Raw genomic sequence first — 144,179 nt, 5'->3', positions numbered from 1 at the left:
CATTTGCTTGCGCGCTACACTCGATGGCAAGCCCTTGCCCCCCACCCCCCCCAATCACTTCAATGGAAGAGCTGCTCTTGCTCCTCCTCCCCCACATGTTGACTCAACAGCAGGGCTGCCCTCGCCACCCGCCCCCTACAAGTCACCTCAACGACAGAGCTGCTCTTGCTCCCCCCCATAATTCACTTCAACGGCAGGGCTGCCGTTAACCCCGACAACTCCCCCCCCCCCACCCCGCCCCACCCTCCAGCGCCCCGAAGCTTGAAGTCCAACAGGCGACCCTCATGAGTGCTGCACAACATTACTGTGCACTCGCCTCCGAGTTTCCCTCCAAATGCAGCCCACCAAGTGCACATCGCTTATGTGCTGTTGTGAAACACGTCGACATGTTTTCCCGCCGACATGGACAGACGATTCAGGGTGCGATTATGGCAGGCAAGCGTAATAATGATATGGTGATGTATTACAATGAGGTAAGGCTGAATGGACGATCGTGAACTGGTTTCACGCCACCGTAAAACCGATCGCACCATATTGTCCGCTCACGCTACCGAACACGCCCGAGGCTGGCGGGCACGGAAAATTCCACCCAAGGTGTTCCAGTGCATGAATCACAAAAAATTAGTATGCAGGTACAGCAAATAATTAAGAAGGCTAATGGAATGCTATCCTTTATTGGAATTCCTTTATAGGAATTGAACATAAAAGCAAGGATGTTATGCTTCAGTTATATAGGACATTGGTGAGACTGCATCTCAAATACTGTGTGCAGTTTTGGTCTCCTTATTTAGGGAAGGATGTAAATGCGTTGGAGACGGTTCAGAGGAGGTTTACTAGATTGATACCTGGATTGAGTGGGTTGTCTTCTGAGGAAAGGTTGGACAGGCTGGGTTTGTTTCCACTTGAGTTTGGAAGAGTGGGGGGTGATTTGATTGAAGCATATGAGATCCTGAAGGGTATTGACAAGGTGGACATGGAAAGGATGTTTCCTCTTGTGGGTGAGTCCAGAACCAGAGGGCATTGTTTTAAGATTACAGTGTCACCCTTTTAGGACAGAGATGAGGAGAAATGTTTTCTCTCAGAGGGTTATGCGACTTTGGAACTCTCTCCCTCAGAAAGCGGTGGAGGCGGGGTCATTGAATATTTTTAAGGTGGAGGTAGATAGATTCTTGTTAGGCAATGGAATCAAAGGTTAACGGAGGTAGATGGGAACGTGGAACTCTAAAATTCAAACAGTTCAGCCACAATCCTAATGAATGGCGGAGCAGGCTCGAGGGGCCGAATGGATTACTTCTGCCCCTATTTTGTATGTTTGTATTAATCTGACCTTTGTGTGATCTCTTAGCATAGTTAACACCGAAGGGTGAGAATAAGAATAATATAGGATCGAGGAAAGAAATTTTCTTCGTATGTGCCATCTGTTTACTGAGGATTCATGGAGAATCTCCTAGCAGCTGAGAATAATTTACAGCTCTCAATTCTATAGATTCACAATATTGTGGATCAGGTAGAGACCCTGATTATTGCTCAACTGATATCAGAGACTAGCTGGTCTAAAAGAATGAAGCTGAACGTCACGTTCCCTGAACAAGAATGGACATGCATTTGCTCTGAGTTAATGTCAACTAAAAAGCAACATGAGCTTGTGAGTGCACCCATCATTGATGTCAAATGAGCCAGAACTGAACTGCCTTCATGACCTGAATGTGTCAGCTATCCTCTCTTGGAGTGCACATCTGTTATGCCATAATTTTATTACAGTCTCCTACATAATATATTTAAACAACGCATCTATGCATTGTTTTGAATGAACTATCCCACACATTACTATCCTGTTTCAACAATACCCGAGATGCAAAAATATTATGGCATATTTAGGAAGGAAATAAAAAGGAAGAGAGGTGGCAATATTAATTTGATTCTGTACAGCAAGAAAGAAAAGAGAGACTAGAATTTGTATAGTGTTTTTTGAAGCCCCAAACTGCTTTACAACCAAGTACTTATGAGGTAGAGTCCATGTTGTAATTTTCAATACACAGAAGCCAATTTGCCCACAGCAAATTCCCACAAACAGCAATGTGATAATATAATTTGTTTGTGTGATATTGATTGAGTGATGAATATTGGCCAAAACACTACAATGTAAAGATGTTACAGCTTTGCTGAAAAAGCTGAATCTATTTGGTAATAATTAGAAAATAAGAAAGGAACTCTTATTCCATAAGACGTTTGTTATAGACCACCAAACAGTGGAAAGGAGTTGGAAGAGGGGAAATGAGGGTCAATTTGTTTGAGTATTCATATATAATGAGAAATCTTGCCACATGCTCAGACTCAGTATATCTATTCTGCGTAACCAAACAGAGAGAAATGCAGAAGCATTGGGATCGTAATAGTGGATGACATTAATTATCACCTTTCCCAATCAGTATGTTTTTAGTCTAAAATGGAATGGGATTGTTTTGGATCAAATTCTAGGAAAATATCTGGAGCAAGTAGGTAGTGCAATGGTAGGAAAACATCTAGGAAATAGTGACCATAACATAAGAAATGAAAGGGAAGACCAGATGAAGATAAAGATATTTGGCTGGAAAAGACATAAATGTAGATGACACAGAGAAAGGTGCTAACAAAGATAGATTGGAAAGAATAAAACAGTGTACAAACAGTGACAAATGTTAAAATAGGAGAGGATTAGAGTACGGATTAGATATATTCCCTTAAAAGTAAATGAGTTCAACAAATTCTGGAGTTCTTCAGATGAGTAGAGAAATTAAAATTTAAAAAATAAACCTAGAGTGATTAATACAAAAGGAAACATCAGGAGAAGCTAAAAGGACGGTTAGAAATATTATCGCTTTGCACTATTTGAGGCAGCACTGTAGAGACCTACAGCCATTTCCAGGGGTTTCAGTGTGCTGTTGGCCAATTTTTGTGTGGTCCATGCAGCATTTCAACAGAAGAAGGATGCAGACAGCTATGTGCCTTCCATGGGTTAGGAAGCTATGGATCTGAATAAGCCTGACTTCTTACAGCCAACCTTGCTGGTGTGATTGCAGAATTCCAATTTTGGACCATACTTGTCCTGTGTGCATAAACCATTCATCACTCTTCAAAGATCCAGTGTGAGGTTGCACAATGTGCCCTGACCTAGCGTTCCAGGCACACAAGCTGCAGGTAAGGTCATTTTTGATAGTTTTTTTCTTTTGCAAAGTAGCTGACAGTATTCTGGAGTGTCTCTGGAGGTCTGTTATATTGTGCTCCTGGATTTGGGGGAGAGAGTTGCTACTTCCGACTGGATTATCAGTATATGACCTGTTGGTATATAACCAGTTGTCAACTGAGAATTGAGACAACCGATCAACAGGTCTCCCTCTGACCCCCTGCCAACGCCAGCTGAGACCAGCTCACCTCGTTCCAGTTAATAATTATATCAGTTCCAGTTTAAATTTATTGAATCAACTGTTTCCAGTTAACACCAGTTGGAATTTCCAGCTAGTTCCAGCTGATTTTTCCTTCTAATGAAGATGAATTTTCCCAAAAGCACAATTTTAAAAAATTTTTGATATCAGTGATTGGAATTCAAAAATGTTCATAATAGCAGTTTAAATAATTTACAAGACAACCATTGCATTTATTCCCAACTGAACACCGCCAAGTATAGGAGTGAAAGATGAAAAGGAATGTTGCTACTGTTGTTATAATCTTATTCATTTCTTCATTAATTCAAAATGCAGATATAACACAAAGCCATTCTGTGCAGAGTTAGCATGTTCCAGGTAGAATGGCATTTGGAGTACTACAGTACTGGAAACAGCACTGAGAACAGTTCAGCTCCCTAAGGTAATCCTTTGTTTCAATTTTAGTGCTGATAACCACTAAGTATGCTGTGCTTAAGACCAGAAAACATTACCAATCTTTATTATTAAAACTCTACCAATCATAATGATCCACAATAAGCCTGATTCATTTCTCCATTTAGCCATTTGCAATGTTCCCAAGAAACAAAGTTGCTTCATATTCTGATTGGCCAGTGATAACTATGTGACTTATTCTCATTTTTATTGGTCAATGGCAATCAAGTGACATGTGGGTGAAGGGGATTTGCTGAGTGATTGTTTTAATGGTATTGATAGTTTCAGTTGCTTATCTACCTTGCATATTCTGAATCTCTTTCATATATTTGCATACAGTATCAGGAGTTTCTCTTGAGTCAGCAGTCTAACTCTTCCCAACCAATTTCCAATTTGTTTCAGTCCTGTCAAACTCTGCTTTTCTTCTGACTTGGTTCTCCACTTTCCCAAACTGAAAATATTTGGCTATGCAAAGGGCTGTACAAAGGAATGGAAACCTATCTTGCTTACGCTTCCCATTCCACTCATGACCACTTGGTCATTTCCCTTCCAGTCTGAGCTCTTATTCAATCTCTCTCTTTGAAGCAAGCTATCAGCTCCCAAACACTCACTCTTTCAGCCTTTGCGATAAGCAGCCACAATTGTTCAGGCACTACCATCAGCTGAACAGTACCTCAACATGTGGCTTTGCTGGCCTTAGCTTTGAATCTCCTGCTTGTATTTGTCTTAGTCACACACACCTCTCTGCACTTACTGGCAGTGCACCCTTGCTCCATACTTGGTCAGTCTTACTAAGATATCTTCTTCCAATGCACTGCAGACCATTTCCATTTGGTCCTAGATAGAAAATTTTGGTTTATTCAAATCCTTAGTATTGCTCCAGTGAATTAGTTACTGCTGTACATGTTTTCCATCTGAAAAATGGATGCAATAATGAGGATTTAGACGCCTTGGTATGTCGTGCGGAATTTTTAAAAATAGCCTAACCCAGAGAGCTTAGAATTCCTTGGAGCTATTTATAGTCTAAAGGTTCATGATATTCATATTATTTTGCAAAGGAAGATATGACAAAAATGCCCATTAAATGTATGCAAGCGAAGGGAAGAATATTAACATTTTGATGAAAATTTTCAGCTATAGAGTCTGCCATTTGATTTGCTCTTTGCTGCCAAATTCTACATTTGTACAGATAAACAACTCTATGATTTGCATAGTGTAATCATGAAGTGTACAATGGTTGATTTTTCAGTGTATACAGCCTCTCTGGAATTCATTTTGTCATTTTGCTTAATGTCTTCCAGAAAGCAGAGATGATTGCTTGGCATGCCTGCACATATTAAACACATTTCCTTGTTGCATGCTTAGCAGTCATCTGGTCAGAGTAAAGATACATTGACAAAAATAGTGCGATACCTTTACTTCTCTATTTTCTTTTTGTAGATAGGAGTAGCTTTGCTTTTATTCTGTTCTAAGCTAATTTGGATGCTAAGGTAACAGAAAATAAAATCTGTCTATACAACTCTGTTCATATTTGATAGCATAAGTGTTGTAGCATTATTCATTCTTGTCATATTAAAGTAACACAGTAATACTGTTTCATTTTTTTCATTGGGACAATTTTATTATTTCACGAAAACATTGGGACCTGCTGCTGGTCTTTTTGTGTCCCACTCGCAAAAATGCTTTCTCTCCACTTTTAATCCTGATCTCTGACTTGACTCCTCAAAGGAGCCACCAGATTTCCCAAGTTCTCCACCACCCCCCAGTGAGTTCCTTGTGACATCTGGTTCAGCATGTGCAGCTTGCCAATCAGATGCAAATGTGGTCTGACTATCATCTGGCTCAGATGTTTGCTAAAGACATCGGCCAGATTACACAATTGGTCTATCCTGTGCCTGCTTCTTTTTTTCATTCATTCACGGGATGTGGGCTTCGCTGGCTAGGCCAGCATTTATTACCCATCCCTAATTGCCCTTGAGAAGGTGGTGGTGAGCTGCCTTCTTGAACTGCTGCAGTCCATATGGTGCAGATACACCCAGAGTGCATTTAGGGAGGGAGTTCCAGGATTTTGACCCAACAGCAGTAAAAGGAATGATAATTTATTTCCGAATCAGAATGGTGAGTGACTTGGAGGGAAACTTGCAGGTGGTGGTGCTCCCATGTGTCTGCTGCCCTTATCCTTGCTGGTAGCAGTCGCTGGTTTGGAAGGTGCGCTCTAAGGAGTCTTGGTGAGGTCCTGCTGTGCATCTTGTAGATGCTGCACACTGCTGTTACTGTGCATCAGTGGTGGAGGGAATGATTGTTTGTGGATGGGATGCCAATCAAGTGGTCTGCTTTGTCTTGGATAGTGTCAAGGTTCTTGAGTGCCGTTGGAGCTGCACTCATCCAAGCAAGTGCAGAGTATTCCATCACACTCCTGACTTGTGCCTTGTAGATGGTGGACAGGCTTTTGAGGAGTCAGCAGGTGAGTTACTTGCTGCAGAATTCCTAGCCTCTGACCTGCTCTTGTAGCCATAGTATTTAAATGGCTGGCCTTGTTCAGTTTCAGATCAATGGTAACCAGCAGGATGTTGATAGTGGGGTTTTGGTGATGGTAATGCAATTGAATGTCAAGGGGTGATGATTAGATTCTCTCTTGTTTAAGATGATCATTGCCTGGCACTTGTGTAGTAGGAATGCTACTTGCCACTTGTTAGTCCAAGCCTGGATATTGTCCAGGTTTTGCTGCATTTGGACATGGACTGCTTCAGTATCTGAGGAGTCATGAATGGTGCTGAATATTGTGCAATTATCCCCGAACATCCCCACTTCATACCTTATATTGGAGGAAGGTAATTGATGAAGCAGCTGAAGTTAGATGGGCCGGAGACTGCTGGAATGCCAATATTTTTCCCTAATGTTTCCAAGCTTTCCAGACATTGGGTGTGTCCCTGCTGGTTTAGCATCCAGGTTCCTTCTATTAAAAGTTGGAGACTGATCTGAATTGTCTTTCCTACTCTCCTTTGCGCTTGAGCCTATTTCTGCTTCATTTACATCTACCATATGTCTCCCTAGCTTGTAAGAGTTACCAGATCCAATTTTATTTTGAGTTAGAGGTTTGTGTGTTAATTCATAGTCGATGGCAGCTTCTCTGACTTTTTAAAATCTTTGCTCCTCCACATAGGATGATCTCTTTTAATCCCTCATATGTGTGGTCAATTTTGAGTGCTCGCACTCAATTCAAGAAAGGTCTGAGTGGGCTTTTTGTTGGAGTTCCTTATTCCCTGGCAGCACATTTCCAATATTAACTAATAAGCACCAGGATAGCATTTTTCATTTGCAGAGCTCTTTGCAGATAATGAGGAATAAACCTTATGGGCTTTTCCAGTTAACTGGCCCTACATCAGGAGAATCCAAATTTCTTCAGGCCACTTTAACCTATCTGCAAACCTTTCAAAAGATATGAAGAATGCTTGAATGTCATTTTCATCAAATTTTGATACTAACTTGGGGTACTTTAGGAAAGCAGAGCGTGTCTCTGAACTAGGGTCACTTGAATTACCAGCAGCTTATCCATTGCCTTAGGACAATTTTCCCAAGCGAATTCAATCTGTCTCATTTCACTGCCCTTTGTCCTTTTGTGCTTGCAATTCCTTCTCAAACTTTTCCATCTGGAAGGTTCTCTCCCTCTCTCTCTCTCTCTCTCTCTCTGTCTTTCACTCTCTCACTTTCTCGCTCTCCTGGAATTCTCTTTCTTGTTCCTCTTCACTTGCCTAAATTTCTACCACTAGCTTCTGCTCTTCCAGGTGATTTTTTGCTAAGACTACCTGGTCTGTCTCAGGTTCTATATCTTCTGCCTGTTCCATTCTGGGGTGAGGAAAAAATTCTCAAGCGCCTCAGGCTTACTCACTCTTTTCCTCACACTAAGGTCCATCTGGTCAGCTACTGCTCTAAGCTGCTCAATTGTTAGAGTTGTTAACGTATGTCAAGTTATATCCTCTTGTTCCAAGAATGATTCATGTTAAATTCAAACATTCTACTTTCTAGTGTTCATATATGTGAAACCTGCTGATGCAGTCCATTTTTTAAAGAATTGATTTTAGCTATTGAACTTTTCCCTTTAGCTTCCAATTTATTCTTTTATTGTCAGATTGGCTCATTTACTCCAACTGATTCAGAATCCAGATGCAGCTCCTAATTCTGTTACGGACAGGGATGAGAGAGAACTGAAACCCTGGTACCCTTCCCTTACTGTCCGTTATCAGTGTGTCTTTGAAAAGGAAGATGTGTGTGTTTCTTAACCCCTAAGTATGTGATCAGTTTGAATAACCAGCAGCAAGCTTTTTGTCAGTTTAAATAAAGAGGATTATTTATTCACACATTCACCCTAATAATCTAACACTCCATCACTCACTCAGCCACTCACTCACTCAGACACACCCACAAATACACACACTCAAGGAAAATACAGTTAAAGAGAATAGTGCACTTTTACAAGTTATAAACAAAATAATAGTCCATAATTCACTTGATTGGCTCATTTTGGAGAACACATGATGCAGGCCTGGTGAAAAAAAGATTTTTCACTCCTGATGTGTAGTTAAGTGAATTTAATTGCCAAAGTTGTATATAAAAGTTCTTGCAGGATTCTCTCAAAGAAATGGGCTTTCGGCAGGTCACGAAGTTAATTGCTTGTAGTCTTATTATGAGGAGGTTAATTTGCTGCATTGGTCAACTTGAAAAGGTATAGGCATGGAGACCTTATTATGTTGCAGTCTCCAGGTCTTAAGGCATAGATCTTGCTGCCCTTTCTGCTGCTGTTTCAGACAACACCTGAAGATTAAAAAGAGAGACCTACTATTTGGTTTTTCTGTTCCATTTTCCAGGTATGCTGTTGGGCTTAGCTAATTAGCCACAGCCTGCATTAATGTTTTCAGCCATTCACTTTGGTGGTTTGAGACAATTACCATCTTTGTTTCTGAAAGGACACATTCAGGTTAGGGAATTTCTTCTGGACGGTCTCAGGAGACGGGTAATAACATCTCTTTTGCTTGGAATGTGTCCTTTCAAGAAAGTTGAAAGGCAGCTTGAGTCCACAGATCAGGTCAGGTGACTCTCGGCAACCATCTATTGCAGCATTTGAATGTGTATTTCTTAAAAGAAAAGTCAGTTCCAGAAGATTCCAAACTGATTACAGTTCATGTTTTTAAAATTATGAACATGACATGCCTTTACTGGGCATGACAGCTATTCAAATTACAACACCCAAACTCCTGTCCAATTATTCTCAACCTTCGAAAATTTCCATTTAAGGTTATTGGGACTAATTTGGGCTTTAAGTGATCGTATGGGGCCCTAAAACATGTGATGGCAAATCAGGAGCCTGTTTTTTTTAACCTCTCACAATCCTTATTTCAACTTACTTCAACAGGAATAACTATTGAAATATAGAAACTCTACTTCACAAAGCCATAATTATCCCCAATAAGTCTATGTTTTTCTTCAGCATAACTAATCTTCCATTGTCAATTACTGTGGTTTACGCAAAACAGGCCACAATTCTCAGGGACCTAAGTATTATTAGTTAAAGATCAATGGTTGGCTGCACAAATCTCCTTCCCCTTAATTGTTGCAAAGCTTTTCATCCATCTGGATAGTTTGTTTAATGGACACTGATGCAATCAATCATTTGTTACTGTTATTTTATAGGCTATTGGGTCATATTGAAGGATTTTTCAAAAACATACATAAATATAAACACAATCTAACTAAGTTTCCTGCAGCTGCGTTCTCACAAATGTGGAATGTAGGTTTTTAAATCTTTTACTGAAATTGAGTCCTGCAAAATGAAATATGCAGGCAAGTAATTGGAGGTGACAAGACACTTAGCCCTCATACTGTGGGAAAATTACAAGGGGCCCATAATATTTCAATCATTATCTATTAAAAGATCAGCTGTTTTATTATTTAACTTATTTCAACACTGTTATTCTAAAGCTCTTACTGTTTCTAATGCATAACGCAATCAGAAAAAAATCTTCAACACTTGCCAAAATATCCACTGAGGCCCACAGTGGATTACATTTCTCAGCTGAAAGGAAGGGTCAATATAACAGCTGGGCAAATTTTATGTTAATATAATAAAATTGACATTACTTATTCCCTAACAATTATTCCAGTCCATTCTTCTTATCCGGTTTGTTTCAATGAATCATACCATAATGTTTAAAATCTAATCTTTGCTCTATGCTCGCTTATGCACAGGTCATAAGATCATTTCTGTTGACAATTGAAACAAATAAAGCAAATCAGCTGTTTGGTTCTTGTGGGTATAACTAGGAAAAGTAAATAAAAGCATTGAAGCACCAGAAAAAGCAACATTGAATAAATAATTTGTGATATAACCAGTAAAACCGACCATTCTCTAATGGACAGACTAAAGAAAGAAAGACTTGCATTTATAAAGTATGTCCACTTTACAGTCAGTGAATACTTTTGAGTGCAATCATTGTTGTGTTTAAGCACATTCATAATCATGAGTTACCCACTCAAACTTATTGAGTGCAGAACTCAGCTCCGTGGTTCTTGGTACAGCAGATGCCCGGAGTTGATAAAAAGTGCAGGGTGTCCACTTCTGGCAAGTTGTGGCACGACCCATGCTGATTGCCACGTTAGAACATGTGAAAGCCTGGCATGCCGTGCATGCATCAGTAGCATGCAGTGTGTGGGCAGACTGCAACATCAGTCAGCATCAGACACTGATGTGGTGCTCAACTAGCCATTTTGGACCTCACAGGCACTGTTAACATGCCTCAGCAATCCTAGTGATCTGTTGGAGTACAGATTGCTAGACTGCTGTGCAAGCCTGCATGCCTCTTTGGACGCTGATATCGACAGCCATGATGACAGCACTCTGAGCTTTCCTGGCAGCAAACATGGATCTCAGGGCTTCAGTTTGAGCTTCCACTGCAGCACTCAGGTGCCAGGTGGCTTCTGCCTGTGCTGTAATGGAAGTTGAAATATCAGCTATCACGTCATCAGATGCTGCATTGTGGCTTTGGCTACGAGTTCTGTCATGAGGTTTACCATCACTTCCACACTGGAAAGGATGGGCTCCAGGTTCTGCCTGTGTCAAGTTGGAGCTGGGCTGCACCACGCTTCTTGGCAGTGACAACAGGTTCTGTGGCAGGTCTGCCAATGCATCTCTGTGTGCATGTCCTTCAGAGTTTTCCACACACCCTCCCATCAAAGTCCTCAGAAATCACCTACAACCTTGTCCTCTGGGGAGCTGGCAGCTGTGCTGTCCCTTCCTTCTGGCCTTGCTGCAGCTCACCTGTGCCCATGCAGTTCCCACCTCAATACTACCCTATAAGGTACAGGCAGTGCCACTTTCTGAGCCGGTGGCTGTGAGTGTCAAATCAAGTGATGGGGCTTCTTCATCAGATATCCGGTCCAGCATCTCACCCTTCATGGTGAGGCTGCACTGGCTGGCCTAGCTTGGGTTCTAAAAGCACAAATGCAAAAGCAGAGAGTTGGGGTGGAGGAAGAGGAAGTACATATTTCACATCAGATTGCAGGATGAGGGTGAAGTGGGATTTGTGAAGGTGCATAAGGCAGAAACAAACCATTACCCTGGATGGTTTCAACAATGCTGGTTGCAATGCCCTCAGTGACAGTGCTGCCAATAATTTGGATTCCTGTTTCCTGCAAGGCACTCAGGAGGTGCCAGTCCCTGCCGTCTCTTGATGTTCCTTCCTATTACATGCCATCCTCTCCTGCAAGAGAGAGGGAAAATTGTCAGTGAGTGTACTGCAATGTGTTTGGGCAATGTGTCTGTTATAGCTGAATAGCTGGAAATATGCGAAGGCTGAGAAATGTAGGTGTGAGGCTTGTAGAAATATTAAGTGTATGAAGGTCAGGTGGAGGATAGAAATGTTAGTCATGAGTCCTGATTGCTGGGTTGCTGGTGGGTGAGTAATGGGTCTGTAATGTATTGAACAGTGTGCGAGGTTAGTGGTGTAGTGGGTAACTTATGGCATTTAAAGATGCATTCACTGACCATGACCATTTATATATGTCATTGAATTTTTCCAGCCCTTCAGTCAGATTCTCAGGATCAGATCCATTGAATTAATCTCCATGGCTTTCTGCTCCCATTCCCTTCTCAGTCTGTGTCCGGACAACCTCCTAGTATCCTGCAGCAACATGACATCTCTCCTCCTTTCTACCGCCTGAGATAAGGCCTCCAGTGCTATATCGGCTCTCTCTGGCCCGTTGCTCCTTTGGTCCCTCTTTGTTCCATGTGAGAAACACTTCCAGAAACATTTCCACCAGCTGTTGCAGCCAGAATGCACCTTCCCTATAAGAGGTGCAGTTGAATTTTAACTGATGCTAGACTCACGTGAACCTGGGTGCCCTGCTGAACGTGGGGTCAGTCAGCTACATCTTTGGTATTGGACTGCACATCACAATCATGCATTTGAGCAGGTAGTATGAAGTTTGTGTGCCGCCTGTACCACCTTGAACGGCTGAGCGGTAATCATGCAATGGGATCCCCACACTCATAAATGGGCCATATCCAATTTTCAACCCTTTGTAACAGTGTCAAGTACGAAGCGATTAATCTCGTCAAGGTAATTTTTGTATTAACTTTGTCAATGGAAAACCTTGTATTAGGTAGGCCACATTTAATTTAACATGTCTACTGTAACAAAGCTCACTAAAGGATTTTTTTTTTTTTGCAAAAGCTGTTGTTAACTACTTAATGGCAAGCAAAAATTGTGTATTAAGTATATGAAATCCAAGTGTTCAAGCTGCTGGTCAATCTTTAAATCTTTAATAATAGTACAAATAAGAATTTGAAAAATGCAGCAGAAAAAAAACCCATCAGTGTTATAAAAAAAAGTACCAACAGTGACGGATGAAATTCACAATATTGCATAAAAACAATAAGATCTTGGACGTGCAGAACAGTTGGTCAGCATATGAAAGAGAAAAAGAAAAATAAGTTACCTTATTTGGATTGGATCTTTCAGATTACTATTTCTTTTAGAGGGTCACCTGAAATTGTTAGCTGCCTTTCCCTTTAAGTTACTGACTGCTCTGTTCTGTAGTTCTAGGATTTCTACGTTGAATTCATAATTTTTCTTTTTGGCTCCACAATATTGCTTATGTCAAATTCTACGTATCAAACTGCTTTTCTCAACACGGGGGCTTTCACTGTGCTACAGTTTTACATAGATATTTGCAAATATTTTTGTGAATACTGTGGAAATTAGTGAGCATTCCTACTTCTCCAGGCTTAACATGAATGATTTATGAATTTAAAAAAATAGAGAAAAATAATTGAAGTTTTCGTTCTCATTTTCCTTTTCCATAGGAACTTTTTCCTCTGCACTTTATGAACAAATGTATTTTGAGTGTTTTCTGGCACTAATATTTTAGGAATGATATATCACTCTCGAAATTAATGTTGTCATGGAGCAAATGAGCAATAACAGTCAGCAATGTCAGAGATATATTGAACCGTATGATTCCCTCCAATTTTCCATTAGCTTGAAATTCCTGAGTTGACAGAATTCTGTCACATTGTTCTGAAGCTGTTTTTGCTCACATCCAACTGAACTCCGACCCTGTCGCACTTTCTAATACAAAAACTAATGAGGCTATAATGGTGACACTGGATTCCCACAACGCTCCACTCCACTGAAACAGCTCTGTTGAGCAACCTGGGCACATTGTACTCTGGGCAGACTGTGAGACTAGCCCTATCAGGTCAGGAAAGAGCCAGGAAAAAAACAACCTGTTCCATTTCAAATACAGCAGCAGTGGTCACCAGGTGAGCTTGCAAATCTTTTTCCTGGCTTGCTCACAGCAGTTTCCAGGTTATCAATCCTCAATTCCGGGAGACTTCCAGACAATCTGGGAACATTGACAACCCTATGTCAGCAGCATGTCAGTGCCATCTTCTAGTCCTGTACAAGTGACAATAGGTATTTTTTCTGATAGCACTAAAGTTACATAACTATCAGAATGGTAACATCAAAACTAATCTAAACATGATCAGCTTTAGACAGATTTAAAATTAAGCTTCTGACTTTTGAATGTATAGCATTGTATAACATTGCAATGGATATGTCTTTGATGTGAGTAGAAACGTTTCCATTTTGGAATTTCTCTGAGAAATGTTGTCACGTTCCATCATCATCTTCCTGTGTTCCGTTGCTGAGCGGGACTTCAGATGGTGTGCTTATCTTAGGAGCCACTATAAGGAGAAAGTGTGAAAAAAGGAAAATTATCAAAGTGAATTTGAGTATTTTAAATGACTAACACATGCATGCAACACATCATATTCTTTCAAAGATGCTTAAAGAATCATATAACTCAGGAGGAGGCCATTAGGCCCATCATGGCTATGCTGGCTCTTTGAAAGGCCATTCCCCTATTCTTTCGATCTAGCTCTTTTATACTTTGCATTTTCAGGTCGTGCATCCCAGATCACAACAATTCTCCATGTAAAAATAAATTCTCCTCAGTCTCCATTGGCTCTTTTGCTAATTAGCTTAAATTGATGCCCTCTGGTTATTGACTCTACTGTGGGTGAAAACCATTTCTCCTTTTTTTACTCTATAAAAACCCTTCATAATTTTAAACACCTCTATTAAATACCTGTTTATTCAGGAAGGTAAATAAAAACCTGTGGTTCAATCCAGGATATAAACAAGTCGAATGAGGAAGCAGGAAGATGGCATAAATATAATATGGGAAAGTGTGAAGTTTTCCACTCTGGAAAGACAAATAGAAAAGTAGCGTATGTTTTTAAATGTGAAAGACTGGGAAATGTTGGCATTCAGGGAGGCCTGGGTGTCCTTGTACATGAATCACAGAAAGTTAACATGCAGGTGAGTGAAGATGGTCGTTTGCACCATGTTGGTCAACTCTGTGTTAAATCATCCCCTGGTGTGTCTCAGCATCTCCACTCTGGCATGGCAGTCTCTGCCACATTTGCTGCAAAGGAAGACAGTGGGACTGAGAAGTTGCATGATTTGCTGGCTTCTGTTTTCTCTGAGCCCTCTTCTCAAGCAGTTGAGCTTTTCCTTTCTGCTTGCCTCTTCCAATACAATTTATTTTAAATTTTGAATTTATTCAAGTGAGAGTTAGACTGATTTTTGATAGAAAAGGGAGTCAAGGGTTATGGGGAGGGGGTGCAGATGGCAAAGTGGAGTTGAGATTACGACCACAACCAGATCAGCCATGGTTTTATTGAATGGCAGAAGAGGTTTGAAGGGCTGAATGGCCTACTCTTGCTCCTAAGTCCTATGTTCTTAATACCTTTCCAAACAGTCAGCCTCCAGAGGTCACAGCCATCAGTCTTCCAGTTGTCAGTGTCAATGTCAACCATCTTCATGTCTTGCTTGCAGGTGTCCTTGTAGTGGAGGCATAGATGCCCAGGAGGTTGGGACCCAGTGACCAGTCTACTGTACAGAAGGTCTTTGGGTATATGGCCGTCATCCATCTGATGACTGTGGTTGAGCCCTCACACATGGCGTTAGCTTAGCAATGAGTGTGTGCTGATGGAATCGACATGCTCCAGGACCACTGCATTGGTGACCTTGTCCTGTCAGAAATGCCAAGGGTATATCTGAGAGTGAAGGTGGACATTATTCAGCCTTTTCTCCTGTTTAATATATGCTGATGGAGTCTCACCACACTGTAGAGGAGTGCATTGAGGACACAGGCTTGGTAGAATCACAGTTTGGTGTTCTCAGTAAGGTTGCAGTTGATCCACACTCTCTTACTCAGCTTGGACATAACAGGTGCATATTTTGCAATGCATATATTGATTTCAGCATCAAATGACAGATTGCTGGTGATTGTGGAGCCTGGATACATGAAACTATCAACAACCTCTAGTGTCACATTGTCAATGCTTATTGATGGCAATATGGCAACATCCTGGACCATGACATTTGTCTTCCTGATGCTAATGGTCAAACCAAACTCATTACATGTGTGAGAGTTTGCCACTGAAAGTGTTCCTCAATATGGAATGCTAGTGTGGAATTGTAAGCATAGGGCAACTCTTTGATAAGGAGTTGGCACACCTTTGCCTTTGATCAGCTGAACTGCTTTCTATCAGTTCTGGTATATGGGTAGACACCATCTATATATGACCGGAAGGCATATGACTGCAGCAAACAGAAGAATATGCCAATGAGTATCGGTACCAGGACATAGCCCTGTTTGACCCTGCTGCGGATCTCAAAATGTTCTACTGTTGCCCCATAATAGCTGACCATACCCATCAAGTTGTGATAGAAAGAGGAAACCACACTAACCAAATTCATTGGGCAGCCAATTTTTTCAAGCAGCTTAAATAGTTTGTCTCTGCTCACACAGTTGAATGACTTAGTGAGATCGATGAAGGAAATATATAGTGGGCCATAACTTCCAACTATCGTTGGAAGGTGCTGGCGTGCAGGAATTAGAAGAAATTAATACCTACTTACCTGGTCTCAAAAATTACATTGCCACTTCCGTTCACCGGACCTGCTTGGGGTCTGCATCGAATGAATTCTCACAGGCCCCAGTGAAGTCTAGATCCAATGTATTCAAGGAGGCCACACCCCTTCTTTACAGCACTTGCTGCCGTAAAGCAGGAAAGTTTAAAGGGCCAAGGAAATTGACAGGCCAGGGGGAGATAAGTGTCTAAGGTAAGTGGATAGGATTTTGGGGGTTGGGTGTGCCCAGGGTCAGTCTGGGAGGGGTCGGTCGGAGGCCCACTGGGGTGGGAGGGATTGATTGGAAGTCCGTGGGGGTGGGGGGGTTGTTGGGGGTCGGAGGGGGGTGTCGGAAGTCGGGGAGGAGGGAATGGTTGGGGGGGTGTGGTGGGAGGTCTGGGGGGGTGCAGTTGGTCCAGGGGAATGAGAGATGATTGGAAGTCTGTGGGGGTGGAGGGAGTTGGGGGGTGGGACAGTCGGGAGTCAAGGAGGTGGGGGGATCAGGAGACTGGGGGGTGGGGCGTCGGAATTCGGAGGGGTGGGGGGAGTTAGGAGTTGGGGGTGGGGGAAGCTGGGAGTCGGGGGGCAGGGGGTTCGGAAATCGGGGTAGGTGGGTCAGGAGTCGGGGGGTGGGGAAAGTTGGGTCTGGGGGGGTTGGGTGTCAGGGGATGGGGGTTGGAAATCAGGGGGGTCAGGAGTCGGGAGGTGGGGAAAGTTGGGTCTGGGGGGGGTTGGGTGTCAGGGGATGGGGGTTGGAAATCAGGGGGGTCAGGAGTCGGGCGGATGTTGGGGGTCAGGGGGTGGTGGGTGTTGGGGATTGGTGGGGTTTCGGGATCAGGGTTCTGGGGGTGGGGTGTCAGAAGTCAGGGAGTTGGGGGTGGTCTGAGGTGCGAGGGAGTTCTGAAGTCGGGGGAGGCTCGAGGGGTTAAGTATCTGAGGTCAGGGGCGGAGGCCCAGGGGGGGTTCATGGGAGGTATTCCGAGATCTGGAGTGGTCGGGTGGGAGTCAGTGTTCTGGGGGTGTCGAAGGTCGTGGAGGTGCTAGGGGGAGTCAGAGGTTGTGGGGTATGGGTGGTGTTGGAGGTCGAGGGGGGTGTCGGAGGTCAAGGGGGATGGGGGTTGTCAGAGGTCGGAGGGTGGGGAGTCTGAGGTCCGGGGGATGGGGCGGGGACTTAGCTCCAGGGGGTGGTGGCGAGGTGTTCCAAGGTTGGGGGGGTCCACTGTCAGGGGCGGAGGTCAGTCGGAAGTCCGGGGGGAGTCATAAGGGGGTGCGTTCCGAGGTCTGGGGAGGTCGTGGGGGGTGTGGGGCCGAGGTCTGGAGGGGGTGGATGGGAATCGAATGTCTGGGGGTGTCGGAGCTCAGGGGGTTGTGAGGGTTCGGGGGAATGGGGGAATACTGTGGGGTCTGTCTGAGTCTTTACAATAGTTACTCAGAAGTTTGAAGGGGTTTTAATTCTTCTAACATTTTCTGGGTAACTATTAGTATAAACCCGGCGAAACCATCCGAAGTTTGCGATTTAAATCACATTTTCGGATGGTTCCCAGCGCAGTGCAATGGTCCAGAGGAAGTGTGCACTGCTGGGCAATTGCCATGCAAACCCTTACCTGGGAACCTGGGATTCCCCAGAGCATCTTTGGTGTACCCCCCAAATCCGACGCTGGGGAGTTCTGAAGTTACAGGCCAGTGTGTCCAGCAGGTCAATGCAATGTGTCTAGTGTGTGGATGGAGAGAGTTAGCATGCTTTCTGCTTTTGTGTGCTAGTTGACTTCTCATTTTCAGCCTACACTGCTGGAAAGCAGCAATGCAAAAAAGCCAGCCAAATTTGTAAGCCCCTCCCTGTCAGTACATATGCTCTCCATTGGCATACCCTCAGCTGTGCTTCCTCATTGGGAGCAACGGGAACTGGACACCTTGCAGCCCAGGCTGCAGCTTCAGAGGAACTTGAAGGAGATTTGGCCACAAGACCTGCAATCTGCATGCCCACTAGCATGTGGACACACCCTGGCACTCACAAACCAAACTCCCAGCCACGGGCGAATAGCCCCACTGCCATGTGGATACCTCGAGAGAGCTGAAAGCTGAGGGGGTAAACCGACAAAAACCTGGCATGGAGCCCAAAGGTGGTCTAAATATATCATCTCTCTGGCAACTTCTGCAACATGCAGGTCAGCAAAAAATTAGGAAAGCAAATGTGTTAGCTTTTGATACAAAGGGATTCGAGTATAAGAGCAAAGGAACCTTATTACAATTGTATAGGGTCTTGATGAGACCACAGCTGGGGTACTGTTTTAGTCACCTTACCAAAGGAAAGATATGCTAGCCTTGGTTCACTAGGCTAATTCCTGGGATGACGGGATTGTCTTATGAGGAGAGGTGGAGTTGATTGGGAGTATATTCCAGGAATTACGAAGAATAAGAGGTGATCACATTGAAATATAAAATTCTCAAAGGGCTTGATGGGATAGATGCTAGAATAAGTTTCCCTTGACTGGCTAGAACTAGGGTCACAGTTTCAGAATAAGGGGTCACCACTTAGGGCTGAGATGATAAAACTCATTACTCAAGGGGCTGCTGATCTTTGTGAATTCTCCACCCCAGATGGCTGTGGATGCACAGTCTTTGAATATATTCAAGTCAGAGATTGAGAGATTTTTGGGAACTAAGGAAATTAAGGGATCTGGGGACAATGTGGGAAGATGGAATTGAGGTAGAAGATCAACCACGATCATATTGAAAGACAGGCTCTAAAGGCCAACTGGCCTGTAACACTTGAACTGTTACAAGTGTTCAGACTTGAATATAATACATAACGATGCTGGCAAAGGTATATAATTATAAAATTCTCAAACTAATTTTATTGAAACTGATATCTGACGAACAGGTAAATAACATCATGTGGGACCTATGAAAGAGAAACCAAACCTACAAGTTGATTTCTTTCAATTCAATTGTGTCCTCATTTTATAAATGCCCATAGAAACTGAATCCTCCCAACCCAGTTTGTGTTTTACCTTTTAAACCAAAAGATAAACTGGTCTCTTTCATCCTGTTTCCTGTCATACTTTAAACTATGAGATCAAGGGCTTACACATCCAGCTGCCTGGGTGACACCCACAAAGCTGAATCTCCCACACAGTCTCCAGACTTACTCCTTAATCTCTTTACTTTAACCCACAGAAGCACTGGCACTTCTCCCCCAGCTCTCTGCTTTATCTCAACCAGGAAACTAATAGATTACATGTTGCCTGAACAAAACTCACAATACCCCAATCCCTGTTCACACCTGGAGCACTGATCAGACCCCCAGGGAAAAAGATGTAACTTCTGCCATGTTGGCCTATGTCCAGCTATAGCAAGGAACTAAGGAAAGGTATACCTTTCTTAAATGTCTCTGTACATATGCTTAAAACCCGTGGCGATGAGGGATTGGTCACTCCCTGTGTGGTCAGCTCCATGAGTGGTCAAAGGCGATGTCACCCCTCATGGACAGAGTCCCTATGAACTGTTTCAAAATGTTCTTTTTGACTGTTACAAGACCTCCTCAAACATTCCACATGGTTGATAAGCGTCACACAGGTGCATCTTCACACTGTTTCAAGGCTTCTCATTCTTGACCATGGACCAGAAGGAGCCACATTCGACTGGTTGATGTTCAACTGAACACTGCAATGAGACGCAATACCAGAACCCTCAAGTCAACCCCAACACCCTGGCCACCCATGCTGGCACACATAATCCGCACCCCACCCTCCCCACCCACACCCCGCCCCCCACTATTCCGCCATGATGCTCCATGGAGTTGAGCAAATTAAGGAAAACAAACGCCTGCCCATCCATCAGGACCTCAGCAAAGTCCCTTACCTCTGCTCAAAGTCACCTAAGCTCTTTTGGACCCATGCACACAACCTCATGCAATGCAACTTCAAAACATGGAAGAAGCTTCGAAAATGAGTGGTCCTCACAAGAAGTCACGAACAAACACCTCATGAAAGATCCAACACAGAAGGTCCCTGGTTTCGACCTCTCATGAAGCTCATGGGCATCCCTAAACCACATCCACACAAACCACGGTAGATGCAGATGCCTGATGCACAAATGGAAAATTAAAGACTTTCCTGTGTATGACTGTGGTCACCCAGAACAGACCATGGAACACATAACAGCTCAATGCCTGACTCACAGGCCAGGATTTTACAGCCCTGCCGCAGCATGTCTCCCCACCGGCGGATGCGGTGAGCCACTTAAATCTCCAGTAATTTTGGAGGGGCTGCAATATCCTGCCGGGCTGGAGGGGCTGAAAAATCCTGGCCACAAATACGAAGGAGATTTTACACCACCACTGCTGATGTAATCTCCTGACTGAACCACCTTGATGTAAAATTATAGTTGTTGCTCTATACCCAGGCATATGAAAGAAGATGATGACTCCCCTAACCATAACGTTAACCCAATGAAATCAGAAGCTTCAAGATTTTCTTAATGAGGTCCATCATGTTTGTGTCTTGAAAATTATAGGTAGTGGTACCATTGGAATGTTTTCTGACCCCTTATAATTACAGCTTCTTAGTCATTGTTATTGTCTACATCCTGCCAATAGGAATGCAGCACACAAAACACGTATTTCTGCTTTACAGTTAACTGCTTACTTTATAGGTAAATTGACCTTTATTATTTTTTCACTCCCTTAATCCTTGTGTTCCCAAAGAGATCAAACCAGCAGATTCAATAGTAGGCAATCCGGCTTAATATATATCATCCCTTATGTACAATCCTCATAGCATAACAGGCATTGCTGTAGTCATAATATGTGGCTGAAAATTGAACAGTTACATTTTACAGGCCTATTCTTGCTCCTATTTCTTATGTTCTTGTAGTCAAAATCCGAAAGTATTCGCTTTTATATAGGGCTCCCTTTATTCTGCAACATCTTGCTTTGCTTTCACTTGGCTTGCCACAGACCCTGGTAAAAATTATTCAAACAACTTGGTTCTGAAGTTAACTAATTTGCAATCAGCTATAGTTCACACTGTTTTGTATTAAAGCAAGGAGCAGCAGTGGGATGATGCATATATGTTGAATTGATATTCATGTTGTTTTGAAGGTTATTGGCTGTAATGGCCACTGTACCTCTATAGAAGGTAAACTGAACATTTATGTTGGCCTAGATTTCACAGACAATGGTGAACAAACCGTGCCAGCCATTCATTACACTTATATTTTCCCACGTATTAACTGTGAGCTTTCTGCAACTTACAGTGACCAGAAATCCATGCCGATGCAGCACCATTTACAAAGGATGTGTGTGAACAGAGCAAGCAACATTGGCAAGAATTTTGCCTTTGACGGGCGGGCGGGCGGGCAGCTGATTGCTGCCGCCGAAACGAGCCGCGCCGCTATTTTCCGCAGGCGAGCCAGCGACTCCCATGGAGAATGGGAAAATAGTCGCAGAGGTGGGCGGCCTCAGACTGCCGGTTCCGATGGGGAGCCGGCAGTCTGTATAAAGAGTGGCCAGGCAGCCTGTTTAAGGCAGTGCACCATGGTCACTCGGGGAGCGAGGGAGGGAGCTGTGGTTCCACAGCAGCATGAGCAGGAGGAGTGGGGGCAGGCTGCAGGAGAAGCCAGCTGTGCCCCTCGGTTCTCCGATGCCTGCCTTGCTGTCCTCCTCCAAGAGGTTTCCAGCCGTCGGGATATATTGTATCTGGCTGATGGGAGGAGGAGGGCCCCCCATGTCACCAGGCAGGCTTGGGAGGAGGTTGCTGATGCTGTCAGTGCCCATGATGATGTGCGGCGCACAGACACCCAGTGCCACAAGAGATTCAATGATTTGCTGCACTCTGGAAGGGTGAGTACCATGTCGGCTTTGGCCATTTTACCCAGAAGGTAGCCTTAGCCTTTGAGCCCCCCCACCCCCCCACGTCTTGCTGTCGTTACTACATTGGGCATTTGGCGCACGCTGGGTGGGCAAACAGATAGTGACCATGCTTACATCAGCCTTAGTGGTTGATGAGAAGATGGGTTCTCCCTGCAGAATATGTTGGTGTTTGTCGCATTTGAGTAGTCTGGGGGCAACCTGCAGGGGAGGCAGCTAAACACATACTCAGAACTCCAAAACATGTCTTATTGATGGTGATGAGATGGTACAAGGTGTGCCTCAAGGTGTTGTGACCAAGTACCATCTGCTGGCCTCGGCGCTGCATCTAGTTGCACCTCCTTGCCATGGGCGCTAAGACCCGTGTGTTATTCAAAGTGATGGACGCCAAATGTGTCCAAGGTGTCCGTTAAGGGAGGGGGTTGGGACCAGCCATACTATCTTCTGGGGACTGATCATCAGTAGTGTGGACAGGAGCCGCTGGAGGCCTCAGATGGGCCACTGTGGTTGGGGTGCGGCGTGTGCGTGCAGAGTACATGAGCGATCAGCCCCAATAAATCCTCTTCTCTGTTCTGCAGGCAAAAAGTCAACACAATCTGCCGGAGCACCAGAGGACTGGAGGTGGGCACGCCGTGCTCCAGCGCCTCACAACATTTGAGGAGCAGGCCATGGAGCTGGGGAGGAGGCAGGCGGCCAGGGCAGCAGGTGTCGGCGAGGCTGGGGTGCAGCGGCCAGGTATTTGAGGGCCACAGTCCCATCCACTCTGTCTGCCCACCATCCAAACCACTGATGGTTGCTGCAATCGTTAATGCTGCAACACTGCTCATTCACAGACTGGGACACTCTGACGTGTTGGTCATACACAAATGTGCCTCGTCCTCTTAAGGATTCGCGTCTCTAGCACCTTCCAAAGTCGCCTTATCCCATTTGTGACCACTATCCCCATGGCCTAACGTTCCCTGGCATCGCTGCTGCACAGCCAAAGACTTATTGCATCTTAGGAGGGTTTGTACCTCCACCACCCTTTCAGCCAGTGCATCCCACATTACTCTGTCCAAAAGGTACTCAGCACCTCAGCTGTCAACCTCATGGCACTCAACTTAAATAAATGCCACCATGTTAGTCATCCCTGCGCCAAGGGGAAATGTTGCCTTCTGCCCACCCGGTGTATGCCGCTCCTAACGGTATGAAGGTCAATAATGTGACCTGTCAATCTCCTGTGATCCACGGCAAATGTCGCAAGTGTTTGCGATGTTTCCTCAGCCCCGCAACTATCCAGGCCAGCATGCATCCAGGTCAGGTACCTCTGCACTCTCCCCACTACAATGGTACATAACATGCCATGTGGCATTCCGGAGGCCATCTGACCAGCCTGTCTGCATGCGCGTCTAATGGTTGGGCCTCCTCTTGACTCTTTCCCAACCCACCAATGTTCGTCTCCTTAAGCTCTTGAAGGGTGAGCGACTTATGAGGCTGGGGGGAAAGGGATGAAAGGTGTTACTGACTGAACACTAACTGATGCACTGTCCTTGTTGTTAGTTTCAGCATCACCACCACATGGTTGCGCCCAATGACACCGCAGCACCCCCTTCACACCTGAGGCCCAACACGTGCAACTTGCAGCACATCATTTCAGCCAGCCAGGCACCAGCGCAGACACAGACACCTCGGTGGGGAATTTACCGTCGGCTACTGTCCCGGGTCACAGTGGAGAGGGCACTCCACAATCGCTGGAGGGGATGGTAGGGACAGAGAGTGCCGAGGGCGCCAGCAGCCGGAGGGCTGCAGGGGACGAGGCACATGCTGAGTCCAGCACTGATGACGTGCCTCTTGTCACCAATGCATCAGCTGCAGGACAAGCGTCAGGAAGCGCATTTGCATCTGGCAGGGTTGCATGAGGGTGTGCTTCAGTTGGTCTCTGTGGTGGAGGAATCCAGGCAGAGTGCAAGTGAAGGCATGAACCTCAGGGCAGAGCTTCAGGCTTCCTCCACTGAGAGATTGGCGACTCTCATAGAGAGGGGGATTGATCAGATGGAAAATCTCCTGATCGGGTTACGCTCTGACCTGCAAGTCCTCACAGCGGTACTGGCCACAGGTGGTCATTCCCAATGTGGGAGATGTTGTGGGCACCAAGCATCAGCGCTCGGTGCCCCTGCATCTGAGGTGAGCAGGGAGATCGAAAGGGACATCACGTCGGTGCAGCAGCTACCTGTCGTCGCTGCGAGCTCCTCTCAGGGCGCTCCGGATGAGGGCAGCAGCTCCTCCGCCCCTCTGCCAGTCAGCGCTGCTTCCGTTGAGGCTGCAACAACTGGGGTGCTGCCTGTTCTGGAACTGGCCACTCCTTCCCAGGCGGGGCCCTCACAGACTCCACAGGCCAGAGGACGCCCGCCAAGGTCATCGAGCCCAATAGGACAGCAGAGTCAGCGTGCTGTCTCACAAGCCACTCCGACCGATGGGGCGGCACCTAGACGTAGCACCCGGAAATGAATGTAAGGCACGTTAGGCACTCAATGGGTATGTCACTGGTGACTTTGTGTTGGCCTTAGAATAGGGAAAGAAATTCTTATGTTTGCAATGGAGAAGTCTCTGTTATATTTCGGACATAATAAAGTCCACTTTTCTGACCATGGCTGAGGGTGTTTCCTTTATGCTGTATTTTTCTTTTTCACAGACATATCATGAATGTTTGAGTGGACATTGATGTTTCTGTACTTATTTGCAGCTGATAAGGTGGAAGATGTGGCACCAAAGTGCCACGCGTGGAAATGCCAGGCAATGCTGTTCCTGCTGATCCATGTGTGTGGAGCTAGCTGAAGGTTCATTGGATTAAATTGTCCCGGATGTCCCTGCCTCCTTGGTGTAGTAACGGGTCGGTGTGTTGCCCCTCATCATTGTCCTGTGCTTCCTCATCCTCTGAGCCACTGCTGGATTCATCATGTGCAGCCTCATCCACTGCGTCAAGGTCTTCATCGTCAACTGCATCCCCCCTTTCCAGCGCAAGATTGTGCAGAGTGCAGCATGCTACCACAATCAGAGAGACACGATCTGGGGGGTACTGGAGTGCCCCCCCCGAGCGGTCCAGACAACGGAAGCGCATCTTGAGAAGACTGATGGCTCTCTCCACCACGGCCCTTGTGGTGCCGTGGCTCCTATTGTACCGCTGCTCAGCTTCTGTTCTTCGATGGCAGAGAGGCGCCATGAGCCACCTTCGCAGGGGATAGCCCTTATCACCCACCAGCCAACCATCCAGCTGAGCCAGAGCACTGAAGAGCCCCGGCACCTGGGAGTGTCTGAGGATGTAGGCGTCGTGGGAGCTGCCTGGGTACCTTGCACAGACTTGTAGAATCTGCATCCTGTGGTCACGCACTATCTGTACGTTCATGGAGTGGAAGCCCTTCCTGTTGACGAAGGCACCGGGTTCACCTGCTGGCGCCTTGATGGCCACATGTGTACAGTCTATAGCACCTTGGACGCAGGGGAAGCCAGCAATGGCCGCGAAGCCTCTGGCTCACTGTGCCTGACTTGCCTGGTCACAGCGGAAGTGGATGGCGGTCAATACCCATCTGAACAGAGCGTCTGTAACCTGACTGGCACAAGTGTGGACAGCTGATTGGGAGACACCGCAAAGATCACCCACCAAGACCTGGAAGGAGCCAGAGGCATAGAAGTGGAGGGCAACTGTGACCTTCAGAGTCGCTGGCATGGGGTGTCCACCCATACAGTTAGGGGAGATCTCAGGGCCAATCATCTGACAGATATAGGTGACTGTCTCCCTTGAGAGTCAGGCACTGCACCTCAGTCATATTGAGGTAGCTGCTTCTCTGCCTGTATACTCTGGCAGCAGGATAGTGGCATCTTCTGTGGCCCCTTGCACCTTGGACAACCTCTTGGCCCTGTGCCCCTTGTGCCTGCGCCTGGCCTCCCAAAGATGGCTCCCCTGGAGGCTGATTGTCCACTCCTGGCCTCCTTCTTATTCTATCCCTCCCTTCCTCTTCAGAGGAGGTGCCTCCAGTGGAGATGTCAGAATCCATACCTCCAGGCTAAATGGAGGCCTCTGGACAGCTGCAGGCCCGAGAAAGATTACTGTCTGCAGACTGGTTTCAAAGTACACAAGGAACTCTTGGAAATCGATGTGAACTGCTAACAATCACACAGGCAACTTTGAAACACTTTTTGCAATTAAAACTTTGTGGAAAACATGAACAACCCCTCTGAGTCCACATATCCCAAATTGCATGAGTTTTATTTAAAAATCTCCTACCCGCTGCCTGTTAGGCTCGTGCGCTGACCCGAAGTTCGCTCGGGCCCTCAAAATCCTGGACAATTGGCAAGCTAAGGGCCTTAACGAGGCCTTTAATTAATGGCGGGCGCGTGTCCCGCTGCTGAGCGTGCCCGCCCACTGAAATATCGCGATGCCGCGCGCTGACGTCGGGACGCTCGCGCGACATGTTATGCACTGACGTGTGGCCTCCACCACCCGCATGTCAGCCGGAAAATTCTGCCCATTGTGTCTTCTTAACTATTCAGATTGAAGACTCCTTACTGAGACACACCAAAGTTTAAACTGAATAAGATCTGAAGACCTGTGCAAGGATCACTGTGCATGATTATTCCCTGCCCATTCATGTGTTGCAGGCAGTATAGCAACTTTGTGCTGAACGTTGTTCTAAATGGTTTCAGTCAGAGCTACCCATTCATTTTCTGCATGCATCAGCAGTGGGCCCAATATTGTGAGTAGCCAGTGGTACCTCCAGGCAGCCTGCTTTTCTTAAAGGGGAAGCGCATTGTGGCTGTAAGAAGTGCTTGGAGTCATCTGTGAACTGAACCAGTGCTCAGATACTTCCAGCAATTGCTGAAAATGCTAGAGAGTGTGTGCCAAGGTTTTCAGACAGTGGAGGCCTAGATAGAAGAGGCGGGAATGAGGAATAGTGCCCTGTTTCCACAAGGGGCAGAAGACCCTCCAGACAGATTATCAGGAGGCAGTCAGAAGCGGAATCAGAGGTCACCCAAGAACATGGATGCAGTTCAAGAAGAGTTTTAACAATTTCATATGTGTTGTCAAAGTCAGTGAGCTCATCTTCAAATGGCATTTCCTATCAACTGCATCACTAGCCTCAATGACTGTTCAGTTGGTAAGTTTCCAGTATTAGGACAAGATGTTCTATTATTTGGTTAGTCAAGGGGCGGGTTTTATGAATCAATGTAATGTTATAATAATAACAGAGCTCAGGATAGTTGGCTTCAATTTCTTTATCCTTCAGTGTTTACTGTTCAGTCGAAGTTTTGAGATAGGTTTAATCACCGTTTGATACATCAAACTGAAGTAGTCACTAGAGAGACATAAAGATTAAGCAGAATATTGAAGCACAGCATACTGGAGTGTGGGATGTGGTTTCATTCAATTCTCTACCCAATTTCATCAAGTTATTGAACTCACCTGCATTGATGTAAAGAGATGCAAAAGGGTAAATGTAAAGGCCCCACAGTCCCAGTATAGAATTGTATTTGAAGGACATGTAGGATAGAACTAACAATAATAGCGTGTAAGAGCAATGTTGGAGAATACTCTGCCTCTGATGTTGCCTTCAACCCTCTGGGAGTATAGAATTGGGGGAATTAAGTGAAGTAAAAACCTCTTCACTGGCTGGAGGGAAAATCACAATTCAAATTATCTCAGGGTTTAGCCTTACTCAGTGTATAGGAGATGCAAGAAGGCCTGGAAGCAATGCTAGCTGCCCTTTTGGACTTAATTAGTGCTTGGACAAGCAACGTGGAGAGAAGAGTATGCTACTTGTAGTGAAGTAGTAAACACATCCACAAATAATTAGGTTATAATTTACTACACCTAAAGTACAGATGAAGTCTTTGGGAGAATTAACTCTTGTGAGGAAGCTGCAAATTAACATGCTTGAGCAGTAATTATATAGATCAAGCCCACTTGTAGCCAACTTGACTTGTTTCATCAACACAAATATTTCTTTCACAGGGGCCAAATATAAGTTTATCATTCCTGACGGAAAGTCGTCATAAATTTTGAAAGATACCAATCAGTGACAAATATGCAGCAACCTTTATGTAGGGTAATTGCATTATTTGGCTATTGAAAAAGAAGTATTAATTCAGTAATGTTGTTGGAAATGCATAAAATGGTTACAAACATACTGCACTATTCCGCATGACATGCAACACAAGTGAAAACACTAGTTAATAAAAAGGCTAATGTCCTATCAAAACCAATTATGGCCTTCATTTATTGAAACACCAACCATATGTGCTCTAATGGTACTTAAAAAATGAAAGGTCTCATGGTAAAAGAAACATTTATTTATAACAGGATCCTGTTTGCCACAGTATAAAACAGGAACATATATATTCTTGATCCATACCTAGGGGATGGTGCAGTGAGACACATTTTGCTTTTTATTTTAGCTTTCAGAGTAAGTGGGAAAGAAAAATGCATTTAACTTGCACTTGGAGAACTATGTAGGTCCTGCAATTTACTGCAATATCTCCAGTTCCTGCAGCTCCCAGGAGTAAAAGAGTAGATTTATGAAATCAAACATAAAGTAAGATATCCCCTGTGATACATGTTTAAAATCTAACTGGAAACATCAACAACAAAAACAACTTGCATTTATAAAGCGCCTTAACTAAGTGAGATGTCCCAAGGCACTTCACAGGAGGTTTATCAAACAAAATTTGACATCGAGCCAGATAATGAGATAATATGGCAGACAACCAAAAGCTTGCCCAGATAGTTTTAAGTAGTGTCTTAAAGGAGGAAAGAGACACAGAGAGATGGAGAAGCTTAGGAAGGAAATTCCAGAGCTTAGGGCCTTGGCAGCTCAAGGCACGGCTGACAATGGTCGAGCAAATAAAATCGGGGATATTTAGCAGGACAGAATTGGAAAAGCAGAAAAGTCTTGGAAATTTGCATGGCTGAAGGGGTTTGAGAGGGGCGAGCCCATAGGAATATCTGAAAAAAAAGGATGAGCATTTTAAAGTTGAGGCATTGCTCAATTGGAAGCCAATGCAGATCAGGCAACACAGGGATGATGGGTGAATGGGAATTGGCAGCTGAGTTTTGGATGACCTGATATCACAGAGTTATAGTTTATGCTTATAGCAGAATTGCACAGAAGTAATCAAATGAAGGAACCCAACAGCCTAAAATATAAATAACGGGGAAATTTTTCTCATTGACTGCAGTCAATCTGGGCACAAATTGTGTTTGAAATTGCATTGGTTTTCTGGTGTGAATTTGTATTTCAAGTTTCTGCTCAAAGCATTTGCAAAATCACAAATTTGAAATCTATCATGAAACAGTGCAATTGGACAGCATAATAGAACATAATTGTTTGTAATTTTTCTTGCATTAAAACATACTATAAATAGAGGCGTAAAAGTATAAGACAGGTATAAGACAATTCCATTTTTTAGGTGCCAAAATGCATGTTTAGGCCTATATTTGGTGTATAAGCTGACCCCCTTAGAGCAGCTGATATGGGCCATGGTGCCAAGAAAATGAGTGGGAATTTAAAGCACACCCACGCAGATCAGACCATGCATGATGACTGACGAATAGAAATGGATCATCCCGCACCAGCACCTCACATTTTACACGCAGCATATAAGTTGACCCCCTTTGGAAAGATTTGTTGAAGCTTAAAAGGTTGATTTATACACCACAATCTACAGTACTGTCACAAAAATGGGCTGCAGCTACCAACTACCTATGGGCATATTGAACTTTTTTTAAGGAAGACCTGTGTTTTTTTAAAAGAAATGCAAGTAAAGAGTGATCAAAAGATGGCTGAGAATGTTAAGTGACCACTTTACGGAAAATACCAATGTGGATTATACTGACAGAGCTGTCCTAAAAAAAATATGGAATATTGCACCTGAAGAGGTGTTAAGGCCTACTTCAAATAGAGACACTTGTAAGGAAGATATAGGGGAGAATTTTCTCCCCGTCGGGGGGCTAGGCGGGAGTGGGCACGGGCAGGCACGCGGCCGATCGCTGCCCGCGATCGGCTGCGCGCCACTATTTTACCTGGGTGGGCCAATTAAGGCCTGTCCAGCGTGACGCACACCCAGAAGCGCTGAGCACTCCCTGCGCAGGCGGGGGGAGTAGGTAGAGTTGGGGCTTGCATTCTTTCACGCATGTGCGTGAAAGAGCACATGAATCTCCCTAAAACACAGAGCTGCCTCAGGGAGATTAGTTTGAGTTTTAAAAATTTAAATAAAGGAAGGAAAAAAATTTTAAGATATGTCCCCTCATGTGACAGTGTCACATGAGCAGGGACATGCCTATGAATTTTAATGAAAACATTTATTTGAATTATAAATCATTCATGAAACCTCATCCCGCCCATGGATGAGATTTCATGATAAATGTGAAGGCCTCCTGGGCTCTTCGCCTGCCCACCAACCTTAAGGTTGGACTGGCAGCTATGTTAAATATTTAAACTGATATTTAAATGGCCTTAATAGGCCTTTGACAGTTCAGCAAGCGCGCAGCCAGCTCCGTAGCGTGCCCACTGAACTGAAAATCGGAATGATGCACGGTGACGTCGGGACACACAGTCTATGTCACCACATGTTATTTTACGCGTCAGCAAGTGGGGCCCACTCCCGCTCGCCAACCCAAAGATTCTGGCCATGGAAAATGCAAAAGACTGGACTTTAATCTCCTATCCTTGCAGAGGCAATGGAGACTGATTCCCACATCTCAGCAGTCATACAAAAATCCATCTCCTGTTGATTTATACCTCAGAATGTGTAAAATGGCCTGACATGAAAGAAAAAGGGACTCCGGGTGCAAGACATGACTATTTCCCTCCCAGAAATACACAAGAAAAATGGGTTAAAAAGCTAGCTGCAGAGCAGTGTTTGTGAGTGACAGAAACAAGAAGAAACACCAGTCAGTCACCCCAAGCAGGTGATTCTCTCTCTATCTCTCTCTCTTGCTAGGGGACAAGTGTGTTCTAGCAGAACCACAAATGGAAAGAAGTAAGACAGCTTCTTCAGTTACCCTGCAGAGAGAACCAGGATTCCTACCCTGGGACAAGCCAATGGGTGCCTCCAACAGACTTGTGAATCTGCCAAAGTCAGCTCTACCAAAACCACCCACTTAACGGCCGCAACATACCAACATCTATGCCTCATGGACAAGCCATGGACTGATTTGTATATTTTTAAACTTTTATTCGGACTCTTAACTTCTCCTTTCTGATCTGTGTTTGTATGTGTGCGTCGTGTCATTTTATTATTTTTCCTCAACTTTTAGCAACTAATAAACTTATTCTTTCTTTGACTCAAGAAAGCCTGGTTAAATTGGCTCCTTAATAAAAGTAAATACATTTGGACTGGGAAAAGGTATCCATGGGAAAATGATTTTTAAACTAACCTTGTTCTGACCAGATGAAGGGGTTGAACAAAGAGGGAAGCCAGCTCATTCCTCCTCACCCAGGATCATAACAAATTGGGGACCTCATCCCAGACCGTCATAACAGTGTTCATTGATGGATCTCAGGGTGGTAACCTGGTGCAGCCATATTAATATAGCTGAGCAGTTCTGAAGAAGAGTCATACAGACTCGAAATGGTAAGTCTGCTTCTCCCTCCACAGGTGCTGCCAGGCCTGGTGAGTTTTCCAGCACTTTCTGTTTTTATTAATATCGGTGAAATTGAATTTATCACAACAAATGTGGATTTTTAGTGTGGGCGTCCAGTCAACCACCCATGAGTAGCCTAATTTTGAATAACTGAAATGGTTTAAAAACTATACTGGAGCCATTTACCAATTTTATTGTTACACACTAGTCAGTTTCTTAGAAAATTAATTATTTTTTTAATATTTAAAAACTGGAAACCTGCTCACAAGTGCTTTTGCGCCTCAAAAAAAAATCTTCATTTGAAGAAAGATCTTGAAGGCACACAAATGGATATGATCAGCAGAATCTTACCATGCTGTTTAATTTGATCTGGGGGCATGGCCAATTTTGTGGACAGGGCCAGTTTCCAACAGTATAGTTTTTACACAAGTGCTAAAGATCATAGAAATTGAACTGGCGCTCAATGCAGCTTGTGCTTAAATCCCTTGAACATTCAAGCAGGTTTGTCGGATTTCAGATGAATTGAACTAGTGAAACTAATACAATGTAACAGAAACACCCTAGGCCACAGTATTTTCTCTGGGAAGTGTATAAGATTGCAATCAATATAAAACTAGAAATTTAGTGAAAAGGAAAATTAGATTGTCATCATAAAATTGCCAGGTTATGTGTATGATGGAAGAATAGTTTCAATAAGGCTCTTTGCTCAATTGTTAATTGGTTGTTAATTAAACTCTTTTTGTAAACCTAAATGTGTTGGATCTGTGGACGTGTCCTATATGAAAAAGCTTCTGTGGCTATATTATACATTAGCAAATATCTCCCATTATTGTTCTACACCAGAGATCTGAGCACATAATCCAGGCTGACACTCCGATGCAGAACTGAGGGAGTGCTGCACTTGTGGAGTTGCTGTCTTTCAGATGTGATGATAAATCAAGGCCCCGTCTGCCCTCTCAGGAAGATGTAAAGGATCCCACAGCACTACTCTAAAGAAGAGGAGAGTAGTTACCCATGGTGTCCTGGTCTATATTTATCCATGAAACAACATAAATAAAAATTCACAATGCTGCTTCTGGAACCATGCTGTGTGCAAATTACCTGCCGCATTTTCTACAACAGTGACTACATGTCACAAAGTACTTAAATGGCTGTAAAGTATATTGGATGTCCTGAGGTCATTAAAAAAACGATATAAATGCAATCTCTTTTTTAAAAACACAACTCAGCTGAGATTGTATGTGCAAAGCCATCAATCTGCTAACTGGCAACACAAATTGATTAAAATAAAAAAAAACTGTTCCTGTGCTGCTTTGTCACTTTTGTGAAATGTCCTCTATACTGACAGCATGTGCTGATACTGATCTAATTTTTAGGTCAACCAGGGAGTTTGGAGACATTCACAAATATTGACTTAAAGCAAAAATGAGATTAAATAGCTGCGGCCACAGGGTAAGGGAAATTTTCTAAAGGAAATGAAGAAAAAGTCACTTACGGTAACTGCTATGCTATTGCTATCCAATGATTCTTGCTGAAAGCGACTGTGTGTGGATATCAGGTAAGGACAGCATCATGCTCAAAGTTATACGTATAGAAGCCTACTTCAGTGAGGAGACAATGCCCTCAGCTTCCAGAAAAAGGAGAAAATTAGAGGAAAGAGGAAGCAAGAACTTTGTCAGAGTGTAAAACGGGCTGCTGATTCACAATTGCTGATTTCACAATGCCACTTAAGATGAGTTTATGTCCTATTGAGTCTTAGCCATGTACAATTAGTATGGACAAATTATCCAAAGTGAACTTGGAATATGTATCCTCCAATTCAACGTTAAAGAATCACTCCAATTTTTTTTTCATACTTTAGATGGGGAAATAGCAAAAATGTTGTGGATAGGAATGAGTAATGAGAAAACTATGAAATCTTTAATTGGCAACTGGTATTGACTGCTAGCTTTCAATAATCTGAAATAGCTGATTTTTTTAAAGTACGTAAAAGGTTCTTGTAACCATAATGTGATAATTGTGGGGAGTTAAATATCAGTTGTTAGGTCAAGGCTAACTGGAGGTGAAAGTATAATTGCCAATATTTATCCCTCAATCAACATCACAAAAACAGATTATCTGATTATTATTACATTGCTGTTTATGGGAGCTTGCCGTGGACAAATTAGCTGCCAGGTTTCCCACATTACAGCAGAAACCACACTCTAAAAAGTATTTAATTGGCTGTAAAGCACTTTGGGATGTTCTGGTGTAATGAAAGATGCTACAAATATGCAAGTCTATCTTTTTTGTAAAGCCTCCCATAGGTGTGATAAATAATGATTTCTTTAAGCAATATTTTAAAAAACAGAGAACAAGATAGGTGCTGTACTATCTATCTATTATCCCTCTTCCTTTCTGTTGTCATGTAATTCTTTTTGATGTCAACATTAGCAGACCTCCATGCAGTTGTTCACAGTGAATTTGAGATTTGATTTTTGAATGGGGGTCCAGGGTCTGGCAATAGAGAGATAGAGTTTAGCAATATTTTGAGGCATTTCTTTATTACTTAGCTCTGAGATCTCATCACAGTGGTCACAGTGGTCACAGTGATCCAGTGGTCACAGATCCCAGGGCTGCCTCAGTGCATTCAGTTGAAATGCCCACCAGCACTCGGTTCCACCTGTCCAAATTTTCATGCAGCCCCTGATTGAGGCAGCCAGAGGTTTAAATGTTCCCACATGTAATATCCTTGCTGCTGTTGGTATTCTGAAAACTTTGCTTGGTCCTCAAAAGTGTTCCTTTTTTTCACTCTTCCATACTTTGAGATAATGCCACAGGCCCGGTGAAAATTGGACACCCTATTGGAATTTCCATCGCCAGATTCCAAGTTTTGTACTGGTGCCATGACAAAATAAATAAAATGGGACCCAGCCATGAAAATGGCACAGGCTCCATGCCAACGCCTTTGGGAAGTCATAGTACACACAGAACAAACCCTGTCCACTGGCCATTCAAAGTGAGCAGGTGAATGGCAGTTGTAATAATTATGGTTTTATTTAGTATGTAATGTACCTTTAAGAAATACTTGTTAGGAGAGATCACATGATCTGTTGTAACCAATAGAAGAGTATCACAGGCTACCTCAGGAGTAGAGCAGAGATAGAATTGGAGTTGAATGCACATGTGTAGTTACTGCTGAGTATATTGTAAATAAACTTAATGTTTCCACACAATAAGTGTCTGCACATCAACTCTAACATTAATAGCACAAGTCATCCACTCTACAAAAAACTGGCAATGAGGATAAAACAGGATTGAACAGAAGAATTCAAGTTAGAAACAAATCGATGCTGTACCTCGCCCAGTGATTGTAAGTAGCAAACCCCATTATTGAAGAAGTTATCCCCTCTCAAAATGCCACAATTTGGGAGAATTGATCCTTTTGAACCTGGCACAAACAATTGGTCTCAATACATGGAACGCCTCACATTCTTTTTTCAAGCAAACAAGATGATGGTGGAAGAGAAGAGGTGAGCAATCCTCTTAGGTACTTGTGGGAAAACAACCTACAGACTTATTTGAAGTTTGATGGCACCCATTGCCTCAGATTTGAAGACTTTTGATGAGTTGATGGACCTTATGAAGGATCACTTTCAAACCAAGCCCTCAGTCACGAAGCAGAGGTTCAGGTTTAATCCAAAAAATAGAGTCCCAGGTGAGACAATTGTATGCTATGTGGCAAATGTGAAGCAGCTAACAGAAAATTGTGTGTTTGGTGTGACTGAATGACATTCTCAGAGATCGTTTAGTGTGTGGTGTGAAAGAGGACACTATTCAGGAAAGATTATTGTCCAAAGTGAATCTGGATTTCAAGAAGGCGCTAGAGATAGCGCTGGCCATGGAAAGTGCAGCTGGAGATTCAAAAACAATACAGGACGTGCAAAATGGCGCCGTCCTCCACATCGGGCAAGAAACCTCAGCCAAAAGAAACGCAAGAAAACAAGACTCTGTCAAGAAGCGGGAAACAACCCCTGGTAGCCGAAGAATAAAGAAAACTAACTTAGCGGTGAAATTGATTAATGATTTTAGCAGAGGTGGAAACAATCAGTCTTTCAGCCATTGGCAGTTTTTAAAAAATCAGAAAACAAGAAATTCAGACACTTTCCTGTTGTTTAATCTGAAAGTTGGAAAGACAGAACCAATATTTGTCACAGTGAAAGTAAATGGCAAGACACGTTAGAATGGAAGTAGACACGGGAGCTTCCTCTACAGTAATTAGGGGACATAACTTCAGATAGTTGAATAATGGTGAACATCAATTCAGTTTAGAAGAAGCAGCTGCCAAGCTAAAAACAGGTGAAGACATTCAAATAAAAGGCATAAGCAGAGTAACTGTCCATTATGGAAGCCAATTGGCAAAGCTACCAGTGTTAGTATTGAGAAGGAGAGGACCAAGACTTCTAGGGCGAAATTGGATAAGGGAAATCAACCTTGAGTGGCAACTGAGAATCCAAAAGGAATCTGGAAATGTTCCTGTTTTGAAAAAGGAGTGTGAAGAAATGCAGGCTGTCTTAAGCCAAACCCTGGAAGAACAGCAGAAGAAACTTGAAGAGACCTTGCTTGATGACAGAGTTCAAGACGAGGTGAGCAACCCTCGAAGGGAAAAAGAAAACCTGCTGAAAGACCTTCACACACTGCAAGATTCCTTCAGGTCAAAGTTTGTACTACTGGAAAAATATGAAGAGAAACATAAAGAATTCAGCACCTCTCTGAACAAACTGAAGAATGAGTTGGCAGAGAAGACACAACAATGTTCAATTTTCCAGGAGGCAGCAAACAAATACAAAAAAGAGATGGAAGAGCTGAAAATCAGCTAAGTGAAGACAAAGAGGCTTTGGAAGCAAAAGTCGCAGAATTTCCCAAGAAGCAGATGGATGATGGAATTTTGGGAGCTCAGTCACTGAGCTCAGACAAGTTGAGCATGCATCTGAATGAAGTCCGGCCAACAGTGAAGTCAAGAAGAAGGCCAAGATTAAAGCCTGTACTAGAGAGAAGAAAAGTGCACATTCCAAGCGAGGGAAGTAATCTATATGGGTCACTGGGTAAATTCACAGGGCCTCCACCCGGTTGAGGAGAAAGTGAGAGCCATAAGAGAGGCACCTGCGCCAAAGAACGCCTCAGAGCTCAAGTAATTCCTAGGGATGATCAACTATTATGGGCAGTTCTTACCCAATTTGTCGACAGTGCTGGCTCCCCTACATTCTCTACTCAAAAAGAACCAATGATGGTCTTGGGAGGTGCCCCAGAAAGAAGCTCTCATAAAGGTGAAACAATTGCACTCGTCCAATCTATTAGTGCATTATGGATATGCAAAAGAATTGCTGCTGACATGTGATACATCTCCCTACGGAGTGGGAGCAGTGCTCTCTCATCGGATGGACGACAGTGCAGAATGGCCAATAGGTTACGTATCAAGAAGGGTCACCACAGCATGAAAAGGGATATTCGCAGATACAAAAAGAAGGCCTGTCCATCTTTGGTGTCAAGAAATTTCACCGCTATGTACACAGCCATCATTTTACAATCATTTCAGACCAGAACCCATTGCTAGGATTGCTTAGTGAGGATAAGGCTATACCACCCATAGCCTCAGCAAGAATACAATGATGGGCTTTAATTCTTGCAGCATACGAATACACTTTCATACATCGGCCTGGCAGTTAAATCGCAAATGCTGACGCCTTAGTCGTTTGCCTTTGCAAGAAAATGATGAACACATCCCAGTTCCACAGGAACTTGTTTTACTGTTAAATTTCTTAGATTCCTCGCCAGTATGTGCTGGACAGATCAGAGACTGGACAACTCGAGACCTAGTTTTATCTCAAGTATGAGAACAAGTGCTACATGGTTGGTCACAAGAGCCTGTACTTGATTAAATGAAACTGTACTTCAATAGAAGACATGAAATAACCAGCCAGGATGGCATCTTATTGCGGGGAGCATGAGTGATAGTTCCTCCAAAGGGAAGGGAGCCACTTTTAATTGAACTACACAGTGCAGCACCCATCCAGGAATTTCCCAAATGAAGTCCATACCACGCAGCTATCTATGATGGCTTGGGATGGATGGGGATGGGGATGCCTCACATCCTTTAAAAAATACCTGGATGAGCACTTGGCATGTCATAACATTCAAGGTTATGGGCCAGGTGCTGGTAAATGGGATTAGGTAGGTAGATGTTTCTCACATGTCGGTGCAGACTCGATGGACTGAAGGGCCTCTTCTGCACTGTGAGATTCTGTGATTCTGTGACTACCCCTCATACAACAACAGGGGCAGGATTTTGCCCTCGTCAGGCGGGCTCAGCGGGGGCGAGCAGGAGCACCGGGAAACGGACCACTGCTTGCGATCGGGCCACAACCGCGATTTCACGTTGGCAGGCCAATTAAGGCCCACCCAGCGTGAACGCTGGCTGCAGAATGCTCAACAAGGGGCAGATGTGGGCAGGGGCCTATCATCTGCTGGGTCCAATGGCCAGTTGAAAAACAGGGCAGGCAGCCCCAGGGAGGCTGCCCGCGTCGCTGTTGCTGCAACAATATAGCTGCAAACGCAGGTGTAGACACCAGGCCGGAGGTGAGGTTGGCTGGGCACTCGGCTCCCCGTTTTTCGGATGAGTGCCTCACCACCCTCCTGGAGTGGCTGGCTGCCAGAAGGGATGCCCTTGTCCCTAGAGATGGAAGGAGGAGACCACCAGACCTCACAAAGAGGGTATGGGAGGAGGTGGCAGCCCAGGTGAGCAGCCACGATGTGGTTCAGCACACCTGGCTGCAGTGCTGGAAGAGATTTAATGACCTGCTGCACTAAGGAAGGGTGAGTACCATGTTGGCATGGGTCAGTGTGTTAAAGTGTTTTGGGCTGGCCGTCCCCCCGTCTGAGTGCCAACTGCCAGTGACGCTGGAGCTGGAAAAGGGGGTGAGCACTTGCTGCTTGGACTGAGTGCCTTGCTGAGGGTCACGACTTGGACGAGCCCTGCGAGGTGCTCCTCACGTGGGGTTGGCCAGGCTGCAATGGGGCTGCAGATGGAGAGCGGACGAATCAATGTTCCTCTGTCCTTTCAGAAGACATCCCATAACAATATTGAGAGGCTGCAGACTGGCGGAGGACCCCCACATCTCCTCTTCCTCTCCAGATACAAGCAGGAGGCCTTGGAGCTCAAGGGGCACCATGCACCTCAGTCAACCAGCCTCAGAGAGGCTGGGGTGTCAGATGAAGGCAAGAGTGCAGTGCGCTGAGGTGAGAGTTTTGGGTGGTGCAAACATTCTTGTGTGCCCTTATCATTGATGGGAATCTCCAGAATGGATTCCGCATTGATCGTTAAAAGACGATGGCACCATGATGCAGGTCTCCATTGTCTCACCAGGATGCTTGGCATGCACAGTGACAGTGTGATGACTTTAACTAATGACATGTCCTTGTTCTCCCTTAGATCTTCCAACAAGCAGCCAACCTCAGGACTTCCAGGAGCTAGCCCGACCCCAGAGGACCGCCAGGCTCCAGAAGCACCTGCGTCACACCCACTCTCCAGCGCAGATACCAGCACCTCGGTGGGTATTAGTTCGGTGGCTGGTATCTCGGTGCACATTGGTGAGGGCACTTCACACTCGCTTGAGGTGCAGGTGGAGGCAGAGAGTGTCCAGGGCGCCGGCAGTCAGAGGACTGCTGGGAACCAGGACGATGCTGAGTTGAAAGCTGATGATGAGCCTCTAGGGTTGTCCATTAGGTGCCAGATGCTGGATGTCCAGTGGAATGTGCGGGAGGATCTGGCGGAGATCCATGAGGGTCTGCGTGCCATGGTCTCTGTTGTGGAGGAGTCCATGTGGAGCAAGAGCACTGCATTGACCCTCATGGCCGAGCGCACCGCCTCCTCCATGGAGATAGGGTGACTCGCATGGAGAGGCAGCTCCAGGAACAGAATCAGGGGCCCCTGGGGTTGCACTTAGACCTGCAAGCTCTCACACAGGCACTGAACTCAGGTGGTCAGTGGCAGTGTGTGAGATAGATGAAGCACTCAGTATCCCAGCTAGGTGTCTGTCCATCAATAGCGAGCAGGGAGGTACACAGTGACCTCATGTTGGCGCAAAAGCTGCCTGTTGTCTCTGCGGGCTCCTCTCAGGGCACTCTGGATGATGGCAGCAGCTCCTCTGCCCCTCTGCCAGTGACCGTGGCATCTGATGAGGCTGCGGCGACTGGGGAGATGCCAGCCGTAGCAGTGGCCACTCCCTCCAAGGTGGGGCCAGCACAGGCTCCACTGGCCAGAGGATGACCGCCAAGGTCATCAAGGCCAACAAGACATCAGAGTCAGCAGGCCAGTAGAGCCAGAGAGGGGGGAGCACCTAGACATAGCACCTGCAAACATAAGTTTAAAGCACCTTAAGCACAAGAGAGACAGGTCATTGGTGATCTTCTGCTCCCCCATTTTGTTTTCTTTTTTTAATGGTGTGATCACTAACACCTGATATTGTTCTGTTCATAATTTGTAAGTGCCAACATTATATTACATTTGCTTTTGTGTTATTGGCCTGAGTATGTTTCCTTTGCTTTGTAGGTGCTGGGTACGCCAGTATGTAATGTTGGACTTGGGTGGCTCGAAACTTTATTGCACAGGCACTGAATGTATCTTGCAGGCAAAGGAAAGGGTCATTTCTGAGATCCAGGATGGAGGAGGCAGCCCTGGCATGAGGTGGTAGTGCTAATTTGGCAGCCTAGTTGAAGGAGCTTTGGATTAAGGTGTCCCTGGTGTCCCTGCCTCCCTGGAGGTTACTGAGGTCTCCATGCCCTCAGCGTTCTCCTCACTGTGCTCCTCTTCTGACTCACTACTGGATTCATCCCCTGTGGCCTGTGGAGCTGCATCAAGATCCTGTTCCTCCAGTGGGTCCCCCCTTGCCAGTGCCAGATTGTGGAGAGCTCAACACTCAACCACTATCAGTGACATCCAATCTAGGGGGTATTGCGGTGCGCCCCCTGAAAGGTCCAGGCATTGGAAGTGCACCTTGAGAAGACCTATGGTTCTCTCTATTACCACCCTTGTGGAGGTGTGGCTCCTGTTATACCACTGCTCTAACTCAGGGTGGCAGAGAGGCATCATTAGCCACCTTTTCGAGGGGTAGCCCTTGTCACCCAGTAGCCATCCATCCAGTCAGGCTGAAGCACTGAAGAGCCTCAACCCCATGGGTGTGTCTCAGGATATATGCGTCGTGGGAGCTGCCAGGGTACCTTGCACAACCTTGCAGAATCTGCATCCTGTGATCACACACTATCTGCATGTTCATGGAGTGGAAGCCCTTCCTGTTGATGAAGGCACCCGGCTGACCCACTGGCACCTTGATGGCCACATGTGTGCAATCGATGGCACCCTGGAGCCCAGCAATCGCTGCAAAGCCTCTGGCTCTCTCAGCCTGATCGGTCTCGTCCGTACAGTAATACAGGAAAGTCAGTACCCTCCTGAACAGAGCTTCTGTCACCAGCTTGATGCAGTTGTGGACAGTTGATTGGGAAACTCCACAAAGATCCCCCACAAAGCCCTGGAAAGAGCCAGAGGCATAGAAGTTGAGGGCCACTGTGACCTTCAGAGCCACTGGCATGGGATGTCCACCCACACAGTTGGAGCTGATCTCAGGCCCAATCATCTGACAAATGGAGGCCACTGTCTCCCTGGAGAGGCAGAGCCTCCTTCAGCATTGCACCTCAGACATATTGAGGTAGCCGCATCGCCGCCTGTAAACCCTAGAAGTAGGATAGTGGCCTCTTCTGCGGCCCCTTCCGCCTTGGATTACCTGCTGACCCTGCATCTCTTGTGCCTACGCCTCTCCTCCCACAGGTCCCTCCCCTGGAAGCTGCATAGGGACACCTGGCCTCCTCTCCCTTCTGCGCCTGTCTTCCTCCTCAGAGGAGGTGCCTGCAGTGGAGACCACAATCCCCATTACCAGGGTAACAGAAAGCTGTCTGATACCTGGAAGGGTCTAAATTCTCAGGGGCCCTAGCAAGCATCAATGAGTCCTGAAATGAAGCCTGGAAATGCTAAGAATGAAGCCCCGAACAGAGATGAAGCTGCCAGGAACCAATAAGCAACCAGCAGCAAACTGTCTCCAAAACTCCTCACTACTCACACTGGCAATGATGCTGACCCTTTTTATCCAGCCCTTGGATGAAGTTTGCAAATTGTGGGTTACCCGCCTGCCCATTTTCCCCATGCAACAAGCAAGAAAAATCACACGGGCAATGTAAAATCGCCATCAATTGGGTTGTTAAGGGCCTTAACTGGCCTCTTAATTAATGGCGGGTGTGGTTCCGACTTCCGCATGCAACCGCTGATCGAGATATCACGCGAGTGCGCGATGACGTCGGGACACTCACCTGACATTATTGAAGGTCATTTTACGCTCATTTGAGCCAGGTGCGTGCCCGCCCGACGAGTGAAAAATTCTGCCCCGGTGTCATACCTGCAGAGTTACTGTTGAAACGTCATCTCAGGACGAGAGTGAGCTTAATAATGCCGAATTTAGAGGGAAAGGTGGAAAGGAGTCAGCAAAGCCAGAAAATAGACATGACTGGCATAGTCATGGGAGGAAATTTACCATGGGAGAGCCGGTAGCCGTGAAACATTTCGGGGAAGGACCAAAATGTTTACCAGGTGAAGTAAGTGTGGCGACTGGACCTCTATCTTACCACATGGAGGTGGAAGACCGGATCATCCATAAACATGTGGACCATTTAAGGAAGAGAGAGACAAATCCATGGTCCTGCCAGTGATCATGACCGAGTCTGTGTTTCCTGCTGAGGACACTCAACCCAGGACTGACATATCTGATGTTCCTGTAAGAGCTGAGGATACAGAACTACAAGTGCCCACCGAAGCAGCTGATGTTCAGGCAACTCCAGAAAAAGAGATTCCTGACAAAGAATCTGAAGTTGTGGAGCTGTGACATTCCACATGTAACAGGAAACCACCTGTAATTCCTTACCCAGTGTAAATATTTTGTTGTCCTGAAAAATATGTCCTTGTAAATATAATACGTATAGCTAAGTTAAAGGAGAGGAATGTAGTAATTATGGTTTTATTTAGTGTGTAATGTACCTTTAAGAATAATACTTGTTAGGTGAGATCACATGATCTGTAATAACCAATAGGAATGTAGCACGAGCTATCTCAGGAGTCAATGTAGAGATAGAGTTGGAGTTGAAAGCACATCTGTAGTTACTGCTGAGTATATAGTAAATAAACTTAATGTTTCCACCCAAGAAGTGTCTGCAGATCAACTCCATCATTAATAGCACAACTTGGCCACCCTACAACAGCAATGAACTACAGATTAGCCATGATCACATTGAATAATCTGTAGCAGAACAGGCTTGAGGGACTGAGTAACCTATTCTTATTCCATGTTTCCAAACTGGCTCCTTTAAGATTCTTTTGACATCAAAGTTATTAATACATGAGAATCCTATGTGTGGCTTTTCCTCATGCTATTTAAAATCACCAGTAAGGCAGCAGTGGCTGTGCATTTGATCTTTATTGTATGGCTTCCCAGATAGCATTACCTCATCCACTTTATAAAGAGAGATTACTTCCCCCCCTCCAACCCCACTACCACTACCCCAGACATCCCACTACCACAGAGCACTATTAAACAATGAATTATGTTAGTCCGAGGGATCAAAGGCAGAGGGAAACTCTCAGTAGAGGAAACAGACTCACTGAAATACTGCATCAAAAAGATTCTTTTCTGTTGAATTTATGAGCCTTGCTTTATGCTTAAGTGTTCATTGATATTGCTCAGCAAGTATGAACTAACAGTTGAGTGAGTAAATATTGTAAAGTTTATTGTAACATTAAACACCAGCAATTTTTGATCTATCCAGTAAACGACACCTGGAGTAAGGGGAAATGTCCTCCATTTATGACCAGAACATGTTTCTTCTGACCGCCATGCTCAGAAGAAGCCTTCGATGCAACTTGTAGACAGTATACAGTGCAGCAATGATACTTGAATGGAGGGGTACATGTTTATGTTAGTGTATGAGCTGTTGTTTAATGTTCTTACATAATCCTCAGACATCTACATTTATGACACTGAGAAATGGCTGAGTATGGATTCATGTACTTTCAGGGTGAAGTAACTTGGTTTAAAATTACAGTATTGTGGTAGAAGGATCTGGTGCCTAAAGGTTCAACATGAGACTGAGTACAGTACTGCCCACAAAGTGATGTAAGCAGACAAATGAATTAGAGCTAGGGCCATTCTTGTGATGAGTAGCAATGTGTAAGGACCTAACATGGAACCCTCTCCATACCTACCGTAAATATGTATGTAGTTCTGTATTGTCAATAAAGACTTCCTTGTTACTTAGACAGGACTGTTTCATGGTGTCCAAGCAGAATCATTCAAGCGTCATGACAACAGAATATATCATGGTAAAAGATCGTGGCAGCAAGCGATAAAAAATCAGCATCCTCACTACAAAGCTGAAGAACTAAAGAAAAGGACACCTTCGATGTTTTCTGCAATGAAGAAATCTCACTCACTCAGAAGCTGAGACGCTGAGAAAACTCACCAGAGAAGCTCCAGAGACACAAGAACCTGGAAGCAGGAAAAAGGTAGAAGTTTAAACTCAGGCAGAAAACTCCACTGAATGTCCTGTGGAAGTTCAGCACCAACCAAGCAGAGCCAGCAGCTTGCAGGGTGACAGAAAATTCTTTTAAATTTCCTGGCTAGTCAGTCGTGTGAATCTCTCTTTAATTGAAACAGGCAAAAATGCTGTTGTTAATTTCAGTTGCTAGCCCAAACCCTCACTTGGTATTCTCCCCACATAGTGCCCAAGTTCGGAACAGAATGAAAAAGAAACAGAAACAAGAAGAGGGAGAATTTCTTTTCATAAAGTTGTGCACCTCACAGTTCTTTGGCCCCCTAGCCAGTGAGAATTACATCCTCCCAACCCTTTCCAAACCCGCAGCACGCCATCATGGAGTGAAAAATCCCTCGGTAGCCCTCTGACCCTGCAGCTATTTTGGCTTCTCCTCCTTCATCGGAGCACTGCCGCTCTTTTAAAAATCACACCAAAATCCAGGGAGCACGCGAAGATCCCTTCTTCATCGATAACTAGCAATGCCATGTTGAAACTCTCTTGCCTCTTCAAGCTACACCTACCCTTTAAAAATTTTAAAGATGGATCACAATACTTTGTTCCCACCTTCCATGGGCCCAGATCAGCCACAGATTCAGAGCCCTTGCACAAAAATTTATTTAAGGGACATCATTACTTCAGACCTCAGTACTAAGGTTGCAAGCCTGCTAGCCACTGGCTTCTTTACCCTTGACAAGGCCACCCAGCTAACTGGACTGCTGGAGCTGTGTGAACAAGGCACAACCATCCGACATGGAGTCAACACTTCATGGGGCAGAAGTCACACCTCTGTTCACCATATCACGCCACAGAAGTGCAGGGACTGCCCACGTCAGGGTGAGCCACCAGTGAACCGCCCTGCCGAATGACCTTGCAGCACTATGGTGCAAAACACCCTCACAGGAAACATTAATGTCCTGTGAGTGCTGCCCAGTGCTTCCACTGCCACAGGCAGGGACTTTTTAGTAAGCTGTGCAAGGTGAGAAGCCAGCACCACACAGACATCCACGAGGTCAAGGCCAGTGACCCAGAAGACACACAGCCTTTCTTCTTGGGCATCATCGAACGATGCGTCTCTTCGCTCTGGAATGCAGGCATCATGCTGAACGGCCATCTAGCTAACTTTAGGTTAGTTCCAGTTGTCGGAGTGACAGTCCTCATAGAGTCATAGAGATCTACAGCACAGAAAAAGGCCCTTTGGCCCATCGAGTCTGCACCGATCAAACAAGTACCTAACTATTCTAATCCCATTTTCCAGCACGAGGCCCATAGCCTTGTATGCCATGGCATCGCAAATGCACATCCAAATACTTCTTAAATGTTATGAGGGTTTCTGCCTCTACCACCCTTTCAGGCAGTGAGTTCCAGATTCCCACCATCCTCTGGGTGAAAAAATTCTTCCTCATATCCCCTCTAAACCTCCTGCCCCTTACCTTAAATCTATGCTCCCTGGTTATTGATCCCTCCACCAAGGGGAAAAGTTCTTTCCTGTCTACCCTATCTATGCCCCTCATCATTTTATACAAATCAATCACGTCCCCCCTCAATCCCCTCTGCTTCAGGGAAAATAACCCCAGTCTATCCAATCTCTCCTCATAACTAAAACTCTCCAGCCCAGGCAACATCCTGGTAAATATCTTCTGCACTCTCTCTAGTGCAATCACCACATCCTTCCTATAAAGCGGATTCCAGAACTGCATGCAATACTCTAGCTGTGGCCTAACCAGCATTTTATACACTTCCAGCATAACCTCCCTGCTCTTATATTTTATGCCTCAGTTAATAAAGGCAAGTACCCCATATGCCTTCTGAACTACCTTATCTACCTGTCCGGCTACCTTAAAGAATCGGTGGACATGCAAACCAAGGTCCCTCTGATCCTTGGTATCTCCCAGGGTCCTACCATTCATCGTGTATTCCCGTGCCTTGTTTGTCCTGCCCAAGTGCATCACCTCACACTTATCTGGATTAAATTCCATTTGCCACTGATCAGCCTATCTGACCAGCCCGTCTATATCCCCCTGTAATCTAAGGCTATCCTCCTCACTATTTACAACCCCACAAATTTTCGTGTCATCCGCGAACTTACTGATCAACCCTCCTACACTCAAGCCTAAATCATTTATATATACCACAAAGAGCAAGGCACCCAACATCAATCCCTGTGGAACTCCACTGGACACAGGCATCCAGTCCCAAAAACATCCCTTAACCATCACCCTCTGCTTCCTGCCACTCAGCCAATTCTGGATCCAATTTGCCAAATTGCCTTGGATCCCATGGGCTCTTACCTTCGTTACCAGTCTCTCAAATGGGACCTTATCAAAAGCCTTGCTGAAGTCCAAGAAGACTATGTCAAATGCATTGCCCTCATCTACACACCTGGTCACCTCTTTGGAAAATTCAATGAAATTGGTCAGACATGACCTCCCCTTAACAAAACCTTGCTAACTGTCCTTGATTAATCCCTGCATCTCCAAGTGTAGATTAATTCTGTCCCTCAGAATTGCTTCCAATAATTTCCCCATCTACTGAGGCTAGACTCACTGGCCTCTAGTTCCCTGGTTTATCCCTTCCTCCCTTCTTGAATAACGATACCACACTGGCTGTCCTCCAGTCCTCTGGCACTTCTGTGGCCAGAGAGGTATTGAAAATTATTGCCAGGGTCCCTGCTATCTCCTCCCTTGCCTCACTCAACAGCCTGGGATACATTTCATCCAGGCCTGGAGATTTATCTACTTTTAAGCCTGCCAGACACTTAGAACCTCCTCCCTTTCTATGCTAATTTCTTTAATTATATCACAGTCCTTCTGCCTGATTTCCATACCCACCTCGTCCCTCTCACTTATGAACACTGACACAAAGTATTAATTTAGAACCCTACCTATGTCTTCTGGCTCCACGCACAGATTACCACAATGGTCCTTTATGGGTCCTACATTTTCCCTAGTTATCCTCTTACTCTTAATGTGCTTGTAAAATTATTCCTTTATTTTACCTGCCAATGTTTTTTCATGCCCCCTTTTTGCTCTCCTAATTTCCTTTTAAAGTTCCCCCCTACACATTCTATACTCCTCTAGGGCATCCGCTGTTTTGAGCCCTCAGTATCTGCCATAAGCCTCCCTTTTTATCTTTATCCAATCCTATATATCCCTCGACATCCAGGATTCCCTGGATTTGTTGGTCCCACCCTTTGTCTTTACTGGAATATGTTGCCCCTGTACTCTCCCTTTTCTTTCTTCAATGAGTCCCACTGCTCTGACACAGATTTACCTAAAAGTAGCTGCTCCCAGTCCACTCTGGCCAAATCATATCTGATCTTATTAAAATCGGCCTTCACCCAGTTTGAAACTCTGATTCAAGGCCCATTCTTGTCCTTTTCCATAACAACCTTGAATCTAACGGAGTTATGATCACTATCTGCAAAATGCTACCCCACTGATACCTCTACCACTTGCCCGGCTTCATTCCCTAAAATTAAGTCCAAGACTGCTCCCTGTCTTGTAGGGCCTTCTACGTATTGGCTTAAAAAGCTCTCTTAAGAATTCTGCTCCCTCTAAACCTATCACACTATGACTAACCCAGCAAATGTTGGGGAAGTTGAAATTCCCCCACTATTACTACCCTATTATTTTTATACTTCTCTGAAATTTGCCTCCATATCTGCTCTTCTATTTCTCTCTGACTGTTTGGGGGCCTATAGTAACTCCCAGAAATGTAAGTGCACCTTTTTTGTTTTTCAGTTCTACCCATATGGCTTCATTTGAGGGGACTTCTAAGATGTCATCCTTCCTTCCTGCTGCAATTGATTCCTTGATCAATATTGAGATGTCCCCTCCTCTTTTACCTCCTTCCCTGTCTTGCCTGAAGAACCTATATCCTGCAATATTGAGCTGCCAATCCTGCCCCTCTCTCAACCATGTCTCTGTGACAACAATGACATCCTACTTCCATTTGTTAATTTGTGCTCTCAGCTCACCTGCCTTATTCGTCAGACTCCTTGCATTAAAATAAATACCATCCGATCTTGCCAAACTCCCTTCTCTCTTAACTGGCCTATACTTTCTATGCTTTCCAGACTCACTTGCTCTTTCTTCTAATTTTGGCTGTGCATCTCCCCCTGCTGAACCTCCTCTGAGGATTCCATCCCCCTGCCAAATTAGTTTAAACCCTCCCCAACAACACTAGCAAACCTCACCGCAAGGATGTTGGTCCCATTCCGCTTCAGGTACAACCCATCCACCTTGTGCAGTTCCTACCACCCCCAGAAATGGCCCCAATGTCCCAGAAATCTAAAGCCCTCCCTTCTGCACCATCTCTCCAGCCACGCATTCATCTGGACCAATCTCCTATTTCTATACTCACTATTGCGTGGCACCGGAAGTACTCCAGAGATTACTACCTTTGAAGTCCTGTATTTTAATCTGTTTCCTAGTTCCCTAAATTCTGCTTGCAAGACCTCATTCCTCTTTCTACCTATGTCGTTGGTACCGATATGTACCACGATCTCTGTCTGTTTGCCCTCCACCTTTAGAATGTCCTGTCTGGCAAGGTTCCATGGCTTAAAGACCTCCAGCTTCAAATGATGGACACTTCATTCCATGGAGCTGGGGGACTCCATCTGCCTGTAAATGGACTCTGCAAGCAGCCTTGCAACATGGGAGCAAAAACAATTCAAGCAACCCTCTTTGTTGCCCTCAACCAGGACTACTCGCTGCTAAGCTGCAACGCCTGTATTGACCTTAATCTCTTGCAACATGTTGGTGAAGTCAACCAACAACAGCCAGGCTCAAAATGCAGGCAGCAGTTTCCGAAGCTCTTTGGAGGGACTGGGTCATCTTAAAACACCTACAAAATCACACTCAGGGCTAACAGCAAGCCAGTGTGCCTCTTGACTCCAGGAAAGGTCCCTCACTTCCTCATGGATGAGGTACGGCGGCAGCTTGATGACATGGTCAACGTGGGAGTCATTTCCCCAGTAAAGCAACTGACCATTTGGTGCTCAGTAATGGTCCCAGTTCAGAAACTGAACGGCTCTCTCTGTACCTGTATTGACCTCACGCAGCTTAACAAGGCCGTGACTTCATGGCTTCACATGGCTTTAGTGAACGACAGCCTGACCAAGCTTTCAGGGGAACTCAAGGTTTAATTTAAAGGGATACATCACGGCAGGAGTGCTCAAAGCCATGGTGTGCTCCTCGTGCTCCATGCGGGAAGCCAGGAACATTTCCAGTGTCCGGGACCAGCATGTGTGCAGGAAGTGTGTCCAGCTGCAGCTCCTGGAAGCTTGGGTTTCAGAGCTGGAATGGCGGCTGGGGACACTGTGGAGCATCTGCGAGTCTGAGAGCATCGTGGATAGCATGTTTAGAGAGGTGGTCACACCGCAGCTGAAGGGACTTGAGGAAGGAAGGGAATGGGTGACCACGAGGCAGTCCAAGAGAAACAGGCAGGTAGTTCAGGAGTCCCCTGGGGTCCCGCTCGCAAATCAGTATTCCATTTTGGAGGCTGATGAGGGTGCTGGTTCCTCCAGGGAGTGTAGACAGAGCCAAGCTTCTGGCACCACAAGCAGCCTGTCTGTACAAGGGGGGCCATCAATGTGACTCCAGGATGGTGTGTTGCCTCCCTGGTGCCAGGGTTTGGGATGTCACCGAACGGCTGCAGAGCATCCTGAAGGGAGAGGATGATAAGGCAGAGGTCATGGTACATGTTGGTACCAATGACATAGGTAGAAAGAGAGATGAGGTCTTGCATCAAGAATTCAGGGAGTTAGGCAGTAGACCAAAAAGCATGACCTCTCAGGTTGTAATCTCTGGATTACTCCCAGTGCCACGTGCTAGTGAGCTCAAAAATAGGAGAATAGCGCAGATGAATATGTGGCTTAAGAGTTGGTGCAGGGGGGAGGGTTTTAGATTCTCGGATCACTGGGACCGTTTCCGGGGAAGGTGGGACCTATACAAGCGGGACGGTCTACATCTGAACCAAAGTGGGACTAACATCCTTACAGGGGGGTTTCCTAGTGCTTTTGGGAGGAGTTTAAATTAATTCGGCAGGGGGAGGGGAGACAGAATGTTAGCAGAATAGGGACACATCATAATACAGAAAAACAATCAAGTCAGAGGGAGTACAGCTGCATTCAGTTTCAAGGGAGTAAGGCAAGGCTGGATGGCCTCTACTTTAATGCCAGGAGTATTACAGGTAAAACGGATCAGTTATCGGTGAGGATTAACACGTGGAATTGTGACATAGTAGCCATCACTGAGATGTGGTTGAGGGAGGGGCAGGATTGGCAGCTCAACATTCTGGATTATAGAATCTTCAGGCGAGACAGGGGAGGGGGTAAAAGAGGAGGAGGCATTGCATTAATAGTTAAGGAGTCAGTAACTGCAGTAAGGAGAGATGATATCTTGGAGGGGGCATTGAATGAAGCTCTGTGGGTAGAGTTTAGGAATAAAAAAGGGGCAGCCACATTGTTAGCTGTTTATTAAAGATCCCCAGATAGTCAGCGTGAAATTGAGGAGCAAATATGTGCACAATTTGCAGAGGTCTGTAAAAACAATAACAACAGGGTAATTATATTTGGTGATTTCAACTTTCCCAACATTAATTGGGATAGACATAGTGTTAAGGACATGGATGGAGTGGATTTCTTGAAATGTGTACAGGAGAACCTTTTAGGTCAATATGTAGAGGGTCCAACAAGGGACGGTGCAGTGCTGGACCTAATTCTGGGGAATGAAGCTAGACAGGTGGCTGAGGTGGTGGTGGAGGAGCATTTTAGTGATAGCGACCACAACATGGTACAGTTTAAGTTTGTTATGGACAAAGAAATAAACAAGTTGCAAAAAAATGTTTTGGATTGGGGGAGAACGGATATTAGTAAAATAAGGCAGTATCTGGCCAAGGTAGACTAGGAAGAGCTACTTGTGGGGGAATCTACAGAGGAGCAGTGGGAGGCATTCAAAAAGGAAATGGGGAGGGTACAGGCTCAACATGTTCCCTCTAGGGTGATAGGAAGGAGTAACAAGCCCAGAGAACCATGGATGACCAGAGATATTCAGGCTACAATGAGAAGGAAAAGAGAGGCTTTTAGCAGGTACAATGGAAGCAAATCAGCGTAGGCAATAGTGGAGTACAGAAAGTGCAGGGTGGAGCTTAAGAAAGCAATTAGGAGAGCAAAGAGGGGATATGAGAAAGCTCTAGCTGGTAAATGTAGGGAAAATCCCAAGATATCCTATAAGTATATCAATGGGAAGAGGATAACCAGGGAAAGAGTAGGGCCCATAAGGGACCAAGCGGGCAATCTATGGGTGGAGCCAGAGGACATCGCTAGAGTGTTGAATGAATACTTCACATCCATCTTCACCCAAGAGAATGAGGATGAAGGTATCGAACTCGGGGAGAGAGACTGTGAGGTTCTTAAGCAAATTGATATAGGGAGTGACAAGGTATTGGAGGTGCTGGCAGGCTTAAAAGTGGACAGATATCCAGGTCCAGATGATTTGTGTCCCAGACTGCTGAGGGAAGCAAGGGAGGAGATCACAGGGGCTCTGACCCAAATTTTTAATTCCTCCCTGGCCACTGGGGAGGTGCCAGAGGACTGGAGAACAGCTAATGTGGTTCTGCTATTTAAGAAGGGTTGTAGAGTTAAGCCAGGGAACTATAGGCCAGTGAGTCTCACATCAGTGGTAGGGAAACTATTGGAGAAAGTTCTGAAGGAGAGAATCTATCTCCACTTGGAGAAGCAAGGTTTGATCAGGGATAGTCAGCATGGCTTTGTCAGAGGGAGGTCATGCCTAACACATTTGATTGAATTGTTTGAGGAGGTGACCAGGTGTGTAGATGAGGGTAGTGCAGTTGATGTAGTTTAGATGGATTTCAGCAAAGCCGCTGACAAGGTCCCACATGGGAGACTTATGCAAGAAGGCAAATGCACATGGGATACAGGGTAATTTGATAAGGTGGATTCAAAATTGGCTTAGTTGTAGGAGACAGAGGGTGATGACAGAAGGATGTTTTAGTGACTGGAAGCCAGTGTCCAGTGGTGTACCACAGGGTGCTCGGTGCCCTATTATTTGTCGTTTATATAAACGACATAGATGACTATGTGGGGGGTAGGATTAGTAAGTTTACAGATGACACAAAGATTGGCCAGGTGGTTAACAGTGAGGTTGAGTGTCTTGGGCTACAGGAAGATATAGGCAGGATGGTCAAATGGGCAGATAAATGGCAGATGGAATTTAACCCTTAAAAGTGTGAGCCGTTACACTTTGGAAGGAGTAATTTGACAAGGATGAATGGCATGGCACTAGGAAGTTCTGAGGAATAAAGGGACCTTGGCGTGTGTGTCCATAGATCTCTGAAGGCAGAGGGGCATGTTAGTGGGGTGGTGAAAAAGGCATATGGGACACTTGCCTTTATCAATTGAGGCATAGATTACAAAAGTAGGGAGATCATGTTGGAGTAGTATAGAATCTTGGTGAGGCCACAGCTGGAGTACTGTGTGCAGTTCTGGTCGCCACATTATAGGAAGGATGTGATTGCACTGGAGGGGGTGCAGAAGGGATTCACCAGGATGTTGCCTGGGAAGAAACATTTAAGTTATGAAGAGAGGTTGGATAGACTTGGGTTGTTTTCGTTGGAGCAGAGAAGACTGAGGGGCGACCTGATCAAAGTGTACAAGATTATGAGGGGCATAGACAGGGTGGATAGGGAGCAGCTGTTCCCCTTAGTTGAAGGGTCAGTCACGAGGGGACATAAGTTCAAGGTGAGGGGCAGGAGGTTTAGGGGGGATGTGAGGAAAAACCTTTTTACCCAGAGGGTGGTGACGGTCTGGAATGCACTGCCTGGGAGGGTGGTGGAGGCGGGTTGCCTCACATCCTTTAAAAAGTACTTGGATGAGCACTTGGCATGTCATAACATTCAAGGCTATGGGCCAAGTGCTGGTAAATGGGATTAGGTAGGTAGGTCAGGTGTTTCTCACGTGTCGGTGCAGACTCGATGGGCTGAAGGGCCTCTTCTGCTCTGTGATTCTGTGATTCTGTGAACTGTTTTTTTTAAACTGGATGCTAACAGTGGCTCCTGGAAACTTCCCCTTGACAAGAATTCCCAACTCCTAACCATTTCATTAACCCCAGATTCTGCTTCAACTGACTACTCTTTGGGATTGTACCCATGCCGCAGATCTTCCAATGCACAATGTCAGACATCGTACAGGGCCTCAAGCAGTTATTTGCCACATGGACCACATTCTGGTCCATGGGGCCATGGCACAAGAACATGACAAGTGGCCCACAGCGGTCCTGGAACAACAAGTGCGAGTTCTCCAAAACCTCCATCCGGTTCCCAGGCCAAGTCACTATCAGTGAAAGTAGGCAGACCCCCAGAAAACCAAGGCAATCACTGGCTTCCGCACCCTTTCCTCCATCCCGAACCTTCAACACCTTCACGGTCAACCATCTGGCGAAGCTTTTGCCTCACTGGGCACAGGTCACGGAACCACTGAGACACTACTTAGGAAGGACCAAGCCTGGGTTTGGGATCCCCCACAAGACCATGCATTCACCCACATCAAGGAGGTGCTACTCTCCGCAGACGCTCTGGCCCACTATGACCCGGCCCTACTCAGCACTATCGCAGCCTGATGCCTCATGCATAGGCCTTGGAGCAGTCCTCTTTCAGGAACAATCGGACAGCACACAGCGACCAGTCTGCTGAGCTTCAAGAGGACTATCTGACACAGAAACCAGGTATGCTGTTATTGGAAAAGAAGCTCTGGCGGTCACATGGGCCTGTGAAAAGTTTTCTGACATCGTCGGCCTCAAAATCATCATAGAGACAGACCATAAGCCACTGGTCTCTCTGCTAAATGAAAAGGAGCTCACTAAGATGCCTCCTCGAATCCAGAGGTTTCGCCTACATCTCATGCAATTCGCATTTGAGACTGTCAATATCCAGGGAAAGAATCAGATGACAGCAGATGTCCTTTCAAGAGCTTCCAACCAACCGTGACACCGCCCTTGTCACAGAAGTGGAGGCCTTATCCCAGGCCACTACTAACCTCCTACCAGCAGCCACAACCTGGTTTCAATAGCTACACCAAAAACAGCTCTGCAACGAAGAGTGCACTCACATCTGCTCCTACTGCCTACAGGGATGGCCCTGTTAATGGTCAGCGGCCTCATGGTACTTCAGCAAAATCATGGTTTGAGCAACAGAACCACCTCACAGTTATAGATGACCAGCTATCCAGCCCCTCTGCAAGCGACCGTCCTCCAGAAGATACACCAGGGTCATATCAGGATCACTAACATGGGCAGGACATGGGCCCATTCCGCAGTCTGGTGGCTGGGCATTTCCAGGGTAATAGAAGAAACCATTGCCAATTGCCACACTTTCGCGATGTGCCACCAGGACCAGAGAGAGCCACTCATTCCCACACCGTTCCCTGATAGGCCATGGGAATGTCTGGCAGTGAACTTGTTCATCTACAACAGCAGATCCTTCCTGATTGTCACGGACTACTACTCCAGATGGGTGGAGGTGAAGAAACTCCACACAGCCACAAGGACACACTCATTAAAGCACTCAAAGAGATGCTTGCAAGTCACAGCATCCCAGACGAGCTCATTTCGGATAACAGCCTACAGCTCACGAACGAATGCTTCACACACGTCGCGCCACAGCCAGCTTCCACCAGCTTAGCAGCTCCCCAAGATGCCTGCAGTCTAACAGTGAGGCAAAAAGTGAAGTCCGCCCAGTAAAAGCCCTCTTGATGAGGAATTAGAACTATCCCACTGCCCTGCTTACTTACAGGTCCACCCCCTCACAGTGTGGCCTCTCCCCTTCGGGAGACCTCTCCACTGATGGGCAAGAAACTGCGCACTCAACTTTCAATTCTGCCAAAGAAACTTCAGCCAGGGTCGGAAACCAAAGCCTACCAAGCCGTATAGGAGAAGGAACAGGCCTATAGACAGAAACAGGCCTCCAGCTACAATAGGTGACACCACACCAGGGACCTACCACAGCTACACCAGGGTAACAAAATTTGGATCCTAGGCTTCGGTTTGGCCACAGTTTGGCTGTATCAAACCATTTGATCAGACAACTGATGACTGGTCACATTATATTTCTTCTTGGCCAACAACATATCAGGGGAGGGGAAGAGGTAAGCGACCATCTTATCAACGTGTGGCAGTAAAACATACGGCCTAATTCGTAATCTAACGGCACCCAACGCCCCAGATTCCAAGAGCTTTGCTGAGTTGGTAAATCTTGTGAAAAGCCACTTTCAGCCGAAATCCTCGGTAACAATGCAGTGTTTTAAATTTAATTCAAGGTGTTGCACCCCCTGGGAAGACAGTCGCCTGCTGTGTAGCAGCCTTGAAACAACTGACAGAGCACTGTGAGTTCGGATGTCGACATGTTAAGAGATCGATTAGTATGTGGGATTAATGAAGACACCATTCAAAAAAGGTTGTTGTCAGAAATGAATTTAGACTTGAGCAAGAGCACAGTCAGGGATTCAGAAGCAATCAAGGGAGCATAAAATGGCACCATCCTTCACGTCGGGAGGGAAGCACCAGGTAGAAATGGTGCGAAAGCACAGGGCTCTGTGGAAAGGCAGGAAACAGCCACCATTAACAGACCAGCAAAAAGCAATGGTTTAACAGAGAAAACTTACAATAATAACGACAGAAATGGAACCAGACAGCCTGCAAATGAACAACAATTTAAAAGATTTGAGTATTTCTTCTGCCATCGTAATGGACACATTATGTAACATTATAAAGACAGATTAAGATAAAACTTTAAGCAAAAAGGTAGAAATCCACCTAATAGAGGAACCAGAAGAAACAGAGTCAGATATTTACTCACTATGCAACTTAAAAATTGGTAAAACAGCCAATCTATGTGAAAGTGAAAGTCAATGGGAAACCCATCTGAATGGAGGTGGATACAGGAGCATCCATGACAGTTAAAGGGGAACATGCGTTCAGATATCTGAATGGAGGAGACCACTCATTAAATCTGGGAAATTCAGATGCTAAATTAAAAATGTATACTGGTGAAGACATAAGAGTAATCGGTATATGCAAGGTTTTAGTACAATTTGGAAATCAGTCTGTTAACCTACCCCTCATAGTGGTGGCAGGGGAGGGTCCAAGTCTACTTGGTCGAAACTGGCTTAAGGAAATGAAATTGGAGTGGACCGAGATTTCTCAACTCAGAATGAAAGATCTGCAAGAATTATTAGACTATGCCTCCATTTTCAGGGAGGAGCTCGGGAAGATTCAGGGCTGCAAGCTAAAATCCACGTGGATCCTGAGGCAACCCTCAGATACTTGAAGGCGAGGCCAGTCCCCTATGCATTACAAGAGAAAGTTGATGTTGAATTAGACAGGCTGGGAGTCTTACAACCTGTACAATTTTCCAAATGGGCAACACCCATAGTTCCAACACTAAAGCCTGACCACAGTGTGCGAATATGCGGGGACTACAAGTTGACTGTTAGCAAAGTGGCCAGACAGGCCAGGAATCCTATACCGAAAATTGATGAATTGATTTCCAAGCTGGCAGGGGGAGCTGCATATACAAAACTCAACATGAGCCACGCTTACCAGCAAGTCGAACTAGAAAAGGACTCCTGGGATTTTGTGACTATCAACACACATAGTAGGTTATACCAATATACCCAGTTACCCTTTCGGGGTTTCATCTATTGCCATTTTCCAACAGGTCATGGAAAATTTACTTCAAGGACTACCCCAATGATGGTTTATCTCGATGATGTCCAAGTAATTGGACTAACTGATGAAGAACACCTGGCTAACCTGGAAGAGGTGTTGAAGCGTTTCTCACTGGCAGGAGTACGTTTGAACAGAGAAAAATGTCTCTTCCAAGCAAAAGAAGTGGTTTACCTGGGTCATAGGGTCGAGTCACAGGGCCCTCACCCGGTAGAAGACAAAGTGAGAGATACTCGTGAGATGCCAGCATCAAAAAACTCCACAGAACTCAAGCCCTTCTTGGGAATGATTAACTATTATGGCCGTTTTCCAAATTTGTCAACAGTACTGGATCCATTATACAATTTTCTCAAGAAAAACCACAGGTGGACTTGGCAAGCTCCACAACAACAGGCTTTTATGCAAGTAAAGCAGTTGCTACATTCTTCGGCCCAGTTGATACGTTTCAACCCAAAAAAAGAATTAATTTTGACCTGCGATGCATCCCCTTACAGAGTAGGGGCAGTACTCTCCCACTGGATGGTGGATGGCTCTGAACAGCCCATTAGTTACATTTCAAGAACACTCAGTGTTGCAGAATGAAGATACTCACAAATAGAAAAAGAAGGTTTATCCATTATGTTTGGCGTTGAGAAATTCCACCAATACATCCATGGTCACTGCTTTACCATTGTATCCAACCACAGGGGAAGACAAGGCAATACCCCCAATTGCTTCTGCACGCATCCAAAAGTGGGTACTGACTCTAGCTGCTTACGAATATACTTTTATCCACCAGTCGGGAAGCCAGGTTGCAAATGCCGACATGCTGAACCGATTACCTCTAAAAGACAGCATTGTGAATGTCCCAATTCCCCAAGAACTTGTCTTGTCATTAAACTTTCTGGATTTGTCACTAGTACATGGCGAACAAATAAGAGAGTGGACGAACCACGATCCAGCTTTGTCTCATGTAAGGGAACAAATGTTACAGGGATGGTCTAACAAGCCAAAGTCTGACAAAATGAAGCCCTATTTTTAATAGGAGATATGAGCTCACCAGCCAGGATGGCAGCTTGCTTTAGGGAGCGAGAGTCATTGTGCCTCTGAGAGGAAGAAAGTCATTATTGACCAAATTGCATAGCGCTCACTTCGGCATCTCTAGAATTAAAATGTTGGCGCACAGCTACTTATGATGACCAGGGGTGGATACAGAAATCGAAAACTTAGCCAAGAGCTACGTACAGGTACAGAAATTGTCCCCTTCTGCTCCATTGCATCCCTGGGAATGACCAGGAAGGCCGTGGGTCCACCGCCACATTGACTACATGGGGCCTTTTTTGGGCACAATGTTCCTCTTGATCATAGACTCTCACTGGAAGTGGATGGAATTATACGAGATGAGATCACCCACATCTGCCGCCACCATAGACAGATTTCACCAGAGTTTTGCGATACACGGGTTACCGGAAATGATAGTGTCTGATAATGGAACAGTATTGACCAGCGGGGAATTCCAAAGATTTGCAAGTCTCAATGCCATAACACATGTCAAGACCTCGCCATACCACCCTGCATCCAATGGGTTGGCTGAGAGGGCAGTCCAGACCTTCAAGTCCGGAATGAAAAAACTGGATTGAGACTCCATTGCAACTAGATTATCACGATTCCTATTCAGCTATAGGACTACACCACACATGACCACCAGTATTTTCCCCACAGAGTTATTGATGAAGAGACGTCTCAGAACACGTTTGAGTCTCATAAGGCCGAATTTAGGGGGGAAGGTAGTGAGAAGTTAGGATGCCCTGAAAAATGGGCATGATTACCACAGTCATGAAAGAAACTTCACTGCTGGAGACAGAGTTTTTGCAAAGAACTTTGGAGATGAGCCCAAATGGCTATCAGGTGAAGTTAGTGCAGTGACAGGACCTCTTTCCTATCACATGTCGGTCAAAGATCTGATAATTAGGAGACACATAGATCACCTCAGGAAAAGGGAAACAGATCTACATGAAAGGATGCACCAAGCATTCCCGTTGGAGTATACACCACATGTGGAAGGAACTCCACTTGGTTTGGAAGTACCTGTAAGACCCATTGAGCCTGAGAGAGTCAAAGAACCAAACTTACAGGTTCCTACTGGAGAGTCTAGTGGGCAGATGACTCCTGAGAGGGAGGCCTCGGATAAACCATCCAAAGTTGTAGAACTATGATGTTCGACACGCTTGAAAAAGCCTCCAGAGAGACCAAATTTGTAAATAGTTTATTTATGTAAATAGTTGATATATTGTAGATTGTAAATTGTACCTTCGAGTAAAGGGGGATGTGGTAATCTGAGGACAATACACCTTTAGGAGAATGTGAGCAGGTTGGCCACATGATTGTATTACCCAATTGCTGTGTAGCGTGGGCTGCATTGTTAATCAGTAGTTTTTAGAGTAGGGTTTGAGAAGACACTGGCGTTAGGGCTCCATTACTTACGTTAATAAACAGCAGGTGCTTCATCTTACAATGGTCTCTTTGTCTGCAATATCTTGATTACCAACTCACTCACTAGATAGGCATGCAACGAGCTCACTGAACTAAGCGACCCGACAGAAGGATCATAACAGGTACTCAGCAGCAACTACATGTGTGCTTTCAACTCAAACTCTATCTCTACACTACTAACTACAAACTGCTGACTACTGAGATAGCCCGCACTACTCTCCTATTGGGTATTAAAGATCATGTGATCCTCCTTAACAAGTATTATTCTTAAAGGTATATTACACACTAAATAAACCATAATTACTACATGTACATAGTTCAGTATTGTTAATAAAGACTTCCTTATATAACTTATACAAGACTGTTTCATGGTGTCTAAGCAATATCCTTCAAGCGTAGCAACAACAGAATATATCATGGTAACTGTGGCAGAATTTATCAAGTATTAACTGGAAGACATAACAAAATATCCTCTGAAGTCCGATGTAGGTGGGGGTGTGGGGGGAGGATTTTATTTCTTGTAAGACGTAGTTATGTCTATATTACTGAGCTGTAATGTTTTAATGTAAATAATTTCTGCTGTATCAAATAATGGTCAAGCAGTTGATTTGCATTCAAATCAGGTCAGGATCCTGGTGTAACACACACTGGATATGCCTAAAGAGCTCAATGACAGGACCACAGGAAATGTATCTACTAGCCTCATTTGTTAATTAGCACCAATAGAAGTCACTGTCCCAGGAGATACAATGGCCCAGATTTCTGCTCCTGGGTCAGGTGTGCAGTCAGGAGAATTCCCAGCTCTGCGAACACGACCTTAAAAATGGCTGCCCAGATGTCTGATTTTTGGGCTGGGGTGGGTGGTGGCAGGCTAGAATAGGAGCTGGGGAGCTGAATAAGACGGCCAGACGGCTTGCCTTACCCCACACTGAAGCAAAGTCAGCGTAAAGTCGACCCGCTCCACAGCCGTAACACACTGTAGGCGGGTTAAACAGGGCCAGTATGGGACTTCCGCCCAATCCAGTTGGCTGGCAGCTTCATCAGTCCCGGCAGCAGCAATAGCGCGGTAGTGTCCACTGCCGGGACTGTAATGGGGGGGAAGAAGGCCCATGGATCCATGGAACCTGTAAGTATGGGACCTTGGGCAGGGAGGTTTTGGCAGGTCTAAGAAGGGAAGGTGGTGGTGGGGGGAGTTGAGTTTAAGGCTGCATGGGGGGTTAGGAAGAAAGGGGTATTAGATCTTAGGTGGGCTACACCCTGATCCGCAAAGGGCAGCCCCCGAAGGTCAGAACCCCCCTTCCTTCCTAGAAGGTTGCATTTAAAAAATCAGGCTGCCCACTCCTGCCTGGCTTCCCATGCCAAACATTTTATAGCATGGGCAGTGTATTATCAAGGTCAATTGGCTTGGTACCAAGCCTAATTAACCTTTGATTACCTATTTAAATATGCTGGGTGAGCTGCTGATTTCGGTGCTCACTCATTATGAGGGTGAGCTCGGGGGTGGATCGGATGGTGACGGGGTGGGCACCTGTCCTATTTTTCGTGCCTGCCCTCAGGAAACAGGCCTGGCAGGGGCTCATATAATGAAGCCTGGGCTGGGTGATCCCAGAAGAAACAATCAAGAAGGTGGCAACTGGTGACTGGCAGCTGTTTGTAAATTTAATGTGAAGTTTTGAGGAGTACTCCTGTTTCTCCCATCAGGTGCATGAAATCATAAAAAATCAAACTTAACTTTCCGGTTGTGGTTTCCCACGATCCCTTTGAGGAGCATGGATTTGGCTGCTAATGTATCTGAGAATATTAAGTACACCAGCTTGGAGCTGCAGTTATGCACAATCCAGTTTTATAAAGGGTCCATCAAGCAAGTGCCATCAAATCAGTGTTAAGCCTCCTTTTTTCATATGACAGGGCCTTAATTCATGTTTTGGGCACATTGGCTTTACTGATATTCCAGTGTATAGTCAGCATTTGCACAATGCCTGTCAAATTTGATACTTAGTCACCCATATGACACCCATAAAAAGGGTGCAACATGATCGGAATTTTAGGCCAATAAGTGTAGCTTTGTCAATCAGAAATGATGGAATGGTATTCAATAAATTTGTTATCTGGCCCTCTTCCTGCAGTGAACATGTCCTAGAGGAAAATTAAATGCTATATATCCTACCTTCATGTGCCTAAATGGAGGCTGTATATCTATATGATTCTATATGACTTGAGTTGCTGCGAAATTTGATAAGGCTTGACAATGAGTGCAGGGATCATGATGCAGGATTAACCCATTAAGCACATGAAGGTAGGATATATAGCATTTAATTTTCCTCTAGGACATGTTCATTGCAGGAAGAGGGCCAGATAACAAATTTAATGAATACCATTCCATCATTTCTGATTGACGAAGCTACACTTATTAACCGAACCTTTCGATCAAGTTGCACCCTTTTTATGGGTGTCAAATGGGTGACTAAGTATCAAATTTGACAGGCATTGTGCAAATGCTGACTATACACTGGAAATTAACCCACTCCTGTTCCTTCCAACGCAGGCAGCACACAATCTTCACGCTGTCTACCCATTACGGTGACAGTAATGCAACAAGCACTAGGCGCGCTGCGTGCTTGAGCAGGGTCTCGTAAAATCATGAGAAGATAGCGCCACTTAAAGCCAGCCTGAACCTCTTAAAGGGGAGGTATTTTTTAACCAGAGCAAATACTAGAAGTGGCTGGAGCAGAATGTCCAAGCATAAAGAACACTATAAAATGGTGCTGTAGGGCCAAGGCTCTCTACTGGAGGTGGACAGGAGGAGAGAAGTACTCTCCAGAACCATTAGCCCTCCAGGTAGACAATGCGAATGCTGTGGGAGCAGATAGCCTTTGTGGACAGTTCCAGAAATGCAACTCAAGGAGCTGAAAGCAGCACCGCAAGATGTTCAATGACCTCACACAAGTGGTCAAGGTTAATGAATACATCTTCAAATTCTATATTCCACCGACTGAACCACGCACTGCTCCTTTCACCACACCCCCAATGCTCACCTACCAAAAATCTTTCAACCGCGACTCACACCTCACATTCATAGATTCACCTCACCCTTACACGCTTAATACTGCTGCACATGCACACCCACACCTCACAGCTTGCACACACTGCCAGCTATTCAACCATGGCAATCACATCAATCAAACTCATTACATCACACCCACTGACGGACTTCCATCTCTTTTGCAGGTCAACTGGCACACATTCCCTAGCTGCTGAGGGTCATTCACGGCTGCATGCCCTTAATCTGATGGAGGAGATGATGCTCCCCATTATTGAGTGACCATGATGGAGGCTACGTCCAGCGGTGGGGCTGAATGTTTAGAAGGTGATGGTATGCCCATATCTAATCTTTCTCCTCACATCCCACTTTCCCCTTCACACCTCTTTGAATTTACAAGCTGCAGATGGCCTAAGCATGCACCTGTTACTTTCCACTCAACCCCTCCTGTCACCCTAAATTTACCCTTGTGCCTTTCTCCCTTAAGATATCCAAGATCTGTGACCTAGAGTCCGGGAGTGATGCAGGAGCAGGAAGTGGTCACGGGAAAAGAGACCAAGGTTGAAAAAATAGTCATCCAATCTCACACTTAAAGCAACCAGCTCAGAAACTAACACTATGCATTCTTAGATAGTCGCATAGAGGCAAGATCTGCACATGGTGAGTCATAGGATACTGGTGGCTGTGGACAGGGCAGGGAAAAAGAGTAGTCCAGGTGCCAGCTCACCAGAGGGTGAGGTGGCAGACAAATTCTGTTCAGGATGATGGAACAGTCTATGGAAAAAGGCGAATGGATATGCTCACTGAAATGCTTGATAAATTGGGAAGCCTTCAAGAAAGCCAGCAATCGTTGCCAAGAAGCATTGGAAGAGGCCACCAACAATCATGCACATTGCTTTGTTTAGAGCTTGCTGAAGCCTCTTCTTTCCAGCGTGGAAGTGTTCCACTCCATGATAGCACTTGCAGAATGAGCGCCAGATGAACAATGTGTCAGCTTCTATAGTAGCGCAAGCAGAAGCCATCCAATGTCTGAGTAGTGCAGTGGAAGCTCAGGCTGAAGTCATGCAAGCTCAGCTTGTTGCTTTGCAGGCTCAGACTGCTGCCAACATGACTGTGGATACCAGTGCTCAAAGGGTCTTGTAGGATCTCTCAGCAGCCCAGCAGTCTGTCCTTGACACGTTACGAGAAATGTTGAGACACTGCTCCGGGGGGCTGGCAGTGATGTCATGGAGCACAAGCCTGCTGTCCTCTCTCAGGATGACATCATTTGTTCTCCCACCACTGCCACTCCACGAATGCTCTTGCTGTTGCCTGTCAGCCATCCAATACAGGCTGCTGCCACCCTGCCAAGAAGGTGCTGTCTAAAGTTGAGCCCACAAGACTCAGAGATGCTTAAGACCATCCTCCAAGGTCACTTGCAATCTCCCCCAGTGATAAACAGCATCTTTCCACCAACCATACTTCAGGCACTGGGGTAGCACTGTACAGGAGACCAAGGACAGGCAAAGCACATGGGAGGCAGGCACCAATGTAAGGCAAAAGTGTGACTCATTGATTTCTGGATAGGATATTGGATGCTTTGGTGGATAAAGTTGGTTTGGAATGTCCAAGAGGATGCTGTGATGGTCAATGACAGAAAGAAGATAAGTAGTGGGACTGTTGTTGAATGAGGAATTGGTGTTGTGTCACTGGTATCAAAGTTGGATGAGAAAACCTCGAACAACCTGACTGGAAAAGGAATGTGTTGGCTGCCTCCTCCATCCCTCCACCTCCTTCTCTTCCTCAGCTCCTTGCTGTATGTCTGGTGGCAAAAATCATGTCCTTATCATGGCAAGGCTGTGCAGAATATAGCAAACCTTAACAAATCATGACACGTACTCTGGAGAGAATTTCACGGCTCCCCAAGAAGGGCTGCAGGCAGCCAACGTGTTGTTTGATTACCCCTATGGCCTGCTCAATGACATTAGATTTGGCAGCATGACTTTCAGTATACGCATGCTGCCCATGTGTGTGTGGATTGTGCACTAAAGTTGTGAGCCATGTTGACAGTGGTTAGCCCTGTCATCGTTTTTGTTGTAGTGGCTCAAATGCTTATGGTACAGCAGATTGACAAGGAAATAAGTCATTGACCTTCATGATGCACTTAATGTTGTTGCATCCCAGCTGGACATTGAGGAAGTAGAACCATTTGCAGTTGCAATACAACTCAGAAATACACGTGGTGCCCGCGGAGTGATGTATGTGCAGCTGATGTCACCCTGCACCATGGAGAAGCCCGCTATCCTCACAAAGTTATGTACTCCCGCTGCCTGCTTCTTCCAGAAAATAGAGAATTCAATGTATTCCGCTCTCTTTGCTCCTAGAGGTGATCAGTGACCTTATACAACAGTGAATAGCAAGCTGCGTGTTGTTGGAAATGTTGCCTGCTCCAGCCTGGCTTGAGCCTGACACAATGGAGTTCTTGGCTACGGTTACCTTTACAACCACTGGCAATACCATCCTCGCACTGCTCTGAGGCTGCAGATCTATCTGCTACAGGTGACAGATTTCAGTGAGCACTTCCTTAGTGAAGCAGTGGTGTCTCACACACAATTCCTCATTTAGGCTGAGATAGGAGAATTGCTCCCTGGAGACCTTGGGTGGATACAGCCTCCTGATGAGAGCTCTTCCCATCCTGCTCCCCCTCCCTCTTCAAGCAGCTTGTCCTCCTCTGGGTCACCTCTGCTTATTCTCCCTGTCATGCTGCAGGCCAAAGGGTATGGAAACTATAACACCCATGACTGGAAGCAAGTGGCCTGGGCAGAACCTTTTAAGTGGGAATCCAGGCCTTCACCATGTGTAATATCACTCCTTGTTGACTTCAGCTAGTACAAACTACCAAACATTTCAATCAACTCAGCAACAGCCAGTAGAAATCAGTCAGCAGCTAACATGAAAATGGTTGATGATCCCCTTAAATAGTGCTGGTGAGGGGTTCTTCCTGCTGCTGAATGCATGTTCATTTGTGCAAGGCAAAGAGAAGGCATTACTTGGAGTATTGAAGTTGTAAAATAACACTGCTAGCATTAAATCAACATTACACACTGACTGACATCACAATCTACTTATTCTGCAAACTTCCAGTGCAAGCTCCCGACACTGTTAATTGGTCAGCCAGTGTGAAATCACAGTTGGGAGCCAATCATAGTTGGCGGTCCATTTCCCGACCGCTCCTGGGCCCGCTGATTGTGCCCACCCACCGAGCTGAAAATTGAGACCTAACAATCTTCCCAAAATGCCACTGGGTACAGCCCACACCAGAAGTGTGCATGTGTGGAGTGGATGTCATTTTGGACTCAAAATGACACCTATAATGCTGAAAGTACTGGTGCTACACAAACAAGTTTTGCAGCAAGTGTTGGTGTGAATACAAAATACTTTGAATATTCTTGGACAGCAATCCAGCAGACCACTTGAATGATCAAGGCATCTGAAATGGATGCTGGAGATGTCAGTGGTCCTTCTGTACTGCATTGTAGATCAAAGTTTTTACAAATATGTCCCACTGCTGTTTTTGTATTTTAGAATGCATTTCTTAGACCTTCAGGCCACAACCACTGTGTGCTAGAAAGAATAATTTGAAAACTAGCTCCTAGGAGAGCAAGCCAATCATGCACACTTCTAGTGTGGGCTGTACCCGGTGGCATTTTGGGAAGATTGTTAGGTCTCAATTTTCAGCTCGGTGGGTGGGCACAATTAGCGGGCCCAGGAGTGGTCAGGAAACTGACCGCCGACCATGATCGGCTCCCAACTGCAATTTCACACTGGCTGGCCAATTAACAGTGCCGGGAGCTTGCACTGGAAGTATGCAGAATAAGTAGATTGTGATGTCAGTCAGGTGTAATGTTGATTTAATGTTAGCAGTGTTATTTTTCAACTTTTGGCAACAACAAAGTGGTATTTATATAGCACTAGAAATGTAATAAAACATCCCAAGGTGCTTCCCAGCATCATTATTAAACAGGATTTAACATCAAATAACCAACTATTTCTGTAAATACAGAATGAGCTAATATATATGCCACCATAACATTAGATGACAAACTGTCAGTGCGACTACTAATCCTGTGTGTGACATCACCATGTCTTTCAAAAGTAAACAAGCTTAATTTCCTGAAAGCACATTGAAGGGTCCTTGTGAGCAGACAATTTCTCTTTGTGCATCAAAAAGTATCCAGGGCACGAAAAGCATATTTACTTTCCTTCAACTGGGACAGCATATTTACCAGTTGTCTGATTCTCTGTTGTCTGGTTAGCAGAAATGAGTGGCTAAAGGCTAAGAATATGATCCATAAAAATTGAAAGTAATCATGACCTTAACATGCCTGGTTTCTGATTGTAGGGATCTTCAGGTTCTATGTTTGATATCTTAAGTATCTACAACTGTTTGTTTAGCAAGGCAATAATAATATGGAACCTCTGCCCTGATGGAGTAAGAGTCATCACCTTGGGATGAAATGAATAACCTCAAGGAAACAACACATCCTCTGAATCCACTCACACAGTAACTTCAGGGTCCAAGCTCTGGCAATCACCTGAAGCCATCTAACCGTGTGTGTACATTGATGTCCTTTTTGCTAAAAGAAGATCGCAAGTGAACTATGTAAGAGAAAAGTTAGTTTGAAAATATCACAGACAGCATCATTTGTATGCAAATAGCTACTGACATAGCAACGACAAAAAGTGGTATTTATATAGCACTAGAAATGTAATAAAACATCCCAAGGTGCTCCCCAGCAGCATTATTAAACAGAATTTAATATCAAATAATAAGATGATATTAGGGCAGATGGCCAAAATCTTGGTCCAAGATGTAAGTTTTCTGAGATTCTTAAAGGAGAAAAGAGAAGCAGAATGGTGCAGGGAGGGAATTCCAGAGCTTAGGGCCTTGGCAGGTGAAGGCACAGCTACCAATGGTGGAGCAATTAAAATCACGGATCCTCAAGAGGCCAGAATTGGATGAGTGCAAATATCTCGGAGGGTTATGAGGCTGGAAATTACAGAGATAGTGAGGGGAAAGACTTTGGAGGGCATTTGAAAACAAGGATGAAAATGTTAAACTCAAGGCAATGCTTAATAAAGAGCCAATGGAGGTCAGCAACACCGGGGTGAGAGATGTCATGATATACCTTCAAGTTAGTGTGGTTATGTTTTCTGTATACATTACTAGACCGGAAATGGCGCAATCATGTGATTCAGCCTCAGTTTTATTTGAGGAACCAAACAGGTCAGACATACGCATAAGTTCTCCAGCTTTCTGATACTGCAACCAACTTTTCAACTGCTGAATGAAGGAATCTATATATTTGTGTGTTAACCAATCCCTTATGTATGGTAGGTGTCTTGATATTTATTTGTTAGTAAGCACAAGAAGAAGAAAAACACAAGGGATGAATGGGACTTAATTGATGCAGGTTAGGACATGGGCAGCAGACTTTTGGATGACCCCAACTTTCCAGGGGGTAGAATCTTGAAGGTTAACCAGGAGTTCATTGGAATAGTCAAGTCTAGAGGTACCAATGGATGGACGAGGGTTTCAGCAGCAGATGAGCTGCTGAAGGCAGGAATGGAGTCAGGAAGTGGAAATCGGCAGTCTTAGTGATGGTATGGATATGTGGTTGGTAGCTCATCACAGGATCAAATATGACATATGAGGCTGCAAACAGTCTGCTTGACTCTCAGATAGTTGCCAGGAAGTGGGATGGAGACAGTGGCCAAAGAACAAATCTTGTTGAGGAGACCAAAGACAATGATTTTGGTCTTCCAAGTATTTAATTGGTGGAAATTTCTGCTCATCCAGTACTGGATATCAGATAAGCAGTCCGATAATTTAGCACCAGTAGAGTCAGTGAGAGAGGTGGTGATGAGGTAGAGCATGTGTCTCCAGTGTACATATGGGAAAAAATGTTGTGTTTTCATATGATGTCACTGAGGGGCTGCATGTAGATGAGAAATAGGAAGGGGCCAAGGATCCTCGGGAATACACCAGAGATAATGATAAAGGGAAGGGGAAGCCATTGCGGGTGATATCTTGGCTTTGATTAGATAGATAAGAATGGAATATATTATGTTTTTCTCCAATAACTGCACCAATCATGCAACAAAAATTGATAAACAATAATGTGGTTCTTTATTTGAATATAGAATTATATACAAATAAAGTTAACTGGGAGACAATGTATGGTACATCTGATCTCTACTGCTGCTGCTTGTGGACTGACTAAGTCATGGAGCTAATGCATCACATCCTGCCAAGGTGCTAGTGATTGACAACAGTTTACAATATGTCCTCTTAAAGGGACATATACATTATATCACAGCATTCGCCTATTTTCTAAGGTAAAGCATCAAACTATTTACATGACAGCAAAGGAAATAATCTTGTGTCTGAATGTGCTTTAAGACAGAGCAATGAATTCACAAGTCTCTGAAACATACCGGCGGTTTGCTTATCTATCCAGACTTATTTTTGGTGATCTTTGCTGCAGGCTGCAATGAGTCTAAGAATGCTGGTTAGGAGTGTTTTGTTTGTGTTGCATCTCAGACTGTGTTCTGTTCACAATAGGACTACTTTTTGCTTCTGATTGTTGTATTATTCTGATTTGGCATCTGTTTCATCACACCATCATGCCATTTGATGTTAGTACTTTGCACGATTTTGGTTCTGGGCATATACCAATGATTTCTGGTGGATTCCAGGTTTGGCATTGTAATTGTACTTTCTGTCCAATGCTCAGGTTGGGTGATTCATTACTGACATGCTGCTCATGGGCATCTTGCATCTTCCCCTGTTTTTTGAGTAATGCATCTTGTACCCCTGGAAGTATCAGTGAGTGGTGGCAGGGGAGCGTTGTCCACATTTGTCTGCTGAATAGTAATTCCACATTGGCTACATAGTGTGATGATGTGTACACGTTCAGAATGGAATACATATTCAGTTCAAATTATTCCATGCCACCAGTCGGCTGATGATCTGCATTGAAGAGTTAGGTGGTCTTCCAATGTAAGCACAGGTTTTCAAATAGTGCTTCTTGTAGTCTGCGGTCTTTGCCATTGTCTTGACGACACCAAGAATGATGACCAAGGAATTATTCCTTGCACACTGGTAGGCTGTGATCACTGGACCTGTGGTGTCCACAGCATAAAATATCTGGGGTGACCAGGGCGAGTTTGTATAGCAACACTTGAGTGTAATGGATCCCAGGGATGGAATCTCTTGGTCTTTTTGGTGATCAGTTTGGCGTTGGTTGGTTGAACCATTACTTGCCACTTCTGTGGGCACCAATATCCAGTTTTTAATATAAATTATGCTGACCCTTCATCTGTGGCACATAATCTGGATGGTGGCAAAGGCTTCAGTTTGTACCAATGTAACAAACACATCCTTTGGTGTTCACCATGCTGAATGTCAGCTCACTTCATGTGTCAATGGTCTGGTCACCCTCATCATCTGACCATATAGCTTGGCTAGAAATTTCTTGGATCTCATCTTGACATTGTTCAACATGAGTTCTTGGTCAATCAAAATCTTGTACGGGTCTGGCTTTTAGTTGTGACTTTTTGTGATGCTGAACTGCTTGTTTTAGCCTTTGCTTTCTGCATTGGTGCTTCCTCTGGTACCACATGCCTTGCATACATCTTTAAAAGCTGGGCAATTTTTAGTGCATGTATGAGACTGCAACACCCGCATTGTTCACTAGGGTTTACTGTTGTTATAGGGTGGCATAGTTGTGCTATTAACGATAGAGTTGATCTGCAGACACTTCTTGGGTGGAAACTTAAAGTTTATTTACAATATACTCAGCAATATACTCACACGTGTTTTCAACTCCAACACTAAGGGGAGAATTTTCTTCCCACTTGGGCCGGGGGGGGGGGGGGGGGGGGGGGTGGCGCTGAGCGGGAGCAGGCACGGGCGGGCATGCAGCTGATCGCCACTCACAATCGGCTGTGCGCCGCCATTTTACGTGGGCGAGCCAATTAAGGCCTGCCCAGTGTGACGCGCAGCTGGAAGCGCTGAGCACTCCCTGTGCGGGAAGGGGGGTAGTTGGCTGAGTCAGGGCTTGCACTCTTTCACGCGCACAGCAATCTACCTGAAGCACGGAGCTGCCTCAGGGAGTTTAATTTCATTTATCAAAATTTAAATAAAGAAAAAAAAGATTTTCAGATATGTCCCCTCATGCGGCAGTGTCACATGAGCTGGGACATGTCAATAAATTTTAATTTAAAAATTTATTGGATTTATAAATCCTTCATGAAACCTCATCCCATCCGTGGATAAGGTTTCATGAAAAATGTGAAGGCCGCCTGGGCTCTCCGCCTGCCCGCCAACCTCATGGAAGGGCAAAACAAAAACAGAAACAGAAATACCTGGAAAAACTCAGCAGGTCTGGCAGCATCAGTGGAGAAGAGTACAGTTGATGTTTCGAGTCCTCATGACCCTTCAACAGAACCTTATGGAAGGGCAGCTCCTTTGATTGTTTTAATTAGCTTTTAAATGGCCTTAATAGGCCTTTGACAGTTCGGCGGGCATGCAGCCGACTCCGGTGCGCGCCTGCCGAACTGAAAATCAGAATGACGCACAGTGACGTCGGGACCCACGCCTGACGTCACTGCGCAGCATTTTACATGTCGGCGAGTGGGGCCCACCCCCAGACGCCGACCCAAAAACTCTGGCCTATCTCTACACTCACTGCTGAGGTAGCCTGTGCTACTCTCCTATTGGTTAATACAGATCATGTGATCTTGTCTAGCAAGTATTATTCTTAAAGATACATTACACACTAAATAAAACCGTAATTACTACATTCCTCCCCCGTTAACTCGGCTATACATATATTTTCATAATTTTCAGGGCAACATAATATTTACATTGAATAAGGAATTTACAAGTTCAGCCTTTCAGGTGGTTCCCCGGTACATGTGGAACGTTGCAGCTCCACAACTTCAGATTCTTTGTCAGGAACTTTCTTTTCCGGAGTTGCCTGAATATCAGGTGCTTTGTTGGGCACTTGCAGGTTCTGCATCCTCAACTCTTACAGGGACATCAGACATGTCAGTCCTGGATTGAATATAAAAACAAAAAGCTAAAAGCTACTGCGGATGCTGGAAATCCAAAACAAAAACAGAATTACCTGGAAAAACTCAGCAGGTCTGGCAGCATCGGCGGAGAAGAAATCAGTTAACGTTTCGAGCCTTCATCGCCCTTCGGCAGAACTGAAGCATAGTTAGAAGAAGGGAGAAATATAAATTGGTTTAAGGTGGGGGGGGGCGGGGTGGTGGGGGGAGAGAGAGACATTGAGGGTGTGGTGATTGTGGAGATGAGCAGATAATCAAAAGATGTCACAGACAAAAGGGTCAAAGAGGTGTTTTGTCTGAGAAAAGTGCTAATTAAGAATGGAGGACAGGATATTCAAAGTACAGCTCTAGTGGGGGTGGGGTGGAAAGGCTAACAAGGTTTTAGTTTTAGATTTAAAAATAATGGAAATAGGTGGGGAAAGAAGAATCTATATAAATTATTATATAGTGCTCAGCAAAGGACTTAGTTTCATACCCTTACGCCCTCATCTCAATGAATTTCGGGCTCGGCATGATGCTGAACTCTTCTTCCGCCGTCTTCGTCTCCGTGCTCACTTCTTTGGGCAGGGGTCCTCTCCCCGTTCAACGGATCCTTTTACCCACCTCCAATATTCTCCCTCCACTTGGACCCCTCCCTCTGGATTCTTACCTTCTCTTGATCTTTTTATTGAGAACTGTCGGCGTGACATTAGCCGTCTCAATTTCTCTGCTCCTCTCACCCATTCTAATCTGTCTCTCTCTGAACTCACTGCACTCCGTTCTCTCAGGTCCAACCCCAACATTGTCATCAAACCCGCTGACAAGGGTGGTACTGTTGTTGTCTGGCGCATTGACCTCTACCTCGCGGAGGCTGAGCGGCAACTCGCAGACATTTCCTCCTACCTCTCCCTGGACCATGACCCCACCACAGAACATCAAGCCATTGTTTCCAGGACTGTCACTGACCTCATCTCCTCTGGAGATCTTCCTCCCACAGCTTCCAACTTGATAGTCGCCCAACCTCGGACGGCCCGCTTCTACCTCCTACCCAAAATCCACAAACAGAACTGTCCTGGCAGACCGATCGTGTCAGCCTGTTCCTGCCCCATGGAACTCATTTCTCGTTATCTTGACTCCCTTCTCTCTCCCCTTGTCCAGTCCCTTCCCACCTACATCCGTGATTCCTCTGACACCTTACGTCACATCAACAATTTCCAGTTCCCTGGCCCCAACCGCTTCCTCTTCACCATGGATGTCCAATCCCTCTACACCTCCATCCCCCACCAGGATGGTCTGAGGGCCCTTAGCTTCTTCCTTGAACAGAGGCCCCAACAATCCCCATCCACCACTACTCTCCTCCGTCTGGCTGAACTTGTTCTCACACTGAACAATTTCTCCTTTAACTCCTCTCACTTCCTCCAAATAAAAGGTGTGGCTATGGGTACCCGCATGGGCCCCAGCTATGCCTGTCTCTTTATGGGGTATGTGGAACATTCCTTGTTCCAGTCCTACTCCGGCCCCCTCCCACAACTCTTTCTCCGGTACATCGATGATTACTTCGGTGCTGCTTCATGCTCTCGTCGGGACCTGGAAAAATTTATGAATTTTGCTTCCAATCTCCACCCCTCCATCATCTTCACATGGTCCATCTCTGACACTTCTCTTCCCTTCCTTGACCTCTCTGTCTCAATTTCTGATGATAGACTGTCCACCAATATCCATTACAAGCCTACCGACTCCCACAGCTACCTCGACTACAGCTCCTCACACCCCGCTTCTTGTAAAGACTCCATCCCATTCTCTCAGTTCCTTCGCCTCCGTCGCATCTGTTCTGATGACGCTACCTTTAAAAACAGCTCCTCTGACATGTCCTCCTTCTTCCTTAACCGAGGTTTTCCATCCACGGTCGTTGACAGGGCCCTCAACCGTGTCCGGCCCATATCCCGCGCATCCTCCCTCACGCCTTCTCCTCCTTCCCAGAAACATGATAGGGTCCCCCTTGTCCTCACTTATCACCCCACCAGCCTCCGCATTCAAAGGATCATCCTCCGCCATTTCCGCCAACTCCAGCATGATGCCACCACCAAACACATCTTCCCTTCACCCCCCCTGACGGCATTCCGTAGGGATCGTTCCCTCCGGGACACCCTGGTCCACTCCTCCATCACCCCCTACTCCTCAACCCCCACTTATGGCACCTCCCCATGGCCACGCAGAAGATGCAACACCTGCCCCTTCATTTCCTCTCTCCTCACCGTCCAAGGGCCCAAACACTCCTTTCAAGTGAAGCAGCATTTCACTTGCATTTCCCCTAACTTAGTCTACTGCATTCGTTGCTCCCAATACGGTCTCCTCTACATTGGAGAGACCAAACGCAAACTGGGCGACCGTTTTGCGGAACACCTGCGGTCTGTCCGCAAGAAAGACCCAAACCTCCCTGTCGCTTGCCATTTTAACACTCCACCCTGTTCTCTTGCCCACATGTCTGTCCTTGGCTTGCTGCATTGTTCCAGTGAAGCCCAACGCAAACTGGAGGAACAGAACCTCATCTTCCGACTAGGCAGTTTACAGCCTTCCGGGCTGAATATTGAATTCAACAACTTTAGATCTTAAACACCCCCTCCCCCCATCCCCACCCCGTTTCTCCCCCCCCTTCCCCCACCCCCCGGCTTTTTTTCAATAATTTATATAGATTCTTTTCCCCACCTATTTCCATTATTTTTAAATCTAAAACTAAAACCTTGTTAGCCTTTCCACCCCACCCCCACTAGAGCTGTACTTTGAATATCCTATCCTCCATTCTTAATTAGCACTTTTCTCAGACAAAACACCTCTTTGACCCTTTTGTCTGTGACATCTTTTGATTATCTGCTCATCTCCACAATCACCACACCCTCAATGTGTCTCTCTCTCCCCCCACCATCCCCCCCCCACCCCCACCTTAAACCAATTTATATTTCTCCCTTCTTCTAACTATGCTTCAGTTCTGCCGAAGGGCCATGAAGGCTCGAAACGTTAACTGATTTCTTCTCCGCCGATGCTGCCAGACCTGCTGAGTTTTTCCAGGTAATTCTGGATTGAATATACTCAACAGAAAACGCCGAATCGATCATGATCACTGGTGGAACCAAATCTTGGTGATTTGTCTCTCTCTTCCTTAAATAGTCCATATGTTTACGGATGATCCAGCCTTCCACCCCCATGTGATAAGATAGAGGTCCAGTCTCACCACACTTATTTCACCCGGTAACCACTTTGGCCCTTCCCCGAAGTTTTTCACATATACCAGCTCTCCCACGGTAAATTTCCTCTCGTGACTATGCCAGTCTTCTTTTCTGGCTTCCTTGACTCCTTTCCATCTTCCCCTCTAAATTTGGCATTATTAAGCTCAATCTCGTCACGAGATGGTGTTTCAACAATAACCCCACTGGAGTGACAACTGTTGTTGTATGAGGGGTAGTCCTGCAATGTAAAAGAAAGCAATTAGCTTGGTTGCCAAGGAATCACCAGTTAGCTTTTTCATGCTAGCCTTAAATGTTTGAACCGCCCTTTCGGCCAGTCCGTTTGAGGAAGGGTGGTATGATGCAGTTTTCACATGAGTGATACTGTTGAGACTGATAAACCATTGAAACTCAGCACTCGTAAATGCTGTGCCCTTATTGGAAATGACTTCTTCTGGCAGTTGAGATAGGACTGGGTCCCTAATTGTCCAGTCTCTGATCTGTTGAGCACATACTGGCGAAGAATCTAAGAAATTTAACAGTAAAACAAGCTCCTGTAAAGTCAAATGATTAAGGGCATCGGTGCTGGCGATTTGATTGCCAGGCCTATGTACGAAAGTGTATTCGTATGCTGCCAGGATTAAAGCCCATCGCTGTATTCTTGCTGAGGCTATGGATGGTACAGCCTTGTCCTCACTAAACAATTCTAGCAATGGTTTATGGCCTGAAATGATTATAAAATGGCAGCCGTGTATGTACTGGTGAAATTTCTTGACACCAAAGATAATGGACAGACCTTTTTCTATCTGCGAGTAACCCTTTTCTGCTGTGGTGAGCGCTCTTGATACGTAACCTATTGGCCATTCAGTGCTTTTGTCCATCTGATGAGAGAGCACTGCTCCCACTCCGTAGGGAGGCGCGTCACATGTCAGCACCAATTCTTTCACCTGGTCATAATGCACTAATAGATTGGACGAGTGCAACAATTGTTTCACCTTTATGAAAACTTCTTTCTGGGGTGCCTCCCAAAGCCAAAGTTGGTTCTTTTTGAGTAGAGAATGCAGGGAGGCCACCACTGTAGACAAATTGGGTAAGAACTGCCCATAATAGTTGATCATTCCTAGGAATGCTTTGAGCTCTGAGGCATTCTTTGGCGCAGGTGCCTCTCTTATGGTAGTCACTTTCTCCTCAACCGGGTGGAGGCCCTGTGAATATACTTAGTGACCCAAACAGGTTACCTCCCTTGCTTGGCATGCGCACTTTTTTTTAAACGCGCTCCAGCTTGCAAGAAATATTTTAAGACTTCTGACTTTCCCAAATGTTCATTTTCAGTGAATCCTGTCACCAGCACATGGTTTAAATAGACTACGACCTGGGGCAGACCCTGCTTTCCATTCTTCTCTGAAAGATGGCACAAGAAGAGGAGACACCGAAAGGCAATTGTGTATATTGGTACAACCCTTTTTGGGTATTAATTGTGACAAATTCCCAGGAGGCATTATCCAACAGTAGTTGTTGATAAGCATGACTCATGTCAAGCTTTGTGTACGTTGTCCCTCCTGCCAGCTTGACATACAGGTCTTCGATTTTTGGAATGGGGTGCCTGTCTAGCTGAGCTACTTTATTAACCATCAGTTTGTAGTCTCCACAAATTCAGATGTTTTAGCCGGGTTTAAGAACGGGGACTATGGGTGTTGCCCATTCTGAGAACTGAACAGGTTATATAACACCCAGTTTCTCTAGTCTGCTCAATTCAATGTTGACCTTTTCTCACAGCGCATATGGCACCGGTCTCACTTTTATGAAGCAAGAGGTTGCTTCTGGATCCACATGACTCTTTTCCTGCAGGCCCTGGATTTTCCCCAGTTCAACCTTAAAGATGGTGGTGTACTTTCTAAGTAGCTCTGGTAGCCCACTTGCTCTCAACTGGAAAGTTTTAGCCCATTCTAACTTAACCTCCTTTAACCAATTTCGCCCCAGGAGGCTTGGCCTTTCACCTGCTACCACTATGAAGGGTAGCTTTGCCGATTGGCTTCCATAATGGACAGTTACTCTGCTTATGCCTTTTACTTGAACGTCTTCACCCGTATATGTTTTTAGCTTGGCAGCAGTCCATTTCAAACTTAATTGATGTTCACCATTATTCAAACATCTGAAGGTATGTTCCCCAGTTACTGTAGTGAAAGCTCCTGTGTCCACTTCCATTCTAACAGGTTTGCCATTTAAAAATAAGAACATAAGAACCAGGAGCAGGAGGAGGCAATCCAGCCCCTTGAGCCTGCCCCTCCATTCAATACGATCATGGCTGATCTAATTTCAGCCTCAACTCCAATTTCCTGCTCTTTCCCCATAACCTTTCAAACCGTTACTAATTAAAATTTACTTTCACTGTGACAAATATTGGTTCTGTCTTTCCAACTTTAAGATTAAACAACGAGTAAATGTCTGAATTTGTTATTTCAGGCTCTTCTACATTGCAAATTTCATTGGGCTTCTTCTTTTGTTTACAAGCCTGCTTAAATCTTTCCTTGCATTGCTAAATGGCTGATTGTTTCCACCTCTATTAAAATTATTCTCTGATTTTGCTGCTAAGTTATTTTTCTTTATTCTTCGGCTGCTGGGGGCTGTTTCCCGCTTCTCGGCAGAGTCTTGCTTTTTGGTGCCTTTTTCGGCTGAGGTTTCCCATCCAATGTAAAATACCATTTTGCGCACCCTGGATTGCTTTTGAATCTCTTACTGTGCTTTCCATGGCCAGCGCTATCTCTAACGCCTTCTTGAAATCCAGATTCACTTTGGACAATAATCTTTTTTGAGTTGTGTCCTCTTTCACACCACACACTAAACGATCTCTGAGCACGTTGTTCAGAGTTGTACAATACTCACAATGTTCTGTTAGCTGCTTCAAATTTGCCACGTGACATGCAATTGTCTCACCCAGGGCTCTATTTCACGAAGTAAACCTGAACCTCTGCATCATGACTGAGGGCTCGGGTTGAAAGTGACCCTAAAAGACACAAATTCCAAATTGTGTATTCTGAAGTTGAGCTTCACTCGTAATCGATCTTCAAATGTTAACCATATTTTCTCTAAATTTTGAAGATGGTTTTTGGACCATCTTTTAATTATAATGACTTGTTTATCTGGTTTGGAAAATATTGAGGTCCAGAAAACACAGCTGCACACATTATTGGAACAAAGTAAACTCAGATAGGAGGTCTGCTGTCTTCCAATTGAATGTTGGAAATTCTGTGGACATCTTGTGGCTTGTCAAAGGGCTATTAGGACCTTATCTGAAACAGGATGGCTATCCAGGCTGTTTGGCTGTCTGAGTGGCAGTACATTGCTTGACTGCAATGGTGGCACTGTTGAGCTCTTTCTGGTTATTCATGGGTTAACTCTAAGCTCCCCCCCACACCGCAGTGATTTAGGCCTGAAATTGGCTACAGAACTTAAAAGATGAAAGCAAACAGTGAAAAAAAGCCTTTTTTACAGGCTTCTTCTGGCCGTTAGCAGCTGCTACTAGATGGGTTCTTCTTCCAGCCCAGTCTGCAGTATTTTATTTTTCCCTTGACCACGCCAAGTCACAGTAAGCAGCAGAAATGGAGTCTCTCCTGCCTGTGAGTTCCGCTTAAAATTAGACTTTCCAGAGCCAGCTCTTTAATTTCTGTTCCTGCTTAAACATCATAGTATGTAGACTTATACTGATTAAGCTCTCCCAAATTCGAAAAATCTTACTGGAACCTGGTACCTGCTGGTTGCGAGGTGCAATGATGTTTCAGAATGTAAGTATAGAGTGTAGGATTCCTATGAAGCTGCAGAATCACTTACACACAGTGAGTTTTAATAGTTTTTTCACTTTCATACCAGCTCTTATCTTCTGCTGCATATGAAGAGTTGAGGCTTGTTTATTTCTCAGTGAAATCTTCAAAACTATGCTGCCACCATGTTAAGTTTTTCTCTATTTGACATAAAAGTACCGATCATACAACAAGGATTAGTAAACAATAATGGGGGTTATTTATTTAAAGAGGAGGCAATATACAAGCAGAGTTAACTGAGAAACTATGTATAGTACATCTGGTCTCTAGTGCTGCTGCTTGCAGACTACATGTCAGGGGACTAATCCATTACAGCCTGTCAAGGTGGTTGTGATTGACAGCAGTTTAAGATCCACCCTCTTAAATATACATGTACATCATATCACAATAGAACATAGAGAGGATTCCCTTAGGAAAACACTTACTGCAGCTGGCCTTATATCCCATCAACCAATACAGCGGGACAATTTTCAATGGAAAATCCATATTAATGGGATGATAAGGAGCTAAAAATGGGGTCAGTAGCCTCTATCTGACAATCGGCCTGCTCTACCTTCCACAGAGGCCTACACCTGAGCAGTCAAAGTACCTCCATCATGAATAGTGGTAACCTTCTTCCCCATGTAAATTGGCATCTTACTGACATGGTAAGAGCCTTCATTTTAAGAGTCACATGATGGAGCTCATGAATAAGGTTGTTAAACCTGCAGGATCAGCCTAGAGTCCCTAGTGATTGGTATTTATTCCTTTGGAAATTCCTGTTTGCAGCCAAGGAGAAAAGTCATAGAGCCACGAAAATAAGTATTTCTGTTTTCATTTCCTTTGCATACTTTTGTTTATTCCTTCTAAAAATATTGACTTGGGGGAATGGGGAAAGGCTCTTTGATGGGATGGGACCTTTGAAAGTGGGTGTTCATATGATGTACCCTCCAGGAACATTTTCAAACAGATTTGACAACACTGCACAGTGAGGGTACTTTGCCCATGTACACCAGCTTTTCAATCAGGAAATGGACAGAAACATTGGACATTCGTCCTGTGGGGGAGGAAGAATGAGAGTGCCTGACCGGGCATAACAAAATACTGTGGAATGCTGCCAGCCCAGCCTTACTCTGCCTCAGCACCATATCTACCCCTTCACCCCCTGCTCTTAGCTCCCGGAGCACCTACCTGCAGGTTCTGCGATTTGCATTGCCAAACATTATTAGCTACATCAAGATGTCTGGAGCTTACCTCATAAATTCAATTGAGGCCAGAGCCTCAAAACCACGATGCCCTTTTCACCACAGGAACATAGTCATCTATACACTGCTGGCCAGTCAGCCAACAATGAAAATCTACCTAGAGTGGTAAATTTGTGAAAATTGCGCTCATCAGCAAAACAAGCTATATAATTCATTGTTTTCCATCATGTGTTCTTTTATACCACACAAGTGAGTAATTTAATTTTGTTTCTATAGTTCCAGTAGGGATTGTTACAAGTACAGGGGCACATTAATTCTATAATTGTTACATTTGAGCTGTATCTTACCTCCAGAAATGCCAAGTCGTTATTTTGAAAATCGCTTTTCAAGAATTGGTCTTAAATTCATGTGCTCTTTTCCATTTAATTGCCATTGGTTTATTTTTGTTTGTCTTTTTTTTCCCTATTCACTTAGGCAGAAAATGCTGTGCTGGGATATTTTCCAGTTTCAGCACTAATAAAACAATCTCAATTCAGGTATAGCACAATCTGATAGTGTATGATGCTCCTTTCAATCTGTGGCAATAACCTTGTTCTCATTGGGTGGTTAAGGATTGGAAGTGCAATGAGTTAGTCAATGGTCTTTCTGGAGCCTACGTTCAAAATAAGCCTAGACTAAAGGCTAGAGTACCTGTTGGCTATGTGGAATAGCCTCAGTCAGCTTGAGTCTAGCATCAGGTTACGGAATAGGTCAATAGGGATGCAGTGGCAGAAATTTAAGGGGATATTTGAGAATACACAGAATGGATGCACTCAAATGAGAAAGAAAAATTCCAAGGGATCCACCATCCATGGTTAACTTGAAAAATTAAAGATAGTATCAAATTTAAAGAAAAAGCATATAATTGTGCAAAGATGAGTGGCAGGTCAGAAGATTGGACAGAATATAAAAAACAGCAAAGGATGACCAAAAGATTAATAAGGAAAGGAAAATTAGAGTACAGTAGACAGTTAGACATATAAAAATAGATAATAAGAGTTTCTACAGATATTTAAAAAAGAAGAGTTCAAAAAGTGAGCATTGGTCCTATAGAAAGTGAGAATTAACGATGGAAAATAATGAGATGGCAGATAATTTACACCGGTCTTCACTATAGAGGATACAAGTAACATCCCAGAAATAGCTTTAAATCAGGAAATGGAAGGGAGGGAGGAACTCAGGCAAATTACTATCACCAGGGAAGTGGTACTTAGAAAATTGTTGGAGCTGCGGGCTGACAAGTCCCCAGGTCCTGCTGGGCTTCATCATAGGATCTTAAAAGAAGTGTCTAGTGAGATAGTTGATTGGTTTTAATTTTCCAAAATTCCCGAGATTCGGGAAGGTTCCATTATATTGGAAAAATAACAAGTGTAACTCCTTTATTCAGAAAGAGAGACAAAAATCAGCAAATGACAGACCAGTTAGTTTAACATCTGTCATAGGGAAAATGTTAGAAGCTATTATTAAAGATGTTAGAGTAGGGCACTTGGAAAGATTCAGGTTAATAAGGCAGAGTCAACATGGTTTTGTGCAAAGGAAATCATATCTAACCAATTTATTGGAATTCTTTGAAGGATAAAAGAGCGCGAGGAGAGTGGAGACCCAGGATAAAAGAGCGTGAGGAGAGCGGCGGAGACACAGGATAAAATAGCGCTAGGAGAGTGTAGACACAGGATAAAAGAGCGCGAGGAGAGTTCCAGGGAGCAGAGTCGGAGGGCGGGGTTCCAGAGAGGTGAGTATAAAAACCTTACCTCGGGGATTCACGGACCTCGGGTCTTAAAAAAAAAATTAAAAGTGGCGTCACGGTAAATCTGTGACCTGATTGGCTGGTAGAGAATCTACACTGAATTTGAAACTAAAACATTATTAAACTAATTAAACCAAATAAATTAATCACTTAATTAATAAGTAGAGGGTATCTAGACCAGAATCAGGGGATTACGGTTCTTAGAATTTAGCATTTATAGTGGAAATCTAACCCTAGGGGACGTATAGTTAATAAGGAGTCAATAAGCAGTTATTAGATTTAAATTAATTTATTAAATAGTTCTAGAAATGGCAGTTGCTGGGGTGAAGTGCTTCACCTGTGGGATGTGGGAAATCTGTGATGCTTCAAGTATCCCGGACAACTACATCTGCAGGAAGTGTACCCAATTGCAGCTCCTCACAGACCGCATGGATTGGTTGGAGCAGCAGTTGGATACACTTAGGAGCATTCAAGTGGCGGAAAGCATCATTGACAGGAGTTTTGGAGATGTGGTCACACCTAAGGTACAGACAGATAGATGGGTGACTGCGAGAAGGGGCAGTCAGTCAGTGCAGAAATCCCCTGTGGCTGTCCCCCTCTCTAACAGGTATATCATTCTGGATACTGTTGGGGGGGATGGCCTATCAGGGGAAAACAACAGCAGTAGCCAGAGCAGTGGCACCACGGCTGTCACTGTTGTTCATCGGGGGGGTCAAAGCACAGAAGAGCAATTGTCATAGGGGACTCTATAGTCAGGGGCTCAGATAGGCGCTTCTGTGGTCGTGAAAGAGACGCCAGGATGGTTTGTTGCCTCCCTGGTGTCAGGGTCCAGGATGTCTCTGATCGGGTCTGGGACATTCTGAAGGGGGAGGGAGAACAGCCAGAGGTCGTGGTACACATTGGTACTAACGACATAGGCAGGAAGAGTGACGAGGTCCTGCAGTGGGAGTTCAGGGAGTTAGGCAGAAAGTTAAAAAACAGGACCTCTAGGATTGTAATCTCAGGATTACTCCTTGTGCCATGTGCCAGTGAGGCTAGAAATAGGAAGATAGTGCAGCTGAACACGTGGCTGAACAGATGGTGTAGGAGGGAGGGTTTCTGATATCTGGATCAGTGGGATCTCTTCCGGGGCAGGTGGGACCTGTACAAGAAGGACTGGTTGCATCTAAACTGGAGGGGCACCAATATCCTGGCTGCGAGGTTTGCTACTGTCACTCGGGAGGGTTTAAACTAGTATGGCAGGGGGGTGGGAACCAGAGCAATAGGTCAGCAGGTGAAATAAAGGACTGGGAACCAGTGAATATGGCCAGTAGGGCTAAGAGGAAGGGCAGGCAGGGAGAAATTACTGAACACAGTGGGACTGGGGGTCTGAAATGCATTTGTTTCAATGTGAGAAGTATAACAGGCAAAACAGATGAGCTTAGAGCTTGGATTAGTACTTGGGACTATGATGTTATTGCTATTACAGAGACTTGGTTGAAGGATGGACAGGATTGACAGATAAACATTCCAGGATTTAGGTGTTTCAGGCAGAATAGAGAGGGATGTAGAAGAGGTGGGGGAGTTGCACTGCTGGTTAAGGGGAATATTACAGCTGTACGACAGGAGGACACCTCGGTGGGCTGATGCAACGAGGCAATATGGGTAGAGCTCCGGAATAGGAAGGGTGCAGTCACAATGTTGGGGGTTTACTATAGGCCTCCCAATTGCTGGTGGGAGATTGAGGAACAGTTATGTAGGCAGATTTTGGAAAGATGTAAAAGCAATAGGGTTGTTGTGGTGGGTGATTTTAACTTTCCCTATATTGACTGGGAATCACTTATTGCTAGGGGTTTGGATGGTGCAGAATTTGTAAGGTGCATCTAGGAGGGCTTCCTGAGACAATATGTAGATAGTCCAACAAGGGAAGGGACAATACTGGACCTGGTATTAGGGAATGAACCCGGCCAGGTGGTCGAGGTTTCAGTAGGAGAGCATTTCGGGAAAAGTGACCATAATTCAGTAAGTTTCAAGGTACTGGTGGATAAGGATAACAGGAGTCCTTGGGTTAAGGTGCTTAATTGGGGGAAGGCTAATTATAACAATATTAGGCAGGAACTGAGGAATCTAGACTGGAGGCGGATGTTTGAGGGCAAATCAATAACTGACATGTGGGGGGCTTTCAAACATCAGTTGATAAGAATTCAGGACCGGCATGTTCCTGCTAGGATGAAGGATAAGCATGGCAAGTTTCAGGAACCTTGGATAACGAAGGATATTGTGAGATTAGTCAAAAAGAAAAGGGAAACATTCATAAGGGCTAGAAGGCTGGGAACAGATGAAGCCCATGGAGAATACAAAGAAAGTAGGAAGAAACTTAAACAAGGAGTCAGGAGGGCTAAAAGGGGTCATGAAAAGTCACTGGCAACCAGGATTAAGTAAAATCCCAAGGCCTTTTATACTTATGTAAAAAGCAAGTGGGTAGCCAGGGAAAGGGTAGGCCCACTCAGGGACAGAGGTGGGAATCTGTGTGTGGAGCCAGAAGAAATGGGAGAGATACTAAATGAATACTTCTCAGCAGTATTCACCAAAGAGAAGGACTTAGTGGTCGAGTTGTCTAGGGAAGAGTGTGTAGATAGCCTGGATCATGTTGAGATCAAAAAAGAGCAGGTGTTTGGTGTCTTGAAGAATATTAAGGTGGATAAGTCCCCAGGGCCAGATGGGATCTACCCCAGAGTACTGAGGGAGGCAAGGGAGATTGCTGGGGCCTTGACAGAAATCTTTGTATCCTCACTGGCTACGGGTGAGGTCCCAGAGGACTGGAGAATGGCTAATGTTGTTCCATTGTTTAAGAAGGGTAGCAGAGATAATGCAGGAAATTACAGGCCGGTGAGCCTTACGTCAGTGGTAGGGAAATTATTGGAGAAGATTCTTCGTGACAGGATTTACTACCATTTGGAAGCAAATGGGCGTATTAGTGAGAGGCAACATGGTTTTGTGAAGGGGAGGTCGTGTCTCACTAACTTGATCGAGTTTTTCGAGGAAGTGACAAAGATGATCGACGATGGAAGGGCAGTGAATGTTATATACATGGATTTCAGTAAGGCCTTTGACAAGGTCCCTCATGGCAGACTGGTACAAAAGGTAAAGTCGCACAGGATTAGAGGTGAGCTGGCAAGATGGATAATGAATTGGCTTGGTCATAGAAGACAGAGGATAGCAGTGGAAGGGTGCTTTTCTGAATGGAGAGCTGTGACTAGTGGAGTTCCGCAGGTATCAGTACTGGGACCTTTGCTGTTTGTATTATACGTAAATGATTTGGAGGAAAATGTAACTCGGCTAATTAGTAAGTTTGCAGACGACACTAAGGTTGGAGGAGTTGCAGATAGTGAAGAGGATTGTCAAAGGACACAACGGGATATAGATCGGTTGGAGACTTGGGCAGAGAAATGGCAGATGGAGTTTAATCCGGACAAATGAGAGGTAATGCATTTTGGAAGGTCTAATACAGGCAGGAATTATACAGTAAATGGCAGAACCCTTAAGTGCATTGACGGGCAGAGGGATCTGGGTGTACAGGTCCACAGGTCACTGAAAGTGGCAATGCAGGTGGATAAGGTAGTCAGGAAGGCATATGGCATGCTTGCCTTCATTGGCAGGGGTATTGAGTATAAAAGCTGGGAAGTCATGCTGCAGCTGTATAGAACCTTGGTTAGGCCACACTTGGAATATTGCATGCAATTCTGGTCGCCACATTACCAGAAGGATATGGAGGCATTGGAGAGGGTGCAGAGAATGTTTACCAGAATGCTGCCTGGTCTGGAGGTTATTAGCTATGAGGAGAGGTTGGAGAAACTCGGATCGTTCTCACTAGTGCGACGGAGATTGAGGGGCGACTTGATAGAAGTTTACAAAATTATGAGTGGCATGGACAGAATAGATAGTCAGAAGCTTTTTCCCAGGGTCGAAGAGTCAATTACTAGGGGACGTAGATTTAAGGTGAGAGGAGAAAACTATAGAGGAGATGTGCGGGGCAAGTTTTTTACGCAGAGGGTAGTGAGTGTCTGGAATTCGCTGCCAGAGGAGGTGGTGGAAACAGGTACGATAGTGGTGTTTAAGAGGCAGCTTGACAAATACATGAATAGAATGGGAATAGAGGGATACGGACCCCGGAAGTGCAAAATGTTTTAGTTGACGGGCAATATGATCGGCGCAGGCTTGGAGGGCCGAAGGGCCTGTTCCAGTGCTGTACTTTTCTTTGTTCTTTGTTCTAAGTAACATATGCTGTAGGTAAAGGGGAACTGGTGGCTGTACTATATTTAGATTTTCAGAATATATTTGATAAGGTGCCACATCAAAGGTTATTGCAAAAAATAAAAAAGCCATGGTGTAGGGGGTAACATATTGGCATGGATAGAAGATTGGCTAACTAACAGGAAGCAGATGGTGGATATAAATGGGTCTTTTTCTAGTTGGCAAGATGTAACATGGTGTGCCATAGGATCAGTGCTGGGGCCGCAACATTTTACAATATATATCAATGACTTGGATGAAGGGACCGAAAGTATGGTTGCTAAATTTGCTGATGGCATAAAGATGAGGATGGGTAGGATTGTAAGATGTGAAGAGGACACAAGGAAGATACAACGTGACATAGACAGATTAAGTGTTGTAATTACAGTTTTGATAAACCTAGGACTGTAGCTTTAAGAATAATCCAGTGTTGTAAGATCACATGACCTGTATAAACCAATGAGTTAGCAGCATGGGGAACCTCTAGGAGGGAGTTTAGTCATAGAGTCTGATGCACACATGTAGTTGCTGCTGCTGTCTTGTAAATAAAGTTAAATGATTCCACTAAGAAATATTGCCTGGAAAATCAGCTCTATAACAAACTGGTGACGAGAATTAATCAGATCCTGTGCTGTCCCTCGCCCAGCGATTGTGAGTATCTAAAATAATTAAAATGAAGGGAAGATATACTCATCCGAGATGCCACAGTTTGGCAGAATCGATCCCTTTGAACCAGCCACAGACAACTGGTCTCAATATATAGAACATCTTACATTCTACTTTCAAGCCTAGGAAATCACGGGGGAAGGAAAAGAGGAGAGCGATTCTCCTGAGATTTGTGGGAGCAAAACCTACAGTTTAATTTGAAGCTTGACGGCCCCCAGTGCCCCTGATTCGAAGACCTTCAGTGAATTAGAGGCCTCGTTAAGGGACATTTCCAACCCAAGCCCTCAGTCACAATGCAGAGGTTCATGTTCAATTCATGGAATAAAGCCCCAGGGGAGACCATTGCTACTATGTGGTGAAATTAAAATAACTGGCGGAGTATTGTGATTTCGGTGAAACCCTAAATGATACACTCGGGGGTCGTTTGGTCTGTGGCATGCAAGAGGATGCTATTCAGTGAAGATTTCTGGCTGAAGTGGATCTTGATTTTAAGAAAGCCTTAGATATAGCACTTGCGATGGAAAGCGCTGTAAGGAATTCAAAAGCGATTCATGATGCGCAAAATGGTGTCGTCTTCCTAGTTGGGCGGAAACGGTCAGCTGAAAGTGGCGCAAAAAGCCGGTACTCCACTGTGAAGCGGGAAACAGTCCCTGCTAACTGAAAATTTAGAGGAAACAGCTTAGCAGCAAATTCAAAAACTAATTTTTATCAACGTGGAAACAATCACACTCCTAATGATTGGCAATTTAAAAAGGTGGAGTGTTATTTTTGTCACAAAAGTGGTTACATATTGAAACATTGCAAAGCGAGATTAAAACAGGCTTCCAGGCATCAAGTGCAGTTCAATGAAGTATATAGTGTGGAAGAGCCAGAAACTACCAATTCTGACATTTATTCCTTATTCAACATGAAAGTTAAGAAGACAGGGCCAATTACTGTCACATTGCAAGTGAATGGTAAACCCTTAAAAATGGAAGTAGACACTGGTGGTTCTACCACTGTAATAGGGGAACACACTTTCAGATATTTAAGTAAAGGTGCCCAACAATTAAATTGGAACGAACCTCTGCCAAGTTGAAAATGTACACAAGTGAAGAAATTCAAGTAAAAGGTATCACCGGTGTACCTGTTTATCATAGACACCAAACAGCACAGCTACCAGTGATAATATTAGAAGGCAGAGGACCAAGCCTTCTAGGTCAAAATTGGTTGAGGAAAATTAACCCTGATTGGCCAGTGAGATTTCAAAAGGAAGCTGGAAGAGTCCCTAAGTTGGAAAGGAAACAAAGCAAGATACTTCAGAGAGAGCCTGGAGAGTCAAAGGACCACAACTGGGTGAAAAAGGAATGTGCAGCCATTCAGCAACCTGAAAAAATGAAGATGGTCTTAAATAGCGACATGGAAGAACAGCAGAAGAAACTCAAGGAGACTCTGCTGAATGACAGAATTCAAAATGAAACGAATGAGTTTCACAAAGAAAAGGAAAACCTGTTGAAGGACCTTCACACACTACAAGGATCCCTCCAGTCAAAGTCTGTGCCTCTGGAAAATTACAAAGTGAAAGAGGAAGAATTTAACATCACTCTGAACAAACTGAAGAACCAGTCGGCAGAGAAGACGCAGCAATGTTCAAGGTTCCAGGAGGAAGCCAACAGAGACAAAAAGGAGACAGAGGAGCTGAAGAATCAGCTGAATGAAGCTAAAGAGGCTTTGAAAGCAAAAGTCATAGAACTTTCCAAGATGCGAGTAGATAATTAAATGATGGGTAGCTCAACTACTGAACTAAAACAAGCTGAGATTTCACCTGAGAGAAGCCTGGCCGACAGTGAAGTCAAACAAAAGACTAAGACTAAATTCTGTGGTAGAAAGAAGAAGACACGTAGGAAGAGGATGCAGAATTACTGATGAGGTGCCATCTTCGAACAAGACTAAGCCTGATACTTCCCAATTTGGAGGGGAAGGTGGAGAAAAATCAAGCGAACCAAAAAGCGACTCATGATTTGCACAGTTGTGAGTGACAATTTACTGTTGGATAAACAGTATATATGAGGAAATTCAGTGGAGGACCGAAGTGGTTAGCTGGTAAAGTAAGCTCTGTGACCAGGCCATTGTCATACCATGTGGAAGTGGAGGGCTGGATCACCCAAAAGCATGTGGATCATTTAAGATGAAGGGAGATACCCCAACAAAATGATATTCCACCTGTAACCATTGCTGAACAAGTTGTTTCGGTTGAAGTTGCTCAACCAAGGATAGACACGCCCGATGTCTCTGTTGGAGTAGAAGACACTGAACTGCATTTACCTAATAAGGTACCTGATGTTAATGTGGTTCCAGAAAATGTGATTCCTGTCAAAGAATCTGATGTCGTAGAGCTACGATGTTCCACAGGGATCAGGAAACCACCTGAAAGACCGAACTTGTAATTTCATGACCTGTATATATATTGTAATGTCATGAGGTAAATATCCTTGTAAATACAAAATGCACAGAAAAGTTAAAGGGGGAGGAATGTAATGATTATCGTCCTGATAAATGTAGGATAAACTTAGCTTTAAGAATAATCCTGTGTTGTAAAATCACATGATCTGTAAACCAATGAGTTAGCAGTGCAGGGAACCTCTAGGATGGAGTTATTCTTTAGTTATAGAGTTTGATATACACATGTAGCTGCTGCTGCTGTCTTATAAATAAAGCTCAATATTTCCACCAAGAAAATTTGCCTGGAAAATCAACTCTATAACATTAAGTGAGTGGGCAAAGACCTGGAAAATGGAATATAATGTGGGCAAATGTGAAATTGTCCATTTTTCCAGGAAAATAAAATAGAAGCATATTATCTAAATGGTGAGCGATTGTAGAGCTCTGAGATGCAGAGGGATCTCAGTGTCCTAGTACGTGAATCACAAAAATCTAGTATGCAGGTGCAGCAAGTAATTAGGAAAGCTCATTGAATATTATCATTTATCATTTGCAAGAGGAATTCAATACAAAAGTGGGGATGTTATGCTTCAGTTATACAGGGCATTGGTGAGACCACATCTGGAGATCTGTGTACAGTATTGGTCTCCTTATTTAAGGAATGATGTAAATGCTTTGGAAGCCGTTCAGAGAAGGTTTACCAGACTAATACCTGGATTGGGTGGGTTGCCTTAAGAAGGAAGGTTGGACAGACTCGCCTTTCATCCGCTGGAGTTTAGAAGAGTAAGAGGCAACTTGTTTGGCACATATAAGATCCTGAGGAGCCTTGACAGGGTGAGCATGGAAAGAATGTTTCCTCTTGTGGGTGAATCTAGTACTGGGGTCACTGTTTAAAAATAAAGGATTGCCAATTTAAGACAGAGATGAGGAGAATATTTTTCTCTGAGGGTTGACAGTCTTTGGAACTTGCTTCCTTAAAAGATGGTGGAAGTAGAGTAATTGAACATTTTTAAGGCAGAGCTAGATAGATTCTTGATAAGCAAGGGGGTAAAAGGTTATCGGGATTAGGTGGGAATGTGGAGTTGAGACTACAATCAGATCAGCCATGATCTTATTAAATGGTGGAGCAGGCTCGAAGGGCCAAGTGGCCCTACTCCTGCTCCTAAGTTGTATGCTTCTATGTATGTTTGTATAAAATCATCCTAGAGCATTTATCCATGCTGCCACCGCATGATAATACTTATTGGCTTTGCTCAGGGAGTAGATTTTCCACTTTAGGTGCAGCCAGAACAAATTGCAGCTAAATTTGTGCATGTTTTCTTGTGCTCTTGTGTTTTGAAAAATGTTTCATTTTTCAATTTGCCAATTTTTATTTGTCAATCTCCTCCCTGTCCATCTCATCCTTCCCAGTGCTAATCCTGTGGAGTTTGAAAGTAGTTTGGCTATCACGGTCCCTAGGTCAATGCATGTGAGTTTAGGGGCAGGGGAGTTGGAAAATTGCCGGCAATGATGTCGGGGTGGGATCCCAATGTGACCCTGAACCCCTTCTGGTCGAATGCAGTGGGAAACCCCCATGACTGTGGCAGGAAGCCAACTGAGGCATGTAAAAAGGCAGCTAAAAGCCATTTGAAGGATGCAATGCCTCCCTCCCAACAGCAGACAGGTCACATGCTGACTCTGCAACTCAGCAGGTTGGAGAAGGTGAGTGCACAGAGGAAGGTCATTGAAAATGAAGCTGGTCCGATATCAATACTACACAGACTAAACCAGCGTGGGAGGCAGTGACGTAGTGGTATTGTCACTGGACCGGTAATCCAGAGACCCAGGGTGATGCTCCAGGGCAGATGGTGGAATTTGAATTCAATAAAAATCTGGATGATGACCACGAAACCATTGTCAATTGTCGGAAAAACCCATCTGGTTCACTAACGCTCTTTAGGAAAGGAAATCTGCCATCCTCACGTGGTCTGGCCTAGATGTGACTACAGATCTGCAGGAATGTGGTTGTGGAATGTGGTTGAGTCTTCAATGCCTTCTTAAATGGTCTAAAAAGCCACTCAGTTGTATCGTACCACCATAATGTCAATATAAAGAAATGAAGCCGCACAGACCACCCAGCATCAAACTAGGCACCAGAAACAACAATGGCAAACCCAGCCCTGTTGAGCCTGCAAAGTCCTCCTTATGCCAAAATTGGGAGAGCTACCTCACAGACTAGTCAAGCAACAGCCTGACATTGTCATATTCACGGAATCAAACCTTACAGATCATGTCCCAGACCACCACCACCATCACCATCCCTGGGTATGTCCTGTCCCACCGGCAGGTCAGACCCAGCAGAGGGGGTGCCACAGTAGTATACAGTCGGGAGGGAGTTGCCCTGGGAGTCTTCAACATTGACTCCGGATCACATGAACTCTCATGGCATCAGGTCAAACTTGGGCAAGGAAACCTGCTGACCACATAATGTCCCCCCTTCAGCTGATGAGTTAATACTCCTCCATCTTGAGCACCACTTGAAGGAAGCACTGAAGGTGGCAAGGGTTTAGAATGTACTCTGGGTGGGGGACTTCAATGTCTAACACCAGGAGCAGCTCGGTAACATCACCACAGACCGAGCTGGCCGAGTCCTTAAGGACATGGCTGCCAGACTGGGTCTGTGGCAGGTGGTGAGGGAAGCAACAAGAGGGGAAAACGTACTAGACCTCATCCTCACCAACCTGCCTGCTGCATCTGTGCATCAGAGTATCTGTAGGAGTGACCCTCGCACAATCCTTGTGGAGACGAAATCCCATCTTCACATTGAGGATACCCTCCATCATGTTGTGCAGCACTAAAATCGTGCTAAATGGGATAGATTTTGAACAGATCTAACAACTCAAGACTGGGCATCCATGAGGAGCTATGTGGCATCAGCAGCAGCAGAATTACACTCAAACACAATCTGTAACCTTATGGCCCGACATATCCCCCATTCTACCATTAGCACCAACCCAGGGGATCAACCCTAGTTCAATAAAGAGTGTAGGAGGGCATGCCAGGAGCAGCACAAGGCATACCTAAAATGAGGTGTCAACCAGGTGAAGCTACAACACAGGACTACTTGCGTGCCAAACAGCATAAGCAGCAAGTGAAGGACAGAGCCACACGATTCCATAACCAACAAATCAGATCCAAGCTCTGCAGTCCTACCACATCCAGTCATGAATGGTGGTGGACAATTAAACAACTCACTGGAGGAGGAGACTCCACAATATCCCCATCCTCAATGATGGAGGATCACAGCACATCAGTGCAAAAGATAAAGGTGAAGCAATCACAACAATCTTCAGCGAGAAGTGCCAAGTGGATGATCCATCTTGGCCTCCTCTGGAGGTCCCCACCATCACAGGTGCCAGTACTCAACCAATTTGTGATGTCAAGAAACAGCTGAAGACACTAGATACTGCAAAGGCTATGGGCCCTGACAATATTCCGGCAATAATGCTGATGACTTGTGCTCCAGAACTTGCTGTGCCCCTAGCTAAACTGTTCCAGTACAGCTACAACACTGGCATCTACCAGCAAGGTGGAAAATTGCCCAGCTTTTTCCTGTGCACAAAAAGCAGGACAAATCCAACAAGGCCAACTACCGCCCTACCAGTCTACTCTCGATCATCAGTAAAGTGATGTAAGAGGTTATCAACAATGCTATCAAGCGGCACTTGCTTAGTAATAACCTGCTCACTGATGCTCAGTTTGTGTTCCGCCAGGGCCACTCAGCTCCTGACCATATTACAGCCTTGGTTGAAATGTGAACAAAAGAGCTGAACTCCAAGGGTGAGGTGATAGTGACTGCCCTTGACATCAAGGCAGCATTTGACCAAATATGGCATCAAAGAGCCCTAGCTCTTTGTCAATGGGAATCAGGGCGAAAATTCTCCACTGGTTGGAGTCATACCTAGCACAAAGGAAGATGGTTGTGGTTGTTGAAGTTCAGTCATCTCAGCTCCAGGACATCACTGCAGCAGTTCCCCAGGTAGTGCCCTAGGCCCAACCATTTCAGCTGCTTTATCAATGACCTTCCTTCCATCATAATATCAGAAGTGGGAATATTCACTTATGATTGCACAATGTTCAGCACCATTCGTGACTCCTCAGATACTGAAGCAGTCTATGTCCAAATGCAGCAAGATCTGGACAATATCCAGGCTTGGGCTGACAAGTGGCAAGAAACATTCGCAGCACACAAGTATCAAGCAATGACCATCTCCAACAAGAGAGAATCTAACCATTGCCCCTTGATGTTCAATGGCATTATCATCACTGAATCCCCCACTATCAACATCCTGAGGGCTACCATAGATCAGGAACTGAATGGACTAACCATATAAATACTGTGGCTGCAAGAGCAGGTCAGAGGCTAGGAATCCTGTGACGAGTAACTCACCTCCTGACTCCCCAAAGCCTGTCCACCATCTACAAGGCACAAGTCAGGAATGTGATGGAATGCTCTCTTAATGACTGGATGAGTGCAGCACCAACAGCACTCAAAAAACTTGACACCACCCAGGACAAAGCAGCCTGCTTGATTGGCACCCGATCCACAAACTTTCACTCCCTCCACCACTGACACACAGTAGCAGCAGTGTGTACCATCTACAAGGTGAACTGCAGAAACTCGCCAAGCCTCCTTAGACAGCACCTTCCAAACCCACGACCGCTACCATCTAGCAGGACAAGAGCAGCAGACACGTGGGAACAACACCACCTGGAAGTTCCCCTCCAAGCCACTCACCATCCTGACTTGGAAATACATTACTGTTCCTTCACTGTCGCTGGGTCAAAATCCTGGAACATCCTCCCTAACTGCACTGTGGATGTACCTACACCACAGGAACTGCAGTGGTTCAAGAAGGCAGCTCACCATCACCTTATCAAGGGCATTTACAGATGGGCAATAAATGCTGGCCCAGTCAGCGATGCCCACATCCCATAAATGAATAAAAAAAACTTGAGGCCAGCCACAGTCAAAGGCCTGTGCTGACAGGAGCAGTTCCTTCAAGCCTAAGCTCAATGATTTTATGTGGGGACAGCAACTTAATGTCAATTTGTTTAAGTGCCTTGGATAACTTTTAGGGGCAAGTCACCTTATGACCTGTGAGATTGCACAGTGCCATAGGCTGCACATATTCAAAAATTGTCTAAACTGAGGATGCGACACAACATTGTTCAGCTCAGCAGCCACAGTGAAGGGAGCAGCGACTCCAAGAGGAGCAGCAGCTGCAGCATTCTTCACAGCCACACCAGCTGGAAGGATCAGACTGGATGGTCATAGGTCAGCACATAGAAGAAGGTGATAGGCTGAGCAGGGGGCTACCTAGGAACATGGGAAATAGGAGCTGGATTAGGGCCTTCGGCCCATCAAGCTTGCTCCGCCATTCAAACAGACCATGGCTGATCATCTACCTCTTAGGCCATTTTTCCCACTACCCCACATCCCTTGAAGCCATTAGTACCCAGAAATCTATCGATTTCTGTCCTGAACATGCTCAATGACTGAGCTTCCATAGCCCTCCGTGGTGGAGAATTCTAAAGATTCACTACTCTCTGAGTGAAGAAATTCCACCTCACCTCAGTCATAAATGGCCTGACCTTTATTCCGAGACTGTGTCCCCTGGTTCTAGAGTCACCAGCCAGGGGAAACATCCTATCCACATCTGCCCTGTCACATGGCCGGTAAGAACTTTGTAAGTTTCAATGAGATCACCTCTCATTCTTCGAAACTCTAAAGAATACAGACTGAGTTTCCTCACTCTCTCCTCATAAGACAATCCTGCCATCCCAGGTATTAGTCTGGTGAACCTCTGTTGCACTCCTTTTATGGCAAAGACACCCTTCCTTAGATAGGGAGACCAAAACAATACTCCAGGTGCAGTCTCACCAAGGCTCTATACATTTGCAGCATGGCATCCTTGCTCCTGTGCTCAAATCCCCTTGCAATGAAGGTCAACATATTATTTTCTCTTTCTCTCAAGTGCTAAGTACTACTATTTTGCTTCCTAATTGCTTGTTGCACCTGCATGCCAGCCTTTAGTGACTCATGGACAAGGACACCTAGGTCCCTTTGGACAGCAACACTTCCCAACCTCTCACCATTTAAGAAATATCCTGCCTTTCTGTTTTTTCTACCAAAGTGGATAAATTCACACTTATTCACGTTATTTTCCACCTGCCATGTTCCTGCACATCCACTCAGCCTTTCCAAATCCCCTCTAAGCCTCCTTGCATCCTCCTCACAACCCACGTTCCCATTTAGTTTTGTGTCATCAGCAAATTTGGAAATATTACACTTTGTCCCTCCATCCAAATCATTTATATAGCTTGTGAACAGCTATGCCCCAAGCACTGATCTTTGCAGTATCCCACCAGTAACAGCCTGCCATGCTGAGAATGACCCATTTATTCCTACTCTCTGTTTTCTGCCTCTTAACCAATTCTCAATCCATAGCAGTATATTACCCCCAATCCTATGTGCTATAATTTTGTTCACTAACCTCCTTTTTGGGATCTTATAGAAAGCCTTTTGAAAATCCAAATATACCACATCCACTGGTTGTCCTTTATCTAGGCTACAAGCAACGTCCTCAAAAAACTCCAACAGTTTTGCCAAACATGATTTCCCTTCCATAAACCCATGTTGACTCTGCCCAATCATATCATTATTTTCCAAGGGTCCAGTTATCACATTCTTTAAAATAGATTTTAACATTTTCCCTACTAGTGAAACCAAACTAAGAGGTATGTAGTTCTTTGTTTTCTCTCTCTGTGGAGTTGAAGATTATCAGATCAGCCATGATCTCATTGGCTGAATGGAGCAGACTCCATGAGCTGAATGGCCTTCTTCTACTCCTACATCTTATGGTCTCCCTTCTTAAATAGCAGGGTTACATTTGCTACTTTCCAGTCTGCAGGAACCTTTCCAGAATCTATAGAATTTTGAAAGATAACCACCAATGTCTCCACTCCTTCAATATAGCCACCTCCTTCAACACTCTGGGGTGCAGCTCATCTGCTCCAGGGGATATATGAACATTTAATCCAATTATTTTTTTGACTACTACCTCTTTATTAATACTAATTTCTTTCAGTTCCTCATTTTCACTCGTCCCTTAATTCCCTAATATTTCTGGAATATTTTCTCTCTTCCTCCATGAAGACAGTTACATAATAATTGTTTAGTTTCTCCATTTCCCTATTCTCCATTATAAATTCCCCTGTCTCCGCCTCTAATGGACTCACATTTGTCCTTGCTAATCTTTTCCTTCTCACATGCATAAAGAAGCTTTTACAATCCACCCATTTGTTAACTGCTACCTCGCATTCATATTCACTTCTCCCTTTCTTTTACCAGGGCCAGAATATTACACTGGGCGTGCGGGCACATGCCCGACATGCCGAAGCGTGAAATGACGCGAAATGATGTTAGGCGTGCGTCCCGACGTCATCGTGTACTCGCCAATAATTGAAAGGCCTATTAAGGCCATCAAATTTACGCTGCCCATCCAACATTACGGTTGGCTGGCAGGCGAAAAGGCCAAGCAGCCTTTACATTTTTTAGGAAATCTCATCCACGAGTGGGACGAAGTTTCCTAAAGCAAATAAAAATTAAATAAAAGCTTTATTTTGGAATTAAAAACATGTCCCATCTCAAGTGACAGAGTCACATGAGGGGGCATGTTTTTAAAAATTTTTACTGTCAGGGGGATTGAAGCACTCTTACTTGCGCATGCGCGAACTGCGCGCCAGGCCCGCTCTCCCTCCTCCCCCTGCCCGCACAGGTAGCACTGAGCACTGCCGCTCGAGATCCACGCAGGGCGGGCCTTAATTGGCCCGCCCACGTGAAATCGCGGTGCGGACCCGATCGCCAGCGACGGTCAGCTTTCCGACCGCCCCCACCTGCTCCTGCCAAGCCCGCCTGACGAGGGAAAAATTCTGGCCCAGGTTATTGGTCAGCCTTTGCTGGATTCTGAATTGCCCCCAGTCCTCAGGCATACCACTTTCTGGCAACTTTATAAGCTATTTCCTTTGATCTAATGCAATCTTTAACTTCTTTTGTTATCCATGATTGATTTACCTTTCCTGTTGGGCTTTTGTATCTTAGAGAAATGTATATTTGTTGTAGGCCATGTATTGCTTCTTCAAATATTAGCCATTGCATGTCTACCATTAAATCTTTCAATGTATTTTCACAACCCACCATAGCCAACTTGCCCCTCATACCTTCGTAATTTCCTTTGTTCAGATTTAGGACTCTAGTTTCAGAATGAACAATGTCACTTTCAAACTTAATGTAAAACTCTATCATATTATCATCATTATTTCTTAATGGCTCCTTTACAGCAAGGTTATTGATTAGCCCTTTCTCATTAGATAATACTAAATCTAAAATAGCCCAATCCCTTGTTAGTTCCTCAATATACTGCTCCAAAAACCCATCTCGCACACACACCCGGAAGCCATCCTCCACAGCTTTAGTGCTAATTATATTTACCCAGTCTATATGTAAATTGAAGTTGCCCATTATTAGTGCATTACCCATGTTACATGGAGCTCTAATCTCCTGGTTTATATCATGCCCAACATTACCACTACAGTTTGGTGTTCTGTAAACAACTCCCACCAATGTTTGCTGCCCCTTGCTGTTTCTTAGTTCCACCTAAATTGATGCCACATCCTGATCCTTCGGTCAAAGATCCTCTCTCACTAACGTACTGATCTTGTCCCTTATTAACAGCGCTACACCACTTCCTTTCAGATTGGCTATCAGCCCCCTGAGGCAGGGCTTCCTCCTGGGCGAGGGGAAGAAGGTGTGCCTCCAGCCCATTAATGCTCATTGGACTGTTAAGTGGCTGTGGGGCAGGCAGTAATGGCGGGGATGTGTTCCCCACTGACTCTTTGGATGACAGGAAGGGAAACCCTGCCATCCCTAAAAATCCTGGCCATTATGTAGGAGCAGGAGAAACTCCAATGAACTTCTTGGCATTTAAATAAAAAGCCTGAAATTAATTACTTTATTATAAAACCTGTGAATACTAACTTTGCCAAGCCAACACTATGTATAATCTTCCAAACTGAACATTGAGTATTGCTGAAAAAAGAGACATGTCGAAGCTTTTTGTCTTGCACTCATCAGGACACTTCGCAAGATACCACTATAAGGGGGGAAGCAACATTTGTACTGTATGAGAAGAGAGTGCTAATACATACAGTATAAATTGGTGTTTTCCCCCTTACATTGGTATCTTGCGAAGTATCCTGTTGAGTGCAAGATGAAAGGCTTCGACATGTCTCTTTTTCAGCACTACTCAAGTTCTGTACTACCAAACGACTATTTGTAAACTGAACATTGGTGAAATGCAAGTTAGGCTGTAATGCTGTAATTCTGATTGGCTTATGATATGTTAAATTGCATGCAATTAAGAAAATGATTATGAATCCTAAAGTAAGTTTGTATCCTGTTCCGGATGATTAACTAAGCAATAATGTCCCTAACTTTGTGGAAGGAGTGTAATAAAACTAAGGTTGTACATCAAACTGAGTTCAGTACAGTCTATGATGCCTTTGGGAAATCAAAGGTTATTTTCCCATACTTGTTCAACTTACAGAATAACATTAAAGAATTGTGAAAACTTTACCACAATTTAACAGTACACTTATGGTACCATTAGCCAACACAGCTCTCCTGTACCCTTTGCTCTTATCTGTTCCTGAACTTTAGGATTGATGTGCAAAATTAAGGGAACAAGGGCCTGGAGCTTTCCCTTGTTTGCATTGATTTCTTTGGTATAATTTGTCCGATATCGGGGTAACTGTTGCAAATGATCACGGAATTTTCAGTGCGAATTAGGTTCAGTGCAGTTCAACTTTCTGCTTTCTTTTACCCGAACTGTAGAAACATCACACTAGAAGCCAGTCCTGCTCACAAAACTGATCATATCCCCAGGGTGAATTAACCATCGTTGGGAGTTTCCACTAACTGAGCTGTTCGCAAGCCTCCAAGGGGACTCCAAAAATGATGCTGGATCCTTAGGGCAGAAGAACATTAACACATACATTTTTAAAGGTCTTGAATGTTTTTATTTTAATTTACTAAGAGACCGACTACAGTCTCCCAATATAACAAGGAAATAGCTTTGTATATTTTTGGAAAGTCATTTGCAGTCATTTAAAATCTGGTTACTCACAGGTGGTGGATTGACTGCTCATTTTTTGTGACAAACTCATTTTTGGCTGTATTACTCAAACTTTGCCACTCTCATATATATCAAGAAATATTTTTAAAGCAAAACATTTTTGAAAAATTATGTTTTGAAACACTGCCTGATTACACTGGTGCATGGCAGTTCTGTTATATACAAATCAGTTGCTGTAGAAACTCAGGGGAAATAACAATAACAACTTGTATTTATATAGTTCCTTGAACATAATAAGATGTCCCAAGGCCCTTCACAGGTGCATTATAAAACAAAATATGACACTGAGCCACATAAGGTGATATTATGGCAGATGGCCAAAAGCTTGCTCAAAGAGGTAGGTTTTAAAGGAGGAGGGCAAGGTAGAGAGGCCAAGAGATTTAGGGAGGGAATCCAGAGTTTAGGGCCTAGGCAGCTGAAGGTATGGTCACCAATAGTGGAGCGATCAGAATCAGGGATGCTCAAGAAACTGGTATTAGAGGAGCGCAGAGGGTTGTCTAGGGTTGGTGATCATTACAGAGATGTGGAGAGGGCATGCCATGGTGGGATTTGAAAACAAGGATGAGAATTTTAAAATTAGGTGTTGTTTAACTGGGAGCCAGTTGTCAACTAGCAAAGAGATGATGAGTGAAATGCATTTGATGTGAATTGGAACAGGGGTATGGTTTTCAAAGTTTTGGATGATCTCATGTTTACAGTGGTTAGAATGTGGGAGGCTGGCTAGGAGTGTGTTAGAATGGTCAAGACTCGAGGTAACAGAGGGAGGGATGAAGTGTTCAGCAGCTCAAGCCTTGCACCACCAACTTTGGCCATTTAACCTGTCCTACTTTACATGCACACAAACGAACATACAAAATGGAGCAGGAGTAGGCCACTAGGCCCCTTGAGCATGTTCCGCCATTCAATAAGATCATAGTTGATTTGATTATAACCTCAAGTCTACATCCCCACCAGACAGAAAGAACATGTACACACATTGCATCTGTTTCAGCCAAACAAAATAAGTGACAACTTTTCATTGGTTCATTCCCCAGGGCAATGTCTTGACCAATCAGAGTCAAGCTGCCTGTTTAAATTTCAAAAAGGGTTTGGCAGTTACCTGTCAGTTACCATCAACTGGTGCATTCTCCACGGCAACACCTCTGCTAATCAGAGTCCATTTGCCAGCACTCTCTTCTCATATAGTATAAGTATGTTGTTACCCCTGACATTCGTATTTTCTTGTGAATTGTCCTGATGAGTGCAAGATGAAAAGCTTCAACAAAAAATATTTTTTTTCGGCAATAACCATACCTTTGGTCCCTTCATCCAAGTCATTTATATAAATTGTAAAATGTTGAGGCCCCAGCACTGATCCCTGGCACACCACTCATTCCAACTTGCCAATTAGAAAAAGACACATTTATGCCTTCTGTCTGTTTCCTGTTAGCCAGCTAATCTTCTATTCATGCCAGTTTGCAACCCACTATACCATGAGCTTTTACTTTCAGCAATAATCTTATCAAATGCTTTCTGGAAATCTAAATACAGTACATCCACTGGTTCCCCTTTATCCACAGCACATGTTACTTCTTCCAAGAACTTGCACCCTAGGCATTCCCTTTTGTTATTTCATCCCCACTCCCACTTTCCCGCTGTACTTGCTTAAAACATGTTACATCTCGAACTTTTGCCAATTCTGATGAAATAGCACTGACCTGAAATGTTAGCTCTGTTTCTCTCTCCACAGAGGCAGGTGCTGAGTATTTCTAACATTTTCTGCTTTTATTTCAGATTTCTAACATTCACAGTACTTTGCTTCCATTTTAAGTTTTAATCAAGTCTCTGCTAGGCTCACTGAACTCTGAAACAATCATTGGCTGCTTTTTTGATCATAACTTTTTTTCTTTGAACCTTGTTTAATTATTTTTTCCAATGTGGTTATGAACGAGGGAAGACCCTGTCAGCAAAATTAAAAAAACCAGAAAAATAAGCATGATAAAATGCTGTATTGTCTTTTAAAGCACATTCACCTCTTTTCCTAATTCTTCTACAATGGATTCAGTAGCATTTTTATTGCATCTGATGTTTTTGCCTCTACTACTCAATTAGGCAGATGATTCCAAGTATTTATCACTCTTTAATTAAAATAAAGTTTTTCCTAATATTTGCTTCAATTCAATTTTACTCACCTCTTTTCACTATTTCAGCTCTGTGAAGCACTTTGGAATAGTTGCTATGTTCAAGTCATTGAGCTAAAACCTGGTTTGCCTTGTTTGTTGGTCATAGTGACCATGATTCGCGACCTGCCCATGCTGATTCTGGTGGTTATTCTGTAAATTTGGTGCTGCCCCCTCATTTACCTGCAAATGGTATTGGGCCAAGAGGCTGCCCCATTGTTGGCTGCCTTGGTGCCTGTATCCCCTAAGTCATATGGAGGGAGTTGGCTCTCCGTCTTATGGGGCCAGCTGCAACAGAGCCCATGGCAACGACTACTACTGAGAACATTAAGGATGAAGGATGCTGCTGTCTTATGCCCCTTCTCACCTCTCACTTCCCCGTCCTGCTATGTGGCATGATGAGAAGCTGTTGATGGTGCGACCATGGGCCTCTTGCTTTCCACCCCACCTCTTGCCCTGGGCCGAACCTTTTCATTCTGATTTTCTGCTTTCAGACACCCCAAGAATTGCTGACTACCCAGCCACAGCAGCAGAAGGAGGAGGATAGAGCACGACAGCACTGACGAAGAAGAACTATTACTCGCTTTGATACTCACAGCCATCAGATATTGATCCTGCACATACCTTGAAGGCAAGTTCAGAGTTGAGATCTGCATGTGGTGAGCCACTGGGCACAGGTGGACTGCAGCTAGCCAGGGAGAAAGGATGGTTTGTATGCCTGCTCACTAGAGGACAAGATCATGGACAAGTTCTAATATAGCAGACTCAGATAAGGACCTCAATGGGGTGGCATACTAGAGAACGCTGATGGGCATGCACACCAAAATGCTGGGTGCATTGGTTGACTTGCTATATAGCATCCTGTCACTGTCAAGGAACATGGGGGACCCTGGCTCCAAGTTGACAGAGGACATCATTGAGAGGCTGTCCTCTCCGCAGCCTCTGCTCTACTTCTCTGTTGTGTTGCTGGCTCAGAGGAGCTGCAATTGCAGCCCCCATACCTATTGCAGCCTGTATTTAGACAGATCACCAAAACCTGTGGGGATGTAGCAACACTCTGTGCCAAATCCAGGAACTTAGCAAAACACCTCCAGAAACACTCCACAGTACTTCCAGACACTTTAAAAGCAGGAGTTCTCTAAATTTGCTTTACCTGTAAGTTGGGTGCCTAACCCTTTGAATAATACTAGTGCTGTCCCCTCTTGCAACTGAACACTCAATCTTTGGTGATCGATGTACAGATTAGCTGATCCTACATGATCCATATTAAGCCAATGGCCATCACATCAGCCAATAGGGCTTTGTGATGTCAGGACAGGACTGGTTCAACTGCTACCAGTGCATAACCAGGCGGGAGGGTGGGGGTTGGTGCGGGGTATGCCTGTACAAGCTCCCTTGTCAAGAGATCACCCTGAGCGGACCATGTTTGAAGCAGCTGGTGGTGCAGCGCAAATCTACAGGAGAGCAATCAGCTTCTGTAGCACCATTGGAGTTGTTACTTTCACTGATTTAAATTCATTCTTAGTTCTGGCTTAATTTAAGATAATATTTTGTGTTTACCCTATCACCCTACTCCAATTATACTCCTCACTTAATTTACATCTTTCCAGAGATTTAACTTGTCTATTTTTTACTGATAGCTCATTCTCTTTGCATCTCCAGAGCTTGAATATGTTTTTTCTCTCTGCTGTCATGCCCAGCATTGAATATTGGTTCACAAGGAGGGCTAATCAGCACATTGTAAAGGTCGATGTAAGCCCTAAGGATTTGTAGTCTATTGTTCTGACTATGTTTTTTAATTGTTACATCATTCTGTACAGCCACTCAAAGCAATGAGCAAGAGAAAGAACAGTTGCCACCCTTACTAGTATGATTATCACTGAATCCTCCGCTGTCAACATTCTGGACATTATTGACCAGAAATTTAACTGTATCTGCCATATCAAAATAGTGACTTCTTATGACCAGGTGAGGAGAGATTGAATGGCTCCCTTCTTTGCCCTCTCCTTGTTTCACTGTAACAGCTTTTTCATTTGAAAAGGATACATTTGCCAATTTGGTCAGCACTTTACTGTTTGCACATTGTGATCATAAAATAACCAAATAGACAGGTATTCTTCAGTTTAATGAAGAAAGAGGTTAGCTTTATTATACTGAACTGATCTAAGTAAAATAATAAAATACACTCTGACTTTAGCACACGCACGCGCACACACACACACACACACACACACAAACATACAAACACTCAAAAATTCATGCACACACAAATACAGATTACAGAGTGGAGAAGGATAAATTGGCCAAATTAGAGCCCATAAATGTAAAAAGGAATATACAGCCTGTACTTTGGTGACTCAGCTGGCTTCAGGTTTTCCTTCAATGGCCTTGATTCTTCTGATTTAAAGATGTAGACAACTGAGTTGGTTGTTCTTCAGGAGACAGCAGTGTGGGGTTGGATTCTTTTAAGAAGTCTCTGTCTGCAGCATGGCATCCCTGGGCAAACAGGGCTCAAAGCTTACCAGGTGGGTTAGAGAGAGAGGGAGGCAGGAGGGACCACCCTTGGGTCTTCTCTCTAAGCTGCTTATCCTCAGTTACACTGAGAAAGCATGTGCTCAAAATATACAAATGAATTGCTTGTCATGTGACCTTCCTTCTCCCACTGCCAGGGGGGTCCAAAAAAGGACATTGTCCATGTATTCCAAGGGTGACTTGATTAGCTCATGCCTGGAAGGCTATCTTAGTCAGGGTCCCATTGTGCAAATCTTAATGGTTCGTCTCCAACAGTTGAATACCTCAGGTGATTGCCTTAATGCCTTGTTAAAAAGACAGGAGATGGGAGGCCTTCACACTCCCCTGAAGTAATTGGCAGTAGGGAAGGCCTTTGGCGAAGCAAAGGGGCAATTGGGGTGCCCAGGGAAAGGCTGGGGGGAAGAGGTCCAGTGGCCACCCGACCTTAAGGGGTTGGGGGCGGCGGGGGGGGGTCACCAGAAGTCAGAAGGGGGCTTCTGATGGAAGCGCCCCCCTCTGCCCCCACCTTTCCACCCGAGACCTAAGCCCATTAATTTTCAGGCTTCCCCCACATCAGGTAAATACTCCAAACAGCCTAAAGTTTGAAGCTGGGCAGAAAATGGACACTTAAGGGCCTCAATTGGAGCAAGGGCGGGCGTCCCATCTGAGGCATTTCCCAACCCAGTGTACAATTGATGCAAGTTCAGGGTGGGTGGGAACCTGGAGGGAATCCCATTCCTTCAATTTCACACGCCCCCCCTGCCTGAAAGCCCACCGACAGTGGAGTGTGAAATTCAGGCCATTGTCTTTGATGGGTTTTGCAGACAGTCTGTCTCAATTCCAATGAATTGGAATATGGAATGCATATTGGAGTTAGCCATCTTGGGCTGTTAGTTCAAGTCTCTTTAGTGTTTGTAAAAGTCTGTTTTTTTAAAAGTTAAATTCAGGCTTCCAACCAATGAATTAAAAATCATTATTTGACATAAAGCACACCTTACTAACAGACTACAAAATCCTGGCAAAGGCTGACTGCTCTGCACAGATTAGCTTGTCACCTAGCCCCTTCATGCTTGTTCATCATTTATAGCTGAAACATCTCTCTCTACAAATTCTGGAAGACCTGAGTGTTTCCAGAATTTTCTGTTTTCATTTCCTCATCTGTGAGGCTCAAGTCAAGAATGTTACAGGGTATTTATCGCTTGTCAAGATGGGTGCACCTGCAACGATACTCATAAAGCTCAGCATAATCCAGGAGAGAGAAGTTTGTTTGAATGGCACTCTAAACCCCAGGCTCAACAACCATCCTGTCAATTACCAGTGTAGTGTGACTGCAATATCACAGAATCTTTACGGTGCTGAAGGAGGCCATTCAGCCCATCGAGTCTGCACTGGCTCTCTGAAAGAGCATTCTACCTAGTCCTACTCGCCTGCCTTATCCCTGTAACTTTGTACATTCTTTTTTTCTGATAGCAAGCCAATTCCCTTTTGAATACCTCGATCGAACCTGCCTCCACCACCCTTTCAGGAAGTTAATTCCAGACTACAACCTCCCTGTGGGTGAAAAATAAAATTCTTCCCATCCCTTTTACTCTTTTTGCCAATTATTTTGAACCTGTGCCCTCTAGTTTTTGATGCTATCTTGAATGGGAACAGTTTCTCACTTTTTACACTGTCCTTATCTCTCAGGATCTTGAATACCTCTATCAAGTCCCCTCCCAGCCTTCTTTTCTCCAAAGAAAACAATCCCAACCTCTCCAATCTATCCTCATAGCTACAGTTTTTCATCCTGGGAATCTTTCTTGTGAATCTCATCTGTACTCTCTTCAATGCCTTCACATCCTTCATGTATGGTGCCCAGAGCTGGATGCGGTACTCCAGGTGAGGCCTAACTAGTGTCTTATACAAGTTCAACATGACCTCCTTACTCTTGTACTCAATGCCACTATTATCCTAATAGATACTATGTGCTTTATTTTCTGCTCTATCAACATGCCCTTCCATTTTCAATGAGGTCCCTCTGTTCCTGCACCTGATTTAGAGTTTCTCCCTTTATTTTGTACTGTCTCACCATATTCTTCCTGTCAAAATGAATCACCTCACGCTTCTCTACACCGAGCTTCATCTGCCACTTGTCTAACCAATCCACCACGTCTATGTCTTTCTGAAGTTCAAGACGATCCTCATCATAGTCGACAATGTTTCCAATCTTCGTATCATCTGCAAATTTTGAAATCATGCCCTGAACACCACAGCCTAGGTCATTAATAAATAACAGGAAAAGTAAGAGTCCCAACACTGACCCCTGGGGAACTCCACCTTCCTCAATCATTTATCACCATTCTCTGTTTTCACAACACTCAACCAGCCTCTTGTTCGAGTGCCTACTTTCCTTTTTATTCCATGACCTAGAATTTTGCTCACAAGCCTGTTGTGTGGCACTGTATCAAATGCCTTTTGAAATACATATACACCACATCAAGAGCATTGCCCTTATCAACCTTCTGTTATCTCCTTAAAAAACTCCAGCAAGTTAGTTGAACATGATTTTCCCTTAATGAATCCATGTTGGTGTTCCTTAATTATCCTGCACTTTTTTTTTCTATTCATTCACGGGATGTAGGCTTCACTGGCTGGGTCATCATTTATTGCCCATCCCTAGTTTCCCTTGAGAAGGTGGTGGTGAGCTGCCTTCTTGAACCACTGCAGTCCATGTGGTGTAGGTACACCCACAGTGCTATTAGGAAGGGAGTTCCAGGATTTTGACCCAGCGACAGTGAAGGAACAGCAATATATTTCCACGTTAGGATGGTGAGTTACTTGGAGGGGAACTTCCATGTGGCGGTGTTCCCATCTATCTGCTGCCCTTGTCCTTCTAAATGGTAGTGGTCATGGGTTTGGAAGGTGCTGTCTAAAAAGCCTTGATGAATTTCTGCAGTTCATCTTGTAGATGGTACACACTCCTGCTACTGTGCGTCGGCGGAGGGAGTAAATGTTTGTGGATGTGGTGCCAATCAAGCGGGCTGCTTTGTCCTGGACGGTGTCCAGCTTCTTGAGTGTTTTGGGAGCTGCACGCATCCAGGCAAGTGGGCAGTATTCCATCACACTCCTGACTTGTGCCTTGTAGATGGCGGACAAGCTCTGGGGAGTCAGGAGATGAATTATTCGTTGCACGATTCCTAGCCTCTGACCTGCTCTTGTAGCCACAGTATTTGTATAGTTAGTCCAGTTCAGTTTCTGGTCAATGGTAACCCCTAGGAAGTTGATAGTGGGTGATTCAGTGATGGTAATGCCATTGAACATCAAGGGGTGATGGTTGGATTCTCTCTTGTTGGAGATGGTCATTGGTTGACACTTGTGTGGTGCGAATGTTACATGCCACTTGTCAGCCCAAGCCTGGATATTGTCCAGGTCTTGTTGCATTTGGACATGGACTGCTTCAGTATCTGAAGAGTCACGAATGGTGCTGAGCACTGTACAATCATCAGTGAACATCCCCAATTCTGACCTTATGATGGAAGGAGGGTCAGTGATGAAGCAGCTAAAGATGTTGGGCCTAGGACACTACCCTGGGGAACTCCTGCAGTGATGTCCTGGAGCTGAGATGACTGACCTCCAACAACCACAGCCATCTCCCTTTGTGCTAGGTATGACTCCAACCAGCGGAGAGTTTCCCCCCAGATTCCCATTGACTCCAGTTTTGCTAGGGCTCATTGATGCCACACTGGGTCAAATGCTGCCTTGATGTTAAGGGCAGTTGCTCTCACCTCACCTCAGGAGTTCAGCTCTTTTATCCATGTTTGAACCAAGGCTGGAATGAGGTCAGGAGCTGAGTGGCCCTGGTGGAACCCAAACTGGGCATCAGTGAGCAGGTTATAGCTAAGCAAGTACCGCTTGATACCTTTGTAGATGTCCCCTTCCATTACTTTGCTGATCATCGAGAATAGACTGATGGGGCGGTAATTGGCTGGATTGGATTTGTCCTGCTTTTTGTGCACAGGACATACCTGGGCAATTTTCCACATATCCGGGTGGATGCCAGTTTTGTAGCAGTACTGGAACAGCTTGGCTAGGTGTGTGGCAAGTTCTGGAGCACAAGTCTTCAGTACTATTGCTGGAATATTGTCAGGGCCCATAGCCTTTGCGGTAACCAGTGCCTTCAGCCGTTTGTTGATATTGGGTGGAGTGAGTCGAATTGGCTGAAGGCTGGTATCTGTGATACTGGGGACCTCTGGAGGGGGCCAAGATGAATCATCCATTCAGCACTTCTGGCTGACGGTTGTTGCGAATGCTTCAGCCTTATCTTTTGCACTGCTGTGCTGGGCTCTTCCATCACTGAGGATGGGGATATTTATGGAGCTTCCTCCTCCGGTGAGTTGTTTAATTGTCATTCACAACTGGATGTGGCAGAACTGCAGAGCTTAGATCTGATCCATTGGTTATGGGATCGCTTAGCTCTATCTATCACTTTCTGCTTATGCTGTTTGGCACGCAAGTAGTCGTGTGTTATAGCTTCACCAGGTTGACACCGCATTTTTAGGGCTGCCTGGTGCTGCTCCTGGCATGCCCTCCTGCACTCTTCATTGAACCAGGGTTGATACCCTGGCTTGATGGTAATGACAGACTGGGGGATATGCTGGGCCATGAGGTTACAGATTGTGTAGCTGGGAAAAGTGCCTTCTGCAGTCACTGTTGCCGTGAAGCAGCCTGGGAAGAGTGTCCTCTGCAGTCACTGTCACTGTGAAGCAGTCTGGGTAGAGTGTCCTCTGCAGTCACCGTCGCCGAGTGAAAAAAAAGCAGAGTGACATCACAGGAAAACCGTAAGTCAATTGGTTGGCAGGTAACTGCTAGTTTGAACTACCTATTCTAAGTTGCTTTCAGATTAAAGGTGACTACTGGGACCCAGGATTGGAGGCCTAACACTTCAGCTTCAATTCAGCACAGGGAGCAAGTCCCAGTTGATTTTAAAAAGTGTATTTTGAATCTCTATTCTAACTGGCTTTCAGATTAAAGGTAAATAGGAGAAATATTTTACAGATTGATAAACTAAAGACCAGTAGGAAAGTTAAAAAAAATTGAAAAACTAATAAAATAAAATAGAGATGCAGGGCCAGGTGATGTGTTGTAGCTGCATGATGTGGGAGCTGGTGGACCCCATTGTGCTTCCTAGCAAATCTATCTGTAGCAAATGTTGGTTACTCGAGGAACTCGTGCTCAGAGTTGATGAGCTGGAGTCTGAGCTTCGGACACTGCAACACATCAGAGAGGGGGAAAGTTACTTGGACGCTATGTTTCAGGAGACAGTCACACCCCTTAGATTAACTACCTTAAATTTGGCCAGTGGTCAGGGGCAGGAGGGTGTGCCAATGAGTGAGGCAGGTAGAGAGATCCAGGAAATAGCACTGCAGGAGCCTCAGCCCTTGCCCTTATCCAACAGGTTCGAGATTCTTGCTCCCTGTGTGGATGAGAGTGGGGACTGTAGGGAGGATGAGCAAACTGACCATAGGACCGTAGTACAGGGAGCCATTGAAGTGGGGGGAGAAAAGAGAAATGTAGTTTTAATTGGGGATAGTATAGTTAAGGGAATAGATACTGTCCTCTGTAGCCAGGATTGAGAGTCCTGAAGGCTGTGTTGCCTACCTGGTGCCAGGGTTAAGGATATCTCACCTGGACTGCAGAGGAACTTGGAGTGGGAGGGGAAAGATCCAGCTGTCATGGTCCATGTAAGTACCAACTATATAGGTAGAACAAGGAAAGAAGCTCTGCTGAGGGAAAATACGAGCAGCTAGGGGCTAAATTATAAAGCAGAACCAAAAAGGTAATAATCTCCAGATTACTACCTGAGCCACAAGCTAATTGGCACAGGGTCAATCAGATTAAAGGGGTAAATGCATGACTAAAAGATAGGTGTGGGAGAAATGGGTTCGAATTCATGGAACATTGGCACCAGTACTGGGGAAAGAGGGAGCTATTATGTTTGGACGGGCTCCACTTGAATCATGCTGGGACCAGTATCCTGGCAAATCACATAACTAGGGTTGTAGATAGGGCTTTAAACTAAATAGTGAGGGGGAGGGTTCAGTTGCATGGAAATATAAAAAGTCAAAGTTTAAGGAGAGGGTAAGAGTGCAGCTTAGTGATGACGCTGATTGTTACCAAAAAGTGAAAGGAGTGGACAGAGTGTGTGAACGCCATATTGCACCAAAGAATCATATAAGAGTAGGGAAAATTAACAATAGGGCAAACTTAAAGGCTGCGCATAGCATTCGGAATAAAACTAATGAGTTAACAGCGCAAATAGAGATAAATAGGTATGATTTGGTGGCGATTACTGAGATGTGGTTACAGGGAGAACAGGTTTGGGAGTTGCATATCCAAGGATACTCAGTGTTTCGGAAGGATAGGCAGGAAAGAAAAGGAGGTGGTGTAGCTTTGTTAGTAAAAGAAGGGATCAGTGCTATAGTGAGGAATGATATAGGCACTGGAGAGCAAGACGTAGAGTCAGTCTGGGTAGAAATAAAAAATAGCAAGAGAAAGAAGTCCCTGGTGGGAGTAATCTATAGGTCCCCAAACAGTAGTTCAGCAGCGGGGTACAGTATAAACCATGAAATACTGGGAGCATGTAAGAAAGGCATGGCAATAATCATGGGTGATTTTAATATGCATATAGACTGGACTAATCAAATTGGCAAGGATAGCCTTGAGGGAGAGTTCATAGAGTGTATTAGAGATTGTTTCTTGGGGCAATATGTTATGGAACCAACCAGGGAGCAGGCTATTCTGGGTTTGGTTTTGTGTAATGAGATGGGAGTAATTAATGATCTCATAGTAAAGGATCCTCTAGGGAAGAGTGATCATAGCGTGATAGAATTTCAAGTACAGTTTGAGAGCAAGAAACCTGAGTCCCACACTAGTGTACTAGAGTTAAACAAAGGTAACTACATAGGCATGAGGGCAGATTTGGCCCTAGCGGACTGGGCAGGAAGACTACAATGCAGGACAGTTGATGAACAGTGGCAAATATTTAAGGAGATATTCAATTCCTCCCAAGTAAAATATATTCCAAAGAGGAAGAAAGATGGTAAGAGGGGTAAAAAGCATCCATGGCTAAGCAAGGAAGTTAAAGATAGTATAAAGGCAAAAGCTAAGGCATACCAAATTGCAAAGGTCAGTGGCAGGCTGGAAAGTTGGGAAACTTTTAAAGATCAACAAAGGGTTACAAAAAAAAAATAAAAAGAGCAAAGGTAAATTATGACAGAAAAATAGCACAAAATGTAAAAACTGATAGCAAAAGCTTCTGCAAGTATATAAAAGGAAAGAGAATAGCTAAAGTGAATGTTGGTCCCTTGGAGGATGAGACAAGGGAGTTAATAGTGGGGAACACAGAAATGGCAGAGACGTTTAATCAATATTTTGCCTCAGTTTTCACGGTGGAGGATACTAGTACCACCCCAATAGTAACAGATAGTGCAGAGGGCATAGAGGAGGAACTTAGAACAATCACCATCACTAGAGAAAAAGTACTGAGCAAACTATTGCGATTAGAGGGTGACAATCCCCAGGACCTGATGGCCTACATCTCAGGGTCTTAAAGGAAGTGGCAGTGGAGATAGTAGATGTATTGTTTATAATATTCCAAAATTCCTTGGACTCTGGAAAGGTTCCAGTGGATTGGAAAAATGCTAATATAACGCCCTTATTTAAAAAGCAGGGGAGCCAGAAAGTAGGAAACTATAGACCAATTAGTTTACCGTCTGTCGTTGGGAAATTGTTGGAATCCATTACTAAGGAAGTAATAATGGGGCATTTGGAAAGTCAAAATGCAATCCATCAGAGTCAGCATGGTTTTATGAAGAGTAAATCGTGTTTGCCTGATTTGCTAGAGTTCTTTGAAGATGTGACAAGCAAAGTGGATAATGGGGATCCTGTAGATGTAGTATATCTGGACTTCCAGAAGGCCTTTGATAAGGTGCTGCACAAAAGGTTAATACACAAGATAAGATCACCTGGAGTTAGGGGTAATATATTAGCTTGGATAGAGGATTGGCAACCAACAGAAAGCAGAGAGTCGGGATAAATGGGTCTTTATCTGGATGGCAAGCTGTAACTAGTGGGGTGCCTCAGGCTTTGGTCCTTGGGCCCCCAACTATTTACAATCTATATTAATGACATGGTTTCAGGGACAGAAGGTACTATAGCTAAATTTTCAAATGATACCAAAATAGCTGGGAAAGTAAGTTGCAATGAAGAAATGAGAAATTTACAAATGGATATGGACAGGTTAGGTGAATGGGCCAAAATTTGGCAGATGGAGTTTAACGTGGATAAGTGTGAGGTTATCCATTTTGGTTGGAAGAATAAAAAGGTGACTTATTATTTAAATGGAGAGAAACTTCAGAATGCTTCAGTGCAGAGGGATCTGGGTGTCCTCGTGCATGAATCGCTGAAAGCTAGTATGCAGGTACAGAAGATAATAAGGAAGGCAAATGGAATTTTAGCATTTATTGCTAAAGGAATAGAGTATAAAAATAGGGAAGTGTTGTTGCAACTGTACAAGGCATTGGTGAGACCGCACCTGGAGTACTGTGCACAGTTTTGGTCCCCTTACTTGAGGAGGGATGTAGTTGCATTGGAGGCGATTCAGAGGAGGTTCACTAGATTGATTCCAGAGATGCAGGGCTTGTCTTATGAGGAGAGATTGAGCAGTTTAGGCCTATACTCGCTAGAGTTTAGAAGGATGAGAGGAGATCTAATTGAGGTATATGAGAGAAGATCTAATAGAGGTATATAAAATGCTAAAGGGGATAGACAAAATAGACATGGAGCAGATGTTTCCCCTTGTGGGGCATTCTAGAATGAGAGGCCATAGTTTTAGGCTACGGGGCGGTAGATTTACATCAGAGATGAGGAGGAATTACTTTTCTCAAAGGGTCGTGAATCTGTGGAATTCACTACCTCAAAGCGGAGTGGATGCCGGGATGCTGAATAAATTTAAGGAAGAGATAGACAGATTTTTAATTAGTAATGGGTTTGAGTACAATTCTGCTGCTGCTGATGGCCCACAGCGCCTCATGGATGCTGGATCTGTTTGAAATCAACCCCATTTAGCACAGTGGTAGTGCCACACAACATTATGGGGGTGTCCTCAATGTGAAGGCAGGACTTCGTCTCACAACGTCTGTGCAGTTGTCACTCCTCCTGATACTGTCATGGACAGATGCATCTGCAGCATCTACAACAGATCAAGTCTAGCAGCAATGTCACTTAGGACTCAGCCAGCTCAGTTAGCAGTGGTGCTACCCACCCAAAGTACATTCCGCATCCTTGCCATCCCTCAGTGCTCCCTCCAAGTGATTTTCAACATGAAGAGCACTGATTCATCAGCTGAGGGAGGGCAGTACACAGCAATATTGAGGACTCCCAGGGCAACTCCCTACCAACATGTATACCATTATGCCACCTGAGGACATACCCAGGGATGGTGATGGTGGAGTCTGGGACGTTATCTGTAAGATATGATTCCATGAGGATGATTACAACAGGCTTGACTAGTGTGTGAGACAGCTCTGCCAATTTTGGTACTTTTAATTCCAGATTTTTATTGAATTCAAATATCCACCATCTGCCATGGTGGGATTTGAACCCAGGTCTCCAGAGTCTGTTATAGTTATTAATAATCCAGTGACAATACCACTATACCATCAACTCCCCACTTTGTCTATTGATTTTGTCCCAAACTATAGCTTCCAGAAGTTTTCCTGCAACTGAAGTCAAGCTGACTGGTCTGTAGTTGCCGACTTTATCCTCGCACCCTGTTTTGAACAAGGGTGAAACATTTGCAATCCTCCAGTCCTTTGGCACCTCACCTGTGTCTAAGGAAGACTGAAAGACTCACTAGTGCCTCAGCAATTCCCACTCTCACTTCCCTCAGTACCCTTGAATGCATCTCATCCGGTCCTGGTACCTTATCTATTTTAAGTAAGGATAGCCTTTTTAACACCTCCTCTTCAATTGGAAATTCTTCTAATGTACCAGTTATCACCTCTCTCACCTCGGCCTGGGTAGCAGCTTCTTTTTTTGTAAAGACAGGCGCAAAGTACTTGTTCATAAGTCTGCTATTTCTCCTGCCTCCGCATGCAAGTCCCCTTTTTTATCCCTAATTGGCCCTACTCTTTCCTTTACCATCCTTTTATTATTTATATGCTAATATAATACCTTGGGATTCCCTTTTACGCCAGCTGCCAGTCACTTTTCATGCTCTCTCCCTACTTTTCTTATTAGTTTTCTTACTTCCCCTCTGGTCCTTCAATATTCAACCTGAATCTCCATTGTATTTTCTGCCTGGCATCTGTTGTATGTGCACTTCTTCCTTTTCATCTTCATCTCTATCTCTCTTATCATTCAGGGCACTCTGGATTTATTTGTCTACCTTTCCCCTTCAAGGGAATATATCTTGACATTGCCTGCAATGCTTTTTCTTTGAAGGTGGCCCATTGTTCAGCCACCAATTTTTCTGCCAACGTTTTATTCCAACTCACTTGAATCAAGTGTATTCTCATCCCATCAAAGTTGGTTTTCCCCCTGTTAATTATCCCCACTCTGGATTGTTCCTTGTCCTTTTCCATGGCCAATCTAGACCTTATGATACAATGATCACTGTCCCCTAAATGCTGTCCCACTGATATTTGATCCATTTGGGCCAATGCATTCCCCAGAATCAAGTCCAGTCCTCTCATTGGACTGGGAACACACTGCTGCAGAAAATGATCTTGAACATGTTTGAGGAGTTCTCACTCCTCTTGTCCCTTTGCACTATTCCTATCCCAATCTATATTTGGATAATTGAAGTCCCCCATTATAATTACTCTTTAATTCTTGCACCGCTCTGTAATTTCTTTGCAAGTTTGTTTCTCTGTACCTGTGCCACTATTTGGTGGCCTATATACTACACCAATTAATGTTATTGCACCTTTTACCTTCCTTACCTCTAGCCAGAGAGAAATTTGTCCTTGACCCCTGTGGAAAATCCTCTTTCTCCAGTACTGTAATGTCATCTTTAATCAATATTGCCACCGCCGCCCCCACACTTCCCACCGACCACCCCCCCCCCCACCCCACCCCAACAACTTTGCTTCCTTTCCTGTCTCTCCTAAACACCTTGCACACAGGCATATTTCATGCCTAGTCCTGCCCTTCTTTGGTCCAGGTCTCTGTTATAGCAATAATATCATAATTCCTTTTGTCAACCTGTGCCGGTAATTCACCAATCTTATTAACCACACTCCGTGCATTCATGTACATGCACATTAACACTGATTTAGGATTTCTTACTTCCCCTCTTATTCTGACCCCATCTAATGGCTTACTATTTCCGACTCTAATATTATCAAACTCGCCAAATACTCTACTTACCTTGATACTACTCTCTGATATATTCTCCTTTTCAGTTAATACTTCTCTACTTCCCACTGCCATTTTTTCTCCTCTCCACTTTGAATTTCCCCTCAGGTTCCCATGCCTCTGTCAATCTAGTTTAAACTCTCCCCAACAGCACTAACAAACCTCTCTGCGAGGACATTAGTTCCAGTCCTGTTAAGGTGTAACCTGCCCTTCTTGTACAGGCCCCACCTACTCCAGAACTAGGCCCAATGCCTCAGAAATATAAAGCCCTCCCTCCTACTCCATTTCTCCAGCCAGTGTTGAACTGTTCAATCTTCCTATTCTTATCATCACTTGCACGTGGCACTGAGAATAATCCTGAGATTACTGCTCTTGAGGTTCTGCTTTTAAATTCCCTTCCTAACTCCCTAAAGTCAGCTTTCTGGAACTCATCCCTTTTCCTCCTTATGCCATTGGTCCCACTGGGGACCATGACCCCTGGCTGTTCACCCTCTTGCAGCTGCTCTGTGACATCTTTGACTCTGGCACCAGGGAAGCAACATACCATCCTGGAGAGATATCTATGGCCACAGAAATGCCTGTTTGCTCTCCTAACTATGAAATCCCTCTACCATATAGCACTTCCACTCTTCCTCCTTCTCTCCTGTGCTGCCAAGCCACCCGTGGTGTCATGAACTTGGCTCTTGCTACAGTCTTCTGAAGAACCATCTCACTCACCAGTATCCAAAATGGGAAAATGGTTAGAATCCAAGATGGCCTCAGGGGATTCCTGTAATATCTGCCTGTTTCTCTTAAATACTCTGGCGGTCATCCATTCCCTCTCTGCCTGTGTACATCTTAGCTGCAGTGTGACCATCTTTCTAAACATGCTAACCATGTAATCCTCAGCCTTGCGGATGCAGGACAGTGACTCCAGCCGCCGCTCGGGTTCCGTAACCCGAAGCTCAAGTTTCTGCAGCTGGTGACACTTCCTGTAGATGTTTTCATCGAGGGCACGACTCCCCTCATCCTGCAGGGTGCACATTCTACATAGCCGAGCTACACTGACGTACCTTAAGCTTTGTATAAAGTGTTTACTATAGTATAGTATAATATAATTATAATATAATATGATTATACTTCAGGCCGTTTCTTCACTGTCACTGGATCAAAATCCTGGAACTCCCTTCCTAACGGCACTGTGGGTGTACCTACATCACACGGACTGCAGCGGTTCAAGAAGGCAGCTCACCACCACCTTCTCCAAATTATGCAAAGCTAACAACCCGTGAATGAATTTTTTAAAAATAAATCAATAACTCCAACCCCTTATTCTGAGACAGTGACCCCACATTCTTGATCCTCCAGCCAGAGGAAACTTTTTCTCAGCTCTTGCCTTGTCAAGTTCCTTTATAATTTTATGCTTTTTTGATATGTCAGTTAGATCACCATTCTTCTAAACTCCAGGGAATGTAGGCCTAGTTTATTCAATCTCTCCTCATAGGACATCCCCTCATCCAGAACCAGTTGAGTGAACCTTCACTGCATTCCCTTCAGGAAAAGCATGTCCTTCCTTAGGTAAGAGGACCAAAACTACACACAGTATTCCAATGTCCTGTACCTTTGTAAGTAAGACTTCTTTACTCTCAGTACTCTAATCCCTTTGTAACAAAGGCATTGGTGTAACACACCATTTGCCTTCCTGATTACTTGCTGTTCTTGCATGTTAACTTTCTGTGATTCATTTACAAGGACATCCAAGTCCCTCCGAATGCACATTTTGCCCAGTCTCTCACCATTCAAAAATGATCCTACTTATTTAGTTTTCCTGCCAAAGGGGATAACTTCATTCAAAGGGGATATCTTGCCATATTGTATTGCATCTGCCATGTTCTTGCCCACTCATCCAACTTGTCTATATTCCTCTGCAGTCTCTTTGCATTCTCCTCACTGTTTACTTTACTAACTTTATATCATCAGCTAACGTGGATACATTATAATCAGCCCCCTCATCTAAGTCATCAATATAGATTGTAAACTTCTGATCCTTGCAATACCCGACTTAAAAATGCCTTGTTAATTCCTACTGTCTGTTACCTGTTCATTAACCAATCCTGAAACCATGCTAACACATTACTTCTAATCCCATGAGTCCTAATTTTGTTTAATATTCTTGTGTGTGGCACTTTGCCAAGTGCTTTTTGAAAATCCAAATACAGTACATTCACAGGCTCACCCTTATCCATCAAATTAGTTACATCCTCAAAGCCTCAAACAGATTTGTCAAATATGATTTCCCTTTCATAAATCTGTGTTGACTCTGCTTAATCATATTATGATTTTCAAAGTGCCCTGTTACCATGTCCTAAATAATAGATTCTAGCATTTTTGCTTACTACTGATGTTAGGCTAATAGGCCTACAGTTTCCCATTTTCTCTCTTGTTTGCTAAAAGTCAGCCTTTCAGGGGGTCATATGCATCAGCTTACACTAAAATCCATTTTATATTCCTTCTTATGCATTTGAAATGATTTGAACAGGGCCATAGTCGAACCACATAACAGACTCAACATGAAGTATTAGGAGCAGGGAAGTAATTAAACAACAAAATATAATGAACAAAAGTAGTTAAGTTTTTCATTTAAACTAACATGAGCTACAAATAAAACAAGATGTGGGGACTGATTATAATGTATCCAAGTTATCTGATAATATAAAGTTAGGAAAGTAAACAGTGAGGAGAATGCAAAGAGGCTGCAAAGAGATATAGGCAAGTTGGGTGAGTGGGCAAGAATATGGCAGATGCATTACAATTAAAATTAATTTAATTCAATTTAATTCAATTACACTTTGGTGTCCATACAGACATTCATTTCAGGTGCTTTGCTCATTCATTAATAAAAACATATAAATGAATGATAACAATAAAATAAAGACAATTATCCTATCACAGAGATTTAACTATAATTAAAAATTGTGATGATGTGACTTGCGCATGAGTAATTTTCATTTCTAATTTCATTGGCAATTAAACATATATTGAATTGCTTTAAATAGGGCTTTGAAAAAATCAAGCAAAGGCACTGATTTAAGATGGCTGCCACAAGCCCCCTGATGTCTGGCATTAAAGTTGACCAGTTTCCTGGAAGGCTCCAATGTGGAATACATTTACCATTCCTCCTATGGAATTTCACACCTGCTGATATCAAGAACTACATCAAAAGATTTACTGACACTGCACTAGACCTCACATTTGCATTTCTATAAAGCTATCTTTCAAGTGGAGACAGAAATTCTGCCATGTCAATAGCTATATGGAAAGGTGTTCTTCCTATCTCATCAAGATGGATACTGGTTCATTTAGAAATTAATGGCAGGGACGTTACAGGATCTAATCACCTTAGCTAAAAAATAGTCATAGTCTGTCCAAACATGAACTAAACAAATGCCTTCTGAAATGATTATAGGGAGAGAGATCATGTGACTAGAATGACCATTTTTTCAATCTCTTTTATTACAATATGCTAGTCTGGAAGAAACAAGCTAAGGAGGCAGTAATACTCTTCCTCTCCCCTTCTCTCCCAAGTTAAGACCCTATCTCTGTTATAGTTTAAAATCCAGCACAGAGATAGAGGGACAAAAATAAAAATAGCTGGAAAAACTCAGCAGGTCTGACAGCGCCTGTGGAGAGGAAGACAGAGTGAACATTTTGAGTCTGTATGTCTCTTCATCAGAATTAAAGAAAAATAGAAATAAGGTGAAATATAAGCTGTTAGAGGCTGGTGGGACAGGTGGAGCTGGATAGAGGGCCAGTGACAGGTGAAGGCAAAGAAGAGATTGCCAAAGATGTCATAGACAAAAGGACAAACGGGTGTTGAAGGTAGTGATATTAGCTAAAGGATGTACTAATGGTAACATTAAAGGTAGAAAGCAGGACGAGCAAGTGACAGATAGCCCTAGTGGGGGTGGGGTAGGGGGAAGGGATCGAAATAGGCTAAAAGGTGGAGATGAAACAATGGATGGAAATAAATGTAAAAATAATAACAGAAATAGGTGGGAAAAGAAAAATATATTTTATAAGTATATAAATTATTAGAATAAAGGGGGATTGGAAAGGGGATGGGGATGGAGGAGAGAGTTCAAGATCTGAAGTTGTTGAACTCAATGTTAAGTCCGGAAGGCTGTAAAGTGCCTAATTGGAAGGTGAGGTGCTTGTTCCTCCAGTTTGCGTTGAGCTTCACTGGAACATTGCAGCAGGCCAAGGATGGACATGTGGGCATGAGAGCAGGGAGGTGTGTTGGAATGGCAAGCGTCAGGGAAGTCTGGGTCATGCTTGCGGACAGACCGAAAAGCGGTCACCCAGTCTGCGTTTGGTCTCTCCAATGTAGAGGAGTCTCCTCTATTGGGAGCAACGAATGCAGTAGACTAAATTGAGGGAAGTGCAAGTGAAGTGCTGCTTCACTTGAAAGGAGTGTTTGGGCCCTTGGATGGTGAGGAGGGAGGAAGTAAAGGGGCAAGTGTTGCACCTTCTGTGGTTGCATGGGAAGGTGCATTGGGAGGGGGGTGAGGTGTTAGGGGTGATGGAGGAGTGGACCAGAGTGTCGCGGAGGGAATGATCCCTATGGAATGCCTACAGTGGGGGTGGAGGGAAGATGTGTTTGGAGGTGGCATCATGCTGGAGTTGGCGGAAATGGCGGAGGATGATCCTTTGAATGCGGAGGCTGGTGCAGTGATAAGTGAGGACAAGGGGGACCCTATCATGGTTCTGGGAGGGAGAGGAAGGTGTGAGGGCGGATGCGTGAAAGATGGGCCGGACACGCGTGAGGGCCCTGTCAACGGCCGTGGGTGGAAAACCTCGGTTCAGGAAGAAGGAAGACATGTCAGAAGAACTGTTTTGGAAAATGACATCAGAACAGATGCGACGGAGGTGAAGGAACTGAGAGAATGGGATGGAGTCCTTACAGGAAGCAGGATGTGAGGAGCTGTAGTTGAGATAGCTGTGGGAGTCGGTGGGCTTGTAATGGATATTGGTGGACAGCCTATCACCAGAAATTGAGACAGAGAGGTCAAGGAAGGAAAGGGAAGTTTCAGTGATGGACCATGTGAAAATGATAGAGGGGTGGAAATTGGAAGCAAAATTAATACATTTTTCCAGGTCTAGACAAGAACATGAAGCAGCACCGAAGCAGTAATCGATGTACCGGAGAAAGAGTTGTGGGAGGGGCCTGAGTAGGACTGGAACAAGGAATGTTCCACGTACCCCATAAAGAGACAGGCTTAACTGGGGCCCATGCGGGTACCCATAGCCACACCTTTTATTTGGAGGAATTGAGATGAGTTTAAGGAGAAATTGTTCAGTGAGGCAAAAAGTTCAGCCAGACGGAGGAGAGTGGTGGTGGATGGGAATTGTTTGGGTTGTCCAAGGTGGAAGGGGCAGCAGAAGATGCCACTATCCTGCTGCCAGGGTATACAGGCAACGAAGCAGCTACCTCAATATGGCTGAGGTGCAGTGTCGAAGGAGGCTCCGACTGACATGGGGAGACAGTCAACTATATCTGTCAGATGATTGGCCCTGAGATCTCCCCTAGCTGTGTAGGACACCCCATGCCAGTGGCTCTGAAGCTCACAGTTGCCCTCCACTTCTATGTATTTGGCTCCTTCCAGGGCTCGGTGAGTGATCTTTACGATGTCTCCCAATCAGCTGTCCACACTTGTGTCAAGCAAGTGACAGATGCTCTGTTCAGACGGGCATTGACCCTCATCCATTTCCGCTGCGACCAGGCAAGTCAGGCACAGTAAGCCAGAGGTTTCGCTGCCATTTCTGGCTTCCCCCGTATCCAGAGTGCTATAGACTGTACACATGTGGCCATCAAGGCGCCAGCAGGTGAGCCCGGTGCCTTCGTCAACAGGAAGGGCTTCCACTCCATGAACGTGCAGATAGTGTATGATCACAGGATGCAGATTCTGCAAGTTTGTGCAAGGTATACAGGCAGCTCCCACGATGCCTACATCCTCAGAAACTCCCAGGTGCCGGGGCTCTTCAGTGCTCTGGCTTGGCTGGATGGTTGGCTGCTGGGTGACAAGGGCTATCCCCTCAGAAGGTGGCTCATGACACCTCTCCACCATCTAAGAACAGAAGCTGAGGAGCACTACAATAGGAGCCATGCCTCCATAAGGGCTGTGATGGGGAGAGCCATCGGTCTTCTCAAGATGCGCTTCCGTTGTCTGGACCGCTCAGGGGGCGCACTCCAGTACCCCCCAGATCATATCTCTCTGATAGTGGTAGCATGCTGCACTCTGCACAATCTTGCGCTGGTAAGGGGGGATGCAGTTGACGATGAAGACCTTGACGCAGTGGATGAGGCTGCACATGATGAATCCAGCAGTGCCTCAGAGGATGAGGAAGCACAGGGCAATGATGAGGGGCAGCACGCTGACCCGCTATTACACCAAGGAGGCAGGGACATCCGGGACACTTTAATCCAACGAACCTTCAGCTAGCTCCACACACATGGTTCAGCAGGACCAGCATTGCCTGGAACTTCCACACGTGGCTCTTAGGTGCTACATCTTCCACCTCATCAGCTGCAACTAAGGGCTTAGTACAGAAACATCAATGTCCACTCAAACACTCATGATATGTCTGTGAAACATACAAGTGCAGCACAAAGGAAACACCCTCAGCCATGGTCAGAAAAGTGAACTTTATTGCCACCAAAATAAAGCACAAACGTCGCTCAGATGTATATAATGATATATTCCCTAACCGAGGGCCAACACAAAATCACCAGTGACAAACCCGTGGAGTGCCGAACGTGCCTTATGCTTACGTTTGCGGGTGCTATGTCTTGGTGCCACCCCATCGCTTGGACTGGCTTGTGAAACAGCCTGCTGACTCTGCTGTCCTATTCTTGGCAGCCGTCCTCTGGCCCGTGGAGCATGTGATGGCCCCGCCTGGGAGGGAGTGGCCAGTTCCAGAACTGGCACCTCCCCAGTTATCGCAGCCTCAACAGAAGCAACGTTGACTGGCAGAGGGGCGGAGGAGCTGCTGCCCTCATCCGGAGCGCCCTGAGAGGAGCTCACAGAGACGACAGGCAGCTGCTGCGCTGACGTGAGGTCACATTGGACCTACCTGCTCACCGCAAATGGATGGGCACCGAGCGGTGACACTTGGTGCCTAGAACATCTCCCACATTGCCAATGACCACCCGTGGCCATTAGCGCTGTGAGGGCTTGCAGGTCAGAGCATAACCCAATCGGAAGATTCTTAATCTGCTGGAAGACCCTCTCCATGAGAGTCGCCAATCTCTCCATGGAGGAAGCCTGATGCTCTGTCCTGAGGTTCCTGCCATCACTAACACTCTGCCTGGACTCCTCCACTACAGAGACCAAGTGAAGCACACCCTCATGTAACCCTGCCAGATGCTCCCGCGCACCCTGCCGCTTGTCCTGCAGCTGCTGCATGGCTGACATCTCCAGAGGCACATCATCAGTGCCCGACTCAGCATGTGCCTGGCCCCCTGCAGTCCTCTGGCTGCTGGTACCATCGGCACTCTCTGTCCGTGCCATCTCCTCCAGCGATTGTGAAGTGCCCTCTCCACTGTGCCCCGGGACACTAGCCGACGTCGTAATCCCCACCGAAGTATTTGTTGCTGTGCTGGTGCCTGGCTCGCTGAAAGGATGTGACGCAAGTTGCAAGTGATGCCCCTCAGGTGTGGAGGGGGGGCTCTGGACTTGTTCCTGGCGGCCATGCAGTGGTGATGCTGAAATTAACAACAAGGACAGTGCATCAGTTAGTGTTCAGTCAGTAACACCATTCATCCCTTTCCCCCCCAGCCTCATAATGCGCTCAACCTTCAAGAACCTAAGGAGACGAACATTGGTGGGGTGGTAAATAGTCAAGACGAGGCCCAAACATTACACGCACATACAGACAGGCTGGTCAGATGGCCTAAGGAATGTCACATGGAATATTATGTGGATAAGCGTGCGGTTAAGCACTTGGGCAAGACAAACAAGGTACGGGAATACATGAGTAATGGTACAGCCGTGGGAAATCACGACGATTACAGGGACCTTGCTGGGCAGACCCGTTAAGGTAGCAGAACAGGAACATAACAAGGTCGAAGCCAGACTTGCCTTTATTAGACGAGGAATAGAACGTAGGAAAAGGGAGATCATGTTGCTAGTGCAGAAAACGCTGTCGAGGCCACATCTACACTTCTGCATTCAGTTGTGACCTGCGCTTCATGGGAGGGATGGCATTGGAGTGGAGAGAGTGCAGAGGTTCCTGACCTGGATGCATGCTGGCCTGGAGAGTTGGAGTGATGAGGAAACATCACAAACACTTGCGACATTTGCCGTGGAGCACAGGGGATTGACAGGTCACATTATTGACCTTCATACTGTTAGGAGGGGCAGAGACCGGGTGGGCAGAAGGCAACATTTCCCCTTGGCGCAGGGATGGCTAACGTGGTGGCATTTATTTAAGCTGAGTGCCATGAGGTTGACAGCTGAGGTGCTGAGGACCTTTTGGACAGAGTAATGTGGGACGCACTGGCTGAAAGGGTGGTGGAGGTACAAACCCCCCTAAGATGCAATAAGTATTTGGATGTGCAGCAGCGATGCCATGGCATGTTAGGCCATGGGGATAGTGGTCACAAATGGGATAAGGCGACTTTGGAAGGTGCTGGAGATGCGCATCCTCAGGGGGCCGAGGGACCTTTCTGTATGACCCACATGTCTGACTGTATCAGTCTGTGAATGAGCAGTGTTGCTGCATTAACGATTGCAGCAACCATCAGTGCTTTGGATGGTGGGGAGACAGAGTGGATGGGACAGTGGGCCTCAAATAACTGGCCGCTATGCCCCAGCCTCGCCGACACATGCCGACCTGGCCGCCTGCCTCCTCCCCAGCTCCATGGCCTGCTCCTCATAAGTGGTGAGGCGCTGCAGCACGGCATGCCCACCACCAGTCCACTGACGTTCCCGTCTATTGCTCTCAGTTTTTGCCTGCAGAACAGAGAAGAGGATTTATTGGGGCTGATCGCTCATGTACTCTGCACGCGCACGCCGCACATCAACCACAGTGGCTCATCTGAGGCCTCCAGCGGCTCCTGTCCACACTACTGGTGATCAGTCCCCAGAAGATAGTACGGCTGCTCCCAAACCCCTCTCCCAACAGCCACCTTGGATACAATCGGCGTCCATCACTTTGAATAACACACGGGTCTTAGCGCCCATGGCAAGGAGGCACAACTAGGTACGGCGTCGAGGCCAGCAGATGGCTCTTGGCCACGACATCTTGAGGCTCCCCTTCCGCCATCTCATCACCATCAATATGACATGTGTTGGAGTTCTGAGTAGGTGTTTAGCTGCCTCCCCTGCAGGTTGCCCCCAGACTACTCAAATGTGACAAACACCAACATATGCTGTGGGGGAACCCACCTTCCCCTCAACCACTAAGGCTGATGTAAGCATGGTCACTATCTGTTTGTCCACCCACCGTGTGCCAAATGCCCAGTGTAGTAATGACACTAAGATGTGAGGGGTGGGGGGGCCTCAAAGGCTAAGGCTACTTGCTAGGTAAAATTGCCAAGGCTGACATGGTACTCGCCCTTCCAGAGTGCAACAAATCATTGAAGCGCTTGTGGCACTGTGTTCCGGTGCACCGCACAGCATCATGAGTGCTAACAGCCTCCGCCACCTCCTACCACACCTGCCTGGGGGCCCTCCTCCTCCCATCTTCCGGAAACAAAACATCCCAATGGTTGGACACCTCTTCCAGGAGGACAGCAAGGCAGGCCTCTGAGAACCAAGGGGCACAGTGGCCCCCCGCTGGCCTACCCTGCAGCCTGCCCCATTCCTCCTCCTCTGCCCTCACCTCTTGTGGTGCCTGGTCACTGGCCATGGTGAACAGCCTAAAGGAGGTTGCCTGGCCGTTCTTTATACAGACTGCCGGTTCCCCATTGGAACCAGCCGTCTGAACACGCCCGCCGCCGATTTAATTTTCTTGTTGAACACGGGAGCCTGAAACGCGCTGGGCGGGCCTTAATTTGCCCGTCCGCACAAAATGGCAGCACAGCCCATTTTGGCGGCAGGGATCGGCTCCCCACCCGCTGCCGATTCGGCCAGGCCCACCCGCCCAACAAACACAAAATTCAGCCCCATGGATTTTGAATCCACTGAATTTTTCAGGCCACAGTGAAAAAAATTCTGCTTCAGCCATTGATTCCCACAAATGACTCATAAACAGTGAACTCTCTGTTATTTTTTCCTTTTGCATTGGACTTTATTTTGGCTAAGAAAGTAACTACCTATTATATAAATTATAATTCTGCATGCTTGAGTATGTGGGTGTGTGTGTGTGTTGCAGAGGTCGGACATCGGTTTACTCTTTAAAATATTTTTATATCTCTATTTGGGTGGGGTTTTAACTCAATAAAAACTAGCCACTTTTTGTTTTAAACTCAAGAATGTCTGTCAGACTAGTTTCTTTGCAATCAGCATGGTAAATGGCTAAGCACAGACATTGAGTAAAAAACTTCATCCTCGCCAAATTCACAAAAAACTCTTATGTTTAGAGTTGGAGTGGTATCATAGGGGAATATTTTTACCCCTCCTCACATGATCATAAAAATGTATTAAAAAACTATTCCAATGCATTAAAATAATCAGTCAGTGAGTCACACCCTGAGTGCATTTCCTCATCCATACATCAACTCCTGTTAAAAGTTCTTACAGAGAAGGCCACAAATGAGCTCAGGAACTGATTTGTCCTGCATTTGAGAGATTGGAGCTTTTTTCCTGAATGCAACCAGCAGTAATAATGAAATGAGGGGTGATTCTCATTGTTCATGAAACTCTTTCATCAAAATTCTTTGAGAGCAGATTTCAAGATCTGCTCATCAAATACCCTACCTGCCTGATTCAATAATCCCTGTACCCTTAAAGAGTCTACTTTCCTAAGACAACAGTACCAGGCAAGATATTCAAAAACAGTAGCTCTCAAATACAGCCAAAAGGAGGGTTTCAGGATTTTAATTTTCTGAGGTAGTAAAGTGTGTATGTCCCTTGGCCACTGCATCTGTACACTGTTTCCTCCAATTCAACTGATCACCTACTTTGAAATAGCCACTAACTGCAAGTTTCGAGGTGTCAATGTCCACATCATGAATCTTCGCATGAACGATATCATTAACTGGCTTTTTCCTAAAGTTTATAACTAGTTCTTTGGCTTCCTTTCATTCAGTTAAAGAGAATTATTATTGCATCATTTTACAAACTTCTCCACCGAGTCCCTGTAGTTTCCTTCATTAGTCCTTATGAAACCCACATGTTTCGTATCATCAGCATACTTCAGGATCATCATGTTATTGTACTCTGATTGGCAATCATTTGTATAGAGGATGAAAAGTCAAGGTGACAGTACACAGCCCTGAGGAGATCCAGTACCTGTTAACATGGGCTCCTAGTAAATCTTAGAAACTAACATTCATTGCGTCCTGTTATGAAGGAAATCACTGATCCAAAGTAAGAGAGTGGGATTGACATTAAGGTTTCTCAATTTTTCAGTAAGCTTGAATGGTTGCATGGCATTAAAAGCCAAAGAGAAGTCAGCAAAGGCAGTGTGAGCATAGCTGCCTAATCTATCCATGTGCTGTTGGATCAAATGGAACAAGGTCAGAACAGCATCATCCACTGACATGAGATTGATAGGCAAACTGTAACTGATCAATATGTGAAACGAGAGGATCTAAAAGATGCTTTGACACATTGCGCTCGAAACACTTGGTGACCTTCGCTGGAAGAGCAACTGGTCGGTAATCATTCAGCTCAGCGGGCCGTGACTTCTCAGCAACCAGAGCGATGATGGCTGATTTCCAACAGCAAGGAACAGTATGTGTGTCAAACAATTCCTGAAAGGCCAGAGAGAAAACTCGATTTTCAATTTTTGTTTGAGATCATTGGCAAATCCAAACTTCCAGAGACATTACTGGTCATTTGAAACCTTTATTTTCCAGTTCAAATTTAGAAATAACCTTTGCAATGTATTCCTATTATACACACTGTGAATATACTGAAAAATAATGCAATCAACACTTTAGAAACATTCATAAATAACGGAAGTACAAGCCAAAAAGGTTAATGCATTTTATAAGGTCAATAACTAATTTACTGCATCTTGTAGAAAGAGAGTGTTTCCTACTGATTTTCAATTGTAGCAATGCTCCAGAGGCAAATAATATTTCAAAACATGGAATTAAGAATTTATATCCAGCTTAAATTTATAAAAGTAAAAAGGCTAATACATTATGAGTTACTTATCACAGGAATTGGTAACCAAAATGGAAATAAAACACTTTGGCACACCCCAAACATTTTTGCGTGTATAAATTTATTTGAGCTATTAAATTCAATAGTGGACTATATCAGTAATCACTTAATTCTAACACAAAATCTTCCAGCATCAGGAGTGGTGATGCACTGAACCTAAACTGCAGGTGTGCGTCAGGAAACTGAGGGAGTCCTGATGCCTGCATAGCATCTGTAATTGCCCAGAAAGCTAAATGTCTAATGGGCTGATTTGCATTGCAATATGATCCCCGTAGAGACTGATAACTTTTAAAAAGGTTTTTGAACTCTTGTGATTGACTGAAAAGATCACACAAGATTTCAAGTTTAAGACATTTGTTGTTATAAACAAACTAAAAGCAACATTGCATGTGTTATTTTTTTTATCAGAAACTTATTTTAAGTGACAGAAAAAATCCCCCGTATGACTTTTAGCATGACCAACAACATGTACCTTAAGTGGACACTTGATTTTCCTGGAACCAGTCCAAAGTTATTCCCCACTCCAGATGGCCTGCTTCTTGTTCCTTTTCCCAGCCACATAACTTCTAATCCAAGGACTGACTTTCACAGTGAGGGTTACCCTTGAGATTCCTCCCTCTAGCCAAAGCTAGGTGAATTTTCCAGCCTCGTTTAATTCCTCATGAACTTGGTATCTTCAAGTTCACATGGCCTCTCACATGGTGAATAATAAAAGACAGCATTTTCTCTGCTTCAGGTGCAGGATGGGCAGCTCTAGCTCTCTGCTATTCTCTTTCTCTCAGATTCTTGCACACTGACCAGTCCTTGAGGTTCAGAGATATCTTACGAAACCTGGAGCCCAATACCATGATGGCTTTCTGTTAACTTTTGAAGAAGTCAAGCACATTCCCGTGGCAACATGAGTCACATGGGCCTTGTATCCAAGAATAAATGTTAATTATCTATTCGCTAGGCCACCCAACTCCATTCTATCTTGGAATTAAATAGATGGTTTAAAATAGAAACACTTATAAAACCTAATATTCCTAACACCTCCCTGTGAGATCTGGAGACTAACAGTCTACCGACAGAAAACACAAATGTTTTTGCATGGTCTACAGGTGTGAACATCTTGCACCTTCTTCTGAGTAAGACAATCTTGGGCCCCCCTTTAACAATCAAGCCAGCAAGACTTGTTATCAAGCAGAATTCAGAGTAGGTCCTATGACCCCCTTCACTATTCTATTTTACCTTAAACTAAACAGACAGTCCCAAAACCTAACATTCTGATAAACACTGTATTTGCAACAGCTGCTCTGGACCCTCCATGAGTGTCTTCTACGCTGATCTTAGAGACTTGGGCTAGATACACGCTACTTACCCAGATACTTACCCTAGAATTGTTAACTCAGGATTAAAGGTGGAACTCAACTCACCAACCGCACACTCCCAACCAACCCTCTGACCTGACTACCCACCTCCCGATCCAACCCAACTTCTACCCCTAACCCAACAACCCACCCTCAAACTGACCCGACCTCCCACCCTTCAAGCCTGATTACACCCAACACCCTTCACCCAACTATCTGCCCCTGAGCCAACTAGCCCCCAACCCTACTACCAGCTCCCATCCCACCAACCACTCACCCACTCACAAATCCACCTATTCACTCACTCACTCACCCCACTGAAATCCTTTGAGGCCTTTAAAAACCTGCCTGAATAGGCAACTGATGCCATAAAAAGGGGCTATGTCCCCTGCGCTGCCCCATTTCTCTAGTCATGGCTGTGCCGTGTATTTGTTGTTCCACCCGGGATCGGGTGTCCCAGCGGAAAGTGCACAAAATTAAAGCATGTAATGATCCCAGCAGTCAGCAGCAATTCATGCAGCATCATCACTGATAGGAAGATCTGGCCCTCTATTTTTTTCTAAAATGAGCTGATTATTCATGTTTTTCATTTCCTGGTTGTCTGTCTGTGAAAATTCTTTACTGTGATTGGCTTCTTGGACAGTTGGTGACATCACTACAGCTCCACAATGAGAATCCCCATTAAGGAACACTACAATCAACTGCATGTTGAGAGAGTTAAAGTTCTTGCCACAAAGGTTCCTAAATCTCTCAGTGCAGCTTTCTTCAAGGTCAATAGTATTGGCTGGCATTTTACTGCTGATCACAAGTTTCAGGCCATTCACTACCTCCATCACTGGTGTAACATGGCTGCAGGGTGTACCATCTACAAGGTACACTGCAACAACTCACCTTGGCTTCTTCTACAAGCCGCTCCCAAAATGGTGGCCTCTACCACCATAAAGACAAGGGTGGCAGACATATGGGAACACCATGACTTGGATTATATCAGCATTCCTTCACTGTTGTTAGGTCAAATTCCAGGAACAACCTCCCTAACAGCACTGTGGAAGCATAGTCACCACACAGACTGCAGTGGCTCAAGGAGCAGGCTCACTACCACTTTCTGTAGAGTAACTAGGGTTGGACAATAAATGCTGGCCTTGCCAGCAAAGTCCGCATCTTGTGGATGGATGAATAAAAAGTCATATGAATGTACAATTCAATTTCACAGCAGCATTGACCTTTCCAATAAGTGATTTCAAGGAGGAGTTATTAATCATTCATTTCACTATTTCCAAACACAAGGCAGATCCATTTCAACAAGCTCATGGAGAACTGGCCAAGCAGCAAGAAATAGATTTAAGAAGCTAAAGATCATTGTTATATGTAGTCAGTACCTTGATAATCAGTGCATGCAGCACTTTCAGTTGATAAATGTCCAGCAACAACAACAAGGATTTCTATAGTGCTCTTTGTATTGAAGAAGACAGCTCAACATGCTTCACATTAAGGGCGAATAAACAGTAGATACTGAGATGAAGTAGTTTTTTAAAAAGCCAGCAGCTTAAATATACTAGAGGGAGTGCAGCAAATGTTCACTAGGCTGACACCATGGATGGCAGGACTGTCGTATGAGGAGAGACTGGGCCTGTATTCACTAGAGTTTAGGAGAATGAGAGGGGATCTGATTGAAATATATACAATTCTAACAGGGCTAGACAGACTAGATGCAGAGAGGATGTTACCCCTAGTTGGGGAGTATAGAACTAGGGGTCACAGTCTTAGGATACAGGGCAGGCCATTTAGGACTGAGATTAGGAAAACTTTCTTCACTCAGAGGGTGGTCAACCTATGAAATTCTCTACCACAGAAGGCTGTGGAGGCCAGATCACTGAGTATATTCAAGAAAGAAATTGATAATTTTTTGGATATTAGGGGCATCAAGGGGTATGGAAAGAAAGCAGGAATATGGTGTTGGGAAAGAGGATCAGCCATGATCATATTGAATGGCAGAGCAGGCTCAAAGGGCTGAATGGCTTACTCCTGCTCCTAGTTTCTATGGGCAGAATTTTATGGCTGATGTGTGGGTGGCGGAGGCCGCACGTCAGAGCTTAAAATGTCGCATGCTAACGTCGCGCGAGCGTCCCGACATCAGTGCGCGGCATCGCGATATTGAGGTGGGCGGGTGCGCTCAGCAGCGCAACACGCGCCTGCCATTAATTAAAGGCCTTGTTAAGACCCTTAACTCGGCAATTGAAGCTGATTTTGAGAAGCCCGTGCGATCTTCGGCTTGGCGCACGGGCCCAACAGGCAGGTGGGTATGTGACTTTTTAACAAACCTCATCCACAGGCGGGATATGTGAGCTCAGAGGGGTTGTTGATGTTTTTTCTGAAGTATTTAATGCAGAAAGTGTTTTAAACTTGCCTGTGTGATTGTTAGCAGTTCAGATCGATTTCCAATAGCTTTCTCTGTACTTTGAAGCTTCAGCTCAGCACTCTGCAGTCAGGAATCTTTATCGGGCCTGCAGCTTTCCGGAGGCCTCCATTTAGCCTGGGTATGGGTTCTAACATCTCCACTGGGAGCAGCTCCTCTGAGGAGGAAGGGAGGGATAGATTAAGGAGGAGGCCAGGAGTGGACAATCAGCGTCCAGGGGAGCCACCTTTGGAAGGCCAGGCACAGGCACAAGGGGCGCAGGGCCATGAGGTTGTCCAAGGTGGAAGGGGCTGCAGAAGATGCCACTATCCTGCTGCCAGGGTTTACAGGCGGCGAAGCAGCTACCTCAATATGCCTGAGGTGCAGTGCCGAAAGAGGCTCCAACTGTCAAGGGGGACAGTCAACTATATCTGTCAGATGATTGGCCCTGAGATCTCCCCTAACTGTGTGGGTGGACACCCCATGCCAGTGGCTCTGAAGCTCACAGTCGCCCTCCACTTCTATGCATCTGGCTCCTTCCAGGGCTCGGTGGGTGATCTTTGCAGTGTCTCCCAAGCAGCTGTACACACTTGTGTCAAGCAGGTTACAGACACTCTGTTCAGACGGGCATTGACCTTCATCCATTTCCGCTGCAACCAGGCAAGTCAGACACAGTGAGCCAGAGGCTTCGCGGCCATTGCTGGCTACCCCCATGTCCAGGGTGCAATAGACTGTACACATGTGGCCATCAAGGCACCAGCAGGTGAGCCCGGTCCCTTCGTCAACAGGAAGGGCTTCCACTCCATGAACGTGCAGATAGTGTGTGATCACAGGATGCTGAATCTACAAGTCTGTGCAAGGTAGCCAGGCAGCTCCCATGACGCCTACATCCTCAAGCACTCCCAGGTGCCGGGGCTCTTCAGTGCTCTGGCTTGGCTGGATGGTTGGCTGGTGGGTGATAAGGGCTATCCCCTCAGAAGGTGGCTCATGACGCCTCTCCACCATCCAAGAACAGAAGCTGAGGAGCATGACAATAGGAGCCACGGCACCACAAGGGCTGTGGTGGAGAGAGCCATCGGTCTTCTCAAGATGCGCTTCCGTTGCCTGGATCGCACAGGGGGCGCACTCCAGTACCCCCCAGATCGCGTCTCTCTGATAGTGGTAGCATGCTGCGCTCTGCACAATCTTGCGCTGGAAAGGGGGGATGCAGTTGACGATGAAGACCTTGATGCAGTGGATGAGGCTGCACATGATGAATCCAGCAGTGGCTCAGAGGATGAGGAAGGACAGGAAAATGATGAGGGGCATCATGCCGACCCGCTACTACACCACAGAGACGGGGACACCTGGGACACTTTAATCCAATGAACCTTCAGCTAGCTCCACACACATGGATCAGCAGGACCAGCATTGCCTGGAACTTCCACACGTGGCTCTTAGGTGCTACATCTTCCACCTCATCAGCTGCAACTAAGGGCTTAGTACAGGAACATCAATGTCCACTCAAACACTCATGATATGTCTGAAACATACAAATGCAGCATAAAGGAAACACCCTCAGCCATGGTCAGAAAAGTGGACGTTATTCCCCCAAAATAAAGCACAAACGTTGCTCTGACGTAGAAAATGATATATTCCCTAACCAAGGGCCAACACAAAATCACCAGTGAGAAACCCGTGGAGTGCCTAACATGCCTTATTCATACAGGTGCTACGTCTAGGTGCCACCCTCATGCAACCCTGCCAGATGCTCCCGCGCACCCGGCCGCTTGTCCTGCAGCTGCTGCATTGGTGACATCTCCAGAGGCACATCATCACTGCCGGACTCTGCATGTGCCTGGTCCCCTGCAGCCCTCCGGCTGCTGGCGCCATCGGCACTCTCTGTCCGTGCCATCTCCTCCAGCGAATGTGAAGTACCCTCTCCACTGTGACCCGGGACACTAGCCGACGTTATATTCCCCACCGAAATGTTTGTCGCTGTGCTGGTACTTGGCTCGCTGAAAGGATGTAACGCAAGTTTCAAGTCTTGGCCCTCAGGTGTGGTTGGTGGTGGCTATGCGATGGTGATGCTGAAATTAACAACGAGGACAGTGCATCAGTTAGTGTTCAATAACATCTTTCATTCCTTTGCCCTGCAGCCTCATAAGTCGCTCAGCCTTCAAGATCCTAAGGAGACGAACATTGGTGGGGTGGTAAATAGTCAAGAGGAGGCCCAAACATTACACACGCATACAGACAGGCTGGTCAGATGGCCTAAGGAAAGCCACATGGAATGTTATGTGGATCAGTGTGTGGTTAAGCACTTGGGCAAGACAAGGAAGGTACGGGAATACATGAGTAATGGTAGGACTGTGGGAAGTCACAACGATTACAGGAACCTAGCTGGGCAGACCGTTAAGGTAGCAGAACAGGAACAAAAAGCGTTTAACAAGGTCGAAGCCAGACGTGCCTTTATTAGCCGAGTAGCTGTCGAGGCCACAGCCAAACTTCTACATTCAATTGTGACCTGCACTTCATGGGAGGGATGGCATTGGAGTGGGGAGAGTGCAGAGGTTCCTGACCTGGATGCATGCTGGCCTGGAGAGTTGGAGTGAAGAGGAAACATTGTATACACTTGCAATATTTGCCGTGGATCACAGGAGATTGACAGGTCACATTATTGACCTTCATATCATTATGAGGGGCATAGAACGGGTGGACAGAAGGCAACATTTTCCCTTGGTGCAGGGATGACTAACGTGGTGGCATTTATTTAAGTTGAGTGCCATGAGTTGACAGCTGAGGTGCTGAGGACCTTTTGGACAGAGTAATGTGGGACGCACTGGCTGAAAGGGTGGTGGAGGTACAAACCCTCCTAAGACGCAATAAGTCTCTGGATGTGCAGCAGCGATGCCATGGCATGTTAGGCCATGGGGATAGTGGTCACAAATGGGATAAGGCAACTTTGGAAGGTGCTAGAGACGTGCATCCTCAAGGGGCCGAGGGACATTTTTGTATGACCCACACGTCTGACTGTATCAGTCTGTGAATGAGCAGTGTTGCTGCATTAATGATTGCAGCAACCATCAGTGCTTTGAATGGTGGGGGGACAGAGTGGATGGGACTGTGGGCCTCAAATACCTGGCCGCTGCACCCCAGCCTCGCCGACACCTGCCGACCTGGCCTCCTGACCCCTCCCCAGCTCCATGGCCTGCTCCTCAAATGTTGTGAGGCGCTGCAGCACGGCGTGCCCACCTCCAGTCCACTGACGCTCCCGCATATTGCTCTCAATTTTTGCCTGCACAACAGAGAAGAGCATTTATTAGGGCTGATCGGTCATGTACTCTGCACGCGCATGCCGCACACCAACCACAGTGGCTCCTGTCCACACTACTGGTGATCAGTCCCCAGAAGATAGTACGGCTGCTCCCAACCCCTTCCCCCAACGGCCACCTTGGACACATTCGGCTTCCATCACTTTGAATAACACATGGGTCTTAGCACCCATGGCAAGGAGGCACAACTAGGTGCGGCGCTGAGGCCAACAGCTGGCTCTTGGCCACGACACCTTGAGGCTCCCCTTCCACCATCTCATCACCATCAATAAGACATGTGTTGGTGTTCTGAGTATGTGCCTAGCTGCCTCCCCTGCAGGTTGCTCCCAGACTACTCAAATGCGACAAACACCAACATATGCTGCAGGGAGAACCCATCTTCTCCTCAACCACTAAGGCTGATGTAATCATGGTTACTATCTGTTTGCCCACCCAGCGTGCGCCAAATGCCCAATGCAGTAACGACACTAAGACGTGGGCGGGGGGCCTCAAACGCTAAGGCTACCTGCTGGGTAAAATGGCCAAGGCTGACATGGTACTCACCCTTCCAGAGTGCAACAAATCATTGAAGCGCTTGTGGCACTGTGTTCCTGTGTGCCACACAGCATCTTGAGAGCTAACAGCCTCCGCCACCTCCTGCCACACCTGCCTGGTGACATGGGGGGGCCTCCACCTCCCATCCTCCAGAAACAAGACCTCTTCGAGGAGGACAGCAAGGCAGGCATCTGAGAACCGAGGGGCACAGTGGCCCCCCGCTGGCCTACCCTGCAGCCTGCCCCCCTCCTCTTCCTCTGCCCTGACCTCTTGTGGTGCCCGATGACTGGCCATGGTGAACAGCCTAAAGGAGGCTGGCCTGGCCGCTCTTTATACAGACTGTCAGTTCCCCATTGGAACCAGCGGTCTGAACACGCCCGCCGCCGATTCGATTTTCATTGTACACAGGAGTCACAACCCCACTGGGTGGGCCTTAATTGGCCCGCCCGCGCAAAATGGCGGCGCGGCCCATTTCGGCAGCGGCGATCGGCTGCCCGCCCACCGCCAAGTCAGTCAGGCCCGCCCGCCCGTCAAGCACAAAATTCAGCCCAATGTCTGCTCACTGTCAATATCAAATCAAAATGGTTGGACGTATATGAGGTGAGGTCACCAAGGTCGGCCGCTATAATTGACAAACTATGTCAGAGTTTTACCATTCACGGACTACCAGAAGTAGTAATTTCTGATAATGGCACGACATTTACAAGTGCTGAGTTTCAACGGTTTATCAGTCTCAACAGTATCACTCATGTGAAGACTGCACCTTACCACCCTTCTTCAAATGGGCTGGCCGAAGAGGACGGTTCAAATGTTCAAGGCAAGCATGAAACAGCTAACTGGTGATTCCTTGGCAACCAAGCTAACACTCTTTCTTTTTTATTACAGGACCACCCCTCACACAACAACAGGTGTCACATCTGCGGAGTTATTGTTGAAATGCCGTCCCGGGATGAGATTGAGCTTAATTATGTTGAATTTAGAGGGGAAGGTGAAAAGGAGTCAGGGAAGCCAGAAAACTAGACACAACTGGCATAGTCACGAGAGGAAATTTACCATGGGAGCGCCAGTATATGTGGAAAAGTTCGGGGGAGGACCAAAGTGGTTACCAGGTGAAATAGGTGCTGTGACAGAACCTCTATCTTACCACATGGAGGTGGAAGTCCGGATCATCCATAAACATGTGGATCATTTAAGGAAGAGAGAGACAAATCACCAAGATTTGGTTCCACCGGTGATCATGACAGGGTCTGCATTTCCTGTTGAGGATACTCAACCCAGGACTGACATGTCAGATGTTCCTGTAAGAGTTAAGGATACAAACTGCAAGTGCCCACCAAAGGCCTGATGTTCAGGCAACTCCAGAAAAGGGGGTTTCTGGCAAAGAATCTGAAGTTGTGGAGCTGTGATGTTCCACACGTACCAGGAAACCATCTGAAAGAACTTGTAAATTCCTTACCCAATGTAAATATTATGTTGTATTAAAAATTTATGTACTTGTAAATATAATATGTATAGCCAAGTTAACAGGGGAGGAATGTAGTAATTATGGTTTTATTTAGTGTGTAATGTACCTTTAAGAATAATACTTGCTAGGCAAGATCACACGATCTGTAGAAATCAATAGGAGAGTAATGCGGGCTACCTCAGGAGTCAGCGTAGGGATAGTGTTGGAGTTGAAAGCACACGTGTAGTTACTGCTGAATGTATTGTAAATAAACTTAATGTGTCCACCCAAGAAGTGTCTGCAGATCAACTCTATCATTCATGGCATAACTCAGCCACCCTACAACACTATTCCTGTGGGCAGGTAAAATTTCAAGGGGCACGACATTCAAAAAACCACTTTTCTGGATTTTTCAACATTAAAACAGCTCCAGCCTGCACATCACCCTTGGTCTAAAATCCAGGCCTCTGTCTGTTAGGATAGATTCCAGAGCCTCTCCACAATTGATGTTAAGCTGGTTAGTACCCAATACTCTGATTGGCATACAATTATCTATTTAGTGCCTCCCTTCCTTCTTAAATATTCAAGCACTATTTGCAATTTTTCAATCCAAAGGCACAAGTCCTGAGTCCAGTAGGTAGAACTGAAAAAAAAAACAAATTCTAGGTATAGAAAATAACTGCCAAGCGATAATGATAAGCATATACAACAGCTTAATAAGGCCCCCCAACATTATAGTGCAAAAATACAAACAACAAAAGACAACTAACAATTAGATCCAGAAGGGATACTATAGACAGAGATCAGGAAAAGGAATAAAATTAATATACTGAAGCAGAACCAGGAAAAAATAATGAGAGCAGAGTTGACAAACCAGGGAATGTTCTTTATGAAAAGGTTATTTTTTCTTACAATTATTTTCAAAATGGATTTACAATATATGGTAATGGTGACATAATCAGATTGGCCAAATGTCACTCATTAAGAATGATAAACACTCAGCTTGATTTGGAAATGTGATCAATTTTGATGTATATCATCCTTAATAAAAAGCTCAGCTCCAAATGGCTTTATTATCTGTGTCATTTTGGCTGATGGTAAATGTCACTCCTCATGTTTTCCTAATCCTGACAGCACTGACAATGATAATTATAGTAAAAGCAAAATGACCCAGGCTTTTTAACTGAAGCGTACTTATTTTATTTTACATAATTGTGCATGTAAGACACTTTACTGATGACTTGAAACATTATTACTTTTACTGTCACTAAACCTACTGGTGATTAGCAATGTTGTGATTGTGTGTGTACGTGTGTGTGAGAGACAGAGGGCGGAATCATCCGTGCCCGCTGATGTCAGGCATGTTCGGTGGTATGAGCAGACAATATGGCAAGGAGGCCAAAAGTCAGTTTCACAACATTGTGAAACCAGTTTGCGCTCATCCGCTCAGCCCGCCGATGGCGAGCCATGCTCCCCGCCATCGGACATCGGAAACCTCATTGTAATACATCAGCATATCATTATACAGCCAACCCATCTGACTCATCCCCCACCGCTGGATCGTCCTCCCACGTCGGCGGGAAAACACGCCACTGCAGAACTTCTCTTGACAAGTGTGACCTGCAGAAGTCGGGACTTAGCGCCAGGGCCTTGCTCACATCGTGGACATCCGAGGAGCAGGAGATGCTGGAGCCCCACAGCAACGGCACACTGGAGGAACATCAATGGCAAGCTGGGTGGATTCTCATGGACATGCCTATGCTGCAAAGCAGCCCACGGAAGTTAGAAAGTCACCGTTGCTCACAACGGGTGATGGTCAAAGGAGTGGGAGACGAAGGCCCAGGATCGACTGGAAAGGAAGTGGTACCGGGGGGATGAGGTTGGGAGGGGGGGAATGAAGGTGTCAGGGGCTGAGGTTGGGCGGGGAATGAAGGTGTCAAGGGGTGAGGTTGGGAGGGGGGATGGAGTACGGGGGGAGGAGGGGGTAATAGGGGAGAAGATGGCAACTTGGGAGGTAGGTACGGGGGGGTGGAAGGCGTTAGGGAAGGAGTTCAGAGGAGGTAAGGAGTGCAGTGAGGGAAGGGAGCACAAGAGGAAGGAAGGAGTGCAGAGAGGGTATGGAGTCTGGGGGTAGGAAGGAATGCGGAGAGGGGAAGAACTAAGGATGGCAGAAGAAGTAAGGGTGTCTGAGGAAGTCAGGAAAAGGGAGAGACTAAGCGGGGGGATGTCCGGGGTGGGTGGGAGGACTAAAGGGGCAGGGGCAAGGGGTTCCGAGGGGAAGGGGTCTGGAGGGGGGAAGGGGTTGCAGGGAGGGAAGGGGTCCATAGGGTCAAAGGGGTTCCAGGGTAGGAAGAGGTCCCAAGGGGGGATATCCAGGTGAACGTGTGAGGGAGAGGTCTGATGGGTCCATGACTGCCTCCTGGGGAGTGAACTGAGGGTGGGCATGGTACGAGGGAATGGTGAGAATGACTGAGGGCAGAGTGAGGTGGTAGGGTGGGGGGATGAGGGTTCAATGGCGGCAGGAAAAGGGGCAGCAAAGGTGGTGGTGGGGATCCGGACGCTGACACAGACCCTGGCGGTGGGAAGGAGGGGGTTGGGAAGGTGAATGTGGATGGGGGTGGGATTTTCGGGAAGAAAGGGAATGTGCATGTTCACCTGGACATCCCTGAAGGAAAACGGTTGTGGCTGGGAGGTCACGGGGGGTGGGGGGGAGTGGAAGGTGATGCTAGGGGGGTCAAATGCGATGGAGGAAAGGAATTGGGTGACTAGGGGAGGGGAAAAGACAGGAGAGTGCATGAAAAAGTGAATCCAGACCAGGCTGTCCAAATCGAAAATGAAACGAGAGTCGTGGTGGGCGAGATCATGTGCTGCATGGGAGTGCGACTATTGGGTGATGCAGGTCGGCTCAGCTGGACAACTGAAAGCTAAAGAAGAAAGTCGCCAAAATCTAGGGGAATGGAACAGGAGAAAGTCTCAAGAAGACCTCCTAGTCAAAGAAATGACAAGAACCTGGAAAAGGCCTTGTTAAATGAAGTTAAGAGTGAGGAGCAGAGGAAGGCTCCAAGCTTCAAGCTTAAAGGAAGAAAAGCTTCAGGAAGCAGATTCAAGTAATATAAAGGCTTGTGAGAGGCCAGAAGGTCCAAAGAGATGGCCGAAGGTCTGTAACTCTTTGCAATGGGCATGTGAAGCAGTGGTGTACTGTTGACAGCTGAGTCAGTGAGAGAGTGTGCGTGGAAGATGGATTGAATGCAAGTGGTGACCCAAGGGAGAGGAACATCGGAAGGAGAGTTCAAAACCCTAGGAGGTGGACCCTTGCGGAAGGCATCTATGAGAAAGCTTCCGTTGAAGAGAAAATTCCAAAGCAAGTTCTTGGAGAGTGGAGATTGGAAACCCTCATGTGAAAGGTGGAGTTCAGTGAGACCGGTTGGCTCCCAGTGGGACAAGCATCTACGAGGCACCAGTCAAGAGAGTGTTGGAATACTTTCCCCTTGCCTGGATGAGTGCAGCTCTAATAACGCTCAAGAAGATCAACACCATCCAGAACAAAGCAGCTTAATTGATCGACACCTCATCCATCACCTTAAACGTCCATTACCTCCACCACCAACGCATAGTGGCAACAGTGAGCACAATATACAAGATGCACTGCAGCAACTCGCCGAGCCACCTTCGACAGCACCTTCCAACCCAAAACCTCTACCACCTAGAAGGACAAGGGCAGCATATACATGGGAACACCACCACCTGCAAGTTCCCTCCAAGTCACACCCATTCTGACTTGGAACTATATCACTGTTCAACATCCCAGGGATTACCATTGACCAGAAACTGAACTGGATGAGCCATTTAAATACTGTGACTCCAAGAGCAGGTCAGAGGCTAGGAATTCTGCGGCGAGTAACTCACCTCCTGACTCCCAAAGCCTGTCTACCATCTACAAGGCACAAGTCAGGAGTGTGATGGAATACTCCCCACGTGCCTGGATGAGTGCGGCTCCCACAACACTCGAGAATCTTGACACCATCCAGGACAAAGCAGCCCGCTTGATTGGCACCACATCCACAAACACTCACTCCCTCCACCACCGACACACAGTAGCAGCAGTGTGTACCATCTACAAGATGCACTGCAGGAACTCACCAAAGCTCCTCAGACAGCACCTTCCAAACCCATGACCACTACCATCTAGAAGGACAAGGGCGGCAGACACATTGGAACATCACCACCTGGAAGTTCCCCTCCAAGCCACGCACTATCCTGACTTGGAAATATATTGCCGTTCCTTCACTGTTGCTGGGTCAAAATCTTGGAATTTCCTCCCCAACAGCACTGTAGGTGTACCTACATCACATGAATTGCAGCAGTTAAAGAAGATAGCCCACCTCCACCTTCTCAAGGGCAGTTAGGGGCGGGCAATAAATTCTGGCTTAGTCAGCGATACCCATGTCCCGTGAATGAATAAAAAACAAATGTTCCTTCACCATTGCTGGACCAAAATCCTGGAACTTCCTTCCTAACAGCACTGTGGGTGTACCTACACAAATGGATTACAATGGTTCAAGGTAGCTCACCACAACCTTCTCAAGAGCAATGAAGGATGGCTGATATATGCTGAACTAGCCAGTGATGCTCACATCCAATGAATGAATTAAAGAAAAATACATGACCTGTCTTTAATTCTCTGACTTCTGCCTTCTCATCCAGTATAGGGAATGTTCACCACTGTTTAAATGGTACAATTAGCTAGGGCCCTAATGGCAATTGTCCCAAAGATGCTAGAAACTAGGCCCATGAAGAACATTAAATAGATACAGTGGCAATGGCTGCTAGATAGCTGAGAGAATCTTGGCACCCCTTCATAGATTAATAAATCAAACTTTTGCAGGTCTCTGCCATCAAAGTTCTGTCTCTCCTCACCAACCCCTTTAAGCCTAAGTAAAACCTTCAATCTTTGCTCCTCAAAGCTAACCATCACATCCTAAACATCCAAATCAGCACATTACCTGTTTCTACCCTGCCCTAACACTTATTCCATGTGTCACCCAAGGACCTGGGATTTGAGATGTAGTTAATTGGCTGCTCCACAATGTTCAGAGCATCTAGGAATGGAGATGGCCTTTTCTTCATGTCTCCCAAGCTCTGGGATGGACAGAGGACAAGGTGACTCAATGTCATCAGTTCCTCGGCTGCCTCTGCAGTGAGCTTATGGAATGAGTGTTGATAGAATATGGGTATTAGTCTGTGATCCCAACAGAAATAAAGCAGAAGCAGAGTCCTCCTTTGTGCTGCTGCGATGTTGGAAAGTAACCTCTAAAGTATGCACACCAGCTATTCTGCTGGAATTAGGGGTAGAGTTCAGGGAGAGAATAAACCTTCTGGTAGAGAGGACCTTACGGTCTCCTTTGCTCTTTCTTCTTTGCTCTATCTTGACTTGCATCCTCTGCAGGAAAATACATTATTGGAAACTTTAGTTTGCTGAAGTAGTATTCTATTTTAATCAGCCACTTTGTGTATCTCTTAAGAGGAAATTGGTGGCTGGTGTCTTCACCATTGAAGAATATATAGGTAACTTAAATAAGAAATAGTATACATTTTCACAAACCCACTGAACACATGAAGAATCCTACATCTCTATCACCAACCAGTGTTGAAGCCAATTGTTACCATTACTTCTTCATGTACCGTTGAATGCCAGATGTTGGCACATTTTCCTCCATAAGTGTAGTATTCCCTGCTGTCTCCAGCAGGAGAAATGCATAGTGACAATTGGCTGCTATAATCTATAATCAGTCAGGATTTGCAGAATAGATGGCATTAATATTGGGGAGGGGCACATTATTGCCTGGGGTTAAGAGCCAGATTGTGCCCATCCTTTAGCCAAATAGTTAGGTGAAGCCTATGTTGGCTTCCTGGGTGAGTTGTAGATGTGGAGTGGGCCTGAGTTCAGTATGGGGATGGCAGTTCAACAAAGAGGCTACAGCCAAAGGCTGAAGTTCAGGTTAATAGCAGCCCCAGGTTGAGTAATCATGGGCCATAACTTCCGGGCTCCCCAGCATCGGGTTTGGGGGGGTGTACCCCAATGATGAGCTGGGGAATCCATCTCTCAGGTAGGAGTGTGCACGGCAATTGCTCAGAAGTGCTAACTTCCTCTGCTCTGGGAAGCATCTGCAAATGCGACTTAAATCGCAAACTTCGGGTGGTTCCACCAGGGTTACAGCAATCGTTACCCAGAAAAAGTTAGATGAACTAAAACCTCTTCTAACTTCTGGGTAACTATTGTAAACACCCAGCCCATGAAGAACATTAAATAGATACAGTGGCAATGGCTGCTAGATAGCTGAGAGAATCTTGGCACCCCTTCATAGATTAATAAATCAAACTTTTGCAGGTCTCTGCCATCAAAGTTCTGTCTCTCCTCACCAACCCCTATTAATAATAATTTATAATAATAATAATAATTAATAATAAATAAATTAATACCAGTTAATGGCCAACCAGCGTGAAATGCATGCTGATAACCTCAGCACTGCCTGGGTGGGGGCAGGAGGAGAGCGAGCGCTGAAGTTTGCGCATGCGCAGGGGTGCGCTCAGTGAAAGCTCCCTAAAAGCACGGAGCTGCCTTGGGGAGCTGAGGATTTTTAACATGAGAGATAAAGATTTTTAAAATAAGGAAAACATGTCCCCACATGAAGAGGGACATGTGATATGTCAGTTTTTAAAATTTTAATTTTTTTTTAGTCACTGCTCGAAACCTCATCCTGCCCGGGATGAGATTTCGCAAAAGATGCAAAGGCCGCCTGGCCTATTCGCCCACCCGCCAACCGAAAGGTTGGACAGGCAGTGAAAAATTCAATTTAATTAATTGATTAAGGGGCTTAGTAGCTCTCCTAATTATCGGCGCGCGCGCTGCCAACTCTCGCACGCGCCCACCGACTGAAATATTGCACAAGTGCGGGATGACGTCGGAACGCTCACCCACTATTCTCAGTCCGCACACCCAGCTGAAAATCCTTCCCCCCGGAGGGATTACGCTGGGACCTACAAGGAATCTTTTGCTGTAGGCCCCAAGCAGCTCCGACGATCAAAAGGGTCAGCATAATATTCAAGGACTGGTAAGTATGCAGTTATATCTTCTAATTCCTGCGGGCCATCTCCTTCCGGCACTAGTTGGAAGTTATGGCCCATTGTGACCGGGCGTAAGAATGGTACTTGCATTGCATGTGGGCACTAGACAACAAACTGCTGTGAGTAGAGTTGGGGTGGGAGGAGACTGATGTGGTATCAAATATTTGTTATTTTGTTTGTTATGGTCCTGGGCCTGGATTCA

The sequence above is a fragment of the Cetorhinus maximus genome, chromosome 3 (assembly GCF_964194155.1).
Source record: "Cetorhinus maximus chromosome 3, sCetMax3.hap1.1, whole genome shotgun sequence".
Classification (NCBI taxonomy): Eukaryota; Metazoa; Chordata; class Chondrichthyes; order Lamniformes; family Cetorhinidae; genus Cetorhinus; species Cetorhinus maximus.
Note: the sequence above shows the minus strand (reverse complement) of the source record.